The sequence below is a fragment of the Paroedura picta genome, chromosome 12, assembly GCF_049243985.1.
Source record: "Paroedura picta isolate Pp20150507F chromosome 12, Ppicta_v3.0, whole genome shotgun sequence".
Classification (NCBI taxonomy): Eukaryota; Metazoa; Chordata; class Lepidosauria; order Squamata; family Gekkonidae; genus Paroedura; species Paroedura picta.
The window spans coordinates 49,976,264-50,098,873 of NC_135380.1; the positions used below are offsets into that span (position 1 = coordinate 49,976,264).

General features: G+C 49.2%; 4 protein-coding genes across 5 annotated transcripts; 2 read left to right on the plus strand and 2 right to left on the minus strand.

Annotated features, from left to right (window-relative positions):
• Positions 1–1,326: 1,326 nt before the first annotated feature.
• On the minus strand, positions 1,327–8,817 carry ENDOG (endonuclease G). Its single transcript, XM_077306760.1, has 3 exons — positions 8,060–8,817; positions 5,424–5,533; positions 1,327–2,568 (listed from the first exon to the last, which is right to left on the minus strand). The coding sequence occupies exons 1-3, from the start codon at positions 8,540–8,542 to the stop codon at positions 2,274–2,276; spliced, it is 888 nt and encodes a 295-aa protein (XP_077162875.1). The 5' UTR covers positions 8,543–8,817; the 3' UTR covers positions 1,327–2,273.
• Positions 8,818–10,285: 1,468 nt separating this feature from the next.
• Positions 10,286–43,434, minus strand: TBC1D13 (TBC1 domain family member 13). 2 transcript variants are annotated; one of them, XM_077306878.1, is made up of 13 exons: positions 43,161–43,431; positions 41,294–41,432; positions 37,247–37,320; positions 34,017–34,057; positions 32,397–32,458; positions 29,779–29,878; positions 26,787–26,869; positions 26,126–26,285; positions 25,205–25,415; positions 23,430–23,593; positions 18,843–19,003; positions 18,550–18,607; positions 10,286–15,395 (listed from the first exon to the last, which is right to left on the minus strand). In XM_077306878.1, exons 6-13 carry the CDS (start codon positions 29,848–29,850, stop codon positions 15,330–15,332), a joined length of 975 nt encoding a protein of 324 aa, XP_077162993.1. In that variant the 5' UTR covers positions 29,851–29,878; positions 32,397–32,458; positions 34,017–34,057; positions 37,247–37,320; positions 41,294–41,432; positions 43,161–43,431; the 3' UTR covers positions 10,286–15,329. The 2 variants fall into 2 exon arrangements, with proteins under 2 accessions (XP_077162993.1, XP_077162992.1); XM_077306877.1 differs by lacking the exon at positions 41,294–41,432 and having other exon boundaries at positions 43,161–43,434.
• Positions 43,435–54,471: 11,037 nt separating this feature from the next.
• Positions 54,472–105,990, plus strand: ZER1 (zyg-11 related cell cycle regulator). Its single transcript, XM_077305897.1, has 17 exons — positions 54,472–55,115; positions 66,344–66,639; positions 71,878–72,028; positions 74,383–74,813; positions 80,298–80,474; positions 81,277–81,391; positions 83,136–83,282; positions 83,857–84,030; positions 87,557–87,772; positions 88,922–88,963; positions 89,924–90,043; positions 92,653–92,768; positions 96,738–96,926; positions 99,806–99,903; positions 100,983–101,085; positions 102,717–105,192; positions 105,301–105,990. Exons 2-16 carry the CDS (start codon positions 66,482–66,484, stop codon positions 102,772–102,774), a joined length of 2,295 nt encoding a protein of 764 aa, XP_077162012.1. The 5' UTR covers positions 54,472–55,115; positions 66,344–66,481; the 3' UTR covers positions 102,775–105,192; positions 105,301–105,990.
• A 2,458-nt stretch (positions 105,991–108,448) lies between these two features.
• ZDHHC12 (zDHHC palmitoyltransferase 12) lies at positions 108,449–119,082 on the plus strand. The gene is made up of 5 exons (XM_077305899.1): positions 108,449–108,596; positions 110,746–110,882; positions 111,882–111,971; positions 113,710–113,876; positions 118,088–119,082. Exons 1-5 carry the CDS (start codon positions 108,497–108,499, stop codon positions 118,395–118,397), a joined length of 804 nt encoding a protein of 267 aa, XP_077162014.1. The 5' UTR covers positions 108,449–108,496; the 3' UTR covers positions 118,398–119,082.
• The last annotated feature ends 3,528 nt before the right edge of the window (positions 119,083–122,610 follow it).

A 122,610-nucleotide genomic window follows, 5' to 3' on the forward strand; every position in this document is an offset into this window, starting at 1 on the left:
CGAGGAAGAACCGAGAAAGCGGCTGTGGCTGCATCATCTCGGAAGGAGAAAATCCCAGCTCTGAACCCTTCTGTAGCTGTCAATCAGGAACGTTGATAGTTTGCATAGTCCACTGGGCAGACTCGAATTTTAAAAACTGAATGTCTTTGACATAACAAAATAGGATGTTGCAGAAATATAATAAAATTGGTTTGTAAGTACACGTTTTGAGATTAATTTTTTCTGTACTGCAAGAAATGAACAGTATCCTGTTCCTTTATTTATATATATATATATATATATATATATAATGCTCAGAGCATATTACACTGATTAAAATTTACAATAAATATACAAAACTAGAGATTTAAAATAAGTTATTAAAAATCTAAAATTAGAACTCATTTGCCAAGGCGGGGATTGATACTGCCCTCCAATGGGATTTAATTGGGTGGACTTGGGTAGGGAGGCTAGTGGATTTTTGGTATTATTTCAGACTTATTGAATTGATGTGGAAATATCTACTGGTGCAATCCCTGAAGCGGATGTGACATCTGTAGCCCTGCCCCAGGGAGTGTGCCAGTAGATAGTAGCTGGTGAAGCCTGGCATGGTGGCACCATCCCAGCCATGAGAGTGGGGACGGCTTGGGAGATGGACAGCAAAGATGGCAGTGGCTGAGGAGGCCTGGTGTGGAGCACCACCTGCTGCACCGCTGCCACTTGTCTTCTGAGGCTGTCCTCAGGAGAGCAGGGACAGCTTGGGAGATGGGTAGCAGAGTCTTTGGTGGATGGCACCGCCCACTGCGCTGCCACTGCTTGTCTTCTGAGCCCGTCCTCAACCTTGGGAGAGCACAAAAGGCCTTGGAGGGCGATTGGTGGTGGCAGCAGAGGTGCAGCGGCCAGGACTCTGTGCCAGACCTCAGCAGCCACCGCTCCAACTGCCCTGAGCCTCTGGGGAGGGCGGTATATAAATGTAATTAATAATAACGGCCGAGAATCCCGTTGCTGGCATGTTTATTTAACTAGGAAGATGCGCATACACTTTTCCTATCAGGATTTCATCCTGATGATTGGTCAGGACCACAAGGCTACAGAGACAGCTGGGATAAAGAGATGTTTGCAGAGGATTTACTCCAGTCTAAGCCCATTAGAAAGTAACAGGCATTGATGGAAGTAGCTGCATCTGGTGGAGGACATCTGACCTGAATGGGCTGCAGTCACTCACTTCCAGGTTAGGGGGCAGGAAGGCAACTCTGCCATAGACTGCTTGTTTACAGCTTAGCGTATGTCGTGGAAGCTCTGCTATGTGCCTAACGCCATAATAAAGTCAGTGGGGTGTGCACTTGCTGCTTTCCAAATAATGATTTCTTTATTACTAGACTTTTAGATTGCCTCTCTCCCAAATTGGGCTCAAGATAGTTTACAACATAATCAAAATACCCCAATAACATACTTTATTAAATTTAGAATTTTCAAATTAATCCAATTCTCTAACTAGCAACAAATTTAATTATTCCCAGTCCAACAGAATGGAGAACTGGTTTCTTGCATTTCCACCTCATTATATTCCCAGGAAGCAGCATTTGCAGGAACTGGTGGGAAAATCCGCTTGGGTTCCATGCGACAAGCTGCAGGCTAATATGAAAACAAGGCTAGTCCATGTCTGCAATGGTAACAAACGCAAGGGCCAAAGAACTATGTAAGCCTTTATAACTCTTCTAAGTCCCCCCCCCCCTCGGCAAGCACACTGCTTTATCTCCACCAAGCTTATTTTCAGCTTATTTGGAGATTAGCTGCAGTAAAAATAAGGGGGAAGGGTGTTTGCAGGGCAGCTGCAGTGAGAGGGCCAAGCACCCTCCGGGTCCACTACTAGCCCTCTGCAAAAAACCCTTCTCCACATTGGCTTTGCAAGGAAAAAAGAGAGAGGTGAAAATGTCCACATCTCTCGCAACATTCTAATCCTGCTTTGCTGTTGACTGCTAAAAACCAGGTTGCTTTCAGCCCCCTTCCAGTGGACACCCTTAAAAGAGTGACTGGCTGTTATGGGAGCGGGGCCCAGCCATCTCAGGCCTGCCTCCCGCACAGTTGAGCAGCTCAAGACATCTCCCTGCTCGTGAACTAGGCTCTGCTGTCTCAAGGCCATAATCGCAGACCTGGAACCAGCAGTCAGGTTGCATTGCAAGGCCTCCCGACTGCTGGGCCGGAAATTGACTCCCCTGCAGAATGGGCTTGAGTAAGCACTGACGCAAATTGTACGGCTCCGCTGCAGCGGCAGGCAGGCCGCTGTCGAGGTCTCAAGGAAGATAGGTCTTATTGCCGGCTGTGATGGCCTTCAGGTTGTTTGTCCTCTTCAGGATGTTGGGGACGAAGAGCAGCCCCGAGGCCCGCTCAATGCTCTCAATGGGCACCAGAAAGCGCTCCAGCGGGAGCTTCTCGTCCACGGGGCAGTTGGGCATGACATAGGAGCGCAGCTCAATCTCTCCGCCAGGCTTCTCCAGGATCAGCACTTTGAAGAAGTGAGTGGGGACAGCCACGTGGTTCTTGCCGATTACCTGGTACTTCACATACATCTTCCCGTCGGCCTCCATCCTGTGCAGAAAGAGGATGTGAGAAGCTGTGTGCATGGGATCTGCACCGCTGTCAGGTTCAGCTTGGGGGGAGGAGGGGAATGTGTCCCCGTCTAAAGCAGCTCCGTAAACAGCCAAAGTGTGGTTTTAGGGCTGAATTGATGCTATGTTTTAATCAGTGCAACACAAAGGGAAGGGCCGGCATCAAGAACCAGCTTGATTAGGGACCTGTTGAGCCCCAACCCCCCAGCCAGGGGAGGCTGGCTCAGTCTCTCAGTCTCAGTACACCTGGAGGCAGGAAACTGTAAAGGGAATTGTGTCCTCGCAGTGGGCCCTCGTTTCACCCAAACCCCCTCTAACATCACAATGGCAATCAGGGTCTCCTTTTAGACCTACAACCATTGATGGGGTTAAAAGGAGTGTGAGAAAGTTGTATTTTCTGCTCTGCAGTGTAGCTGGCAAGATGGGTGCAATTTTAAGTTGGAGGATGAGACAGGAGGTGATGGAGGGGCCCCCAGATGGAGGGGCCCCCAGGGGTGGCCAAACTGGCTCTCCAGGTGTCCATGGACTACAATTTCAATAAACCCCTGCCAGCACTAGCAAGGGCTCATGGTGACTTTAGTCCATGGACATCTGGAGAGCCACAGTTTGGCCACTCTGGCTGTAAACCCAACTTTGAGTAAAAACCTATGGTCCAGGCCTGTTCAGAATCTACAGGTGTGCATTACAGCAGTGGTCCCCAACCTTTCTGAGGCTGGGGCCCGGCAGGGCATCGGGCTGTGCCCGTGCAGACTGCGGCCGCTCATCGGGCCGCGCCCCGCGCCCCCGCGGGCCACGCCCACGCATCGGGTCGCACCCGCACCCGCACGGCCACGCAGCCCGGCCCTGATTCCCTCTCCCCACCCTCCCGCAGTAAGAAGCTTCCCGGGCCGCAAGCTTGCGGCCTGGGATGTTTTTTACTGCGGGGGGAGGGCGGGGAGAGGGAGCCGCGGCCTGGCGCCATGGCCTTCACGGCCCGACACCGGGCCGCAGCCCGCAGGTTGGGGACCACTGCATTACAGGCTCCCCACGTCAAAAAGCAGTCAGCAAATGTGTAAGTTCCCTAGAAAGCTTTTGGACTTTCAGTTATTTTTTTAAAAGGATAGAAAAAGAAAGGTTTCAAGGCTTGATATGTAAGCCCCACACTCTGCAATTCATAACCATCTCGAAACGTAACACAAGGCATCAAGCAGACAAAATCAATTTACTGATGTTTAGTGTGGAGCACATTTCAGCACACAACGAATTCTCCCCTCTGAAAATGTAAAAGCCACCAGTTATGTGGAATCTCTTTCCACACTAACCAGAACAAAGATCCCTTTCAAATAATGCACAAGTGAAGAAAAACATGGCAACCTTTTAATGTTAAGCCTACCGATTAAGTATTTCTTTTTTCAATAATTATGGTAATAAACAACAATTCTACTATACTATACATTACCCCCTGCACAGAATTCTACAACCTCTGAGCCGCACTGAGAGCCAGCCCGGTGCATAGGAAAGTGTTTGGAACTAGAATCTGGCACACCCCAGTGAGAATCCCCACTGCCATGGAAGGCCACTGGGTCTCAATCTCAGCCTAACCTACCTCACAGGATTGCTGTGAGGAGAGAAGGAAGTAAGTTGCTTAAGTCCCCACTGGCGAGAAAAGAATTACATAAATGTTTAAGAATTGTGAGCTAAATAATAAGCAATAGTGTTTTAGCTTGGTCATCAGCATAAGACGTATGTCGTACCAGGTTCATAAAAGATTTATTTTATTATATTTCTATACTGCCCTGATTGGAACTTTCATGAAACAGTAGAATACTAGAGTTAAAGCCTATTGTTGCTTCCCCTGGCCCCCTTGCACAGCCAGGGCCGGATTTACATGAAAAGAAGCTCTAAGCTATTCCACTTATGTGGCCCTTTCACCTCCCTAGAATTCCGCAAAATGAAGATATTGTCACAAAAAAATTGTTCAATAGTCTATATAGTGAAGTGTTTTGAACCTACTGAACTCAAAAGGCGAGTGTTCACTGTTTTTATAATAGTGTAATTTTAATTTTGCTAACAATTTGAATATAGGCCCCTCTTGATCTTGAGGCCCTAGGCTGAAGCCTAGTTAGCCTATAGGAAAATCTGGCCCTGCTTGCAGTCCATCAGGCAGCCCCCCTCACCCTGCCACCCCCGCTGCCTTCCCCCCACCCCTGAGGGCCGGGCCTCAGCATGGGGAAAGGAGCAGGGTGGCCTTGAAGGTGATTACCAGAACCTTAAGCCTGATCTGGCATTCAACTGGTAACCAGTGCAGCTGCTGGAGTGCAGGCTGGATGTGGGCCCTCCAAGCTGTTCCCGTAAGAATCCTGACTGCTGCGTTCTGGATCAGGATAAGGGTAGGCCCGCACAGAATGAACTGCAGAAATCCAGACTAGAGGTAACAGTCATTTGTATCACTCTAGCTAGGTGTTCTGAGGCCAGGCAGGGCACTAGTAGTTTGGCGCATGAGGAAGAATGCTAGCTGAGCTACGCTTGTGATCTGCTCCTCCATGGAGAGGGAGTGTCAGAGATCACGTCCAGGTTCCTGGCTCTGCTACTGATAGTTGCACCCCATTCAGGTTGGGCCATCGCACTTCCTCGCCTGGACCTTTCCCATTAAACCACCAGGACCTCCGTCTTTCAAGGATTTAGCTTCAGACAAGGATAGGCTGCTTCGGCGTCCAAAGCACCCAACCCTAGATGGTTCTGTGTGAGCCAGCCCCCGTCGCTGCTTCCAGACATCTGGCTAATGAGTCTGGGGCTGTGTCACAGTGGCCCTCCAATGTTGCTTTATAAATTACAGGGAAGGTCAGTCAATGTTACCTGGGTAGAAAAAGTGGTCCAGTGCAGACGTAGACATTCTCGTTGTATTTGGTTAGGCTCCTGCAGTATTTCTCCAGATTATTCCAGGCATTCTGATTCAGATGAGGATTCTAAAAGCAAAACAAATCCACAGTGTCTGGCTGAGGGCACTCAATTAACACAGCCTACTTCTCATACCATTGCCATTTCTATTTTTAAACAATATATGCTTTTGTTTTAGAACTGTTTTGCAGACAGGAACTCAAGTGACTACACGGTTGGAGCACCTTTCCTATGAGGAAAGAAAGCAAAAGGGTCTAGGGCAGGAACAGCCAAAATGTCCAGATGTCCATGGACTACAATTCCCATGAGCCCTGTAAACAGCAGGGGGAGAGCATCAGTTCTGGAGAGCATCAGTTTGGCTGCCCCTGGTCTAGGAGGAAAATTTCATGGAAAAGACAACCAATGAGGCATGGGAGACAATTTTTGTACTCTCTGTGCCATAATGCTGCAAAATGAGAGGTCCCCAGTGACCTCTCAGAATTCCAATGGTGTCCAAGAGCCAAAAAGGGGTGGGGACCCCTGAGCTATATCCTTTCATAAAGGAAAGGGCTCCAATAACACAAAGAGAATACCAAGGGGCTTTCCGCACTCCTTCAAAATCGCACAATGGTTGCCAATTGAAAATGCTACTGATTTGCCATTATGCACAACGTCGTTGACAATCTGCCACACACCTGAAACCAATCCGCAAAAAGCGCTTCGTTGTAGCGCTTTCAGGGAAATCCCCAAAAGTGGATTCACCCTCCGGAAAGCGCTACACTCCTGCAACCAATCTGCAACACTAGCGGGAAAGTTCTGTGCGTTACCATTGTTGTGGTTTCTACAAAGTCCCTCCCCCTGGCTCTCTCCTCTGATCTTCCGGCGAAGCGATCGCCATTTTTTTTTCTTCGAGCGAGCGGAGATCAACGCACCGGCGAGCCTCCGTTTAGAGGCTTCCCCGGCTTCAGTCCCTCCCCAGAGCTGTTTAGTCACTAAGCACAAACAACAGAGAAGCCCACTTGCTGATGTATTTTCCCTTTATTTTTCACAGTTTTCGGCCGAAAATCGCGCCTGTGGGGGGGGGATTTTTTTTCACTCGGGAGGAGCGTGGCAACGATGAAACAGCAGCTCAAACACACCTGCAAGCTGGATGGGTGGGTCTCTCCGTTGCAACGAATCAACACAGATTCGTTGCAACGGGTGTGTTTTTTTTTTTTTTAACTTTCTTAAAGGGAAAGGGGCTATTTGGGAGCATGCTAACGGCCGCCCATTGGCTGCTTGACAGCCAGAGGCGGGACGAGCTTGGCAATAGCGCTTCCTTTCTAGCGATTTTTGCCAAGACCGGAAGTCTGTGGGAAACGATACAAAACACAACTGGATTCCACTACAAAGGCAGGTATGCATAATGACGAATTCCACTATTTTAAATGGCGATTTTTCGTTCAGCAAACAATTTGCTACAAGGATCCTGGTGCGGAAAGCCCCCAAGAGCTCCCCCTAAGCAGAAAATGAGCACAGCATGAAGAAGTCTGGGAAAGAACCTCCCCCCCCCCACATGCCCAAGGAGGTCTTCATTTTTAAGAGATGGAGCGCGTCCAGGGTGTTCATCACTTCCTCTATGTAGCACAATCCCTGCTAGATTCAGGGGGTCTGAAGCAGCAGAACCAAGGATGAATTCTGTGGCCCCTCTGAAAGACAGCTTGGTGTAGTGGTTAGGAGAGCAGACTTCTAATCTGGTGAGCTGGGTCTGATTCCTGCTCCTCCACATGCAGCCAGCTGGGGTACCTTGGGCTCACCACAGCCCTGATAAAGCAGTTCTGACTGAGCAGGAATATCAGGGCTCTCTCATCCTCACCCACCTCACAGGGTGTCTGTTGTGGGGAGAGGAATGGGAAGGCAATTGGAAGCCCCTTGTGACTCCTTAAGGTAGAGAAAAGCAGTATATAAGATATATACTCTTCTTCTTCAGTGATATCAGCGCTCTCTCAGTCTCACCTCCCTCACAGGGTGTCTGTTGAGGGGAGAGGAAGGGAAGGCGATGGGAAGCCGCTTTGAGACTCCTTTGGGTAGAGAAATGCAGCATCTAAGAGCCAACTCTTCTGTCAGAGCTGTTCTCAAAGAGCAGTTCTGTCTGAGCTCTCAGCCCTCCCTGCCTCAAAGCCGCTTAGAGACTCCTTCGGGTAGAGAAAAGTGGCATCTAAGAACCAACTCTTCTTCTTCTTCTTCTTCTTCAGTAATCTCAGGGCTCCCTCAGCCTCCCCTCCCTCACAGGGTGTCTGTTGAGGGGAGAGGAAGGGAAGGCGATGGGAAGCCGCTCTGAGACTCCTTCGGGTAGAGAAAAGCGGCATATAAGAACCAACTCTTCTTCTTCTTCTTCTTCTTCTTCTTCTTCAGTAATCTCAGGGCTCTCTCAGCCTCACCCACCTCACAGGGTGTCTGTTGTGGGGAGAAGAAGGGAAAGCGATGGGAAGCCGCTTTGAGCCTCCTTCGGGTAGAGGGAAAGCGGCATACCAGAGCCACCTGGCCCCCTCCTTAGGGGTTCAAACGCAGCCGAGTGTGAGGGGCTCGGGGGCAGAGACGGGCACCTGCTCGCCGTCTCCTGGGGCGGGGCGCACCTGGGGGGCGACGTTGGACAGGTAGAAGGTGTCGGCCATGGCCTGGGCGCTGCGGCGGTGGTTGGCGGCGGCGGCCAGGTGTCCGCGATGGAATCCGCTGCCGCGGTAGTCGTCGCGGGTGGCGCGGTGGAACTCGTGCACGGAGTCGTCCTCGCGGAAGTCGCAGCGGGCGCGCTCGGCGGGGCCGCGCAGCTCGTGGGCGTCGAGGCGCTCCAGCACCCAGAGGGCGCTCCGCCCGCGCGGGTCGTAGCACAGCACGTAGGACTCGCGGCGGCGCAGCAGGCCCGGCCCCGGCAGCCCGAAGCGGCCCACCTCTGGCGGCGGCGGCGAGGGCGGGGAGGCCGCATCCAGCGCCGGCAGCGCCAAGCCAGGCCCCTCCTCAGCCGCCCCCGGCCGCCCCCGGGCCCAGCCCGCCCCCAGCCCCAGCCCCAGCCCCAGCCCCAGTGCCAGGGACGCGGCCGGCGCCAGCCCGCGCCTCAGCATCGCCCGCCCAGGGAGGGAGAGGGACACGGCGGGCGGGGGGGCGGGCGCGCGCTCCCTCCCTCCTGCTGCTGCTGCGGCGGCGGCTGCCCAGGCCCTGCGTGGCGCGCGCTCCCGGCGGAAGCCTCGCGGAGGAGTCGCGGCCCTTGCGCGCCCCGAGGGAGGCCCGGGCCGCCCACTCGCCCGTGGAGGGACCCTGGGCCAGTCGCAGCTCTCGGGGAGCTCTCTCGGCCCCACCTGACTCACAGGCTGGCTGCCCGCCCGCCCGCCCGCCCCTTGGAGTGCAGAAAAGCGGGCTACGAGTGAAGCCACCCGCCCTTTTACCCTTTTACCCTGATTCCCTCTCCCCGCCCTCCCGCAGTAAGAAGCCTCCCGGGCCGCAAGCTTGTGGCCTGGGAAGTTTTTTACTGCGGGGGGGGGGGCGGGGAGAGGGAGCCGCGGCCCGGCGCCATGGCCTTCGCGGGGACCACTGCTCTAGATGTTTATGGACTACAATTCCCATGAGCCCCTGCCAGCGAACACTGGCAAGGGCTCGTGGGAATTGTAGTCCATGGACATCTGGAGGTCCGCAGTTTGACTACCCCTGATTTACACGCTGTTCAAGTAAAAAAAAAAATCCCTCCCCCAGGGTGCAATTTCTGGCCGAAATTACAGGCAGCGTCGAACAGGGGGCTGTATTGTGCTCAGGAAGGCGGAGAAGCCTCGGGGGCGAGAGCTAGGGAGGGAATTCTTTCTACTGCTATTTTGAGAACACACGTCTTTCGCTGATGTGTTGCGGCTTGTGCTCAGAAGTGTAGCGGTTTTTTCAGGGGAATCCACTTTTCTGGATTTCTCCCTAAGCGCTATAAAATTCCAATTGTGGCTAGAGTTTGGTGGGAGTTTTGCGGTTTGTTTACGACGTCATGCGGAACGTTAAATTAATAGCGTTTACAAAAGGTAAGCTTTTGGCTACATTTAAGTTGTGCGGAATGGACCTTGGTTATGCTCCTTGTTCTGCTTCTGCTGCTGAACCTTTCCTCAGCAGCCACAATTAGCACAGCTATAATGAGCGCTTCTGAGAACTCCAGCCTGCAGGACCTTTGGGCAGAGGAGAAGGGCGTTTTTTGTGGGAGAGTGCCCTTGATGACAGAATGCACTCTCAGACACACCCACTCCAGGGAGAGACCAGTTGCTGGAAGAAGCCCTCACCCTGGGGAGCCAATTCGCACCTGGCAAGACTGAATCAGGCTTTGGAAGTCCTGGGGCCATTCCAGCACAAGAAGCCCACTGCAGTCCAACCCCGCTGGGCTTTAAAAAGCCATTGCCCACAGCTGCTGTGCGCCTGAGGGGAAAGTCAGGGCCAGGGGAACCCGGGACAGACGCATTCAAAATGTCGCATGTACCCTTCTCAAGTGGCTGTGGCCCTTTGACATGCAAGGGATCCTGCATATATGCACTTGAACAGGACATGCTAGATTTGCTGTAAGTGTCCATTTGTTGCGGCATTGTCTCAGCAACCACAGGGTGCTAACAGGACGACGGGGTGGGCTTCAGGCTGTAGAACATGGTCTACCTTCTAACTGCCCTCATCCCTGGCTCCTCCTCTTCCTTTGCAGGCTCTTTCTTGAATTTCCTGCTTCAGAAAAAGGAGCCTGTGTCAATATTTCCTTCCTGCCAAAACTCAACATGCTGTAGGAATTCGACTGTTTTTCCTACTGCTTCCATATTTAGACAGCAGCCTCCCCCAAAACAAAAGCAGGCCATGACTTATATAAAGGAAGATCTTTATTCAGAACAAAAAGTAGGGAGGAAGCAGAGATCCTGACACTATTGTGGTTTATCGATAACAGAAACAAAGCTTGCCATTTGAGCAAACACAAAACACATCCACACCCCAGAACAACTTTTGTCGTATAAAAGGATTCAATCCTAAACCTTCCTGGATGACATTTAAACAGTCCCAACAACTCCCAGCACAAATGTCAGCATCTGAGATGTGGCAAAATAAATCCTACTCAATAAAATGCCCCATTATCACGTTGCTCACACAGGCTGCCAGTTGCCTCCTCTCTGAGACAAAGAACTAACTTGACATTTGCAGGTAGGCCACTGATCTCTATGCCTTGTCACACAAGGAACATCAAAGCCACACACCTGGCTGATAGCCAGGAGGCCCATCAAGCTTCCCTCAAAACTGTTTCCCTTTTATTCCTCCCAGTGATCAGGTGGTGGAAAGTCATTCCTGATCAATGGTTCTGTTTGCTTAAAGTTTCCCCGCATGTTAAATGTTTGAGAGCTCACATCTGAGCCAAAGGTGCTACATTCTGGATTTTCCCACCCCTCCATCATAAGGACACAGGTGAGATGCCGTGTGCACACACCACAAGTCCTGCTTTATATATATGCTCTACCTAAACAGTGTTTCTCTGCTTTGCATGAGAGATTTTAAGACTTCTGAAATTGCTCACAGGAGCATCTTTTAAAAACTCTAAAGGTACAAAACACAGTCAAGTAGACCAAAGCAAGAACAAAGGATTTTCTGAGTTTAAAAAACACAGCAAGCAGGCCAGGAATAGAAAAGTGGGAGAAAAACAACAACCTTAAGACACATTCACTGAACATGCATTCGAACAAAATCCTTGTTCTTCAGACAGAGGGGAAAATTCTGGGGGAATTGTACAGTGAGGCCTATCATAATTCTCCCCCTCCGCCAAGAATTTCAGAAAAGAAATCTTGAAATCTTGAACATTATTCTTGGGTACTTTACCCATGTGTTGGAGAAACATCTGCATTTTTATTCCACTCAGTGGCCGAATTCTGAACAAGTTTTCGGCCACCTGCTGGCTGTCCCAAGGTCCTTTTATTACTGAGACCAAAAGTGTGCACTGGATGCCACCAAGCACAGCAGCCCTCCCCACCATCAGACCCAACTGACAGATGCTGGGGGGTTGTGGTGCTGAAAGGGTTCCCAACTGGCCAATGATGTGCAGCAGTGACAGCCAGAGATTTACGTTAATTCTGGTTAGCCCATTTCTTCCTTGCTTTGGAGGACAAGTCACCCCCCAAAGCAAATCCATTCACCTTTCTCTTCTGCCATCAATTTGATTCCCTCCCAGGGGAGAAGGCAGGTGGGAAAACTCCTCTGTAAAAGGGCCCATGATCGTGCTGGGCCAAAGCTGAAAGGCCAAAGCGAGTGGAGTGGCTCCACCAGGAAGTCACGAGACATCACAAGGCACTATGCGACACTAGCAAAGGGCGGGGTGGGGGGCTTTGGAAAACAGTCCAGGGCCTTTCTGGGGGCCTACTCACCAAACTGCTCTCACAGCAAACCACATTGTGGAGTTGGGCCAGATGATCAGCCATGGTTGAGCACTTATGCAGGGCAAGGCAAGGAAGACTGGCAAGCACATGGAAAACGCTTGTGTGCTCCCTGCATGTTTCCAGCTCTGTGGCTGACTATCAAGATGCTGGACAAACACACCCAAGGAGACCCTTGAAGCAATATTGGGAGCCGGGTGGGAGGAAGGGAGAGCAAGCCCAACCCTTCTGCTTAGCTGAGCAGATGCCGGTCAATAGACTTCTGAAGTACTGCTATGCAAAACATGCCCTTTTAAAAATAACTTGCTCCAGATTCAAATAATGCAGACATTCCTCACTCTTATCACCCAGCTATTGTCTGGTGACATTCAGGTGGTCAAATGAGTTTTCTAAATGTTGCAAGCACAGTCTCTAATCTCTCCCAATGCATCTTGGGGCAGCTACCCAACAGAAAAAACGCTGAATTGAGATTTAAAATGAAATCCAGTTAGGCTTCATGCGGCTTCTGGAATTTGTCCGCAGCCAAAACCCAGACACCAGGGGGCTAGTGCAAAGGCACTTAGGTCTAATGGGTCACATCATGCCCTGCATCCCTAACTCCAACCAAATAGGAAACCCTTCCTGGGTGCATGCTTCCCTTCTCCTTAGCAGCTATTCAAGGTTTGGAGCAGGTCAAGATTTCTTTGCCAGTTTTACCAGGGGTGGCCAAACTGTGGCTCTCCTACAATCGCCATGAGCCCCTGCCAGCACGTGCTAACAGAGGGTCATGGGAATTGTAGTCCATGAGCATCTGGAGAGCCACCATTTGGCCACCCCTGTGTGTAGAGTGTGTTTGCTGGCCCCATTCATGTCTCCCCCCCCTTGTGTGTTGTGTGCTTTTAGATCAATTCCTTCATTGTGGTTAAGGACTGCTATGCAGCAAGTCCAAAGGACCACTTAGCTCCAGGATGCTGCCTCCTGTCCATATCACTAAGAACTTGGCTGCAAGGCTGGAATGGGGGAAGGTAATCCTCTGCAACAGGCACCCTGGTTTGTAGCAAGCTACACGAGAGCTTCACAGCAAGCATTTCTGTAACCAGCAGCCTGCAGGTAATCAAGTCTCAGGGTTTGGGAGCACAAAGCTAAGGTTCTAACAACATGATCTTACCCATTTCCATTCTTCAGCCACTAACAGAATCAAAGAATGGGATTGTCCCTGATTCAAGGAAATGGAACAGCTGGTCCAGGAAAGAACACACTGGGAGGGAAGCATGAAGGGGAACATGTGATGGATATGAATTCGGCAGAAAGAGGAAGCAGGTTCACTATTTTTGCTAAGACCACCCATTAGCAGCTCATTTTCTTAGAGGTAGCACACACTAAGAAACAAAAGATGAAGTGCCAACGGCCCTCCCACCACCTGATGTAGCTGTCAGAGTTTGAGCTGTGGCTCACATCACAGAATCCTCTTCTATAGGATCCCCCGCCCCCAATATATAGTGCTGTGCTAGGCCCATTCCCCTTGACAAACTAGTGTCCAAGTTTTCTCTCCTTCTCCCATGGGGGAGGATCCTGTGAATCACAACTGAAATCACAGCTGACACATCCAAAGAGGCAGCTCCAGATTAATTAACAGCTGCAGGTGGTTCCCCCCACATGTCTTGTGACTGAGGAAAAATTCAAGTCTGTGCACCTGGCAGATACCCAGTTGACCCTCCCGGCTTCTCTCAAAACAGCTGCCCGTGACACCTTCAGCAAAAAGGCAGGTGGAGATCTGGAAGGTCATTCCTGATCAAGGGTTCTTTCTGTGGAATGTTTCTCACACAAATGAAATGTTTGGAACCTCACGTCAGTGACCTTAGTTGCTGCAGCCACTGCTCATATTTTGCTTCTGGGTGGCAAACTGGGACAGGTGCTAACCCAGTATATATGGGGGAGTGAGCCCACCAAGAGACCCCCTAATTGCTGCCCTCCAGCATAAAAGCCCCCTAACTACATCAGAATAGCACCAATTTCTTATCAGAGCACGCTATTATGTGGCCGGACACACAAAGATGCCTCACTTCCTATGGTGGAGACAGTCTTTTCTCTTGTTACTCAGTTCCGACTAGGTAAACACAATTTCTGAAATGTTACAAACACAGAAAGCATGTCAACAGAGAGTGGGCAATGCCTTATTTCCTTAAAGCTTTTCCAGCCTTTACCTGAGCTGAGCAACAATAGAAGTAAAGCAAGCCTTGAAGACTAAGCAACAGGTTATCTTACATCACTATACTAAGTTGCAAAAGGTTCAGGCTGTCTCAGACGAAGACAGAGACATCAAGCCATGTCACCCCACTGATTACCATTTCTTGTGGCAGATTTCCTCCCTGGCAAGAGAGAGGCGTTTAATTTCACCACTAAAGGCAGCTCAGATTTTGCTACACCAATGGGGATGATAAATCAGAGCTGCTCTAAGCTGGCCTGGTTATCACTTTGAAGCATCTGCACCTGGAAATTACTTGGGTTAACAGACAGCAAGGGAATTGATGTGGGACACATAGGTCAAGAATGAGCTCTTTGAATGCCACAAAAATGGCTGGGGCGAGAGATGTACTATGGAACAATCTTTTGAGACCTCCACATCATGCATGGGACATAATCCTTTAACAGAAAAGTATGGAAGCATCCTGGGGTTGCCGTGTAAACGAGAGGCAGAGAACAAACTTTTAAAAGCGTGTCTGATTCTATGCCCACTCCCTGTGGAATCAAACCCAAACGCAAAATAATCGCAACAATCTGATCTCCAGCCTGCCTTTTAAAGCTGCCGTACCAGCCAGTGATGTGCAGTGCCAGCACTCCAGGCAACAGGTGGCTCGAAATTTATTGGTGGCAATGGCAGGGTGCTTGCCCTGAGGCAGTGGGCAATAAGGCTCGCACGGTTTCATTCGGTCCACTTCTGCCTTCTGTGAAAAGTCAGCATCAAAACTAGACACATCAGGGGCAAACATCAGCAACAGCTTTGCTTGGAGAAAAGCAGTCGTGCCACCCCTGTTCAAAGTTTGGGGGGAAAAGAAATCGGGGCAACCTCAGACAGAAGCTGCTCTTTCCTCCCCTGTGCAAAAGCCACTGGTTCCCAGCCTATTCCATGCACAGTCCAGAATGTGTCACACCTGAGGACTTGCTCCATAACACCATTTGCTGCTCTTGGTTCCATAAAAGCTGGAGAAATACGTAGCTCATCTTCTGTTGTCTCCGCACCTGGCGACAGGTTTTGTTTTTTTTTAATCATAGGAAAAAAACATTGTGCTCAACATGGAGTCATTTCAGCAGTTGAGATCTAAGAAATCCAGAGTGCAGAGCTTGACTAACCCGAAGGTCGCTCTTTCAGGAATTAATAAATAGAGTGGAAGGAGACTTCCTGCCAGGACACAATATTGGGCACGCCACAAGATGCACCAGCAGCTTCCACCTCCACGGTGCACGGTCACGCAGTCTCTCTCCTACATACCATGAATCCTGGGGGAAGGGGGGGCTACTTGGAATCTTGAAGGTCTTTTGCCTTCTTCAAAATCAGATGAACATCTGAGATGGGGTAATCCTGTGTTTAAAAACAATGGATACAATGAGAAGTGTTGGTTTTTTGCATCCCACTCTTTACTATCCAAAGGGGCTTACAATTACCTTCCCTTCCTCTCCCCACAACAGACACCTGTGAGGTAGGCTTGGCTGAGAGCACTCTGGAAGAACACCTCTAACAGGCTAGGCCAAGGTCCCCTAGCTTAGCGATCCCCAACCTGTGGGCCATGGACCACATGTGGTCCTTCGACTAATTGGAGGTGGGCCCCAAAGGACGCCTTCTCCCCCTCCCCCGCCCCTTTACTTCATCCCTCCCAGCCCTTTACAACACACTTCATTGTTGTGGCGTGTCTGTATCTTATTTTGAAGGGATGTTTAAACATTACCATAGCGATCAGAGAGCGTTAGGGCAGTGGTTGAGAGTAGAGGAGTAAACAACCCCCCCCCCCCCACCGGGCCTCGGTTAAAGGCGTTGAGTGGTCCCCGGTGATAAAAAGGTTGGGGACCACTGGCTGCATGTGGAGGAGTGGTGAATCAGCCCCAGTTCTCCAGATTAGAGGCCACCACTCTTAACCACTATACCAAGCTGGCATGAGGGAAACACTTTCTGTTAGCAACATTCTAGGATTCAGAGGTAAAGCCAAACAAGCCACCTAGAATAATGCAAGATATTCCTCTTTGCACTGAGTAGAAGTAAGTTGAAAAGGGGATGGGGGGAGCCTGGCCCTCAAGGACAGCTGGCCTGACTCTACTGGTTCTAGATGTGATGTCACACCAACAGCATAACAGCAGCTACCTTTGTTAGTCTGCTGCACCAAAATAAGAACAACAAATCTGTGCAGCTTTTTAAGAACAAATGAATTTCTGCAACCCTTCTCATTGGCCAGGGCTCTATTTCTCAGATGCTCTGGAGCAAGGAAGGCTAGGGGGGGGGGGGAGTTGTACCATTAATTTACTTTTATTCTGTCAATACAATATGATAACATTTACTGTATATAGCCAAAGGCCATTACAAAACATAATTAAAAACAATATGGTACAAATACGAATAAAACAATATTTCTCCAATATTGCATACATAAAATTATAAACAAGGGCTACTGAGTTACAATAAAAAATATGGTGTATCAAGGTGGGGACACCTGTAAAAAAGCTTTGGCTCGGATCTTCCTGGCAGCAACAGCGAAAAGTGCCACCCTATATGAAATATAGGGGTCAACATCTGATAACAGATAGGTGACTTTGTTAAAATCAGAAATAGGGTGTGAGTTTGGTAATAACTTGGTGAGGAATTTGCCCCTGAGTTCGGAGTACAGGGGACAAGCCAAAAAAAACATAGTGGGGCAGGTCCTCCACAGATGGATTTCCACATATGCACAGGCGTTGGGCTGTGGGTATTTGGAGATATCGCCCAGAGAGCATGGCTGATGGCATCATTTCAAACTGCAAAGATGTTAGGGCCATTCTAAGATTGCGTGTTATGTTTACTAAATATAATGCTCTAGAGTGGTCGTTTTAAATTGTTTTATACCATGGAGCTGACTGTGATAGCAGAATTGATCAATCAATGAATCAGCTTTGAGCACCCAATCACGTAAATCAGAAATATTGGCTGATGTATTCAGTAAGTCATCTGGTATGGTATAGCATGAAAGAATGGAGCTAAAAAAATCAGACTGATTCCTGTCTTTGCTCAATAAGAGCTTAAAACTTTGATGGCTTAAAGAATCTGATTTGGTTGTTGTGTCTTTCTTCCAAGATTTCAGAATAGCTAAGTGGGCACGGGCTTTGAGTGAGGGGAAATCAAGCTCTGCCCTCATCAGGGCTGCAGGGGACCCTTTTGGAAGAGCCAGGAAGTTCTGAATGGGCTCCAAGCTATTGATTATTTGTTCTTTCCAGCCCCAGATGTCGATGCCATATAGTAGGTGAGGAATGACCTTGGCTGCAAAGAGCTTTAGAGCTGGGTCAACTAGAAACCCTCCCCTGGTGTAGTAAAATCTCAGAATGGCTCCAATGATTTTTAGACCAGAGACCTGTATAGTTGCAAGGTGGGCCTTCCAGTTTAGGGCCTCACTGTGAGCTTTTATTCTGTCTCTCTCTCCAAAGCAGCCTCCATCATTCTCCTCCATTCTGGCCTCACAGCAGCCTGTGAGGTAGGTTAGGCTGAAGGTGAGTGTCCATGGCAGAGAGGGAATTCGAACCTTGGCCACCCAGGTCCTAGACTAGCCATTACACCCACATTGGCTCTCAAGGGTCTTTTAGGGGGGAAGTTCTACTTTTCACCTGAAAGCTGAAGTAAACAAACATTCCACATGATATCTGCATTTTGTACTGAAACCACTTCCAAACCAGCTCATATTTAGGACCCTGATGACACACAAGACTTGCTCCTGGCTCCTTCTCACTAATCAGCTCTGGGAGGATCCTTACACTGGGAGGCAGCTTACACTGACACACAGGCTGGTTGGAAAAGACCCCCCCCCCCCACACACACACACACACACACTCTGCAAAACCCACTTGAGGATATTTTAGTCTTCCAGCACTTAATCGAGTAACCTCATCTGAAGCTTATCCTGCATCAGGCTGAGTGACATTCATATGTGACTGGGCATTTTCATACTGGAAGCAAATAGGCAGAATGACAACCTTAAAAAACTGCATGAAGCTGAAAAATGAAACGGCCTCCAGAATTCATTGCCTGAAAGAACTTCTTTGTGCTGCTTCGTAACCAGACCAACTATCCCAGGATGGCTGGGCTCAATATCTTCTACAGCAGGCAATCGTTTAAGGGCTGGGAGGGGCTGCGGCTGGGAGGGTGATATATCTGCTTGGCATGCAGAAGGCCCCAGGTTCAACCCCCAATATCTCCAGTTAACAGGATCAGGAAGGAGGTGACGTGAAAGACCTCTGCCTGAGACCTTGGAGAGCCACTGCCAATTTGAGTAGACCAGGGGTAGTCAAACTGCAGCCCACCAGATGTCCATGGACTACAATTCCCATGAGCCCCTGCCAGCGAATGCTGACAGGGGCTCATGGGAATTGTAGTCCATGGACATCTGGAGGGCCACAGTTTGACTACCCCTGCAGTAAACAGACTAAGAGTCTCATTCAGCACAAAACAGATTCATTTGGTCATTGTATACACACACTTGACTAAGTCCATTGCATTCTACCTGCAGAAGTCGCATGTTCAGCGTAAAATCTCCTTCCAGTAATTGGTCCCGAATGAGCCTTAGGAGGAAATGGGGGGGGGGGGGAGAGAGAACACTTGTATTATATTAAAGCAAATATTTTTTGCTTCTTCAGTACAGGTAAAAGTAAATATTCAGGGAATGCATCTTCCCTGAACATCAGTTCCTGGCCTCCAAACCAGCCAAACTGGCCCACATTTTGCTGGTTCATACCCATCTCTAGCTACAAGTCCTAAAGAACAAGCACCATCCATGCAGGGCCTGCAACCACTCACGTCAACATGGCACAGCAGACTAGCAGCAGGAAGTCAAAACGGCTGTCGTCGGCAAAGAGGGAATCCCAGATGCGGATGACGTCCGGCAACAGGAACTCCTGGGACAACAGCAGTGTCAGCCAGCGGAAGGCAAAGAACTGGGGCTTGATATTCTGTTCTTGCTGTGAGGACACAGTGAGGACAGAGACAGAGGGATTAAGTCACCGAGTCAGTTTGCTTTTTAAAAAAGGAGAGGGGAAAAATGTAACTTCTGAGGGAGGTTACCCTAAAGGGGAATGGGCTTATCAGTGGTGGTGCCTATACTGAACAACTCTCTCCTCCTGGCCTAGTCTTTCTGCCTGGTGCTACTGCTGCTAATGCTTAGGTGTGGGGTGCAATACATTCTCCTCCCCTGTGCTTTTAGTAGATTTAAGATCTGTTTCTTACCTTAATGCTTTTATTTATTTATTGGGTTTATTGCCTGCCACTCTCGATAAACGTCCCACGGTGGGTTACAATAGCAATAAAAAACCCCATAAATAATGATTAAAAATCCAATAATCCATATTAAAATAATACCCCGGGGGCAAGCAAATAAAAAGAGACCCACTCCCCAGCTACCCCCTCACTCTTTATTTTAAAGGTTTCCACAACCGTTTAGTATGGAGCACAAAACCCAAGCTTTTTTCCTCTCCGTAAGCCAGTGTTTGTGTTTCAGACCCCTGGAATTAGCCCTGAGGGCAGCCCCACTTATTCTGCCACAAGATAACATGAGGGCGAGTTCACACTTGCAGGAGAAGGAAGTGGAACAACAGCCTGAGGTCCATTCCGCACGACTTCAATGTTGCCAAAGGCTTGCAAATTGTAAACGCTACTAATTTGCAGTTACGCATGACGTCGCACACAATCTGCCACACTCCTGAAACAGTCCCGCAAAAAGCGATTCGTTGTAGCGCTTAAAGGGAAATCCAGAAAAGTGGATTCACCCTCCGAAAAGCGCTACACACTTGCAAACAATCTGCAACAGTAGCGAAAAAGACCTGTGCGTTCCCACTGTTGTGGTTCCAGCAAAGTCCCTCCCCCTGGCTCTCTCCTCCGAACTTCCGGCGAAGCGATCGCCATTTTTTTTTTCTCAGAGCGAGCAGAAAGCAACGAACTGGCGAGCCTTCATTCATCCAGCGAGGCTTCTCCGGCTACAGTCCCTACACAGAAGTGCTTTAAAGCTCCCCTAAGTCCCCAAGCACAACACAGCCCCGTTTGCAAGTTCCCTTTATTTTCGGACGAAAATCGTACCCGTGCAGGGGGGGGGATTTTTCTTTTCACTTGGGGGAGCGTGGTAATGATGACTCGCCAGCTCACACACCAGCTGCCAGCTAGATGGGTCTCTACGTTAGGAGGAATCAAGGCATATTTGTTGCAACATGTGTTTTTCTTTTTTTTAAACCCTGTTCTTAAAAGGAAAGGGGCTTTTTGGGAACATGATAACAGCCACCCATTGGCTGTTCGTTTGATTGACAGCCAGGGGCGGGACAAAGCACAGAAAAAATCGCTTCCTGGATAGCGATTTTTGCGAAACCAGAAACCTGTGGGAAATGATTGAAACGCTACTGGATTCCACTACAAAGGCAGGTATGCGTAACACCATGATTGCACTATTAAAAATAGCGTTTCCGCTTTCAGGAACCAATTGGCAACATTGGTCCTTGTGCGGAATGGGCCTGTGTGTGGCTAGTTCCAGTTCCGAGTGTTAAAAAAAATTCAACAAAACTGACTGCAAATAGGGAGCCAACAACGTGTAAAGAAGTGTTTAATCCACTCTTCTGCCCTTGCTATGTTATGCTGGCTTTCTGTCTGCAGGGACTGTGACACTTCTGCCCCACCAACCACTCAGGCAAACAGCCCTTGAGCATGCAAGAGATACAGCTCTGCTCAGAGACTAAGGGAAGGGAGATACTTTGATCCTGGAGAAATCCACTGTGCTCTCCAACTCCCTGTGAAGCAGGGGTCAGAGCCCACCATCAAGCAGCTCGCTATCACCTCCTGACCAGAGGGGTCTGTAGTCTGCTGCCAGGTGGTACATTTTCACAATGTGCCACCATTTTCACAATGTGCCACCACCCTGGAAAGGAACCAAGACCATTAGGATGCTTTGGGCTTTAGGATGCTTTGGGCTGATCCTGCGTTGCGCAGGGGGTTGGACTAGGTGGCCTGTATGGCCCCTTCCAAGTCTATGATTCTATGCAGTCTCTTTAACGAATATGATTTTATTACTACAGTCCTCAACTATCCAGTAAATACAGCTTACAGAACTAGAGTGCGGCCTAAGAAACGTAAAGGAAATAAAGAAAACAAGATTCAAATTGGTGTGTGTGCGTATGTACACACACACGCACACAGAAGGGCCAGCTCCTTCTCAAATCTTCCCCCACCCCATGCGTAAGAAAAGGTCTTATTGAATCTGAAAGTCAGGGTCAGATAAGAAACGTACCAAACTGGCTTAGCTAAGAAAGAGGCGTTAACATTCCAAAGGACGCCATGTTTCCCAATGGTATCCAGCTGGGAAAGCTAAATGGTGGGGCCCACCTGGCCTCATCCTTCAGCTGTTCCACCATGTGATCCTCCACTCTCTGGATCGGGGTAGTCAAACTGCGGCCCTCCAGATGTCCATGGACTACAATTCTCATGGGAATTGTAGTCCATGGACATCTAGAGGGCCGCAGTTTGACTACCCCTGCGATGCTGACCCCTTATTCTACTATGCAAGCAGTGCAAATTTTCGCTTATGAGAAACGTAATATGTTGCGTTCTCGCTGAAGAGGAAGAAGAAGCATCTGGCAGCAGCCCTTCTCTATTCCCTAGCAGGGCAAATATCGTTTGAATCGCTCCAAAGGCTCCTCTTTTTTCTGCCACATAGAGAAATGTCCAGTGATCTGTGAAGCTATTCTCTCTCAAATCTAGGGGGGGAAGGAAGTGCGGCTGGTTGATAACCACAAGCTTCCTCTCAAGCAATGTAGTGGCTAAATGGAAACTCAGTTTAACCACAGAGCAGTGGTCCCCAACCCCCAATCAGTCGGTACCGGGCCGCAGCTCCTCCTCGTCCTCCACACCGGCTGCTGCCTCGGGGGCTGCCCTGCCACCAGCTCACCTTTGGTGCTCTCCGGCGGCCGCCATGGCTGAGAAAGACCAGTCCCCCAACGCCCCCTATGCAAGGATGACTCTATCCAAATGGGGGAAGGAACTGGCAGAGTGCCTGTTTTGCAAGCAGAAGATCTTAGGTTCAACCCCTGGCACCTCTTCTTCAAGGATTTCAAGCAGCAGGGACCGGGAAAGGCCTTTCAACTGGGAAAGAGCCTTTCCCACTACACTCCCCCAGAGGTCATTATGATCATCTGACCAAAACCTGATCAGGATCCCAAGCCGAGGGGAGGCGAGACTGGCCTGTGCCAGGGCCTTTTTGCTGTTGCCCCAGCCTGGTGGATCTCTCTGCCAAGAGGGATCAGGACCCTGTGGGACCTTAGCCAGTTCTGCAGGGCCTGCAAGGCAAAGCTGTTTCACCAGGCCTAGAGTTGAGGCCCTGATGGACCATCAAAGAGAAGAAGAGTTGCTTTTTATACCCTGGTTTTCTCTACCAGGACTCTCAAAGTGGCTTACAGTGGCCTTCCCTTTCTTCTCCCCCCAACAGGCACCCTGTGAGGGAGGGGAGCATGAGAGAGCCCCAAGATTACTGAAGAAGAGTTGGTTCTTATATGCCGCTTTTCTCTACCCGAAGGAGTCTCAAGGCAGCTTCCAATCGCTTTTCCCTTTCCTCTCCCCACAACAGACACCCTGTGAGGTGGGTGAGGCTGAGAGAGCCCCAAGATTACTGAAGAAGAAGAAGAGTTGGTTCTTATATGCCGCTTTTCTCCACGCAAAGGAGGCTCACAGCGGCTTCCATTCATCTTCCCTTTCCTCTCCCCACAACAGACACCCTGTAAGGGAGGTGAGGCTGAGAGCCCTGAGATTACTGAAGAAGAAGAAGAGTTGGTTTTTTATATGCCACTTTTCTCCACGCAAAGGAGGCTCAAAGCGGTTTCCCTTTCCTCTGCCCTTTCCCTTTCCTCTCCCCCCAACAGACACCCTGTGAGGTAGGTAAGGCTGAGGGAGCCCTGATATTACTGCTTGGTCAGAACAGCTTTATCAGTACCATGGGGAGCCCAGGGTCACCCAGCTGGCTGCATGTGAGGGAGTGCAGAATCGAACCCGGATGCCAGATTAGAAGTCCGCACTCCTAACCACTACACCAAACTGGCTCTCACACCAGGGGTCAGGGGGAGGCACTTTTTTGGCCCAAGAAGGTTTTGGTAGGCCAGCAAACCAAGTGGAGGGGGAATGAGGGTGGCACCATGCCAAAGACTCTGGGAGCAAAGTGAGCTCCAGAGGCAGTGCCAGCATCTCAGGGATTCATCTTGTTCCCTTGTGCAGAGAAATCAGTCCGGTACGCTGAGCTCAGCATATTCACCACTGCTTGCCTACTGACCTGGGTTCTAAGCTGGCAGCAAGACAAATGATGGCTTGGCATAACACCTGAAACATGGAGACCCACGAAGTTGGTACTGACAAACTCCTTACCAATTTCATATAAAGCTCCATGTCTTTCTCTTTCAAAGTGGAGTAGACCTTCTCCATTTTGTAGGTGATGCCGCACTGGGAGTCGTCCAGACTCTTGATGAAGTTGTCCCTGATCTCAGACATGAGGTTGGTGAAACAGAAGAAGGTATCAGCTTCCGCATGCTCTGTGCAGGAAACAAGAAGTGCCATATACCCTTTAATAAGGTGTAACCGACAAAGGCCGAGCATCAAAGAATTGAGGCTTTTGAACTCTGGTGCTGGAGAAGATTCTTACGAGTCGCTTGGACTGCAAGGCGAACAAACTGGTCAGTCCTAGAGGAGATCAGCCCTGCCTGCTCCTTAGAAGGCCAGATCCTGAAGATGAAACTCAAATACTTTGGCCACCTCCTGAGAAGGAAGAACTCCCTGGAGAAGAGCCTAATGCTGGGAGCGATCGAGGGCAAAAGAAGAAGGGGACGACAGAGAATGAGGTGGCTGGATGGAGTCACTGAAGCAGTAGGTGCAAACTTAAATGGACTCCAGGGAATGGTAGAGGACAGGAAGGCCTGGAAGATCATTGTCCATGGGGTCGCGATGGGTCGGACACGACTTCGCACCTAACTACAACAACCAACACTGCCTCTTCTGGACCAGACTGGCCTAATTCACCCTACTAGAACCTCCTTCTCAACTCCTGTAAAGTGTTCTGTGTGGAGCTGCCCTTAACAGGAGTGTGGAAACTCCCTCCAGTGCAAAATGCAGCTCTTCATTTCCCACTTGGGACAAACACCTCTGAACAGCCTCCATTCTGAAACAGCTTGACTGGTGGTTTGTTTCTGGGCTGAATTTAAGGTCCTGGTTGTTACCTTTAAAGACCTTCACAGCCTGGCACCTGCATACGTGAAGGGCTGGCCCCCCCTATCCAATCCCCATCTGCTGCTTGAGTTCCTCCAACCAGATCCTGCTCCCTGTTCCAGCTGTTTGAAGAGGTGCATTAACTGGCAGCCTTTGTGCTTTCTGCCATGCCTGGAGTAACGCTGGTTGCCGCTTTAGAGTCAGGAAGGAATTTTCCTCCAGGTCTGATTGGCCCAGGGATCCTGGAGGTTTTTGGCCTCCTTCTAGGGGAGTGTGCGGAAGGGGAAAGTAATTGTGAATTTCCTGCAGGAGACTGTATGACCCACGGTCCCTTCCAATTCTATGTTTCTAGGGGTCACTTGGCTGCAGCACAGATTCTGTGGCCCCGGAAGCCAGAGGAAGAGGTAGGTTTTTACCAACATTCAGAAACAGCTGTGAGACGATTCTTTCCCAAAGGGCTTTCTGCTGAAAGTGGTGGAGAGTTGTGGTTTATTGTTATGTTTCTAGGCAAATAATACATGGAATTCCTGTTTGTAGGCATTAAGTATGGGCCCCTTGGTTTTCCAGGTTGTTTTTAATTTTGCAATGATTTAACCTTTATGCCCTGAAGGTGGGTATATTTTAGGGGTGAGCGCTTCGCTGCAGTTCGGCTGCCTGGTAGATTACCAAAGTCTGAGACGGCCAGCACCGCGGTGCAGAGGGGCAGCCCTCCCCTCCATGCCGCTGGCTGAGTCACGCTTCGGTAATCGTCGAAGTGGCCGAACCGTGCCACAGTGCTCGTCCCTAGTATACTTCCTTTATCTCCAGCCTATTGGGAGGAAAGTCAGATGAAGGGTGTGTATTTAATAATAATGTAATTTACTAATAAGAGGATACTGTCAGTTTTCATTTCCAAGCACCCTAACCAAAGAACGTACTGAGGAGGCCGCTGGTCCTCTTACCTTTCCAATCACTGTTGGAGTCGGTAGCAAAAGTGTAGTAAAGAGGTCCTACTATTTCGTTCATCCCTTGGACATAGGCTATCCCCGGATTGAGCTTAGCGTAGATGAACAGGATTCGCTCCACCACTTCCCAGTGAGCCTCACAGCCATTGGGCAGGACTTCATACTCACTCAGGGGATGAGGCGCTGATGCTTTATGAGGGGAGCTCACCTAGGAAAGCAAAGGGGAAGGAGAAGAGTAAGTTTCTGCTGCAATAAGTCTGCAAGATCGTCCCTAGGCTCACAATAAATGCATGGATTCTTTAAAATGTTACAGGAGTAGTTTGGTTATGCTAGGGGAAGCATACTAACAAAATTTCCCTGTACTTCTTAAAGAGACAGAAAACCCTTTCTCAGTCCAGCATGTCTGAGAGATGTATCCTATAGTACCCTATCAGAGGTGTTGTTGAGAGGGTACTATTTGCGCATTTGAGATTGCAAGGAGGCACGTAAATGCCATTCCTCTGCTGCCCAAGAAGAAGTAGAGCAGAGCATAGATTTCTCAAAGCAAATAACAAATAAATATTCCCCCCTCCTCCTAAGGTGGTTTCAGCATCTCCCATGTTTCTCATTCAAAAACAGCCAGAATTTATATTTTTTGCTTGCTCTTTTATATATTTGAAGCACAAAAAGCACACCTATCAGAAAACTCAGATTTATGTGCATTTGTGTAGCCAAATGTGGACATAACATTGCCTAGGATCGCCCAGTGAAAGGGGTCTTGCAGAGACCTGTCTTACCACTGGAGCAATGAGGAGTAACTGTACACGAAGAAAGCCAGCCACCAAGCACTACCTTGCCAGTTTTCATAGAGAAAACTCTCTTTGTACCTTCATCCACCTGACTACAACAGGGATGTCTGCAACTGAAGTAATTTCTTACATTGGTAACGCCGCTCCGGTTTCGTGCCACTGTCTGTGACTTCAGTGTGGTCTGCTCCACTCGCTTGCGAAGGGTCTCAAACTCATTCTGGGGGTCCAGGATCAACAGGCAAGGGTATTCGGTTGGGCGCTGGAAGAATGCCATATCAGGGTACAGCCTCCTGGACAGGCAAGATCATAGTTTTGTTTTTTAAGAGTTTTTAAAGAAGCAGCAGCAGCAGAAGAGTTGGTTCTTATATGCCGCTTTTCTCTACCTGAAGGAGTCTCAAAGCAGCTTCCAGTCACCTTCCCTTTCCTCTCCCCACAACAGACACCCTGTGAGGGAGGGGAGGCTGAGAGAGCCCTGAGATTACTGAAGAAGAAAGGTTGTTTCTTATATGCCGCTTTCTCTACCTGAAGGAGTGTCAAAGCAGCTTCCAGTCGCCTTCCCTTTCCTCTCCCCACAACAGACACCCTGTGAGGTGGGTGAGGCTGAGAGAGCCCTGATATTACTGAAGAAGAAGAGTTGGTTCTTATATACTGCTTTCCTCTACCCAAAGGAGTCTCAAAGCAGCTGGATGCTAGAACTAGAGTACTCAGGGCTCTCTGAAACCAGGCAAACCTGGACTAGGATTCAATACGACAGGCAAGCCCCCAGTTGCTCCCCAGTCCTTTTCACACACCTGACATCCTTGTCTATCTGCAGCAACACTTCGTTGTCCTTGAAGTAAGTGTTCCATCGGCTGTCTGGATTAGGGTTTAGCGGCTGCACAGGAGTATTTCAAAAAGGCAAAACATAGAAAGGATTGTCACATGAAGCTGCCTCACAATGAATCAGACCGATGGTTCACCGATGGTTGCTCTGACAGCAAGAAAGCCTTTGACAGTTCAGTGCCCAAAAAGCACTCTTGGCTCTGCGGGTACTCATAAACTGGTGATCCCTGGCCCATGTGAAGTGTGCCTGGCCTCGACCAGGCCTTTTCAGTCCTGGCCCCACCTGGTGGAATGAGCTCCTGGAAGAGCGGTGGGCCCTATCACAGTTCTGCAGGGCCTGCAAGACAGAGTTCTTCCATCAGGCATTTGGTCAAGGCTAGGGCAGGAAGATCCTTGGGTCCCCCTTTCTTGATGTCGACATCTTAGACATCACTACATCTCCCATCCACCCCCTTTGAAGCATGGGATTTGGTGATGAGGAGGTCTGCAGAGCCCGGGTTGGCTGCTGGGGAGGAGAAATGTTAACGATTAATTCTCTACTGCTGTACTATATAATATGTTCTAATTAAGGGGTTTTGGTGTTTTATAGTATTGTATTTTATTGTATTCTAATGTTTTAAATTATAAGCTGCCGCAAGCCAGCCTTGGTAGAGAGCAGTGGGTAGTGTGTGTGTGTGCTTGTGTGTGTAAAATATCCCTACCACTCCCAGGAGTGCTTCTTTGAATGTGGACCTGCCCGCCAATACCGCTGAGCCCCTCAGGAGCTGTTCTGTTGGTGAGCTTATGCCCAGCTCACAATATACATCCCTCATTCATATAATGCCAGCATTACAGTGAGCTTTGCAGAGAAAGAGACTAGTCCTGTGGTTCTCAACCTTTAATACAATTCCTCCTGTTGTGGTGACCCCCAACCATAAAATGATGCCAGGGTTCTTTCACAGAAATTTAACCGAAACTGACCAATGGCGTGAAGATCCCTGGTTCATGATGGTATCTAAATGGGCTTTTTTTCCCCTGGGGTGTCTCAGTTCAGCTCTGCCTCTTGTGCTGCCGAGCTGTGCCGCCACCTGGAGCGCCTGGCGGGAGACTGCGCTGCGCTGGAGGTGCTGCTGGAGCGGCTGAGTGCGAGCGCCTGCAGGAGGAGCGGCAACAGTGGCAGTGTCCCCTCCCCCGTTCTCCCCGCCAAGCTGCTCGCCCTGCCGCGACCCCTCTGAAAGGATCATTTGACCCCCAAAGGGGCCCTGACCCCCGAGTTGAGAACCACTGGACTAGTCGCTCTCTGAAGGAACTTTCAGTATCAACAAGAAGGGATAAAGAATTGATGAAGCCACTTTTTTCAGAATTGCAAGCTGCCTCTCTCATGATTTTAGCCCATTTCCTCCCTTTTACAACAGCCCTGTGAGGTAGGTTAGGCCAAGACACAGTGGCTGACCCAAGGTCTGCCCCGCAATCTGCAAGGGAATCTGAATCCAGCCCTTCCCCACTTCATCATCTCCCTGGCTCCATGCAGAAGAAATTCTTGACCATGTGAACCATCTCCAAAATGAGAGGCCAAAAGGTACTTTTTAAAAAAGGCACGTATTATTCCACACTTCTACTGGGCACAACAAACAAATGCTACAGTTTTTGCACGATACTCCGAAAGCAGGCAACAGGCAATGACAAATCAGTAGCAAGGGAAGCAGAAGTGCAGCTAATGAAAGTGAGTTTAGGGATGGGCTATGGTGAAAGAGCTAGTCTCAAGAAGGAATGGATAGCAAAGAAAGAAAAGGACTGGCAGACCAGAGATGGAGAGGCAGTCCTGGATGCAGCAGTGGGCCAATGGGGAGACATATTTGCACAAACAAACCTACCAAGGAGACACTGTGCAGAGCAGGGATGAGCACCAAGAAAAACATTTGGTACTGTTTCAATTTGGACCAAATAGATTTGGGTATCCCCAAATCACCCGAATCCTATTACTGGTACAGGGATTCGGGTGATCAGAGGACAGTGTCAGACGTTGAAAGAACTCACAACGAGCTTCTTAATAATAAGAAAGCTTTATTGAGAAGCACTACATTCGTCTAGACTGGCGAAATCAAATCTGGCTTGAGGGCAGATTTGCTTCTTCTTATCAATACGATTCTCCCGCCTAAAACTTGAAAGTTCCCAAGGGAGGGGAGAAGGAGAGAAGAGACACTTGCAATTAAAAACAACGATTCATTCTCATGGCCTTGACTGTTTTCCACAGTTGATAGTGAAAACAGGCCCAGCCGAGAGGCCCCAGCAAATGATAAGGGTTACAACAACATACATTTTACTTTCTACTTGTTAGCATGATTACAGGACCTGGAGCAACCAGGCGCCAAGCAATATAACTGTCATGGAAGAACTCAGGCTAATTTATGGCAGGGTTTCTAACAATCCTGACATTCTTCCACCCTAAAAAGGACCCCCCCCCACATTAGCCCGCATCCACTGGTCGAGGGCAGTCAGGGAAGGCACGGTGGAAAGCTCGGAGGAGGCGGGGGGCTTTCACAGCCCCATCAATTCGGCCACAGCCCAACAAGCAGATGATCCGTGGAGATAAACCTCTCTCCGTAGATCAGCTGTTTGGGGCATCTAAATGCCTCCACCCCTGGTGCACAGCCTGCCAAACTATGAGGATCAGCAGTCTGTAGGACTTTGAGCAGGGGGAAGGCATGTTGTGGGAGCAGGTAAGACTTTTAAATGGACATTTAAACATTTCCGTTTGAGAAGAATGCTTTGCACAAACATAGCCAGTTTTAACAACCATGTACTGTTTAAACAATTGTTCAAGACAAAAAATATGAAGAACATTTGGTCCTCCTCTAATCCCTTCTCAGAGTAAAAAGAAGACAAAGCACTCCACATCCTCCAACAGGCCACCATATCAGTATAACAGAATTGTACAATTCAGCCCAAATTTTTCCTCAGGTTAATGGGGACATAACTTACATGGTCTTCTAAAGTTACATCTTCCCTGGAGACCCCAAGGTTGGCTTTGGCTATCCCAGGTTGTATAATCATTTCCTTCAAGAACTGGGCATACAAATCTCTTTAAAGAGAAAAAGAGAGAGCAAAAGTGGGGGAGGGGAGACAGAAAGCACATTTGAATCTGGTATCCTCCATTCTCTCCATGTCAGTCTGCCAAGTACAGAACAGTTCAATCTTGAGAACTGATTGAAACTGTTTACTACTGTAATACAATCAATGCTGTTTAAATTACGGAGATGCCCAATAAAGCAGCGTGCCATGTGGGGAGCGAGAGGGCCAATGAACCAATATATACTGGCAATTATTTATTTCAGACAAATTCTAAATACTCAACAAAAATAGAGTCCAATAGCACCTTTAAGATCAACAAAAATTTATTCAAGGCGGATCTTTCGAGTCTTAAAGGTTCTCTTGGACTCTATTTTTGTTGTGCTACTTCAGATCAACACAGCGACCCACTTGAATCTAAATACTTTTTTTTTTTTTTTTGCTTATTGGTACCTAAATTATTTAGGACATACATGCTCCAAATCTCTCTTCCTTTCTGCCCTGTCATACCACTGGGGGCAAAAGCTACCTCTTTACCGTGCAGTATCCTGTCAGGGAAGAATGCCAAGAGAGGCCTTCTCCTCCGCTTGTGCCGTTATGGAGCACAGAGGCTGGTTGTCCAAGGGCAGACCAAGGAGCACTGCTTACCTCTCATCCGGGCTGGAATTCAGGGGCCACAATTCTAAATGTCTGGAGCAACTATACTGCCTTCATTTTAGAGTGGTCTCTTTTACACAAAGGTATTTACTCTCTTCTCTACGACAGTGGTCCCCAACCCGCGGGCCACGGCCCGGTGCCGGGCCGCGAAGGCCTCAGAGCCGGGCCGCAGCTCCTTCTTCCCTCCCCCCCCCTGAAGCGAGAAGCTCGCCAGACCGCGAGCAAATCGGCCGCCAAAGCAGCCGATTAGTTCGCGGCCCGGCAAGCTTCTTGTTTCGGGAGGGGAGGGGAGGGAAGAGAAGCTTGCCGAGCCGCAAGTTAATCGGCCGCTTTAGCGGCCAATTTGCTCGCGGCCCGGAGGGGCCCGGGAGGGAGAGCCGCGGCCGCCGGCATGGCGGCGGCACAAACGTGCTTGCGGCTGGGGCTGTTGCGCATGCGTGGGCCCCCGGGCCGCCCTCTCCTTCCACTATGCCGCAGCGGTCCACAGCAAGCGAAAGCTTGCGGACGGCTGCTCTACGAGACGCCGATGTTCATTCATCCACAAGCACTCTAAATACTTCTCAGCATTAACTGACTTCCACATCCTTCCTGGAACGGCTTTAACTGCTAAGAGGCCATCAACGGTCGCCCCAGAGCTCTTCATTGGCAGAAACACAAAACTGCCAGCACTACAGCTAAGACTCAGAGATAGCACATATGTAGACTGGCCCCTTAGGAAAAGGCTTTATGAATTACAATATAACAGGTAGATGAGAGTCCAGTTGCACATGGACATAAGCTTTTTGAGAGTCAAAGCTCCCCTCGACAGAAACAGTTCTGCTCTACAGTGTCTGCCTCTCGAAGACTTGCACCCTGAAACTCTTGTTAGTCTCTGGACGCAACTGGACTCCAACCAAACAGTTCTATTGCACCCGCTGAAACTACCAATAATATAAATTCATCTTGAAAGTGAAAAAGTCGTGCCATTAGAGTGACACATCCACATCACGTTTCTTCACAGAATTCTGAACTCAAAGCAGTCTACACAAGACTGTGAGCCAAAGACAACCCAGTGCACATAAGAAACGAACAGCATCTACAAAATTTAGTATGCTGATTGGCATGGAGTCACGCCTTCTCTCCTGTTTGTCCAATGTTCAGGGCTAGATCCACTAGCCCCTAAAAGAGCAGCTATCAGTACATTCAAAGCAGGGGCAGACAGTCGTGTGCAAACAACAGATCCAGATCAGATATACAGATATTATGGCAGATTTAGTACTGTTCTTGCTGGCGTGACAACGCAGGCCGCAGGCCACGCGGCTCACCCGTTGCCTCTACAGAGCAGTTTTCCCCACCTGATCCTTTCTCTCTGTTCCTCCTCTGACATATCCTCTCCAATCCTGTGACAAGTTGTGCAGCTATAGCATTTAGAATTAAGACTCCATCTTCCAAGAGCTTCTCAGGCTTGGGGCACTGCATCTGGCTCAGGGTGGACTCCTTCGCTTTGGGAAACACATCTGGACTTCAAGCTTGCATCATCATGAAATATCTGATGCCATTTAAACAAAATGCTAAAAAAATGACCTCTCCTAACTACTTTTATGTGAATTTTTATTAGGCTTTCCTTATGGCTGACTCTTTTTAAAAGTCTCTAAATGAGGTTTGAGGTACACAGTTATTTTCGTTTTGCTAACAGATTAATAATTAGACTAGAAATTCTAAAAGATGCCCTAAAAAGAGTTTACTCGATACTGCTTTGCTCAACTTTTGAGCCCAGGGACAACGTTAATATTGCGGCAATGCCTAGATCAGGGAGCCAATTCTCATTGTTGAGCTCCAAGAAGAGGTTAGTGAGTTGTACAAGAGAATGGAGACTATAGAAAATATTAACTCACCTCTGTTTTTTCAGTAGGGAATTCCATAAGGCTCTCTCCACAGGGAGGTAGTTCAAGAGGATCTGCGCAGGGAGAACCACACACATAAAGAATATTGCAATACATTTTGGCTTGCACTAAATAGCTTAGTATAACAACTGCATAACAGAACATGATTTCTATGCCAACCCTAAGTTTTTCTGCTTCTTTCCTCTCTCCTGTCTCCCAAGCCAACAAAGTAAACGTAATGAATTTCACATAAAAGAATCCAACAGCCAAACAGCCAAAACGAGACCCGGTACCTAATAAGCCTCCTTCAGTGGCTTAAATTAAAGATTTTTTTCCAAAAATTTCAGTGTTTTTTTTCTTTCCATAAGATATAAACTAGTTGGTTACATTCAGGAGATCCCTCACTAAGAGTTAAAAGACCGAACCATAGGTCGCTTTGATAATGTTAAGATAATTCATTTATGGAAAGAAAAAAACACAGAAAGTTTTGAAAAAATTCTTTCATTTAAGCCACTGAAGAAGGCTTACCCTAGAAAATGAGTTACTAGGAATTGGGATTCATTTTGGCTGTTTGACTGTTGGATTCTTGCATCTGAAATAAAAATTAGGAATATTCATTATGTTTCTTTCGTCAACTTGTGTCTCCATCGGTTGGATTTCTTCGGCTTCCATTTCATTTCTCCTCTGTCTCCCAGCTGGAACGATCTGCACTACCCCTCTGCGGCTAACAAACTGCAGTTGGTGAATTTAAACATTACAGCAAAATGCAACCTGTAGAAACTGATTTAACATTCCAGCTATTGGTTCAGTGCCAATCAACGGCCCTCTCTGAGTTGACTATCGCTAACTACCAACATATCATGAAGCACCTCAGCTTTTGATCAGATCTCCATTTATAAACCATGATGATAACTAATCAGGATGACTGATGCAGCCGTGCTCTCCAGAGAATCGCTGAAGGGCAACAAAATCAGTTTTCTAGCTGAGAATCGCACAGATCCCAGAGAGATTAGTGCCCTGCCGGAACTTGCCAAGTTCGACAGGGCCTGTAAGACGGAGTTCTTCCATCAGGCCTATGGTTGATGCCAGCCAGGACAGTAGGATAATATCAATATCAAACTGCCTCCCATTTGCTCCTGGAAGTCACTTACTCACCTCAGTGCTTTATGTTGGTGCTAACATCGTTATAACTGTGATTTTATTGTCAATGAATGGTTTTATGTATTTTATCTGTTTTACTATTTACCAAATTAATTGTACACTGCCCCGAGATGGCAGAGTCCGAAAAGGGCAGTGTGAAAATCCCAAAATAAATAAACAAATATTCTAGACCAGGGGTAGTCAAACTGCGGCCCTCCGAATGTCCATGGACTACAATTCCCATGAGCCCCTGCCATCGAACATCTGGAGGGCTGCAGTTTGACTACCCCTGATCTAGACATCCAATCTGTATGACATTCAGGCAAGGCACTCTTCTCATAGCCCCACCTATAAAATGGGGGTTGTTCTGAAGATTGCCTCAGAGCTTCATAAAGCACTTAGAGACACTTTTCTTGAAAGCCCCACCCGCATCACCAAGCCTTCCCCAAATGCAATGAGAAACAAAGCACGGCGGTCCCCTCTCAGACCCACCTTCCAGCACAGGCAGCGCAATCCACCTTCAAAAGGAACCCCTGCAGTACAAAAGAAACAGCATCCATTAGGGATGGCTACGTCTGGCCTTTTCACACTACACTATGGTGCTATTACTGCCATTAGGAGTAGGAATGAAAAGTTTCGGCAGGTAACAAACCACGTGGAGAGGGAGGTTCTGCCAATAATCTGCTGGTATGCTTAGCAACTGAAAAAACATACTAATTCCATAATTAAGTGGGGAGCATAAGTGATGCAATGCTCAAGGGAGAGGTAACACATTTATGTTCTGTATTCAGTTTTAGGGCACTGCAGTTTAATGCAAATTTCTGCAAAGAATTGGGTGTCAGGATGGCTAAGGCAGGCTTGATGGGCCTGGAAGGATTTCCTGAATGAGTGGGAGTTATATATTTTAAAAATTTCTAAAACGTTTATTGGGTGATATGATCACATATGGTCATGCTAACCAGTCCCCCCCCCCACACTCCCAAAATGGCCAATGATGGGCCTGGAGGGGGTGGGAAGGGAAGGGGCCCCAGGTGGGCATGTCCACAGCTCTGCTTCCCAACCATATTCTGCAGGATCGTGCCTTCTGGGGCTTCTCAAAACCTGAAAAATGTTTCAAAGGGTTCTGAATGGTAAAAAAGTTGAGAAAGGTTGGGGTAAGAGAATGAACAGTGAGGTCCCTGTTTCAAACACGGACTGTTCCATGAATCTACTGGTGATAGCTGTTCCTGTCTGTTCAAGCATCTGTTCCTGCTCAGGAATTAAGATCACAGGGAGAAGCCCTCTGGACTGCCCCACCAATCAAAGAAGCTCATTTGATGGATGCCGAGAGAGTTCCTTTTCGGCAGCAGCCTCACAACTAGGGAATGACTCCCCAGGGAGATATGCCTTGCCCCTTCACTTTTGGTCTTCAGGAGGCAGCTGAATGGGGCTGTAAAACAACTGGTCTAAGTCCAGCAAGCTTGCCATGTCACCACACTGGCTTGCTCTTTCACACAAACTTAGGAGGATAAGAAACTTGTCAAATTCAGCACAAGGGTTCAAGTTTGTAAGAAGTTTGGAAGTTAAATATTTATAGAATTAGTAACTCAGAGACAGCAAGGATGGCCTCTGGCACTGTTAACTCTCTGCTAAGTAAGTGTTAGGGGAAAGGGGTAAGTGTAAAAGGTAAAGGTCAAGGTATCCCCTGTGCAAGCACCCAGTCATGTCTGACCCTTGGGATGGCGCCCTCCAGCGTTTTCATGGCAGACTCAATACGGGGTGGTTTGCCAGTGCCTTCCCCAGTCATTACCGTTTACCCCCCAGCAAGCTGGGTACTCATTTTACCCACCTCGGAAGGATGGAAGGCTGAGTCAACCTTGAGCCAGCTGCTGGGATCGAACTCCCAGCCTCATGGGCAGAGCTTCAGACAGCATTTCTGCTGCCTTACCACTCTGCGCCACAAGAAGCTCTAGGGGTAAGTGTAATAAAGTCAATTTCTAAACATTTACTACTTGCATCTGTTTTTAGAACAAGGTGGCTAAAGTATTTAGTCAGACTATAATTCTCTTTTCAAAATACATTGTTCACAGTGTGGATTAGGTAAAGGCTTTCAGAAAAAATGGTACTATAGCTTTAAAAAGTAAATGGGCTCATGGAGAGAGAAAAAAATAGGATGTGCACAGAAATCAATCCCTGGCTACTGAAGTGATAGCCAAATACATACCCAGTATTACCATGAAGGCGCAGGTCACGGGAGTAGCCCAGCTGATGTTTTTCTATCTTTGCCAAGCTAGCCTACAGGCACCCTATCTGGCCCTGGAGCAACTGGCCACTGTGATCCATGCGATGGTCACCTCCAGGCAAGACTTCTGTAACTCACTCTATGCGGGCCTACCCTTTTCCCAGACCTGGAAACTGCAACTGGTCCCAAATGCGGCTGCTAGGGACCTCAAGCGGTCATCTTGGAGGGCCCATGTCCAGCCTGTGCCTGTTGAATTCCAGATGTGCTTCAAGGTTTTGGTTTTGACCTTTAAGGCTATCCGTTGTCTGGGTCCAGTGTGCCTGAGGGACTGCTTGTCTACCTTTGCCCCCTGGAGAGCATGCTGCTTTTCAATACCAATAGGCTGATGATCCCTGGCCTGAGGGAAGTCTGCCTGGCCCCAATCAGGCAATCCATCTGGTTGTGGTTTGGCTTTTAATGCAGTTAGTTGCTGTTGGAGGAAGAGTTCTGTTTTGCAAAGCTCCCTTTTTTGTAAGAAAGTAAGTTTCAGAAACGTCAAGTTTTCTAATTTCCTCCACAGAACAGTCTCTGCGTGTGATGATCTCTGCAGGAGGTTTGCCTGGCCTCAACCAGGGCCAGGGGCTCTTTGATCCCAGCCCAGACCTGGTGGAAGGAGCTCCCAGAAGAGCTGAGGGCCCTGCAGAAGCCTGCAAAACAGAGCTCTTCCGCCAAGTCTTTGGTAGAGGCCAGGACACAGGAGATCAAGAGGGCCCTTCCACAACTAGGAATTAGAACAAGAATTATGCTTAAGATCAATCAGCACCCCTGGGAGTCTGAGCCCTGAGGCGCAGGACTGAAGGGTGGGGCATGGGAAGACCTGAGGGGGTGGGTTTTTATTTTCTCACCACTGGAGTATGCTGTTTAACTAATGATTAATGGTTTTAATGTTTTATTTATTGAAGATTTTATCTTTTAATTATAACCCGCCGCGAGACAACTTTATAGCAGTAGGTAAAAAATTCAATAAATTTTAAAAATAAATATATTAAATGAAACTCTTGCATGCTGGCCTTAGAATTCTCTGCTTGCTCTTGGCATACACGGTCCAGTTCATGCAGAACAGGCCAGGGTATAGGGTCTTGTTCTCATATGAACTCAGCCAAGCAGACACATGCCTATTGGGGAAGGAAAGAAGACCCACGGTGGCAGACAGAGCGGGTTTTTTGGGTGAAGAACCACACAGTATTACGCTATCAGCTACTTTCTATACATCACAATGCAGTTCAGGCTGCATCTCTTATCAGAAGCCCCAAGGCATGGCTGAGACAAGCCACAGGTACTGATCTCCCAATCCCTGTGACGGTTTTTTGTGTGTGAAATGCTAGCAGCCCTCATCTTTGTGAGGATAAAACAGTTGCAACTCATACCTCCTGGCAAGGGATTAACCCAGCCTTAGAATGAACACTGAAACCTGATCTATGCCCCTGCCTGTAACAGCAAGAATTTGCCAAAAGTCATTTACCACTAAAGCAAAGTTTGCGGAGCTTCTGCAGCACAATCTTGGGTTCGCTAAGGATCTCCTGAAATTCTGCAATCCTAGAGGAAGGGGAATCACAAACACAGACAAAAATAAAAACAACAGATGCATGAATTGCCAGGTGGATGGGAGGACAGTCACATTTGCGCAGAAATTCCAATGACATTCTTCACTGGAAGTTTTGGATTAACATATTTATGATGTAGGCTAAAGGCATATTTGGTTTCTTTCATGTCTATCTTCCTGGGATAAAACCATGACTTGGATGGTGCTCCATTCCCCCACCAAGGACATTCCAAACAGAGTCAAACTCATTGAAAACAACTGGAGAAACATGCAGTTCAGATAAGGACTTTTATCAGAACAAAGGAAACACAAGTACTAGGCAGATCACAGGAACAAACAGTCGCGTGTACAACAAGGGCAGTACCAGCGTCTCAAGTTCTCACCTGATTTTTCTTAATTTTCTTAAAGACTAGTAACTAGTAATAAGGTGGAAAATCCATCTGAAAGGAGTTGGGGGAAGAAGTCTACAAGGACCCTTCTCTCTGGGACCAAGAGAGAGATTTAGTTCTATGAACTGCAGCAATTCCACCTTTGTTGCAGAATCACTGAAGAGTAATCGTAGCAGCATGCATGAACAAGGAGCTAAGGGCAACCTGACCTCTGAGCAATTAAGATTTGTCCTCTCTGGGAACAGTAACATCAAATTTGTATAGGGCAGCATTTAGCACCAAAAAGGCTTTGAGAACTTATCAAGTGCTAAAAATCATCTTGAGAGCTTTTCAGCACCTGAAAACCCACTTGAACAAGTTCTACATTACACAAAACATGAGTAGCGTGCGCTGAATTAGATCAACAGTCTGTCTAGTCTAGCATTCAGTAGTCAACCAGTTTTCCTGAAAGGACCAAACAAAAGGGTCAGAGGTTTGCTACTTAGTCTCCATGGCTAGTAGCCACTGAAGGACTTTCCCCCCCCACAAATGTCTAACCATCTAAGGATAAGTCAGTCAGGACACAAAATGAAGTAATTCATTACCACAGCAACTACCTTAGATGTTTGTTAAAAGGGTTAAAAGCTTGGACAGGTTCTGAAGGAGCTTCAGACTCACATACACAAGCCTTGCTGTTCTCTTCCGTCATGGGAGGTACTTCATTATGTTCATTTTAGCAGAACATTGTGATTTGTCATTGTGGCTAAACCATCAAACTATTATTTCTCCTTCAAACCAGGACCGTACACTGGAAACAAACTATAGCATGACAGTTTGGGATGTAACTGCAAGCTGCGGTTTGCCAGGCAAAGCCCTAATTAGCTTGTTAAAGGTAAAGGTAAAGGTATCCCCTGTGCAAGCACCGGATCATGTCTGACCCTTGGGGTGACGCCCTCCAGCGTTTTCATGGCAGACTCAATACAGGGTGGTTTGCCAGTGCCTTCCCCAGTCATTACCGTTTACCCCCCAGCAGCAAGCTGGGTACTCATTTTACCAACCTCGGAAGGATGGAAGGCTGAGTCAACCTTGAGCCGGCTGCTGGGATCGAACTCCCAAGCTCTTTAACACAGCTACTGTCTACAATTTGCCCTTACACCTGAACCAAGCCTTCAGATAACTGAGAGGAGACAGAGTCAATATTGACAGAAACAACAAAACTAACTGGGCCTCCACAAGTAGAAGCAGTTTCCTCCGAAAGGGGAGTGGTTGCAGAGCTGGCGATATCTTGCACTGTCTACAAACTTTCCATAAGACCTGGCTGGAAAGGATGGACCCTTAGTTTGGCCAAGTAAGGCAATAATGATCTTTTACTGGCTTATTTCCCAACATCTACCTTAAACATTTCCTGGCAAATAGATGGGGAAGAAATGGAGGTAGTGACAGATTTTATTTTCCTGGACTCCAAGATCACTGCAGATGGGGACTGCAGCAAAGAAATTAAAAGACGCTTGCTCCTGGGGAGGAAAGCTATGGCAAATCTAGACAGCATCCTAAAAAGCAGAGACATCACCCTGCCAACAAAAGTGCGTTTAGTCAAGGCTATGGTCTTCCCAGTTGCAATGTATGGCTGCGAAAGTTAGACCATAAGGAAGGCCGAGCGTCAAAGAATTGAGGCTTTTGAACTCTGGTGCTGAAGAAGACTCTTGCGAGTCCCTTGGACTGCAAGGCGAACAAACCGGTCAGTCCTAGAACAAACCGGTCAGTCCCTGACTGCTCCTTAGAAGGCCAGATCCTGAAGATGAAACTCAAATACTTTGGCCACCTCATGAGAAGGAAGGACTCCCTGGAGAAGAGCCTAATGCTGGGAGCGATCGAGGGCAAAAGAAGAAGGGGACGACAGAGAATGAGGTGGCTGGATGGAGTCACTGAAGCAGTCGGTGCAAACTGAAATGGACTCCGGGGAATGGTAGAGGACAGGAAGGCCTGGAGGATCATTGTCCATGGGGTCGCGATGGGTCGGACACGACTTTGCACCTAACAACAACAACAACCCTAAACATTAACATCCTAGGAGAAACAATATGATGGAAATTAGTTCTGAGCTCAGTGCTAATTCACATCATGGACTTCATTCTTAAGAATGAGAAATGCTTGCTGACTAAGTGGCTGCCCCTTCCTCATTCCACATGTTCTTATTACTCAGCAAAGGCACTGTTTTTGCAAATCCTTTCCTTATGTGTTCCAGAGCCACATCATGGCCCCCAAAACAGATTCTACTCCTTTGCACTTGCACACACACCCTCTGGGACATTTCACAGACAGCCACTTATCCGCATAAAGTCTGCACTTGTGAAAAACAACATATAAAAGCAGGCCTCCACCGAATAGGAAGGATGACCTGTTGGTGAGGAGAGATTCCCTTCCAGTTTCATTCTTTCCACAATGCTTTAGATAGGGAAGTCTCTGACAAGCATCCGGCAATAGCATCAACTCCAGATGAGAGTGGGTATGCAAAACATATTGTCCATAGACTCTGTGGCAAGCGACTAACAATTTCACCATCTGGGCCAAAGTGTAGAAACAGAGCGTGTGTAAAGTGCCGTCAGCTCACAGCTGACTCATGGCGACCTTAGAGGGTTTTTGGATCAAGTAACAAACAGAAGTGGTCATTCCCTGCCTCTGAACAGCGATCCTGGACTTCCTTGCTGGTCTCTTATCCATCCAAGTAAGAACCAGGCTTAACCTTAGATTCAAGTGGGTCGCCATGTTAGTCTGAAGTAGTACAACAAAATCAGAGTCCAATCAGGCACCTTTAAGCCCAACCAAGATTTATTCAAGGGGGGAGCTTTCGAGGGCATGCACTCTTCTTCAGACTAATGAACAACCATCATAACTCTGGAGGCACAAGCAAATTATGGCAAATTAGTAAACTGTGTCATAATATCCAAGTTAAACCATATGATGCCATATAATAATTCTTTGCTAAAACAGCTAATTAGTCCTTTTGAGTTCAGTTGTAGTTCACAAAAACATTGGAGAAATAAACTGTTTTGCAGGGCTAACCTTGTTGAGCTTCTGAGATCTGACAAGATTGGATTAACCTGGAGTATTAGAAACTAAGGGGGAATTTTAACTCCACACACATACACACACACGCCTAACACAGAATGTTAAAAAGTTCAACAGGCTGACAAACAGCATTGTAGAACCAAGGGTGGGGGGGGGAGAAACACAAACATCTTTTTTTTTTAATCTGCAGGGAGAGCTGGCTGGTTGGGGGGATGGGACAGTTTTATGAGAAAACAAAAGGTTAAGGTTCATTAGGCAGCAGCACTTTGGAGACTAATCAATTTTATGTGGTACAAGCTTAATTCAGGCTACATTCCACTTTGTCAAATGCATTGTTAGTCTGCTCTGCACATACACACACATACAGAGAAACTGCCGGTAAAGATGAGAGGCAAAAGGTCTATGAGAATTTTATGCAAACATATTCAAAAGAAGCAGCACCTGGCAAAAAAGTTGCTTCCCCACCTGCATCAGGAGAGAAAACCCAGGAGTAGAGGGGTGTAGTGGTTAAAGAGTGGAGAATTCTAACCTGGAGAACTGGGTTTGATTCCCCACTCCTCCACATGCAGCCAGCTGGGTGACCTTGGGGTAGTCACAGTTCTTTTAGGGTTGTTCTCACAGAGCAGTTCTCTTAGAGCTCCCTCAGCCCTACCTACTTCACAGGGTGTCTGTTGTAGGGAGAAGAAAGGGAAGGTGTTTGTAAGCTGCTCTGGGACTCCCTCCAGGTAGTGAAAAGCGGGGTATAAAAAAACAGCTCTTCCTCAGATTAGTTGAACTCCTGTAGAGAAGGCCAATGCAGTCACCACAGCAGGTGGAGTGTTGAGCTTTGATCAGAGATCTGAGTTCAAAGTCCCTGCTCAGCCTCAAAGCAAACTGGGCTAGGGATCTTGGGCTCATCACAATCCTTCCATTTAACCCACCTCACAGACATCATCAGGATAACCTAAGAGAGCATGAATGTATACCACCATAAGCTTGCTAGATGGGCAGATGTGCAGAGACAGGGAGCACAGCAGAGCTCTTAGATGTATTTTTATACCCAGCTGTCTCCCAAACTTTGCAGGACCCAAGGTGAGGTCTCCTCAGTCCCCTTGCACATAGTGCCCAATCACAGTTTGCAGGAATTCTGTATTTCCTACACCATTTCCCTGGTGTTATTTGGCTGACTTGGGAAACCCACGAGTGTCCATTCGGGTATCCCCAAGAGCTACAGAGAAGAAGATGGCAGTCCCTTTTGCATGTTCATTCTCTACGCTGGCGCCATGCGCAGGGGAACTCGGGAGAACCTCCAAGGCTCACATCATTAGTCCATACAGAAACACGGTTGCCAGGTTAGGGTTCGGAACTCTTGGAGATTTGGGGGCGGAGCTTGGGTCGGGCAGGGAACCCAGTGGGGTATAATGCCACAAGGTCCCCTCTCCAAAGCACCCATTTCCCCTGGGGGGACTGATTGCTGTAATCTGGAGACAGCTCTAATTCCAGGGGGTCCTCAGGCCCCGCTCCTGGAGGCTGGCATTCCTATATGGCAAGCAGGGTGGGGATCCCAGACCTGCTTCTGACAGAAGTCAGTCCATAATAATGAGCGAAGAGACAATTATAAGAGGCCCATTCAGACTGAGGGAGGCAGGGAAGCCCTCTGGGGGGGGGAAAGGGCAGGGACAGACTCAATAATTAGGAGGAACTCCCTTCATTTCAGGCACACACCAGTGGGGGGGGGGGCTTTCATCATAACCTGCTACAGACTGTCACAAGTAGAGGCGGTCCAATTTCCCCCTTTATCAAGAGATCTCCCCCCCTACCTAAGGAGACCCCCCCCAGAGAAAATAAGTGCCTTTCCGAATGAAAAAGTGGGGAGGGGGGGGAAGAAGCTCTATATAAAAAAAAAGAGGGGTGCCAAAAGTTCCTTTCAAAATGGGGGGCGGGATGAGGCTACAGACCCGCCACGAAAAGCATTTTTTTACGGGAAAGTTCCGATGCGGGGGGGGGGAGGGGGGAGCTGCTTTCCCTTGCAATTCTCAAGGGGGGGGACGGGAAAGGGTGCAAAAGGGGCAGCCCCGAAGAAGCCGGGAGAAGAGAAGTTGTTGTCAAAAAAGAGGGAGGGCAGCTCCAAGTCGGAAGCTCAGTCCTGCTTTCAAGGAAAAGAAGAAGAAGAAGCAGCAAACGGGGGAGGGGGGGGAAGAAAATGCCAGGCAAGAGGAACAGCCCCCCCCCCCCCGCAGCAGCACGCTTTCTCGGGAGGGGGAGATTTGCTAGAAGGGGGGGAAGAGGGGGGGTCAGGGGACACCCACATAACAGCGGGGGGGGGCACTCACCACTCCCCCACCCCCAAAAGGGGAAGGGGCAGCCGCGACAAACCCTCCTCCTCCTCCTCCTCTCCCCCCCCCGAGCCCCCCAACCTGCTCTTGTGGAGGCTCGACATGATGGAGCCTCCTCCTCCTCCTCCTCCTCCAGCGTCTCCTCTGCCGCTTCGCTTCCCGGGCCAGCGAGCAGCGGCGCCCAGTCGGGCGGAAACCCGGCCTGGCGGAGGGGGATCGATTCGGGAGGCGGAGCCCCGGCGGCCCGGCCCGGCCCGCCTCGCCCTACCTGGCAGGCCCCGCTTGGAGGCCGGCCCTGAGGGCGCCGAGGGGAGGCGGCAGCCCGGCGGGCCAGGTGGCGAGCCAGGCAGGGAGGCGGGAGGCGGGAGGCGGGAGGCGGGAGGCGGGAGAAGGGCCGGGTCCCAGCTGGGGAGGCCAAGGGCGGCCTTCAGGCGGCCTCCTCTGCAAGCGGACCAGATTTTAACATCGGTCAAGCGGCGGGGGGGGGGGTCGTTCTTGATTAAAAATTTGGTCTGCGTGTCCCTGCAAAGGTGGGGCAAACTGGCCACCTTCCTCTTGGGGGGCCGGGCACAGGGGGGGCCAAAGTGCTCCTCGAGATTGAACTGGAGTCCAGTCAGGCACCTTTCCGACCAACCAAGGTCTATTCAAGGCCTCGGGGGCGGGGGGGGTGCGAGCCCCCTAACTCAGCCCCTTGTATGGCGCTCAGCGGCTCCCGCAGGCTGGCAGGGCTCCCGGGAATGGTGGTTCATGGGTATCTGGGGCCCACAGTTTGGAAGGGGGTTAGGTTAGGGGCATTCCTCATCAGGGGCCACTTCGCAGCCCCCTGGGAGAGCTTTAAAAGGAGATGATGGGTCCCAGGGGTCAGGCACGAATTAGGACACCCTCTTTTTTGCCTTCCAAAATGTGAGGAGATTGTATTGTTTCTTGCCAAAGGCCATTACAACGCCGGGGGGGGGGGCTACCATAGCCCCCACTTTACATCTGGTTGCCACAGCCAGGGACAGATGATTGAAGATTAAAGGTCTAATATGGGATTATGTGATTGCCATCTGTGTTGTTTTGTCTGTTTTGTATTTTATGGGTTTTCTATTTTATGTATATTGTGAGCTGCCACGAGCCAGCTCGTCTGGGAGTGGCGGGATAAAAGTCCAATAAACAAATAAATATTGTATATCCAGTTTAAATCAATATCTGGTAAAAATAGTATAAACAAAGGTATGGAAATAAATCAGATCTCAGTTAATGCCAAGCACTAAAAGGTTAAAAATGAAAACGTTCTGGTGGGGGCAAGTTTGGCTCCAATCTTCTTTTTGAGCCAGTGCAAACAACTACACACTAGAACTAATCTAAGAATTAGTATCTGGTAACAGACCAATTTATATATTTAAAATATGGCCACCCTAGGTTAGGGAAAGGAAACGGTCAAGGTAAATTATGTCTCTGGCTCAAAACTGTACCTGAGGTGGTTTCACACACACACATGCCTGGCAAAAATCCATTTTGTGGCTCCTGTACCCACACCTTGGCTCTCCTAAGTCCCAAACTGGCCAACAATAATATTCACATGTGCAGCAGGACATTTGGGATGGTGGCGCCAAGAGCTGTGGAACAACCTCTCCTCAGCAATTTATCTGTTAACGTTATTTGCAGTTCACCTTTCTCAAAGGGACTCATCTTTCTCAAAGGGACTGTGTGAGTACACACAGTCAACCCAATGGGACATTCAGTAACCTGGGCATTAGGATCTGAGAAGTCTGGAACCACCAGAAAGAATGGAAGTAAAGCATGAGAGGATTCATGTGAGGCATTGGTACAAGAAGTTTCATAATAGGACCCTACCTACAATAAGCAATACACAGCAGTATAAACCCACGGTCCCTAACAGTTTCTCCAAGTGTGTAAAACTGTTTTGTACATCACCTCGCCCACAACAGCATTGAGCTGGTCTTTTTGATGGTGACCATCAGATTTCCTTTTATATTGCTTGCAGATGTTACCACACATTTGCCATGTGCTATTTTGTCCATGTGTTATCCTTTAAAGAGTAAATAAGCCTGCTGCAGTGTTAATGCAGCGGGTGCTAGCGGGGCTTCAGAGTCGGCGGGTCCGGGGCGGGGGTGGGGCTGTGCATCGTGGGACGGCTTGGCCGGGTCGCGGGAATCGTTGGTGTCAATGCAGGCGTGGGGCAGTGCGGGGCGGGGTGGCTCATCGAGGCCCCACGGTCACGTCAGCGGCTACCTGGGGCCGTTTCGAGTCTCTTAGTGTGGTGGCGGCGAGGAAGCGAGGCTGCAGCAGCGCTGCGAGGCGGCAACCGGGCCTGGTGGAGGTGATTGTAGTGATGGCGGCGGGCAGGCGGAGACGGGCGAGGCCGAAGGGGGGCGGATCGGGAGGCGCTTTGCCAGTCAGTCTGGCGGCAAGTTAGTCAGTCTGGCGGCAAGGGACCAATTGGGAGCCACGCTGTGCGCGGCTCGCAATTGGTCCCTTGCCGCCGGACTGACAATCGGAGGACCCAATCAGCAGGCGCAAACCGCCTGCCGATTGGGCCCCCCGACTGTCACTCCAGAGGAAGGGGCCTATGGGCACCCTTCCTCATCATGGACAGGGCCCACCTTTGGTGCCCTTAACAAAATATTTAATCTGCTCCGCTAGGAGCGGTTAAAGATTCTTAACCCCCCCAATTATTCCCACTACATTCATTTGCTTACTTATTTACTTATATTCTGCCCTACCTTTGGGGACTCAAGGCAGATCTTTGGGGACTGAAAGCAAAAAACGTTTTGTAATTATTTATAACTAGCTTCAAAGCCCATTCCTAAGAACGGGCCCTGAAAGGATCCCCTCCCCTGGCTCCCGGCTTCGGAGCAGGGAAAGGAGCATGGCTCCTTTGCCCTCCCCAAAGTCTTTAGCCCTCGGCCCCCGTTCCTGCCGATGCCTCCTCCCCGCCCCAATCACCTCCTTCTTACCCACGCATCCGGCAGGGTGTGGGTGGGTCAGTGCCTCCCGACTCCGGGGCCAAGCAGCCAATGCCCCCTCTTCCCCATCCCGGACTGGGCCCACCCCAACTACCCTTACTGCTATATTTATACCGCTCCCGGAGCAGTTTACGGATAACTCCCTAAAATTATTAGATTCAAGATGGCGGTCAAAATACAAACTCCATCCCCAACATCTAAAGCAGTTGAACCAGCACAGCATATAAACAACTGGAGATGGAAAAAAGGAAAAACCAAGGAGTGGATCATTCAGTGGTTCCAGGAAGGTCTAACAACTAACCCTGGAACCTGGGGGCAGGCGGACCCAATCTCATCCCCCAGTATCAGCAACATCCGGCCTCAACCAAACGCTTGGCAGGAGAACTCCATCTTGCAGGCCCTGTGGAACCCAGAGAGTTTAGAAGAGCTATTTTCTGCATGCTGCTTTTTTATCACTCAGTGCAGTCTCAAAGCAGCTTATGATCGGATGGTCTCCGCACAACAGTCACCTTGTGAGATAGGTGGGGCTCAGAGAGCTGAGAGAACCGTTACCAGCCGAAGGTCACCCAGCAGGGCTTTGTGGAGGAAGTTGTTAAAAAGCAGCTTTTACATTTTAGTGAGTAAATGAATAAAATAGTCATTAAACTATCTTAAATGTTAAAATGTAATAACTATTGATTCTCTCTGCATGATTTCCAGATGGCATCTCTAGTTGGCTACTGCAGGAAAAAGGATGTTGTCTTTGTTCTGATCTGGTTAATCAGGGCTCTTTTTATTTATTCAAAACAAACAAGCCCATTGCGTTCTGTAATACAACAGGCGCTAGCTCTTAGGTTTTGGTGGGTTTAGTGCCTCACTTGGAAGCTGGCAACCCTAAGAGGTGGTCTCCCTACGCACAGCAGTCTTGACCCTAGTCAGGTGTATGCACACCTAGGTAGTGTGGAATTCCACCTGCTCTTTGCAATGTTTTCTTGACCAGAAATAGGTTAGGGGGTGCTATGTGGCTGGTTAGGCGGCTGTGGAGGCCCCACTTCCAAACTTCAGGGACAGCCAACCTCCAGGTGGGGCCTGAATATCTCCTGGAATTGTTGCTCATTTCCAGACTATAAAAATCATCTCCCGAAGCAAAAATGGCTGCTTTGGAGAGGTGATTCTGTAGCATTGTACCCCATTGAGGTTTAGGGATGCCATCCTCCAGGTGGGGTCTGAGGATCCTATGGAAGTACAGCTCATCTCCAGGCAGTTAGGCTGAAGGGAAAGCTTTGCCCCCTCACATGCACCCTTTCAATAGGAATGCTTGTGATCACAGACACCCCTTGACTAGCACCGGTCTGTTGCTTGGCTAGTGATGTCTGCCCTTCTGACACCTGAGGCCTACTGCTGGCAACTGCAATTTGTGTTGTTGTCTGCAAGGCCAAGTCATTGCCTAATAACAGTGGATCACCTAGTTCCCCCCAAAGTCTCACTGTCTGCTTTCCTGTAAAGCTAACTCCACTTTAAATTCTGGGCCACTTATGCTTTTGATTTTGTAGGACCTTCCTGGCAAATACCGATTTTTATTTACCAGGCCAAACTTGAGAAAAATCACTTCAGTTCCTTTGTCTCTCCAGCCATTTTCTTGTTCACCATTTACAGTTTCAGGCTATAAATATTCTTTATTTAGATCTTCCTGCACTTTCCAGACTCGCAGGACCCATGCGCCCCAAAATACAAACAGTTGCTGGTAAGGGCTTGCCAAAGCCCATAGCCCAAGAGGGGCACACCTGCACCACTCCACCCCAGCCTCAGTCTGCAAGCCTCTCCCATCATCTCTAGTATTGCTGCTCATCTCTAGGTTATAAAGATCAGTTCTGCAGGCAAAAATGGCTACTTTGGAGGGTGAACTCAGAGTGCTCAAAGAACTTTCCGGAGAACTTGCAGAACCCTTGTCCATCATCTTTGGGACCTCTTTAAGGACTGGAGATGTCCTGGAGGACTGGAAGAGAGCAAACGTTATTCCGATCTTCAAAAAAGGGAGGAAGGATGACCCGGGAAAGGAAGCGATTTTTGCCGTGCTTTGTCCCACCCCTGGCCGTCAATCAAATGAGCAGCCAATGGGCAGTTGTTACCATGCTCTGGAAAAGCCCCTTTGCCTTTAAGAACATGTTTAAAAAAAAAAAAAAAAAAACACATGTTGCAATGAATGTGCCTTGATTCCTTGCTTCTTCTAGCTGGCAGCTGGCCTGTGAGCTGCCGATTCATCGTTGCCACGCTCCCCCGAGTGAAAAAAAAATCCCCCCCCCCGTGCATGGGCGCGATTTTCGGCCGAAAATAAAGGGAACTTGCAAACGGGGCTGTGTTCTGTTTGGTGACTTGAGGCGAGCTTTAAAGCAGCTCTGTGGAGGGACTGCAGCCGGAGAAGCCTCGCTGGGTGAATGAAGGCTTGCCGGTTCGTTGCTCTCCACTCGCTCCGAGGAAAAAAAATGGCGATCGCTTCGCCGGAAGTTGAGAAGAGAGAGCCAGGGGGAGGGATTTTGCTGAAACCACAACAATGGTAATGCACAGAACTTTTTCACTATTGTTGCAGATTGATTGCAGGAGTGTAGCGCTTTCCAGAGGGTGAATCCACTTTTGGGGAGTTCCCTGGAAGCGCTACAACGAAGCGCTTCTAGCGGGACTGTTTCAGGAGTGTGGCAGATTGTGTACGACGTTGTGCATAACTGCATATTAGTTGCGATTACAATTTGCCACACTCCTGCTACATTAAACCTGTGCGGAATGGACCTGAGTGTGAACGAGACCTTGGGGTACTTGTGGATTGTAAGCTAAACATGTGCAGGCAGTGTGATGCAGCGGTAAAAAAGGCAAATGCCATTTCGGGCTGTATCAACAGGGGCATCACATCAAAATCACAAGATGTCATAGTCCCACTGTATACGGTACTGGTTAGACCACACCTGGAGTACTGTGTGCAGTTCTGGAGGCCTCACTTCAAGAAGGACGTAGATAAAATTGAAGGGTACAGAGGAGAGCGACGAGGATGATCTGGGGCCAAGGGACCAAGCCCTATGAAGATAGGTTGAGGGACTTGGGAATGTTCAGCCTGGAGAAAAGGAAGTTGAGAGGGGACATGATAGCCCTCTTTAAGTATTTGAAAGGTTGTCACTTGGAGGAGGGCAGGATGCTGTTTCCGTTGGCTGCAGAGGAAAGGACACGCAGTAATGGGTTTAAACTACAAGTACAACGATATAGGCTTGATATCAGGAAAAAAATTTTCACAGTCCGAGTAGTTCAGCAGTGGAATAGGCTGCCTAAGGCAGTGGTGAGCTCCCCCTCACTGGCAGTCTTCAAGCAAAGGTTGGATACACACTTTTCTTGGATGCTTTAGGATGCTTAGGGCTGATTCTGCGTTGAGCAGGGGGTTGGACTAGGTGGCCTGTATGGCCCCTTCCAACTCTATGATTCTGTGATTTTAAGGCCCTTAAAGCTCCAAAGCTCCAGGAATATTTCCAACCCAGGGGTAGCGAACCTCCAGGTGGGGCCTAGAGAGCTCCTGGAATTACAGCTCACCTGCAGATTATAAAGATCAGCTTCTCATGTGAAAATGGCTGCTTTGGAGGGTGGACAGGGTTGTTATTCAAAAGAAATATTTAAGGCCTCCCACCCAGGTTGTTGTGGAGATGGAACACTTGCAACGCTGGCTGCACTCTGATTGGCCCTGCCCCTACAGCTCCCGTCCTCCATCCCTGGACGCTAGCCACGCTCCTCTCAGACACGCCAAAGACAGAGAGAGACACACAGAGAGACACACAGACCAAACGCAAGCCCTCATTCCCTCCTATCACTCCTGCTGCGAGGGAGGCAGAGAGTCACACAGAGAGAACTGCCACAAGCTGCTGACAGCAACACAGAGAGTGACACCCCTGCTGCCACGGAGGGAGAGAGAGCTGCCCCAAACTGCACACCAGCCCTCCTTCCCTCCTAATAGTGACCCTAATTATCTGCTATGCCTCCACTGCTAACCGCTCCCCCCCAAAAAAATAAACAACTTCTGTTGCTTTAAAGATGCCCACTGGATTCTGTGGCTGTTGGGAGTCGCTTGGCAACCACAGCAGTATTGCCAGCATTCCAAGTCTTGATTTCTGGAAAGCCAAGCAGTGGGTGGGAAGGCAGGAGAAGACTGGGGTGTCAAAACCGCCCCAGAAAGGGCCCCCCTCCCAGCTGATTGATCCCTGGATGGAGGAGGACTCCTTGCCAATGAAAGACCCAGGCGTAACTTCTGCAGACTCACGAATGCGATTATTGAGCTTGACTTGGCAGCAGTGCCTATGGAGCATTAGTCCCAAATTGATAATAGCAGTAGCTAGTACACAACTGAGACTAGTCGTAAGCTGGCAGCCAGCACCCAATTGGAGCCAAACCTTTTGCAGGGAGACCATGATAGATAGCAAAGGAGGGGGGAAAGCTAAAGATGGGGGAACAAGGAAAAGTAGGTTGGCTGGCTTGTGAGAAGAAGAAAAATAAAAGGGATGAGGCAGGAGGAGGTCTCTGCCTTTTAATCTGTGATTTTTATAGGTTTTATAATTGTTACTTTTATTGTGTTTTGATGATGTTCTGGTTATATTGTAAGCTACCTTGATTTCCCTGAGGCAGAAAGGTGGCTCACAACAGTTTGAATAAAATCCTTAAATTACATAGGAACCAGGACTGGTTCTGCACTTACATTCTTTCCCCCATTGTCAATCCTGCAGAATTCGGATAGATCTGAACGTCTGCCTTTGTTTTTCCTTAATTAAAACAGACGTTGCCTTCTATACTTAATTGTATGGTTGCTCTCTCCTTCCTACTTGATTGGGGAAGCTAAGAGGGGGGCGTGGAGTGGTGGTCTCGAAACTCCAACCCGCACTGAAGGAGAACAAGGCTGGAGAGGGTTTTATTCCCTGCCTTTTGTCTTCTCTACTGCCAAAGTGTGTGTGTGGGGGGGGGGCAGAGCACAAGGCTGTTTGTTTATTTTTCTTTTCCTGAGCAAGTGAGGGGGGGAGAACGAGGGGGGGGGGGAAGACAATCCAAAAGGCAAAAGCACATAGAAGGCAAAAATAAGTCTTGCAAGGGAATGGCAACTGAGAAACACAGTTTTCCTGCAGTCTTTGAATTGATGCCCTGAACAATCAGCGGCAGACTGCTTCACTATGTCAACGTTGGAAGCGCAGAGGAAGTTAATCTGGAAAACGCAGACATCAACACTTGAAATACTGGGGCTTTTGGAGCAGTTTTCTCCTTCGGGAAGAAAAGCTGGGTGTCATCTGCATATTGATAACATCCCAGCTTGAACTTACGCACCAGTTGGGCAAGAAGGCACATGAAGATGTTAAATAAGATGCTGAGGCTTGAACTTGGGGTCTTCTGCATGCCAAGCAGATACTCTGCCACTGAGCACAACTCTCTCTCCACTCCTTCCTGTTTTACGGCCCCCGTTCTCACAAAATCTCTACCTCTATTTTTGCCTTTTCAGGCAGATGTTTTAAAACTTTGCTATTTCACATACTATAATTGCTGAGGTGACTTTTTCAGCTATGCCATGTTAAAAACAACACCCATCTTTTTCTCTGCTCTGAGATTTAGCCTCTAGTGGCTCTGGTAAAATCTAAATGCAGTGAACAATCAGTAGTTCATACTAGCAATTAAAGCACAAACACACACACACTACACACACAGTCAAAAGTAGGGAGAGAACATGGGCAATAACTTTCTGGGAACAGATACCCTTGTCAGAAAATATGGTTGTCCTAATATATAAGACAATTGAAATATATAATGCTCATATACGGCTACAGTTATAACTCTACTTTTCAAAGACTGACTATGGGAAGCTTAAACAGTCCAGAAGATAGGGATAGAGTTCAACAAGATCAGAACATGCTGAAAAAAGTGGGCAAATGAGAACTTGTTGGCACGGGTCATTTATTGATGCTATCAGGCGCTTATCTGCAGTTTTTTTGCTCTGGCTTCTATGAGCTCAATCAGGAGCTCTACACCTAAGATGTTACATGATGAAGAAAATTGATTTTCTAAAGCAGATCTCTTCTCAAACAAAGTGAGGGAGGAGAATCCTTCTCTTCCTGATAGATTCAAATGGGTAGCTGTGTTGGTCTGAAGTAGCACAATAGAATCAGAGACCTGGAACAACGCTTCCTGATTGCTCACCCACTCACACCTCTCGTATACCTGCAATTCATTGATGACATTTTTATTGTCTGGACACATGGTAAGGAAGCCCTGGATACTTTCACCAGGCACACAATGACTTTCACGCCACTATCAACCTGACAATGAACCACTCTATGCAAGCAATACATTTTCTGGACACTACGATAAAAATAAACAATGGATGCCTAGAGAACATTTTATACCGAAAGCCTACTGGTCGACAAACAGACGCTATGTTACAACCGCATCTGCTCCAATCCCATGGATAGAGATTCCCACCTAAATGATATACAACAAACCTTTTTGGAACTACAATACCCAGCCAGTGAGGTCAAGGAACAAATTAACAAAGCAAGAACGATACTAAGAGAAAACCTGTTAGAAGACAGACCCAAAAGACAAAACAATAGAACACCACTAGTGGTTACATACAGCTCTCAGCTCAAGACAGTACAACGCATCATCAGTGACCTACAACCTGTACTGGATAATGACAGTTCTCTTTCCCAAGCACTGGGGGGTAAACCGTTTCTTTCGCACAGACAGCCCCCCAGTCTCAAACAACTCCTCACCCACAGCAATGCAGCATTTAATGTGAACATGGACACTGGGACTAGAGCTTGCAAGAAACCCAGATGCCAACTTTGCAGCCATATACACTCCAATGCCACAATTACTGGACCTAACAATGTCAGCTACCATCAAAGGCTTATACAGCTGCTCATCTTCGAACTTAGTATATGCCATCAAGTGCCAATGATGCCCCTCTGTTCTATACATAGGGCAAACAGGTCAAACCCTACGCCAAAGAATTAATGGACACAAGTCTGACATCAAAACCCACAAAATTGAAAAACCTGTAGGGGAGCACTTTAACCTTCCAGAACATTCAATAACGGACCTGAAAGTAGCTGTGGTATTGGAACGGAACAGACATGGTAAACAAGCAGGAAGTCAATGGCCCCTAAACAATTTTGCATATCCATAAACAGACCACATGACCCACTCAATGTGTTCCCACTAGCAACAAGTGTAAACAAACAGTTTAATCCTTTAACTGACAGTCAGTGGCTGATTCTTGCTAAAAGGCAAAGTCTAACAGAACAAGATACAATTCCATAAGGAGTTCTACATTTGGGTCAAACAAAGGAGAAGTATGCATACCAGATGGGAGATACACTTTTTGGTAAAAGTGTATATGGACAAAATCTCGGGGTACTTGTGGATTGCAAGCTAAATATGAGCAGACAGTGTGATGTGGTGGTAAAGAAGGCAAATGCAGTCTTGGGTGTCTCAACAGAGGCATCACATCCAAATCACATTATAGTCCTGCTGTATACCGCATTGGTCAGACTTCACCTCACTTCCAAAACGACATGGACAAAATTGAGAGTGTGGAGAGCAACCAGGATGATCCAGGGCCTGGGGACTAAGCCCTAAGAGGAAAGGCTGAAGGCAAATGCCATTTTGGGCTGTATCAACAGAGGCATCACATCAAAATCACAAGATGTCATAGTCCCATTGTATACGGCACTGGTCAGACCACACCTGGAGTACTGTGTGCAGTTCTGGAGGCCTCACTTCAAGAAGGACATCGATAAAATTGAAAGGGTACAGAGGAGAGCGACGAAGATGATCTGGGGCCAAGGGACCAAGCCCTATGAAGATAGGTTGAGGGACTTGGGAATGTTCAGCCTGGAGAAAAGGAGGTTGAGAGGGGACATGATAGCCCTCTTTAAGTATTTGAAAGGTTGTCACTTGGAGGAGGGCAGGATGCTGTTTCTGCTGGCTGCAGAGGAAAGGACACGCAGTAATGGGTTTAAACTTCAAGTACAACGATATAGGCTAGATATCAGGAAAAAGTTTTTCTCAGTCAGAGTAGTTCAGCAGTGGAATAGGCTGCCTAAGGAGGTGGTGAGCTCCCCCTCACTGGCAGTCTTCAAGCAAAGGTTGGATACACACTTTTCTTGGATGCTTTAGGATGCTTAGGGCTAATCCTGCGTTGAGCAGGGGGTTGGACTAGATGGCCTGTATGGCCCCTTCCAACTCTATGATTCTATGATTCTATGATTCTATGACATGGGAATGGTCAGCCCGGAGAAGGTTGAGAGGGGGCACGATTGCTCTCTTTTAAGTATTTGAAAGGCTGTCACTTGGGAGAGGGCAGGGAGCAGTTCCTATTGGCAGCAGCGGAGAGGACCCACAGTAATGGGTTCAAACTACACGTAGAACGATATTGGCCAGATCTCAGAGGGAAACATTTCAGAGTCGTTCAGCCATGGACTGGGCTGCCCAAGGAGGTGTGGGCTCCCCTCCGCGGCGGTCTTCAGCCAGGGGCTGATCCTGCATGGAGCAGAGGACGGGGTTAGATTCCCTGCACGGACCCTTCCGACTCGGCGACTTCATTATCATCAGGATTCTATAAGGCAGGAAGCGGCATTCCGCGTTCGCTTTTCAAGAGAGCTCCTTCGAACTGCTTTGAGACCGCAGCCGAAAGCATTTTTGCCGGGTTTTGCCAAACAAGCAGTATTTGTGGTACGGAAAACATCTGCGCTGCGCCCCATTTCTTTGCGAGCCCCTTCCGGGCGTGTGTGTGAGGAGGAACTCTCGTGCCGCAGCCCTTGTTCCCGGGAGAGCGGGACCGCTGCGGCGCCGTGGGTCTCGCAGGGAGGCCGGACGCCGGAAGTGACGTCTGAATTGTTGACAGCGGCTGCCGATGCTGGGGCCGCTGATGCCGCTGTGAGAGGGAGCGAGCGAGCGAGCGAGCGAAGGGGGGAGCGGACCCCGGTGGGAACTAGGGACTCCCCCTCTCCTCCCGGAACCGGAACCGAGTCCAACCTGAAGCCTTTCCTTCTCGGCCAGGGAATAGGGCAGCCAGGTGAGTGACTGATGGGGCGGAGGGAGGGAAGCGACACGGTGTCTGCGGCAAGAGATCCTTGCTGCAAGCTGGGATCCAGCAAGATCCACCCTGCTGCGCTCTTCGGGGAGGGGATGGCTGCCCCAGCCCTGGGATCCGCCCCTTGCAAAGGTGCATTGGCCGTCCCCGTTCTCTGCCGCCTTGGAATCTGCTCAGAAATGTGCTCTGGAACCTTAGCACCGGGATTCACCTGTGGAGACAGGAGAGCACTACCCCCTCTCCCCGGCACTCTGGGATCCATTTGTTCCCAAGGATGCTGGGGTTGATCTAAGTAGGTTGAGTGACCTGCTTTATTTTGGGGAGGGGGGGGGCGTGTCTCCTTCCGCATTCTGAAATCTGTCCACTCGTCAGGAGGCGTCCGAGTCTTGGTATTGCTTGCAATAGTGCTGGTAACCTGATCTCTAGGATTCCACCCCGCAAGTGGGATGTGAGATCTACTAGTTGCAGCTGAGCGGGTTGTGATGTAGCTGGCTCAAAAAGCTGTAAATCAGTCTCCCTGCAAAGCCTGCCCTGAGAAACTCCTTTTCCTGGTACCTGTTCCCTTGATTTGTTTAAGGTATTTATATTCCATATTTCCGACTGTAGAGTTGTGGCAAGTTGAACCACTGTTAAACATTCTGCACACTGTTTTCAGAAGTTGTTGGGTGCTTTTAAATAAAAACAAACAAGCATTGTGAAGAGTGTGTGGGAAGACAGGATTTTATACAAAGCTCCTTTTGCAAGTGTGATCCTTAGGCTGGGTCTGAAATGCAAGCTCAACTGCCACCCAGGGGGTGTGGATTGACAGGTAGAATTGGAGCCCAGGATCTGTTGCAAGAAAATGGAGCAAAGCAAAACATTTCCAGTGAGACATTAGCAGAGAGTTTGTGGCCCCCTTTAACAAAAGAAGTTTTAAAAGCTGTTTCAGGATTTGCCATTGTGATAGATTGGGTGAAGGATTGGATCATTTTGCATGTAGTCAATATACATAAATGCACTGTCAGACAAGAACTGGTGAACTCTGTGCTGAAATTTTCATTCTGCTTGCTGTTGCAGTTCTTTGAAAGATTTGCCTTTTTGAGCTAGGATATATGTAGCCCACACGAAGGGATGTGTAGGATTGCAAATGTTAGGATTTGCCTGGAATAATTCCTATTGAGCTCAGAGGTACTTATTTCTGAGAACTTTTGCATAGGACTGTGATGTAGTTCATCATGATTACTGTGGCTGACATTAGGCAGAGGTCCAATGGCACCTTTAAGACCAACAAAGATTTATTCAAGATGTGAGTTTTCATGTGCAGGCACACTTCCTCAGACAAATTAGGCAGTGGTGTTATTCAGCTTTACAACTGGAGATAAATGGAGATATTAGCCTTCCATGGTGCTTCTGGAAACAGGAATGTTAATGGTCCAAGACAAAATCTGCCTCTCAGCAATAGGAATGTGGCTGAAATTAATACATAACCCACAGGGTATATTTTCTTTAACCCTGAATGACAACTTCCAATCATCTTGGAAGTCTGGGCTTCTCCATACACTTATTATCCAATTTAGCTCATGATCAATCTACATCATTAGTTATGCAGCGGATATGAGACAATCGACGTCAACTGGACCTGTGTAAAGCTCCAACTTTTTTGGCCCCAGTTAAAACAAGGTATGTTCTGGCCCCTGCCACTTATCTGTCTTAGCTGGTAATAAGTAAGCAAAGAAGGGCATTTACCCTTGCAAAATGCTCCATCCTGCCTTCAGCTCTTGTAGAGGGTCACTATAAGAACATTCCCCTTACTCTAAGACAATGTTTTTGTGGGAGTGGCGAAACTGATACAAGAGAGTATATATTGTTCTACTGCCCTGCTTATGTAGACATTCGTAGCAACTTGATTGAAGCACTCCTTAAAAAGTTGCCAGAACATCATGATGTAGATCGAGCAAAGAGGCTGCTAAGTGATGAGTCCCCCCAGGTGACAACTCCGCTGGCTAGGTTTCGTGCTGCAGCCCTAAAAATCCGATGCTCTAAAGTAGCATAGTTTTAAGTTCTATTTTATGATCTGTTTTACATTGTATTACATTAAATGACCATATTATTTTGGTCTTTTATGTACTAACTTCATATAACTTGGTCTGAACGACTGTAATAAAGTTTGAATCTGAATCTGAGATATTAGCCATTGAGTCTTGGACTTTCTCAGTGCAAAGAATGTATTTTGTAATTTGCCAGTCAATGACACCTTTACAGTAATTTGATGTATTTACGGTAATGACACCTTACTGGTATGATGATTAGAATTATGAGTCCTAATATCAAATCCCTACTCTTCCTTGATGCTCAATATGTGATCTTGGGTCACTTTCTCTCCACCTAACCCACCACACAAGATTGTCATGAGCATCAAATAGGGTCAATAATCATATGTGCTACATTTAGGTCCTTAGAGAAAAGGTGGAAGAAGATTAAATCAATAGTCGTTGGAACAGTTCTATAAGGTAGATCAGTAATACTACCTCATAGAAGTAGAGGTGTGGCTGAAAGACAACAGATTATTTAAACGCAATGAGTTCATATGAGAGACGAGATTGGAACCAGGAAGGCCTGGGTTCAAATCTCTATTTCTCATGAAATTCAATGGCCCAGAGAGAATGAGCTAGTCATTCTCTCTCAACATCACAAGGTTGAGGTGAAAAGAAGATGAAGAAAAGAGAACAGAATACACTTGAGCTCTCTGGAGAAAGGGCAAGTTATAAACCTACCAATTACAGGATTACACATCATTCACTCATTCTTTACAGCTTTATTTCATCGTTTCTTGAAGGAGCACATGATCGCTTAGAGGAATCCTTGTTTCCCCTCTTATAGCCACCCTTTGAAGTAGGTTAGGCTGAGAGAGGAGGATTGAGCCAAAGGGAACTCAGAGATAGGGCTGCCAGGTACTCAGCACCTCCAGCCTCATGGGAAGAAACTTGGTGGTGTTGCGTTGTGCAGTGTAGCTGAACCAGTGGCCATCTTACATGAATTGTGGCATGTGATATCTGTGAATATGGCATCCCAGTCATATGGATGGCATTGAAGAGATGGACTATCCCCTGCCAAATTATTGCTTCCCATTTCTGATGGATGCCTGCAGTCGGTATATACACAAGTCATGTGAGAATGTGGGGGCAGGTTGGAAGTCCTGATATTTCAACCTGTTGCCCTGAGAATGATCCCCAAAACTTGTGCCTTGGGAACCAAGACTGAGATCTAGCAGTGAGCTTCATGGCCAGAGTGGTGATTTATTTATTTATGTTTCAATTTCTATACTGACATTCCCAAAAACGGCTTATTGCAGTTAACAACCATTCAGTAATAAAAGCCCATAAAACAATCATTAAACCCTCCAATTACAAATCCCCCTTGATGGCAAAAACTCCCTCCTCCCCCTCTGCAGCTCAACAGCCCTTCTGATAACATCCCTCAGAGGGGATCTTCCCAGGGGGGAGCCAGTGAGGGGTCCAGATCTTCCTTGATTGGCCTCAACTGAAGACCTGTCGGAAGAGCTCCCTTTTGCAGGCCCAGTGGAACTGGGAAAGCTCCCGCAGGGCCCGCAGTGCTCCCAGGAGCTCATTCCATCAGGTAGGGGCCAGGACTGAAAAGGCCCTAGCTCTGATTGAGGCCAGGCAAACTTCCCTCAGAGCAAGAGCCCCCCAACAGATTCATGTCTGCAGAGCGCGTGGGGCATAAGGAGATAGGTGGTCCTGTATGGCTTTAAAGGTCAAAACCAAAACCTTGAGCCTGATCCAGACTGCAACTGGCAACCAGTGCAGATCCCTCAGCACAGACTGGATATTCCTGTGAGGACCCTAGCAGGTGCATTTTGCCCCAGCTGGGCAGCTGTGTTGGTCTGAAGCAGCACAACAAAACCAGCGTCCAGTGGCACCTTTAAGACCAACACAGATTTATTCAAGGCGTGAGCTTTCGAGTGTGAGCACTCTTCCCCAGGCTAAGCAAGGAAGAGTGCTTGCACTCGAAAGCTCATGCCTTGAATACATCTTTGTTGGTCTTAAAGGTGCCACTGGACGCTGGTTTTGTTTTGCCCCAGCTGTAATTTCTGGATCAAGGACAAGGGTAGGCCCACATAGAATGAGTAACAGAAGTCTAGTCTGGTGAGCGTCACATGGATGACTAAGGCCATGCAATCCGGAACTGGTGGGGCTCTAGTAGCTTCGCCTGGCATAGATGGGAAAATGCTGTGCAGGCTACTCTGGTGACCTGGACCTCCATAGAAAGGGAGGCATCCAGGACCACTCCCAAATTCCTGGCCAAGGGCGAGATGTTGTTGGACTCCAGCCAATGTGGGAAGGCACACTTCCTGATCTGTCACCTTCTTGCCCAGCCACACGACCTTTGTCTTGGAGAGGTTAAGTTTATTTATTTATTTGTTTGTTTGTTTGTTTATTTATTTATTTCTATACTGCCCTCCCCAGAGGCTCAGGGTGGCTTACATTAAACTTATAAACAATACATGAAACAGTCTTCATTAATAATCATACAATAATAACAGTGGTTGTAACAGTATAACAGTATAGTAAACAGTATAACAATAATATAACAGTATACCAATGCAACCGTGCAATGGCACAACAGGTCCAGAGCACTCTGGTGGAGTTCTGGGAGGAAGGGGGGGAGAGCGGGGGCCCTTCATTCGTTGTTGGTTGTGCCTGGTCTCATCCAAATGCCTGGCGGAAGAGCTCCTTTTTGTAGAACTGTTTAAGCTCCGTCAGAGCCCTGATCTCTTCTGGGAGCTCATTCCACCGGGTGGGGGCCAGGACAGAGAATGCTCTGGCCCTGGTCGGGACCAGGCGGACCTCTTTAGGGCCAGTTTCAAGCAACTCTGCTCTAACCATCCAGCTATGGCTTCCAGACATCTGGCAAACTTTTTTTTGGGGAGGTGGGGAGTCTGGATGGCCGTCCGTTAGGAGATAGAGCTGAGTGTCATCTGCATACTGGTGACAACCCAGCCCATTACTCTGGACCAACTGGACAGGGGGTACATAAAGATGTTGAATAATGTGGGAGAGAGAACTGAGGCACTCCGCAAGGGAGTTGATCGGGATACGACAACTCATCCCCCACTGCCACCCTCTGTGTCCGGTTCCGGAGAAAGGAGCTCAGCCACTGAAGGGCTGTCCCCCAAACGCAGATCTCCTTAATCTAAACTAGGCTTTCTCAACCAGGGTTTTTTGATGTCCCTGGAATGGTTTCCTGAATGGGTGGGAGTTAATTAATTTTTTATATTAAAAAAATTGTTAAACATTTAGCAGGTGATATTACCATATATAGAGCCTCTAGTGGTGCAGGGTGGTAAGGCAGCTGACATGCTGTCTGAAGCTCTGACCATGAGGTCAATCCCAGCAGCCGGCTCAAGGTTGACTCAGCCTTCCATCCTTCCGAGGTTGGTAAAATGCGTACCCAGCTTCCTGGGGGGTAAATGGTAATGACTGGGGAAGGCACTGGCAAACCACCCCGTATTGAGGCTGCCATGAAAATGCTGGAAGGCGTCACCCCAAAGGTCAGACATGACTCGGTGCTTGCACAGGGGATACCTTTACCTTTATTACCATATATAGTCATGTTGACCTGCTGCACCTCCCTCCCAAAAGGGCCAATGATGGGTCTGGAGGGGATGGGAAGGGGAGGGCCCCTGGGTGGGCATGTACACAGCTCTGTTTCCCAACCATATTCTGCATGGTTGCGCTACTCCTGGGGTTTCTCAAAGCCTAAAGAACATTTCAGGAGTTTCGCAGGGTAAAAAAGTTGAGTAAGGCTGATCTAAACTCAGGGGCTTAGCCAATTCTGTGTACTGCCTCCTTCAAGCCTTATGCATGATTTTAAAATTAAAATCACAATGACTCATCTCACATAATTGTTTTTTGAAAAGCATGTTATGTTCTGTATAATGAGTGTATTAATGTATAGGTAAAGGTAAAGGTATCCCCTGTGCAAGCACCGGATCATGTCTGACCTTTGGGGTGACGCCCTCCAGCGTTTTCATGGCAGACTCAATACGGGGTGGTTTGCCAGTGCCTTCCCCAGTCATGACCGTTTACCCCCCAGCAGCAAGCTGGGTACTCATTTTACCTACCTCGGAAGGATGGAAGGCTGAGTCAACCTTGAGCCGGCTGCTGGGATCGAACTCCCAACCTCATGGGCAAAGCTTTCAGGCGGCTGCCTTACCACTCTGCGCCACAAGAGGCTCTTGTATTAATGTATAAGTCAATGCAAAAGAATATCTGGCATTGGCATAGAAGGGGCGATCGACTAAGGCCCTGTTCCTGCAAATATTGACTGTCTGCCAACTCTTGATTTCTGCAATCTCTTATTCGCTGGTCAGTGATTCACAGCTGGATGGTCAACAACCTGTTCTGAAACAATAACTTGAAAGCTGAGTCAGCTGAGCTTAATGGGGTCAGCTCAGTCACACCTGCCAGTCTTCTTGGGATTTTGGGGTTGCCAGCTTTTCAACCAGCCCCTGTAGCTGTGCTTCTGCCAGAGATTTGGCCTGCAGATGGAGATGAATCATTTCATTTCATGGAGGCATTTGTTATGTCACCTCCTGATCGCCCTAATGAAGCTGCTGTTATAAAGGCATAGTTGCAGAGGCTTGTTGTGAAGTTGGCATTTCCATGTGAGTTTGCAGTCAGTCACCCCATGTAGGAACCTGTTGTTTTGTGGCAACAGCTTAGTGGTGGATTCTCCTGGCTTAACTGTAAAATACAAAAGAAACTAGCTGTCAAGGGAGGCAAAAGCACCAAGAAAAAAGTGCTTATGGACACACAGATCCATATGGAGCCAGCACACTCCAGAGTATTGTATAAGAACATAAAAAGAGCCCTATGGGATCAGAACAACGGTGCATCTAGTCCAGCATCCCATCTCGCACAGTGGCCAACCAGTTCCTCTGGGCAGCCAACATCAGGGCATAGAGGCCAAGGCCTTCATAAGAATGTAAGAAGAGCCCTGCTGGATCAGACCAGTGAGGATCCATCTAGTCCAGCATTCTGTCCCACCCAGTGGCCAGCCAGTTCCTCTGGGCAGCCAACATCAGGGCATAGAGGCTGAGGCCTTCCCTGATGTTGCCTCTTGGCTCTGAAATTCAGAGGTTCAGTGCCTCTGAATGTGTAGGATAAGAACATCATTTGAGCCCTGCTAGCTTAGGCCATGGTCCATCCAGTTCAGCCTCCTGTCTCATATAGTGGCCAACCAATTCCTCTGTAGGGCCGACAGCAGAATACAGAGGCTGAGGCCTTCCCCTGTTGTTGCCTTCTGGCTCTGGGATTTAGAGGCTTAGTGCCCCTGAATGGGGAGGTTTCCCTCAGCCACAGTGGCTGTTAGACATTGATAGATTTATACTCCATGAATCTATATCTAATCTCCCTTTAAAGCTGTTTATTCTTGTGGCCATCACAGTATCCTCTGACAATCATTTCCACATTTTAATCATACTCATTATAAAAAATTATTCTCTTTTATCCATCTTCAATCTATTGCCCATCAGCTTCATTGGATGCCCTTCAGTTCCAGTCTTTTGGGAGAGGAAAAAACATATAGAAAAGTCCCAGATTCTTCAGCCTGTGCTCCTTGAGAAAATATCCCTGTCCCCTCTTCATCTTCGTTGTCCCCCTCTGCACTCTTCCTGGCTCTGCAGGGGACTGTAGCAAAACTGGCTGAAATGGAAGGCAGAGTGCCTCCTTTGAGCCAAAGCTCCTAAGAGACAGCTACTGAAAGTGCCTCATGGTGTGACTGAGATAGGTTCCTAGAGCTGGAAGGGACCTTGCAGGCCATCTAGTCCAACCCCCTGCTCAATACAGGATCAGTTAAGAAGGCCTGCGAGCAGAGAACCAAATGAATCCTGAATTTGGGGTTTAACTCTCGGTGTAGACAAGATTTCCCCCTCAAATAGCTCAATTGTTGATTTGGAGGTCACAAGCACAAATTTCAGTTGCTTCTACATAATCGCATGAAGGCTTATGGCTTAAAATAGCTGGGCGGCCTCTCCTGTGAAAGGAAGGCGCATTGGTCTGTTGCCAGCTGGTTGTTTGAAAGGTCCACCTTTGTGGCAGTCTGTGGAGGCGCAAGCCGGAATGACAAAGCACTCTCTCTTCAGAGCTGAGGCTGTAATTTGGAGCCGTTGTTCAGCCTTCCTTCTCCGGCTGTTGGGTTTGCATTATCTCGCCTGCCCGCCCCCCCCCCCCAAAACACATAGGCTCTCTGCTTCTCTCCATCTGTTTGAAGGCCATTCTGTAGCTGTGCCTTTGGAGGAGGCTGCGCAGCTTGGTATTGGGCTTGCAGTGAATCTATCCCAGCCTTGTGCACCAGGCCGGCAAGAAGGTACAAAAGGGATTGGTCAGCTGTGCCAGGCCTCTGGGCAGAAAGAGAAAGTGAAAGAGGCTCAGCCTGACCAAACGGCTGGTCTGCTCACGGTGGCCTGACAGGTAGGGTGGCCAGCTCCGGGTCTGGGAATTCCCAGAGGTTTGAGGGTGGAGGCTGGAGGGACTTTAGTGGGGGATAATGCCATGGAAGCCACTCTCCAAAGCAGCCATTCTGCCCCCCATCCCCCGGGGAACTGATCTCTGGGGTCAGGAGACCAGATGTAATTCCAGGACTCCAGGCCCCCTGGGCTGGCAAGGCTTCTCCAGATCTCTGTTTTTTATCATTCTATGGAACTCAGGGAACTCGGGCATCTTGACTCTTCCCCCGTTACGCTCACAATAGCACCGTAAGTAGGCTAGGCTGAAAGAAGTAGATGAGTTGGTTTTTATACCCCACTTTTCACTGTCTAACGGAGTATCAAAGCGGCCTTCCCTTCCTCTCCCCACAACAGAAAGGTAGGTGGGGCTGAGAGAGCTTTGATAGAATTGCTCTGTGAGAACAGCTCTAACAGGCCTGTGACTAGGCCAAGGACACCCAGCTGGCTGCATGTGGAGGAAGAGTGGGAAATGAAACCCAGCTCTCCAGATGAGAGGTTCTTGACTTGAGGTCACCGTAGAATAAAATCTGAGTCCCTTGGAACGTTTAAGACCAACAAAGTTTAATTCTGGGTGTAAGTTTTCATGTGTGCACACACTTCACCAGATATGTTGAATCAGATGGGAGAACTGTTTGTTAACTCTTCTCATTTGCCGCCATTGACAGGGATTAACAATGGCTTTAATCCAATCTCAGTTTTACTTATTGCCCAGCCTGGAACTAACCTCCCCACCCTCTCTCTCCCTGGATGGAAGGCTTTCTGTGTAGCTAATGAAATGGGCTTGTGCTTGGAAGCTTATACGTGGAATGAAACTTTGTTGGACCCCAAGGTGCCGCTGGACTCCAACTTTATTATTATTGCTTCAGACCAACTTGGCCACCCTCCTGAATTTAAAGTCATCCCGTGAGCTTCCTGACTGACTGGAGAGGAGATTTGGGTTCAGAGGTCTGGGACTTGGGCCCCAGGCAGAAGGGATGTAGAGCCCAGCATCTGCACTCTTTGTTTTTTGTGGGGATTTTGGTGGCGTTTTGTGGTTTTTTGGGAGTTGCCGGGAATGAAACCAGAAATTTTTCTTGTACAAAGCTTGGGATGTCCTCTGAACTATCACGTCATACTTTGGCTGCAAAAAAGATTAGGACCAAATCATTTGAGAACAAACAAGATACTAATTGATTTCAGGCTATAAAGGTGTTTTGTAACTCTTCTCCCTTTAGTCTTTTTAACAGTATTTTATTTGTATGGGGTAATTTTATTTCTAACTGGGGGTTAAGCCCGCTGCATTCAGGAAAATGGGTGCTAGATTAGGGGGTGGAAGAACTCTGTGGACGGCCTCCCCCTTCCCCCAGGACCTGGAAAGGCTGCAGGCAGCTGTTATGAAACTCACTGGCAGGGGCAGCTCTCACCCAGCAGGGATCTGCAGCCTCCAAACCTCGGAGGGAAGTGGAAGGAGGAGGGGGTGGTCAGGGGTGGGGGAACAGAAGGTGATCGGCTGGCTGTTGGACAGATAGGCAAGCCGGTTGGAGGAGGAGGCACTCAGGGGTGGGACAGCTGCCCTGATTGGATGTTAAGCACTGAGTGGCACTTAAGCCATGAGAGATGCTCCTCCTCCAAGCCCTTACCAGAAATATATTATGTGGAACAGATTGTTTGGAATGGAAAATTGTAATGGCCTATGGCCACATGGAATAAACTGTGACTGACACTGAATTATGACTAGATTGATCCTTGAATTTCGAAAGGAATTTGGTCAGGGGAGACCCATCTCTAGCCAAAAATAAATATAGGATTTTAAATCCAATTCCAGCATATTCTTAAGAAGCTCTGCACATGGCTACAGCATATCCAAAGGTGGTGACTGGTAATGATTTATTCTCTCCTGCTTGTCACCAAAGAACTGCACACAAGAGTTCAACGTACTCACAATAGGGTTTGGAGCTCTAGTTTCTCAAATTTTAGTCTGACCTCTTCCTACACAGAAGCCTTTTCAAAAAGGAACTTGCCAAAGCAGCAGTAGAAAAGGGCAAGAATCCAGCAGCACCTTAAAGACTAGCAACATTTGTGCTGGGAGGAGCTTTCGTGAGTCGCTGCTCTCTTCTGGTACAGCTAGAATGGACAGATGGACCATGATTTGGGGATGGCCCCTGGGGAGGGTTTGGGGAAGACAGAGACATCAGTGGGTTAGAATGCCCTCAAGACCGCACTCCACAGCAGGTATCTTCCCCAAGGGAACTGATCTCTGTTGTCTAGAGATGTGGCGCAAAACTTTTAACCACTCTAGAGAGAGAATTGTTCAGCTTGGAGGAAGGACAAAATGTAAACTCATAAATCTTCATCACACTCACAGGGATGAAGTTGACTTCCTACTTGATTCCTTTATCTCTCTCTCACACATTCCAATGCACCCTAGTCCAAGTTTTGGCATTGGTCGATGGAGCCAGAAGCCAATGAGATGCTGCTGCTTCCCTGTCTTTCTTAACCTAAGCATTTTCAAACATTTCACCAAAAAACCCTTTTCTCCCCCTCAGACCTTGGGTAGGTATGGGATTTTGCCTACCCAGGACCACAGAAGACCTTCCTTCTGTTCCTTGTGGGGCATCTGAAGTGGCTGCGGCCTTAGTTGCCAGTGGACCAGTGTATGTGTGTGTGTGTGGGGGGGGATCCTTTCCTAATTGCTGACTGTACCTCTTGCATCCTCCTGCAGCTCTCCTGCTACTGCTGTCAATCCCGTCAGGAATCGCCGTAGAGCAAGGAGAGGGAATTCGGGAAGAAAGAAGCATTCCTCGCCCTACGTTCCCCTCCCTCCCTTCTCCCCTTCTCCCCTTCTGTCTGCTGCCACAAGATGGCTTCCGACAGCCCCGAGTCACTCATGACGCTGTGTGCGGATTATTGTCTGCACAACTTGGAAGGGACACTTTGCTATCTGCTGGACAATGAGACCCTCCGGCTCCATCCGGACATTTTCCTGCCAAGTGAAATCTGCGACAGACTCGTCAATGAGTAAGTTGGCAACCTGGGCATTCCCTCCTGCTAGATTTTGTTTAGAACTTGTGTGTTTGGCCTGAATTGTCATGTTAGAACAAGCTGATCAGTCCAAAGCAGGCGCGTACCTGGCTGTTTTCGCACCTGAGGCCTGGGGTGGGACTTGGTGACACAAGGGGCAAGGGGACCAAACCCCATAGCTGCCCCAGAGAGTCTACCTATGGCTTGGTGCACCCTGTCACCCAGTGTCCCCCTCCCTTCCCCATGGGTAGAGAGGGAGGGAGTCAGCTGCCTTGGATTGTGAGTCTTTTGCCCCTGTCTCGGGGCCACAGCATCTGGAGGGGTGCCGTGTGTTGCCATCTTCTGCCCGCAGGGTCAGGCATCAGTGGTGCGGGCAGAGGGCACCCAGGGTGGTTGGCCTCTCTGTCAGCGCACCGTTGCAGCACATTGTCACACCCTGCCTCTGGACTGGCTGCAATGTCTGGATGGGTGCTGCATGCTGCCGACCTCCACCCACAGGGGCGGGCGCTGCCATCCTCAACTGGCAGGGGTGCCTGGGATCATTGGCAGGCCTCCTGCACGTGGCAGGCCCGCTCTGGTGGCGGACAGGGCACAGGTGGCTCCTTCCCGCATTCTGCACATGGCACCTAGGGCATGTGCTGCGGCCGTCACCCCCTAGACAAATCTCTGGTCCAAAGCACTAATGTTTGCCTTGGTATTCTGGCACAGGGCAGGGGGCACAGCGGCCAAACGCCTGCCGCAGGAGGTGAGGCCAGTCACAAAATGACTGCTGCAGGAGGCAGAGCCAACCACAAAATAGTCAACGTTTGTGGCAGAAGTTCTGTTTTGCCCTGCTGGACAAAAGCCCTGCCTAGCCACACCCACTTTCCAAAAGCAGGAAGTGGTCACCCTGGTGCCCTTGGGCATTACCTGTTTCAGGATTTTGTTTCCAGCAAAAGCTAGCCTGCCTCTTCAGAGTATTCAAAGGCAACAACTCTCCCTTACTGTTTGTCCCTAGTATCTTGGAATTGGAGGTATACTGCCTCTGAACGTGGAGGTTCCACAGTTATTAATATCCTTATGAGTTTGTCTAATCCAGTGGTTCTCAACTTGGGGGTCGGGACCCCTTTGGGTTGGGGGCGGTGCCACTATTGCCACTCCCCCTGCAGGCACCCGTGCTTGCCCACCGGCTGCTCCAGCAGCACATCCAGCGCGGTGCAATCTCCTACCAGGTGCTCCAGATTTTCATTAATCAGTTCGTACCCCACCCTTCTCTTCAAGGGGGTCCCACAGTGGCTGACATCACTCCTCTTCCATTTCATCCACACAACAGCCTTGTGGGGTAGATCGAGAGAGTGTTCGTCTGTCTGGAGCAGTGGAAAAGAGCAAGATCGTCATGGTGGGACAAGAGGCAGAACAGAACTGAGAAATCCTGGGGGGAAAAACAATTTATATACAATCATGAACCATGGATCTTCATGCCATTGGTCAGTCTCGGTTTAATTTCTGTGAAAGAACCCTTGCATAATTTTATGGTTGGGGGTCCCCACAACATGAGGAACTGTGTTAAAGGGCCACGGCATCAGGAAGGTTGAGAACCGCTGGTCTAATCCCTTTGGGAAGCCATCTAGGCTACTGGTCAGCATCACATTTCATGGTGATCAATTAGGATCAGGAGTCCCTCTAAGCCAGGGGTAGTCAAACTGTGGCCCTCCAGATGTTCATGGACTACAATTCCTATGAGCCCCTGCCAGTGTTTTCTGGCAGTGGGTCATGGGAATTGTAGTCCATGGACATCTGGAGGGCCACAGTTTGACTACCCCTGCTCTAAGCGGCCACGCAATAACACAGGGGGTCCGGCTCAGCAGCCCCGTGGAGCCACGCAGGGTCTTGCCGCCTGTTGCTCTTTTTAAGATCCCCACAGTCCTATTCTGCTCAGGATGTGAACTGCTCCGGTCAGTGGTGGGGAGGGAATGAGAGGGAACATTGATTGGGATCCGTTTATTGTTATTGATCTTAGTGGAAGGAAGAAGAGTGAATAAATATGTGTCCTTGTTGTGTCCTTTCAACAATCCTGTGAGGTTGAGAGTGGCTGGCTCAACAAACGGTTCAGGTGGGCAGCCGTGTTGGTCGGAAGCAGCAGAACAGTCTGAGCCCAGGGGCAGCATTAAGACCAGCAAAGTTTTATTCTGAGGATAAGCTTTCATGTGCGAGCACACATCAAACTCTGTTCGCTCATCGGTTTGTTAATTCACGTATTTGCATGCTAGTCTATTGCCATTCACAGATCTTATCAACTGCCTGAATCCAATCTCAGTTATAATCACCCATTTACTTATGCATCTTGACTTTATCTAGCCCATGCTGGCAACTAACATGCTCCCTTCCTATGCTCCCTTGAGGAAATTCTTTTTTCACTGTATATTACCATCAGTAAACCTTAAAAAATCCAAACTGACTGCTCACCCATTACCTAATTGGCCCTCTCTGGGACTGTGCCACCAATAGAGACAGAGCATTCTGCCAGTGAGGGCCAGTCAGTTCAGATCCTTTCAAGATGGCGACTAGGACGGATGCTGAGCGTTTTGGATTTTTTAGAGGATTTTAGGCATTAGGTTTGTTCAGCCACCCCAAATTCCAGCTGGGGGAGTGCACAGACCACCCCAAGTGACTGTTTGAACAAGGGGTTAAAGAGGCTGGATTGGAAGATAGAGGCAGGAAGGACTGCCTGTGAGTGAGAGGCGAGGCAGAGTGGCGAAACAAATGGAGGCGGAGAGGGAGAGTTGGAAGGACGTGGAGACGAAGTACAGGCCTGGGTATCTGCTGAGAATTGGTTTTCCCATGAGCAGAGGGCAGAATGGAGATGTGCCATGGACCAGCAGGGAGCCCGGTGAGTTGTGACTGGCAGGCAGCCCGGAGAACTGGGTTTGCTGTGCCTGCTCTGGGTGCTGGAAAAATGCTCCACGGTCGAATTAACGCCTCGTGGCTTGCTCCCCATTCCCTCCTTCTCGCCCCACTTGCCCTCGCACGGGTGTGTGGGTGTGCAGCGGAGTGCTTAACTCCAGTGAACAATTCTCCCCCGGTCAGTTCCACCTCTTGGGAGGTGCTATTTCTTCTGAGCCGTAGGCTTGACAAGTCCATTGTGGGATGGGACCATCTCAGAACCCCAATTGACTGGCTCAGCTGTGGCAGGGCTGGAGAGAATTGCAGGGGGCTTGTTTAAGCTACAATTTAGAGAGAACCAACAGTGTGAGGGGAAGCCTTGGATGCCTCCCACCTTTTTTGGTTTTAGATCTCCTGCTTCCACGAAGATCTGGCCAGTGTGTTTGCAGCCGATGGAGTGAGAGACATTCTGAAGGATGCACTTCAGCCTGGATTCATGAGCAGCCGAGGAGGATGAACAGGAGGTCGGATGGCGCCACCTTCTGTCGGACAAGCAAACTTCTTTTGGCCAAGTGCATTTTTAGTTCTGGAGAGGGGGGATTTTTTAACTATTAAAAACAAAATCAGAGTCCAGTGGCACCTTTAAGACCAACAAAGATTTATTCAAGGTGCAAGCTTTTAAGTGCAAACACTCTTCCTCAGACTATGAACTGACCATCATGACAGTGGGAATATATAAGCAAATTTAATCCTGTTCCAGTCTTAACCTACTGCATAAAAACTGTCAGAGGAGTTAGTTAGTTAGGCAGGGGACTGGAGAGCTGGAGGAGAGCTGCTGGTTACCCAGTGGGATCCCCGGCCCAATGCTCCCTGAATTGGTTTTTTCCTTAGCTGTAGTTCGGTATTGGGGTGGGGTGGGGGAGGGTTTTTTGGAGTTGCGTGGGATGTGGGTGGGTGGTTAGTTTAGACAGCTATAGATCTAGTTTAGATAGGTAAGGTCTGTGCTCAGGGAACAACAGCGGAGTCAGATGCATGGGAGCGGGGATAATCGGAAGGGCATCCTGCCTGGGATGCAGATCTCAGTACTTCTGGGCCAAGGCAACTATAGTGGTGGGAGGAGACTCAATAATAGGGGAGCAGCAAAGGATATAGGTTCAAGGGGGCCCAGGCACTACCCTTCAGATCTCCGTCCCATCCCCAGATTTGTGGGACAGAGGGCTAGGGCAGAACCAGAGTTGATGCTTTGCGACACCAGGTCAATCAACAGCAAGACCTCTACCTTGCAGGATTATTTCACAAGGCATGACTGAAGGTGAGACAGCTGCTTTGAAAGATCTGGCACCACCTGGGTTTTCGGTCCTGCACCAGCCTCGGCTCCAAGGTCGGGGAGGGCGGGTGGCAATCCTGGACAGAGGGACTTTTCCCTTCAGGGCTCTCTCTGTGCCATCGGTTCTGGGGATAGACTGTGTCGGCCTAGGATGGGAGTTGGTTGAGAACGATAAGGGAATTGAGCTGTGTGGCTTTATTGAGCTAATCTGCAGACAAAGTTCTGTCACTCCACTATGCCATGATTGATGCAGTTTGCGACACCAGGTCAATCAACAGCAAGACCTCTACATTGCAGGATTATTTCGCCGTCATGTGGGTTAATGTTTGATGGCTTCAGTCAGCTCTCATTAACCAAAGTGGGCAAGTTGCTGGGGTCAGTGAGGGCGACCGCGTGCCCCCTGGAGCCCTGTCCGTCTTTGTTGCTCAAGTTGGGCAATCAGCGGGTATGTGGCCCTCTGAGGGACATTGTCTTCTAAAAAGAAGGGTTCTAAAGAGCATTTCTTCCTAAATAAGATATGTTGAGATGTTGCCTACAAAGGAGAAATGCTTTTTTGCTTCAAATGCCTAATGAACGAACCAATTCATACTAGGCAGCACAGTTTAGTGGTTAGAGTGCTGGACTGGAATCAGTGAGATCCAGGTTTCATTCCACCATATAATCTTGCTCTGTGACCATGGGCCAGTTACATGCTTTCAACCTTGTCTACCTCACAGGGTTGTTGTGAGGATGAAATGGAAAATGGGGAGAATGATGTTACAAGCCACTTTGGGTCTCTGCTGGCGTGACAAGCAGGGTGTAACTATCTAAAACAGTACTCTGCTAAGTTTCCTTTCGTTGGCTGACTACATTACTATGTTACAGTAAACCCATGAAACTGCCTTATATTGAACCAAACCATCAAAGCTTGTATTGTTCATTCAGATTGGCAATGGCAATTCAGGATCACGAGTAAAGGAAAGTCTTTCACATCTTCTCCTGCCAGATTTTGATGCCCTGCCGCTGAGCCCCACCCCCTAGTGCCTTGATTTCTGTTTCTTGCACAGGTACGTGGAGCTGGTGAATTCCGACAGCATCTTTGAACACAATGAGAGCTTCTTTACACTGTTTTCTGATCCACGGAGCACCAGACTGGCTCGAATCCATTTGCGGGAGGACATTGTACAGGATCAGGATCTGGAAGCCATTAGAAAGCAGGTACCGCTTGTCCTGATCCCTCTGGAGCAGCAGCATCCACTCAGCACCAATCCCATGTGAACTAGTGCTGAGGAGAGCCAGGGACCTGTGTGAGAAGTGGTTAGAAATTAGGACCCACTCAGCTGAAATCCGCATCTCTCCTCCAAGCATTTCCTTTTCCATTCATGACAACAAGGATACCTCAGGCTGATTCTGTGAAGGTTTGAGGGGGTGGCGGGTTACAGTGGATGAGCGATAAGGTTGTGAGTGTCTTGCGTAGTGCAGGGGGTTGGACTAGATGGCCCAGGATGTCCCTTCCAACTCTACTATTCAAGGATTCTTCTAACACCATCTTAGAAGAGGAGGTCCTCTTTTCCATGGTTGAGGGAATGATAATGCCCTTTAAGAAGAACTATTTCCACTTCCTTTCACAGCAGAGGGAATCGGTCAGAAAAGACATTTTCACTTCTTTTCTTACACCCCATGGAGCTCCTCTTACATGCTAAAGGTATTCCTCATTTGCCTTGGCCTTGATAGCCCAGGCTGGCTGGCTCTCTGGGAATCTATGCAGGGTCAGCCTTGGATGGGAGACCCCGGCCTTGACAAGCCCTTTCTGAACATTTCTCACATAGTCACTGTTGTTGTCGTCGATGTATTTATTACCTGCCATTTCTCTTTGAACTCAGGATGGGCTACATCATAATACAAACAATGCAAGATAATAAAATATATAAGTGCGTTCAATAAAGAATTAAAAGTCTAAAGCATCTAAAAACCAGTTCCATCCATAACTGCCTGTTATTTACTTGCGGAAAAGCTCCTGGTATCCCTGAGTACAGTGGGCGCTAGGCCACACACCCCCCTGCCTGGGCAGGCCAGCTAAGGCCTGGAGGGGCCTCGGCAGGCCTTCGTGGGGCAGGGAGGGAAGGTGCTGGCTGGCAGCCCATCCTCCCCCCTGCCACCGCCAAAAAGTGTCTGCCAAGGTCTGCCAGTGGGCCTTCTTCACACGTCGGGGGGGGGGGGAGTGCTGGCGGGTAGTCTGTTAAGCGGTGAGTCCCAGCTCCTCCCAGCACCCTCTTAGCATTTTATTTAGAGAATACTGTTACAGATTTACTTACTTTGTATACTGCCCCCCCGTGGCCCCTTCCTGCCTAGCCATAGGACCTCTGTGTTTGAAGGATTGAACTTCAGAAACTCTGAGCTGTTTCCATGCAGCTGGCTACTGCTTCTGGGGGCAAGGAAGCAGAGAGGGTGCAGAAGAGTCTTATCGGTTCCAAATGATGGGGTTTTGGTAGGGAGGCCAGCTCAGCGATATTCATAGGCCTGGTGGAACAGCTGTTTTACAAGCCTTGCAAAAACGTTCAGTGTCCCACAGAGCTCCAATCTCGTTTGGCAGAGTGTTCTACCAGGCCAGGGACAGGATCAAAGCCAGGGCCAAGAAAGCCCTGGTTCTGCTTGATGCCAGTCTCATCTCCGTGGGGCCGGGAACCCTAAGCAAATTTTGCTGGCTTGAGCTTAATGCCCTTGGGGGAGGGGTGTATGTGTGTGCAGAAAGAGGCGTGTGATGGTCCCACTCACGTGATGGTCCCAGACCATCTAGGGCTTTAAATTCTAATGCATTTGCTCAATTAATTGACTAAAATGTGCATAATTAATTTTTAAAAACAGTTAATGTCAAATACCTCCAACTTGATCCGGAATGCAATTGGGAGCCAATGCAGCTGCCTCAGCACCAGCTTTATATGGGCCCTCCAAGAGGCCCTAGAGAGGATCCTAGCAGCCAGCTTTTGACCAATTGTAATTTCTGGGTTAAGGACAAGGGAAGACCCACGTAGAGCTAGTTACTGAAGTCTAGTCTGGAAGTGGCCCTTGCTTGGACCACTGTGGCCAGGTCTTCTGGAAACAGGTCGAACACTATTAGCCTGGCTTGGCATAGATGGAAAAATGCCCCTGGAGCCACTCTAGTGATCTGTGCCTCCATTGATCAGGAGGTGTCGAAGATCACCCCCAAATTCCTCAAGGTGTACCCCATCCAGGGAGGGGAGGCTTACTTCCTGGTCCTGCCCCCCTTCTGCCCAGCCACAGGACCTCCATCTTGGAGGGGCTGAGTTTCAGGTGGCTCCAATTGAGCCACCCAGACACTTCTCCCAAACATCTGGCATTCGAGTCCAGGAGCACCTCCATGAACAACGAAGTTCAATTCCACGGATAAGCAAGAACTGAGAGACTTAGCATGTCTTTTTTTTAAAGTAAATATGGTTCTTCTGTAATTGGGGCCATCCCCTTGGTATTTCATAATAAATGGTGGCTTGCTAGGCAGCCAGGTGTTTCAGAGGGCGCCAGCCGTCTCTAATTCCTTGCTTTGTTGCTCTTAGGACCTAGTCGAGCTCTTCTTAACAAACTGTGAGAAGCTGACAGCCAAGAGCTTGCAGACGCTCACGGCCTTCAGCCCAACCCTCGTCTCCCTCAGCCTTTTTGGATGCAGCAACATCTTCTTGGAGGAGGAGAATCCGGGGGGCTGTGAGGATGATTTCAACCCCAGCCGCCAGGTCTTGGTCAAGGACTTCACCTTCGAGGGCTTCAGCCGCCTGCGCTTCCTCAACTTGGGCCGAATGACCGAGGGGGTGAATGTGGAGACCCTGATCCGGCCGCTGGCCTCCCTCACGGCCCTGGACCTCTCTCACATCCAGTTGAACGACATCCTTTTCCTGACCCAGTGGAAGGACAGTTTGGCCTCTTTGGTGCTTTACAACATGGACCTCTGTGAGGAGCACATTCAAGTGATTGCGCAGCTACGCAAGCTAAGGTCAGCAAATGGTCTTCTGCCCTCTTTAGCCTCGACAGCATGCGTGAATTGCCTTGCGGAACCTGCCTTCACACGATGTAGGCTTTGACTCTTTGATGAAAAGCTGTGGAGGGCAGATTTCTCCAAGTGCATTAGCCAGGGTAGTTAACAATTGAACCCCCTTATTCAGAAGCATTGGCAGGTGGGGTAATCAGAGAGCAGGAGAAGGCGAACAAAGCAAATTCTGTACTTGGGTGGTGTGCATGCTGTGCCAAGCGAAACTGAAATCAGTAAATGATAAATACTGTCCATGACAGATGTGTGTGCTTTCTCATGCCTTTTGCATATTTTATTCTGAATTTTAACTTTTTTGCACATTTAATTCTGCTTTTTTAAAGTTAAAGAGCTATTAAGCTGTTGCCCAGCCACTGGTGATCAGCTTTCCCCTCCCGAGATCCTCAGATTGTGATCTACATTTTTCATATCCTTAAGAGTTAGACACTTTTTTTGAGTGGGTATTTTTTGGGGGGAGGGGGAATCCTGCAGTCAGTGCTACATTCTGCGTGCTCTCCAAGTTGCAGCATGCAGCCCTGGCTGCCTTAATACTTGTGGAACTTACAGGACAGGGTGGTAGCCACTGTCTTTGAGGCTTTTAATAGATGAATTCATGAAGGCAAGCTGTGTCAGTGTATTTGCTGCGACGGCTAATTGAGGGGTGGGGGGTGGACTAGAGTTCTGACATTCCTTTAAAGCAGACGTGGCCAAACTGTGGCTCTCCAGGAGAATTGTGGTCCACGGACACCCGGAGAGCTGCAGTTTGGCCACGTCTGCTTTAAAGGAATGTCAGAACTCTAGTCCACCTCCCAGCCAGCCAAATGCTTCCATGAAGCCCACAAACAAAACTACACCATCCTTCCACAGGTTGTTCCACCCCCCACCTGATTTGTTCCTACCTGCAGTAGTGCAGAATGGAACCTTCCATTTTCAGCCTGTCTCTTCTAGATCCTGGGGACAAGCAACAAGGGGAGGCAGGCGTGGGCTTTCTGGAAGTCACCAGAGTGGACACAGGATGCTAGGCCAGGTGGAACTTTGGTCCAGTCTGGTGGGGCTCCTCCTGAGAGGTATTAATCTGTCTGCTCTTGGTGACCTAAGGCCAGCCATTTTCAACCTTTTGACAGTGGAGTAACCGGTGAAAAATTTTGCTGGCTTCCAGGTAACCCTGAAGTGATGTCAGCTGGTCACGCGGCACTGCCACACCCCCGGAAGTGCCTTGTCACTGGAAGTGACTTCACCCAGTCACTCCAGCCCCTCTTCCTCACAGCTAAAGTTTAAAAAAACCCAATGGAACACCCTGACCCACCCCCAAATGGGTGGCTCTGCCAAGGGTAGACCCCCCCACCCCTACCCCAGAGTTTTAAAAAATCACCCCCCACCTAACCAACCGCAAGAGGACTCACCCAGCTGGAGAGCAGGAGCTCACTCTGCCCACCGCCGTGACCAAATATATATAGACCAAATTAAATCTCCCCCCCTCCCACTAGCGTAACCCCTCTGGGGCTCTGGCATACCCCTGGTTATGTAGCATGAGTCTTTGGTCTGACTCCACAAGGCTGCTAAAGGCATTTGAATCTTAAAACCAGGGGTGGGCAAACTGTGGCCCTCCAGATGTCCATGGACTACAAGTCCCATGAGCCCCTGCCAGCATTTGCATTTGCTGGCAGAGGCTCATGGGACTTGTAGTCCATGGACATCTGGAGGGCCACAGTTTGCCCACCCCTGCTTAAAACCTTATTGAGGTGGCTTATTGAGGTTCATAACACTGGATTTTTTTTTAATCATAAAAAATCCATCAGTTTAAATCCTTAGAGTAAAAGTGACTAAAGCAATTTAATATAATATATTTAGAGTTTTGATTTTCAGCCAGGTTGGCTCCCAGATTTTTAATTAATATCAAGCGGTACAGTTTGTTTTACATAGTGAACAAAGCTGCACCATATCCTGAAACGTGTTGGCGTCATTTAGGGCTTGAACCATTTAGGGTTTGAATGTTTGCTTGACCGCAAAGCTTGTTGGATCATGTTGGGCTACTCCCTCTTGTTTAGAGTGTCCGGCTGGGATACAGGGAACCCGGACTGAATCCTTGGTCTACCCTGGGAGCTCTCTGGGTGGCCTTGGGCCAGACACAGACTCTCAGTCTCACCTGCTTCACAGGGCTGTTGTGACGAAAAGAACAGAGGAGAGGTGAAGGGGGTAAGCTACTTGGGACTCTACTGAGGGAAAGGATTGGGCATAATTTACCTCACAAGATTGGTCCAGGGATAAAATGGAGATGGAAGTATTATGTAATCTACCCTGAGTTCCTTGAAGGAACAGCAAGATAAGGCTGCCTAAGGAGGTGGTGAGCTCCCCCTCACTGGCAGTCTTCAAGCAAAGGTTGGATACACACTTTTCTTGGATGCTTTAGGATGCTTAGGGCTGATCCTGCGTAGAGCAGGGGGTTGGACTAGATGGCCTGTATGGCCCCTTCCAACTCTATGATTCTATGAAAACCAAATATTTGCACATACATTTCTAGTTTTATATTGCTGTTCCTTTGTGGAAATTAGGGTAGGTTACATAATTGGGAGTTTCCTGTGTCTTCTAAGGAGCTCAGAATAACACATGTGGTTCTATCCCTCTGCTATTTTACCCTCTCACAACCCAATATATTAGACTGGCCCAAGCTGACCTCATGAGCATCACTTGCTGAACATGGCCTCTGATTCCCAGAGCCTGGAGGCAACATGAGGGGAAGGCCTCGACCCTATTGTGCCCTATTGCTGGCCCTCCCAAGGAACTGGCTGGCCCCTGTGTGAGACAGGAGGCTGGACTGGATGGACCCCTGGTCTGACCCAGCAGGGCTCTTCTGGGGTTCTTAGGAAGGCCTCAGCCTCTGTGCCCTGCTGTTGGCCCTCTAGAGAAACTGATTGACCACTGTGTGAGACAGGATGGACCACTGGTCTAAAGGTTTGATGTTGGTCATAAATAATCTAATCTAATCCTATAGGGATGTTGTGATGTTCTTATCAGGGGAAGGCCTCCTCCTCTCTGCCTTCTTGTTGGCCCTCCATAGGAACTGGTTGACTACTGGGTGAGGCAGGATGCTGGACTAGGTGAACTATTGGTCTGATCCAGTAGGGCTCTTCTGATGTTCTTCTGATGTTCTTCTGATGGCTCTTCTGATGTTGGATTTGAAACCTACTGCAACATGCTCTTGCAATGTTGGCTTTTCAAAAGTGTAAGGAAGCAAACACTAGAATCATGTTGGAAGTCAGCAGGAGGGAAACCATTCCATTTCTTTTTTGTTCCAGGAAAGCTGGCTGTGATCTGGTACCCCATTCGTGTCCCAGGTGACACTGCCATTGTGTATCAAATTACTCACCTGGCTTGGGGGCATTTCAGTCACAAGGTGCACCGATGTATAATTGCAGGGCTTCCCAGATTCTGCACCATTACATGCTACATTATGTAACTTGTACAGAGCTAACCGATTGACATGTGCCCTTGTTTTGCACAATTCTGTTTTAATATATGTGTTGTTCTCCTTCTGCTCATCATAGGAAGGATCAACCGTCTCTGAGGTCTAGTCCTTCTTAGTAGCCAAAGCCTCCCTTTCTGAGATTTGTTCAAGCGTTGTTTTAATCAATCAGAAGCTTTCTCGTCTTAGAAAACATAACAATAAAGATAACCAGAAGATATTGTCTGAGCTTGCCCAAACAATTGTGGCATACACACAGCTGTGCTTAATTAGTTAATTAGATGAGTTCTAACTTGTTTGATTAAGTAGTTCAATTCTGCACTCACCTACTTCCTTAGACGTATCTTGGCCTTACCTAAAGGAACTCCTGCCGCACATATGCGTGCAGAATTAGGGCTTCCATCGATCAGGGCTCGAGTCCACTTAGCTTTGTTAAAGTTTTGGGCAAAACATAGGAAAAACACTACCAATTCAATATTCAAGCAATGTTTTGAACTAACCTTGAATCCTGAACCTTTCCGACTTGCCAGTTATGATAAAATACAATCACGGTATTCCATCCCAGATGATTTATTAAGAGCACAAGTTGATGGGTCTAATCTGAGAGACTGGATCTTTAATACTGATGCCATACTGGATAGACAAACAATAATGAAATCTAACTTTTCTCCTTTGTTTAAACTATTCAAAACAGTCCATCTCAGATCAGACTATTTAGTAACCATTTCTGTACAAAAACTTCGAATGGCGTTTGCTCATTTACGCTTTCAAGTTATGCCATCAGCCCTACTCTCAGGCCGTTTTTCTGGTGTACCTTTTTCCCTTCGCCTATGTATTTGTGGAGAACCTGCCGTTGAAGACCTTTATCATTATGTTTTGGATTGCCCACTAGACTTGGAGCCAAGAACCAAATATATTGAGAGACGTTTGAGTGGCCAGAACTTCCCTATGAATTTGGACAAAATAGTCTTTTTATTATCAGATACCAACCCCCTAATTAGTTATAATGTTTCCCTATTTGCATTAGCCGCAAGGAATATTCGAGCCAAACTTATGCCACCAGAGAGCTAGAAACCTGAATTCTTATTGTCTTTTATTATCTATGGACTACTGCATGTATTGTTCTAATTCTTTTACTGTTTTTATATCAACTGATATAATATTGATTGCATTGCATTGTAATGGCCTATGGCTGGAAACAATAAAGTCTTATGTATGTATGTACTACATGCAGCCAGCTGGGTGACCTTGGGCTCGCCACAACACTGATTAAACTCTTCTGACCGAGCAGTGATATCTGAGCTTTCTCAGCCTCCCCTCCCTCACAGGGTATCTGTTGGGGGGAGAGGAAAGGGAAGGCGACTGTAAGACGCTTTGAGCCTCCTTCAGGTAGGGAAAAGCGGCATCTAAGAACCAGCTCTTCTTCTTCTTCTTCTAGGTAAGTAAGGCGGTTCTAAAGCAAAAGGCGTTCTTTGTTATCAGATGAGCCTTTCACAGCTGTGATCATCCTTCAAAAGACACTTGCCTCCTACGTGAGAGAGTAGGAATATATTTTATAAGATGAGAGGTAGAAGGGGAATGCCTCTTCTGAGATGGTACTGGAAGAAGAATTCCCTCGTGTGTGAGAGAGGAAGTGGCATTCCTCTTCCTACCCTTCCCTTATGACTCAGATAGTTAGTGTTTGAAAGGTACTACCTGATGAATCTGGGGAAGGCACTGGCAAAGCCACCCTGCATTGAGTCTGCCATGAAAACGCTGGAGGGCATCACCCCAAGGGTCAGACATGACCCAGTGTTTGCACAGGGGATACTTTTACCTTTACCTTTACTTACCTAATGAATCAGGGATATCTTTTGATTGAAATATTTGGATAAATCATTTTGATTAATTGGTAAAATACTGCAGCCCCTGTTAGACAGAAGTCTTAATTCTGCAGCCCATTTGGGTGAACGGTAGCCAACAAGTTGTTCCTCCTTGTTTGTTTCCAGGCATTTGGACATCTCCCGAGACCGTCTGTCTAGTTATTACAAATTCAAGCTGACCCGCAAAGTTCTGAACCTCTTTGTGGAGAACCTGGTGAACCTGACCTCGCTGGACATCTCGGGACACACCATGCTGGAGAACTGCACCATCCCGAGCATGGAAGAGAAAGCAGGCCAGACGAGGTGAGACCCGCAGGCTGAACGGATGGCACATGTAGCAGGAATGAGTGCATTAGATCAATAAAGTCATTGAGTGCTACGCTTTTAGTATTTCCTGAACAGCAGCCATGTGCAGGGACCTGTGTAGATCATATTAGTGAGTGTTTTGGGGGCTGGTGCACTCATGAAGCTGCCTTGTACTGAATCAGGTCCTCCTGGATCCATCAAAGTCAGTGTTGTTGACTCAGACTGGCACCAGGTCTCCAGGGTCTCCGGCACAGGTCTCTCGTATCCCCTCCTGCCAGATCCTTTTAGCTGGCCGTGTCAGGGACTGGACCTGGGACCTCCTGCATGCCAAGTAGAGGCTCTTCCACTGAGCCCCTCCCAGTCATCCTGACTTACTGCTTAGATGACACATTCTGAGTGAATATACCTTGTCATAAAAAGGTTTGTTGCACATTCCTTTCAAAAGAGAAAATATTTCATAGATGTCCCCCCTCCCGTACTCTCTCAAATTTATAATTTTTCAGATGGAAAAACTAAAACAAGGGTGTGTGTCTTTTTCTCCCAGACCTTCATATCTCTCTGTGGGAGACCTACAAGGACCCTTGGTTTGCTCCAGGATAGCCTTTCTAATGTTCTTAAATAGTGCTGAAAACCTGAGTCATCTGAGTTGGGTTAGGTTAGGGTGCTTGGGAAGGAGCTCACGGTGGTATTTCCAAGAAGGGATGGGAAGCCTGGGTAATGGTGGTGATTGGAACCCAGGCCTTAAGGTGGCACAGACTTCTGGTATCACGTGACTGTCTTTCCCCTTGTCCTCCCCCAGCACCAATCCTGAGACGAGCAGCATCGCTCCCTTCCGGAATCTGAAGCGGCCCCTCCAGTTTCTGGGCCTCTTTGAGACCTCCCTTTGCCGTCTTTCCTACATCCCGGCTTACAAGGTAAGGCAGGAACCAGAACAGAAAATGTCTGGTCTCTTGCTCCTTTCGTGAAGAACAGGTCAGGGGCTGGAGAGGTCTAATGTGTGCCCCCCACCCTCTCTTCCTCCTTTCACTGACTCTTGGCTGCTCTCAAAATTCCAAGCTCCAGGAGCAGCATATCCATTCCTCACTGGGTCGCATTTGATTAGCCCCCCTTTCCCCCAAGATCCCATTTTTCTGCAGACTTGGCAGCAAGTGCATGTCAGGGCGGGGCCTCTGGGGCAGCTGCCTTCAGTCCCCCACACAGGCCTCTTTTTAGATATCCTACCTGCCCACAATCAACTGAATAGGGGGACGCAAGCTATACATTAAAGGCTGGCAGCTGTGTGCTCCCTAAGGGCCTCTTCGTTGGAAACCTGCTAGACCCCACTCTCTCAGCCAGGGCTTTGTGAACCCCTGGGGTTTCTTGACGGCCCTGGAAGGGTTTCCCAAATGGGTGAGAGGTGATTAATTTTTAATATGGTTTTAAAATTTGTTAAACATTTCTCAGGTGATACAACCATATATGGTCATATCAACCCTCCCCCCCCCCCCCACAACATGGCCACTGATGGGCCTGGAGGGGGTGGGAAAGGGAGAGTGGGCGTGTCCACAGCTCTGCTTCCCAGCCATATTCTGCATGATCAAACCACTTCTGGGGTTTCTCAGAACCTGAAGAATGTTTCAGGGGTTTCTCAGGGGTAAAATAGTTGAGAAAGGCCGTGCTAGACTAAGGCGGTCCGCATAGGGAAGGTAAAAAAAAACTGCTTAGTTTTTTGACTTGACAGAAAAGACAGAGGTGGAGATGAACAATGAATATTTAATAAGATAAATATGATGTGTGGATCTCACATATATATTTAAAAGGCTGAGTCTAGCAGGACCTTTAAGACCAACCAAGTTTCAATGAACAAAACTTGGTTGGTCTTAAAGGTGGATTCAAACATTTCTGCTGCTTCAGACCAACACAGCTAGCCATCTGAATCAGAACAGAGAGCTCAGAAATAAAGTAAATAATTCCTGAAGGGAGATTTGATTTCCCTTTCTCTGGGCAGGTGACCTCAGGAGTTTCAAGGCTGCTCTCTGTCTCCCAGAGCCCCTTTCCACAGAAACTGTACATGCCCCCTAGGAGAGATGAGCCCTTAACAGGATGGTTTTTTTGTCATGCTAAAATAAACTTTCCTAAGCTAAACTCTAACCCAAAAGCCAAATACAAGCCCAGCTTAGCTGACCTTCCTTTCCAGAGCCACAAAATCTCACTCCAAAGGCTCACCGCAGGCTCTGACATCCGCCTGGATTGGCAGGAGGACTAAATCACAAGGATTGGTTCAGAGCACTGGAGGAAAGGCTGGGCATTTTAGGTTGATTGCCACAGAGGCCTTGCCTAGTTTGTGCTCTTTTCAGGTGCTCTTTTCAGGGGCCAGCTGGTTTATCTGCCATTAGAACAATTGCCATTTGTGCATTTATTGATTTGCTTAATTTCTACCCTGTGTTTCTCCCGAAAGGGGATTCCAAGCACCTTGTTTGCTCTCTGTTGGAGATCCATAGCAGCTCACAGCTCTTTCAGGCAAACAAAATTCATGCCCCAGTGAATTTAGGCCACATTGTCTGCAGCTGACGTCTGAGCTGTATCTGCAGGAAAGGACCGTTTGAATCTGAATCTCCCCCACTCAAATCTCTGTCCACTGCACCGCACTTCTTTTCTCCTTTCTACCCCCAATGCCAGGTGACCGGGGATAAGAATGAAGACCAGGTGCTTAATGCCATCGAAGCATACACTGAACACCGGCAGGAGATCACGTCGCGTGCCATCAACATCCTCTTTGACATTGCCCGCATTGAACGCTGCACCCAGCTCCTGAGAGCCCTCAAGGTGAGAGTCTATGGGTCCTGGCCATCCCTCCCACAAGGGAGCATTGCCCCAGGCTTCATTCTTGGAGGGGGTCATATGTCATGCCCCTGTCAAGGTTCCGATAAACAGATCTGTTGTGAAATCTCTTTATTGAAGGAAATGATGCACAGAAGCAAGGCTTCTCCTTGCGGAAACTACAAGCATTCTTTTATGCACCTCTCTCAGTCCTTCTCCCAATTCAAATCTTGGCACACTCATCAATGTACCATGCCCCCACTTTCCCAATCTAAGTTTTCCCATCAAACGTGTACGCTAACTTTCAGGCACTGCATGCATTCCTACCAGCTTAGAGCAGGCTATCAGGATCACAAAGATAAAACGCCTGTCGGTGGAGGAGTTGGGTGAACCTGGGGGGAAACTGTCAAGTTTCCAAGAGATCTATGTGGCCACTTTTAGAAAGATGACTGCCGTTTGAAGCGGCAAGGTGACACCAAAATTTCTACAAAGATTTGAATTCAGGACTTCTCTGCCAATCTGTGCAATTTGTTTTGCTTAAAACACACGTGGTAGAACATTGTGCCTTTTTTGGGGGCAGCTGGTGATCACCGCTCTCAAGTGTCACAAGTACGACAAAAACATCCAGGTGACGGGGAGCGCCGCCCTCTTCTACCTCACTAATTCAGAGTACCGAATGGAGCAGAGCATCAAATTACGACGGCAGGTCATCCAGGTGGTGCTGAATGGCATGGAGTCGTACCAGGAAGTGACGGTAAGCACCCTGCTGAATAGTGCTCCATCCGTTCTGGCTAGAACAGTCCCTGCTGGGATCCCAGGCCTACCTGCCCAGGCAGTTCTGCCCCATGGAAATGAAACACACCTTTGGATTGGACCTTGCAGCAGCCTTCCCCAAAGGGGGGTCCCACAACAGCCTTCTCAGCCAAATCTTTTTGTTGTTGTTCTAAACTTTGGAACATAAAAAATAAAACCTATCTGAGCCAAGGACATATCGCTATATTTATCCGTTGACTGATAGATAGAATCATAGAATCATAGAATCATAGAGTTGGAAGGGGCCATACAGGCCATCTAGTCCAACCCCCTGCTCAACGCAGGATTAGCCCTAAGCATCCTAAAGCATCCAAGAAAAGTGTGTATCCAACCTTTGCTTGAAGACTGCCTGTGAGGGGGAGCTTACCACCTCCTTAGGCAGCCTATTCCACTGCTGAACTACTCTGACTGTGAAAAACTTTTTCCTGATATCTAGCCTATATCGTTGTACTTGAAGTTTAAACCCATTACTGCGTGTCCTCTCCTCTGCAGCCAACAGAAACAGCATCCTGCCCTCCTCCAAGTGACAACCTTTCAAATACTTAAAGAGGGCTATCATGTCCCCTCTCAACCTCCTTTTCTCCAAGCTGAACATTCCCAAGTCCCTCAACCTATCTTCATAGGGCTTGGTCCCTTGGCCCCAGATCATCTTCGTCGCTCTCCTCTGTACCCTTTCAATTTTATCTACGTCCTTCTTGAAGTGAGGCCTCCAGAACTGCACACAGTACTCCAAGTGAGGTCTGACCAGTGCCGTATACAATGGGACTATGACATCTTGTGATTTTGATGTGATGCCTCTGTTGATACAGCCCAAAATGGCATTTGCCTTTTTTACCACTGCATCACACTGCCTGCTCATGTTTAGTTTACAATCCACAAGTACCCCAAGGTCTCGTTCACACACAGTGTTACCTAGAAGCGTATCCCCCATCCAGTAGGCATGCTTTTCATTTTTCTGACCCAGATGCAGAACTTTACACTTATCTTTATTAAATTGCATCTTGTTCTCATTTGCCCATTTTTCCATTGTGTTCAGATCTCGTTGAACTCTGTCTCTATCTTCCGGAGTATTTGCCAGTCCTCCCAATTTGGTGTCATCTGCAAACTTGATGAGTAGTCCCTCCACCCCCTCATCTAGATCATTAATAAATATGTTAAAAAGTACCGGGGCAAGCACCGAGCCCTGATGTACCCCGCTACTCACCTCTCTCCAGTCTGATGAAACACGATTGACAGCAACTCTTTGAGTGTGGTTCTTTAACCAATTCCCTATCCACCTAGCTATCAATATATATATATATATCGATATATCTCAGAGCCCACTGGCATAACAATTCAAGAACAGTCCTAGCTAGGCATGACAACCAAATCCCCCCTGGAATAATATTTTCACCTGCTCCTTGAAGGCTGTCCTAGAAAGGGACACCCAAAGGTTTGGTGCCACTGCTGAAGCATGGTTGCTTCCCCAGCACTTTCCAGTTAAGGGAGGCCTGCGAAGCAGAGCTTCTGAGAAAGAGCTTAACAGTCGGGTTGGTTTGCACAGGAGAAGGTGATCCTTGATAGATCCTGGACCCAAATCGTTAATTAAAAATAGCTCTTGGAATTAGGTCCAGAAATAATCCCTGATCAAAATATTCTTGTATTTTCTTTCAGCCTGGAGAAAAGGAGGTTGAGAGGGGCCATGATAGCCCTCTTTAAGTATTTGAAAGGTTGTCACTTGGAGGAGGGCAGGATGCTGTTTCTGCTAGCTGCAGAGGAGAGGACACGCATAATGTGTTTAAACTTCAAGTACAACAATATAGGCTAGATATCAGGAAAAAAAATTTCACAGTCAGATACTTAAAGAGGGCTAGTGGAATAGGCTGCCTAAGGAGGTGGTGAGCTCCCCCCTCACTGGCAGTCTTCAAGCAAAGGTTGGATACACACTTTTCTTGGATGCTTTAGGATGCTTAGGGCTGATCCTGCGTTGAGCAGGGGGTTGGACTAGATGGCCTGTATGGCCCCTTCCAACTCTATGATTCTATGATTCTATGAAAATAGCCCAGACTAGCCCCATCTGGTCAGATCTCAGAGGCTGTGCAAGGTTGGCCCGGTCTGTCCTTGGGTGGGAGAACCCCAAGGAAGTCCAGGGTTGCTACTCAGGGGCCAGCAACTGCTGCCTTGAAACTGCCAGCTCTGCTAAGTCATGTGGCGGCAGCAGTTGGAACTGAGGGCTTGCCAAAGCCAGCTTCGCCGAGTAGAACTGCCTGGACGTTGCTAGCCGTGACCAAGGCTGCGCAATTTATTTATTTCTGTTATTTACAGTCTCTCCTTCTCACAGCCAATCAAGGCTCATGAGTCGCGAGAGGCAACCAAATGGGACTTTCAGGGACCCCTGCATTGCACTAGGATTGTAGAAGTCTGGGACCCCCAGAAAGAAATGAAGCATTCGCACGACACTTTAAGGGGCACAGAGCGGCACAGACCATAGTCCTTCGTCATTTCTCCAAGCAAGTTTGTAGGACTGTTTTGTGCAGCATGACCGCCTTGCCTTCATGGGAAAGCCCTCTGAAAGGATTCAGTTGTGCATAATTTGGGGAAAGCCAGGAGAGTGAAACTTCTCCTTCCCTCCTGGGGCAGCCATCGCACAAGGTGGGAGCGATAAGGAAGAACACGCGGGTACGGGCAGTAGGTGCTTTTGTCCACTGGCAGGTTGGCACCTGCCGAAACCTGTGCTGACTTGAGCAGAGCTGTCATGGTGGAGCAGTACCCTTCCCAGCTCAGGGGAAGCTGTTGGGCTGCCTAGATAGGCAGATGCCAGTGGGTGGCCGTCTTGGTCTGAAGTAGCACAACAAAGATAGAGTCCAATCAGGCACCTCTAAGACCGATGTTTGGGTGGAGATGGATGGGACCAGCAACGAGTCTCTTTTAATTATGTCTTTCCACAACTGGGACAGTATCTGCCATTAATTGCTAACAGGGACAGTTTTATTTCGCCATATTTTGTGAACTACAACTGAACTCAAAAGGACTGTGAGCTGTTTTAGACAAGAATTATCATAAGGCTTAATTTGGATATTATTACACAGTTTACTAATTACTAATTTGCCACAATTTGCGTTTGCCTGTTATTTGTACACTTATGATCCATTAGTCTGGGGAAGAGTGCCTGCACTCAAAAGCTCCCGCCTTGAATACATCTTTGTTGGTCTTCAAGGTCCATCGGACTCTCGTTTAGATAGGCAGAGTCAATCTTGAGCCTGGGCCATCATCCTCATCAGCCCTGGGCACCTTTCGGTCTGCCTTGTTTGATTAATCGCCAGTTGAGTGAGGTTTCCGAGGGGCTGAATCCCACTTATTCCTGTGCTTGTGCGATGCGCACTAATGGAGCCACGGCAGCCACGGAGCCCCGAGAGTAACCGTCAGTGTCTGTTGGATGTGCCTTCTGGGCCGCCCAGCCATCGGTCCACCTTGCTTCCTCTGCCCAGGTGCAACGGAACTGCTGCCTGACCCTCTGCAACTTCAGCATCCCGGAGGAGTTGGAGTTCCAGTACCGCCGGGTGAACGAGCTGCTCCTGAACATCCTCAACCCGACGCGGCAGGACGAGTCCATCCAGCGCATCGCCGTCCATCTCTGCAACGCCCTGGTCTGCCAGGTGGACAATGACCACAAGGAAGCAGTCGGCAAGATGGGCTTCGTCATGGTCAGTGTGGCCCAAGGGGGGCTGCTCAAGCGCTTGCTACGTAGAGGGCTTTTTTTATAGACGTGAGGGCAGACTCTCTTTTCATTAACGCCTCCTTTAGCACTGTTACAGTAGCACCAGAGATACCTCCTTATTTAAGGACAAGAAATCCTCTCTGTCACGTGATACTAGACATGCAAGCCTCCAGGTGGGGCCTGGGGATCCCCTGGAATTCCAGCTCCTCTCCAGACTACAGAGCTCAGTTCCCCTGGAGGAAAGGGCTGCTTGGGAGGGGGGCGGAGGGATGCCAGCCTCCAGGTGGTGCCTGGGGATCCCCTGGAATTATAGCTCATCTCCAGGCTACAGAGCTCAGTTCCCCTGGAGGAAAGGGCTGCATGGGAGGGGAACGGAGGGATGCCAGCCTCCAGGTGGGGCCTGGGGATCCCCCGGAATTCCAGCTCCTCTCCAGACTACAGAGCTCAGTTCCCCTGGAGGAAAGGGCTGCTTGGGAGGGGGACGGAGGGATGCCAGCCTCCAGGTGGGGCCTGGGGATCCCCCGGAATTCCAGCTCCTCTCCAGACTACAGAGCTCAGTTCCCCTGGAGGAAAGGGCCACTTAGAATGCGGACTGTATGGCCTTATATCCCATTGAAGTCCCTCCCCTGCCCAAATCACACCCTCTGCAGAATCCATCCCCAAAGTCTCCAAGTTTTCCCCAACGCAGAACTGGTAACCCTACTTGATTGTGTTGTTCAGTGTGCACTGAACAGCATTAGAGGGAATTAGTAGTAGCAGCAGCATGTTTATTCGGTCAGTTGACCCATATACATTTGCAGAAAACTGTAATTAATTATAGAAGCTAATAAATATGGTGACATGAAAAAATACAAGAATATTGCTACATAAAATATTACAATAGTAAAACAATGTTAAAACAATTAATTGTTGAGGATAAAAATAATGTTATTGTGGGTAGGAACAGAAGGGTTATAAATGAGAGGGGGTTGAAGTGCCTGGGATGTGGCTGCTTTGAGCCGCTTAAGTTCAAGGAACCGGGTGGCCCAAACGGTGCTCACTGTGGCCTGCCTCTCTGCCCAGGCTGCTGGTCTTTGTGTTCTCTCCTGCTCTTTGTAAGCTCATGTTTTATTTCTGCTTTGCCTCTGGCCAACAGACGATGCTGAAGCTGATTCAGAAGAAGCTGGTGGATAAAATGGTAAGAGCCAGATCTCCCAAAGGGCTCAAGGTATCCAGGTGGGCAGGCAACTCTGAGACCGGTAGCCGGATCAGGCCCGTTGCTGATCAGGAGGAAATGAGGGGTGGCTGTGGCTTGTTTTGGGGCCATGATGGCGTTCTGCATCTTGTGGAGATCGTTCCAGGTGGGGCGGCTGTGTCAGTCTGGAGCAGCAGAACAGAATCTCTGCCTCCAAGTTTAGTCAAGACCCAGTGGCTCCCCCTCCCCCAAAGTGTCCATTGCTGCTTCTTCATAACAACCCTGTAGTGTAGACCAGCTAGCAGTGGAATTCTGGAAGGCATGACATTTCTTCACCGTCTGTTTTTGCCCTCCTGAGCTATGATGCCCTAGATGGAGAGGGAGAAGCTTTTTGTGTTGATGGGTCACCAGTTGCCCAAGCATGCTTAGCTGGGAGGGTCCCTAGGGCCTGCGGATGGTGTGCATGATAATGCTGGTGGCGACTTGTTCAGCTCTTGCTTTCTCTCTTCCTCTCTTCAAAAGGCTAATCTGTCTAGCTATGCATCGACACGGAAGAAGAAAGCAACAGAAAGTTGCCTGAATGTGGCAGCACTGACAGACAGGTCTGGAGGCTTAAAAACAGGCAAAGATCCACCTTGCCAAATTAACAAAGGTCAAGGAAAAGAAAAGAAAAAAGATCTAGTCTAGTACTGGAATTCCAAGAGGTTTGGGCCACAGGGTAGAGGCCCAAGGGAGCCGGGGACTCAAATAGCAACCCAAAAGCTTGGGTAGGCCCATTTTGGGGTAGGCAGTCCCTTAGGTCCAACACCCATTTAGGTCTTTGAAGGTAAGCGCCGTCACTTTGAAATGAACAGCCAGAAAAGACCTGCCCGTCGTCAGCACCCACTCGCAGTCTTGATGCATTTTTCCAGCTGGCTCTGTCTGTCCCAAGACGTCACCCTCTTCCTTCCTCTGCCCTGGCAGTGCGATCAGGTGATGGAATTCTCCTGGAGCGCCTTGTGGAACATCACAGACGAGACTCCCGACAACTGTGAAATGTTCCTCAACTACAGCGGCATGAAGCTGTTTCTGGAGTGCTTGAAGGTGTGCAAGTTGTGCGGCTCTTGTTGCCAGCCGTCTCGGTCGTGGATGAGAGAAGGGGAGCGAGGGCAGGGGATCTGAGTGGGTCGTCTTGTCCCAAACCTTCAACTTACGGCAGAATGCTCCACGGCTGCAGTTTCTGATTGACTGGTGGCTTTCCGTGTTCTGATAATCCCATTTTATTAATTTCCTTGCACTGCACATGGGTTAGGGGAGAGGCAGTGGGGACATATGCCAAGTTCATGGTATAGAAAGTACTTGGACCGGGGACGTCCTGTTATTTTCATCTCTGGATCTTCAACACAGAAAGCCATCTAAAGCTCGTCAGGCCATGTAGGGGGGGGGGGGGGGGCTGTGGCTCGGTGGCAGCACATCTGCTTGGCCTGCAGGAGGTTCCAGGTCTAGTTTCCAGCATCTCCGGTTAAAGGATCTGGCAAGAGGTGATTTGAACTACCTCTTCCTGGGACACTGGAGAGCCACTGTTGATCTAAGTACTGACTTTGATAGACTGAGGGTCCAATTCGGTCCAAGGCAGCTTCCTGTGCACTTTGAGTAGCACCGCAGGGGAATCATGGCAGAGAAATAACATAAATAAATACATATTTTTATAGCCCTCCCTCACTGAACCGTCAAGGTGGTGTACCAACATACTCAGTCCATAAATATATATAATCATATATAAATTCATTAAACATTTTATTTCAGTAGCTCCCAACTAGTTTAGGTTGGGAGGGTCAGATCTTTAGAAGGTAGGTATTCCCTCAAGTTTGCAGTAGTGAAAGCCAGCGTGGTGTTGTGGTTAAGGGCGGCGGCTTCTAATCTGGCAACCTGGGTTTGATTACCCGCTCCCCCCACATGCAGCCTGTTGGGTGACCTTGGATCACTTGCAGCCCTTATAGTGCTGTTCTCACAGAGCAGTAACATCAGGGTTCTCTCACTCCACCTCCCTCACAGGGTGTCTGTTGTGGGGAGAGGAAAGGGAAGGCAAATGGAAGCCGCTTGAAGACTCTTTCGGGTAAAGAAAAGCAGCATATAAGAACCAACTCTTCTTCAGTAATCTTGGGGCTCTCTCATGCTCCCCTCCCTCACAGGGTGCCTGTTGTGGGGAGAGGAAAGGGAAGGCCACTGTAAGCCACTTTGAGAGTCCTGGTAGAGAAAACCAGGGTATAAAAGAAGAAGAAGACGAAGAGTTGGTTCTTATATGCCGCTTTTCCCTACCCGAAGGAGGGTCAAAGCGGCTTACAGTCGCTTTCCCATTCATCTCCCCACAACAGACACCCTGTGGGGTGGGTGAGGCTGAGAGAGCCCTGATATTCCTGCTCGGTCAGAACAGTTTTATCAGTGCCGTGGCGAGCCCAAGGTCACCCAGCTGGTTGCATGTGGGGGATTGCAGAATCGAACCCGGCATGCCAGATTAGAAGTCCGCACTCCTAAACACTACACCAAAATGGCTCTACACCAAAAAGCAATTCTTCTTCTCTTTGTGATGGTCCATCGGGGCCTCAACCCTAGGCCTGGTGAAACAGCTTTGCCTTGCAGGCCCTGCAGAACTGGCTAAGGTTCCACAGGGTCCTGATCTCTCTTGGCAGAGAGATCCACCAGGCTGGGCCAACAGCAAAAAGGTCCTGGCACAAGCCAGTCTCACCTCCCCTGGGCTGGGGATCCTGATCAGGTTTTGGTCAGATGATCATAATGACCTCAGTTGAAAGGCCTTTCCCGGTCCCTGCTGCTTGAAATCCTTTAAGAAGAGGTGCCAGGGGTTGAACCTAAGATCTTCTGCTTGCAAAACAGGCACTCTGCCAGTGCCTTCCCCCATTCGGATAGAGTCATCCTTGCATAGGGGATGTTGGGGGACTGGTCTTTCTCAGCCATGCTACTGTAGATCCTTCCCGTGGAAAAGTCACAGGATGCCTGTTCTTCTGCAGGCAAAGCAGGGGCTCCCCCTTCTAAATTATGAAATAACCATCTGACAGCCATGTGCTCCCTGGACCACCCAACAAGCCTGATTGCCAGTGGCTCTCCGGGGTCTTTGGCACCACCTGTTACCTGCCTTTGAATATGGGACCTTCTGACTGCAAAGCAGGGGCTCTGCCATCAAACCACGCCCCCTCCTGAAAGCTGGAAAGTTTGGGCCATTGGTTGAGGGTGGGGACTCGTGACTGGCCGTAATTCTCCAAGAACTCAGAGGCCGCAGTCAGCCTTGGAGCTTCCCTTCTGAGGGAAGGGATCATGTGGAGAAGAAGGAGCCTCACCTAATGGTCCCCAAGTTCCGGCAGGTTCCTGTGGGAGCAGGAGCTCCACTAGGAAGCTGCTTTTTAGTGAACTAGGCACTTTTGGTCCATCCAGATCAGTTTTGTCTACTGAGATTGGCGACCAATCTTCTGGGACTCAGGGGTGGAGGTCTTTTATGTCACCCACTCCTTTTAGTGGGAGGTGCCAGGGGCTGAATCTGGGGCCTTCTGCATGCCAAGCAGAGTCTTTACCACTTGACCCCTAAAAAAAACCAGGCTCTGCTCCTGAGCCGGGCCCCTCTTCGCCTTTAAGCTACCCCGGCTCTTGCTGTCCCTTTTCCCACAACCAAACTTGCACCATTATTTGTTGTCTTCTCTTAGGAGTTCCCTAACAAACAGGAGCTGCACCGTAACATGCTGGGCCTTCTGGGGAACGTGGCCGAAGTGCAAGAACTCCGCCCTCAGCTGATGACATCGCAGTTCATCAGTGTGTTCAGGTCGGTGCCTCCCTGACGCAGCGCAAACTTCCCGAAGCAGCCGCTGCTGAGATTTTAACGTGTTCGTTGCTCAAATGCTGTCCAATGGCATGTCGAACCTGTCAGGGTCCATAGCTGACCTCAGGAGCAGACCTCAGGGAAACAGTTGTAGAAAGATGTATCAAATAGTCTTTAAGAACTAAAATTGTGATAGAACTGGAAACTCCATTCCAAATTTGTGTCAGTGCAGACAAGCCCTTGGCAGCCATTGGTTGGTGCATTGAAGAAGAGCGGGTTCTGTACCTCCCATTTCACTACCAATCACCTTCCCTTCCTCTCTCCTCAACAGAGATCCTGTGAGGGAGGTGAGGCTGAGAGAGCTCTGAGAGAACTGGACCTGGCCCAAGGTCACCCAGCTGGCTGCATGTGAAGGAGGAGTGGGGAATTGAACCTGGTTCTCCAGATGAGAATCTGTTGCTTTTGTCCCCGGCGCCATGCTGGAGAGATGGCTGCCTGTTGTTTGCCTCTTGTGGGCTTGCCTCTTTCAGAGCCACTGCTCACTGCTGGGCAGCTCTGGGTGAACGGTCAATCAGAGCCAGTCCTGCCTGTTATTGCAGCAGCAGCAGCAGCAGCTTCTTTCCAGGGTATCGCCAGGAAACCCAGAGCAGTTGGTCTCCTGACTTGAGTTACTGCCAGCAAATATCTGGGTCCGAGAGAAGTAGAGAAGTGAAGAAGTGAGCCGTGACTCACCGAAACTCTTTCCCTGCCGCTAATTGTGTTAGTCTTTAAGGTGCTCCTGGGTGTAAACTGCACAGAGCTTTTATTCCAGCCCCAGATCGATTCAGTCCCTGCCCTCTACACAGAATGCGATTTCCATTTGGATTTTGGGCGATTTTAATTTTCCTTCTGCAGCAAGAAGGACTGATTCAGAGTAACTCTACCTTTATGGTGCGATATCCCAGAGTGCTGAAAATGCTCAATATTCATTTGGGAAAGAAAGCTCCCTGGTAGAGAACCTCTGATAGGCCACACCTGGTCATGTGACACGCTTGCCTTAAAGGAGAAGCCCCTAATTTCTCTCAACTTCTGTCGGTCCTGGATTTTTCCTCCCTCCTCTGCCTTTTTCGATCCTCTCCCCCTCCCCTCCAAGAAAAGAAAGAGGCTCCCTGCCTGGCTCCTCTCCCCCCCCCTTCAAGAAAAGAAAGAAAGAGGCTTGCCTCCCCCCCCCCTTCTGAGCCTCCCTAACCACGTGCAGAAGACTTTCCTGTTTCAATGGGGGGGGGGGAGAGGAAGAATCGAGTTCAAAGAGATCTGAATTCAACAGGATTGACAATGGAATAAAGAAAGTAAGTGCAGACTCTGCCCTGGACTACAGACAGAGCAACAGGGCTACTCATGTTGATCAGCCCCAGTGAAGGTGGTGTCAGGTATGACTGGTGTTGGAGAAAGTTAACAGAATTGGTAGCAGGGGAGGAGCTTTGGTGAGTCTCTGTTCACTTCTTCCAATTGTCAGGTTCCTGTCAATTTCCTCCAAAAAGTAGATTCTTGGCTGAACACTAATTTTTTTAAATTAAAATTTAATTTTTAATTTGTTTAAAAAATTGTTTTTTTTTAATGTATTGAAGGCTTAGCAAAACAGGTACATGAATTTCTTTGCTGAAACGAAAGTTAGCTGGCCACCATTAAAGCTCTTCCAAAATAACTTTGAATGGTTATTGATAGGTGACATTAAAAGAGGTCTGATCTGACTGATACCTAAAATTTTCTGGCTCCTATGGTAGAACCAGATTTGAGCATGTAAATTTTGAGGAAAGTCTGTAACTGGATTTGGTCCAAACGCTTTTCCAATATTATATCAAACAGAGGAGAAAGAATGTATAAAACCCAATCTCAACGGAAAAGAACAAGAGTCCAGGTAGCACCTTAAACAAAATTTGTGGCAGGGGATTCGCTTCCACTTCATCTGACTAAAGTCTCTAGCGTGTTCTTGTCATGACATAGGGTTGGGTGTTTTGGCGTCCGAAGCTGCCGTTGCTGACCGAAGCAGCCAGCGCTGCGCCCAACCCCATCATGATGTTTTCATGATCTGTGTTACATTTGTTGGTATTTGTGAGGCATTTATCCCGTGTGCTTTTCTGTCATTTATCCACTGTCCTTGTTTAGCTGTGCTTAACCATAGAACAGAGCAGTTGGGAAATGTCTTGAGAATCTTGTTATTCTGACTTTTCAGCCCCAGGGAGGCCTGCAGTAAATTTCTTCCTACTTGCCCCTTTGCTATCTTTATCTATTTGTTTGTTTGTTTGTTTATTTATTATATTTATATACCACCCTCCCCGAGGGCTCAGGGCGGTTTACATAATAACATAAGAACAATACATGGAACAGTCTTATAGAACATTTGAGTAACCGTGCAATAATAACTGATAATTGTAAACATATAACATTATAATTGTATAACCAATAAACAATACAACGTTGTAACATACAAACAGGTCCAGAGTGTGTAGGTGGTGTTCTGAGGGGGGGTGGGGAGCAGGGGCCCTTTGGTCATTGTTGCTTATATATATCTGGTCTCAACCGAATGCCTGGCGGAAGAGCTCCTCCTTGCATGCCCTGCGGAATTGTTTAAGCTCCGTCAGGGCCCTGATCTTCTCTGGGAGCTCGTTCCACCAGGTGGGGGGCAGAACAGAGAATACTCTGGTCCTGGTTGATGCCAGGCGGACTTCTTTAGGGCCAGGGACCATTAGCCGGTTGGTGGCAGTGGAGCGCAGGGCTCTTTTGGGGGCGTAGGCAGGGGGGCAGTCCCTCAGGTACACTGGGCCCTGACCGCGTATGGCCTTGAAGGTAATTACCAGAACCTTTAGTCTGATCAGGAATTCAACTGGCAATCTCCTGACCTTTATGGGTCAATCAACCGAATAAACATACTGTACTGTAGCGATCCCCAACCTGTGGGCTGCGGACCACATGTGGTCTGTCGACTTATTGGAGGTGGACCGCGAAGGATGCCTTCTCCCCCCCCCCCAGCCTTTTACTTCATCAATGATCTGACAGGTGCACATGTGCAGCCTCAGAGCTCTGTGCCTACGCTCGCTGGCATAGCTGTGCCTCCCTCCCCCGCACCAGCCACCCCGCCTCCCTGAGCAGAAGCGCCGCCTCGGCTCCCCCCCCCCGGAGTCCCAGTGCTTAGGAGCGCTCACTTGATTGCCGATGGCAATCCCCCCCCCCCACCGGGCCTCAGTAAAATTGTCAAGTGTTGAGTGGTCCCCAGTGATAAAAAGGTTGGGGACCGCTGGCATAGTAATATCAGGGCTCTGTCAGCCTCCCCTCCCTCACAGGGTGTCTGTTGTGGGGAGAGGAAAGGGAAGGCAAATGTAAGCCACTTTGAGACTCCTTTGGGTAGAGAGAAGTGGCATAGAAGAACCAACTCTTCTTCTTCTAGTCTGTCGGCACTTTTTGAACTTTGAGAGGTGGTGCTAAATGCCATTTCAAAATGGATTCCATAAGAGGCAGAGCCAAACCAAATACCCCTTTCCTCACTTTGCAAAACAATTTCAGAATGAGAATAGAAAATAACAAAGGAAACTCCAGGAATTGGAGGGGGGAGGGAGAGAAGGGGCAATAAAAAGAACAACAATCTGGAGGAGGGATGGGACAACAAGCTTGGGGACTTGCCAGTTTTCCTGATCCTGCAGTGGCTTTGAATGAGAGCAGCCAATCACGAGCCCTGCCTTACAATAGCCTGGCCAGTGTTTGAAAAGTAGGCACAAGGGAAAGTAGTGGTGGGCACCATGTTGGGGAACCTCACCTGTGACCTTACATTTTCCGGCCTATTTTTCCAAGGCATCTTCTTGCTGGTGGGTTAGGGATCAGTGTGAGCTTAACTAAATAGTTTGCAGGTGGTTATCCCCAAAACAGCCCTGGGAAGCAGGCTTCTAAGACTCCCGTTTTCTAGCAGGTGTTGACTTTTTGTGGTGTATTTTGTGACAGTAACCTGTTGGACAGCGAAGCCGACGGGATTGAGGTCTCCTACAATGCGTGCGGGGTCCTCTCCCACATCATGTTTGACGGGCCAGATGCCTGGGTGATTCCCGAACCACCCAGAGAGGAAGTTGTGAACAGGATGTGGGCAGCTATTCAGCGCTGGGACGTCAATTCCAGAAGAAACATCAATTACAGGTGATCAGGAATTGGATCTCAGTTGTGAAAAGGAAGTCTCTTTAGCTGATCTAAGATCTAGCCTATAAGTACAAATCTTGCTTTTGGCCACCAAATCTAGCTGCCGATTGTTCTCAAGGGCAGGCTGGCTGCTAAAACTTCTTCTTTCTTAAAAATTAGAATCCCCATGGTCCACGGATATTTTTTAATTTTACAAAGCACTCATCTCTATCAGGGAACTTTTCACAATTTTGGCAAAAGTAAGGAAAGCTGCCTTATATTATTTTGGACTACTGGGTCTCAGATCCAGATCTTTCCGATTCCCTAGAGCCTGATCCTTTTAGATGAAAATGCTGGGGATTGAATTGCATTTTGGGCTGGGTTTGTGATTTAAACCAATATCTGTGCTGCATCTGTACCATAAGTAAAACCAGACAGGGATGGTGGGATCAGCCAGTCAGGTAGGCTGTCCTGCCCCTGGACACATCCCACTCCACTGCCAGTGAGAGGTAAATCAGCCGGTGAGCGTGAGAGAGAGGCAAGCCCTGGCCTCACTGTTGCATGGCTCCCCCTGCCCCAAGAAGGCCTGCCGTGGCCTTTCCAGATGTTGATTGGCCTGCCTGGGGCATGCGTGGGGGGGAAGGAAGGAGGCAAGTCCCCGGCAGCGCTTTCCCCCGCCCTGAGAAGGCCCACCACAGCCTCTGCAGGCCACAGTAGGCCTGCCTGGTGCAGGGGACAGAAGCCTAGCACCTGTCATAATATAAATTACATCGGGCTATTTTGCTAGTATGAGCATAAATCTGTGGGATGGCCTTTAGACTTCACAGAATTCCAGGCAATCAGCAGAGAAATGTTGTTTTGAGACCGTGTTGCTGTATCTGTTAAGATCAGCTTGTTTTCCACTTGGGCAGTTCTTCTTTTTCTTGGAATATTCAGTTTTCTTTGGGCAACTGTTAAACACGTTTACTTACTTATATTTATAGTTAACAAACACAAAGAAAATTTCTGGTACAGCTGACAGGCTTTTCTCATTTCTTCTCAATTGGTAAAATGGTAATATGAAACATAGATTCATCCTCTTATGTTCTTAGTCAGGTAACCTTTGTTCATAACCTATTGAGACCCTGACTCCATCTCAGACACACAAGTGCCCAGAAGCAGAGGCACTCCCTGACTCAATGACTGACTGAAAGAGATTCTGTTAACTGACTCTGACAAAACATAACAGAATTCTCCCAGCATGTAGCACTCCTCCTTCCAATATGGAGAGTGCCTGTATGCAAGGATGCAACCCCCAAACCTGGGACCTTCATCATGAGAAAAAGATGTCCTTTCCACTGAGCCACAGCCTCATCTCCCAAACTGTAGAATAGGCCTGTGCAGATACTCTTGCTTAAGAAAAGCAGACCAGATCCTTCTGGGAAATACTCCAAGAGCATACAACAGAAATAGCCACCCTCTATTGCTTGGGTCCAACATCCCAAAATATATCATTAATTCTACCAGTTTCTCAACAAACATAAGAGTCCAATAGCACCTTTAAGATAAGGTGACCAGATTTAAACATTGGTAAAGCGGGACACTATTGACCGGGGAGGGGGGGGGTTCCTGATTAAAAATTTGGTCTATATGGAGCAACAAAAAGTTTCATAGAATGCAAAAATAGTATTGTAATATATATTTTTTAATTTCAACATTTGCCAGGTGCCCCCAGATGTCCCTCCAAAAGTAGGACAATTTGGTCACCTTACTTTAAGACCAACAACAAGGAATGAGCTTTCGAGTGCAGGCCCTTTCCTCAGACTGAATGAACAACCATCATAACTGTGGAGATATAAGGCAAAAGCAAATTGTGGCAAATTAGTCAACTGTGTCATAATGTCCAAGTTAAGCCATATGATGCCATAGGATAATTCTTTGCTAAAACAGATAAACAGCAACTGAACTCAAAAGGAATGATTAGCTGGCTTAATTTGGATATTGTGACACAGTTTACTAATTAGCCATAATTTGTTTTAGCCTTATATCTGTACCCTTATGATCCTTGTTCCATTTTGCTTAAGGAAGAGTGCGTGCACTCGAAAGCTCCCGCCTTGAAGAAATGTTGGTTGGGCTTAAAGGTGCCTGACTGGACTCTATTTTTGTTGTGCTGCTTCAGACCAACATGGCGACCCACTGGAATCCACCAGTTTCTGACATGAAAGACAGTTTTGAACTTTATGAGCTAGAAAATATGTCTGAACAGCAATCACGATTATCAGTCATAGAATCATAGAATCATAGAGTTGGAAGGGACCTCGTGGGTCATCTAGTCTAACCCCCCTGCAGGACACTCACATCCCAATTGCTCATCTACTGTAACCTGCCACCCCCTTAAACCTTCACAGAATCAGCTTCTCCGTCAGATGGCTCTCTAGCCTCTGTTTAAAAATCTCCAAAGATGGAGAATCCACCTCCTCCCGAGGAAGCCTGTTCCACTGAGAAAACCGCTCAGGAACTTCTTCCGGAGGTTTAGATGGAATTTCTTTTGAATTAATTTCATCCCATTGGATCTGGTCTGTTGCACCAGGGCAAGAGAGAACAACTTTGCTCCATCCTCTACATGGCAGCCTTTTAAATACTTGAAGATGGTGATCAGATCCCCTCTCAGTCATCTCCTCAGACCAAGCTCCCCCAACCTTTCCTCCTACGTCTTGGTCTCCAAACCCTTCACCATCTTTGTTGCCCTCCTCTGGGCATGTTCCAGTTCCAGTTTGTCAACATCCCTCTTCAACTGGGGTGCCTAAAACTTTTTTTTTTGCTTCCTAATGAGATGTGGAGGATGAACCCCGTCTATCCTCCTCATCTGACTCAAGGCACCTCTTCTGTGGTTCATGGGTGCTTGGCTTCCTTTTCTGCAGGTCCTTTGAGCCAATCCTTCGACTCATTCCCCAAGGCATCTCTCCAGTGAGCCAGCACTGGGCAACATGGGCGCTCTACAACCTCGTTTCTGTCTATCGTAAGTCACCGTGGAGAGAATTTTCCTGCAGCAGCCATTGTTAGAATCAGGGTTCATTAAACCTGTGTCTTAACTTGGGCTAAGCCCCCTCCCTCCCCGTCCCAACCGGCAATATATTTATTTATTTAGATTTATATACCGCTTTCCCCGAGAGCTCAGGGCGGTTTACATTAAAACTAGTCAACGATACATGAAACAGTCTTCGTTAAAAACATACAGTAATTAATAACAGTGGTTGTAACCATATAGCAGAATAATGTAACAGTATAACAATATAATAAAATAGTATAACGATGGAACAGTGCAATACCACAACAGGTCCAGAGCGCTCTGGTGGAGTTCTGGGAGGAAGGGGGGAGAGGGGGGGAGCGGGGGCCCTTCATTCGCTGTTGGTTGTGCCTGGTCTCAACCAAATGCCTGGCGGAGGAGCTCCCTTTTGCAGGCTCTGCGGAACTGTTTAAGCTCCGTCAGGGCCCTGATCTCCTCCGGGAGCTCGTTCCGCCAGGTGGGGGCCAGGACAGAGAATGCTTTTAATGACTACGATCTTCTTTGTTTTGTGGTGACAGTCTAGCTCAGTTAGCGCTCTGGCACTTAATTGATGGGATCAGTAAGTTGACTTTAAAAGATCAGCTAATCGTAGTTTCCCGTTAGAAACCAACTTGCCAGCTAGGTGCTGTGCTTGCTCCCCTGGGGCAGGCTTAGAAATCATCTTTTGAAACTAGTTCCCAGGTTGGTTTGAGAGATCGAGAGTATATACAATGGTTGGCTGCTCAGGAAAGACCAGACTATTGCGGTTTGCTTGAACCAGGAACTGACACATATTAACTCCATGCAGCTAAGGGGAGGAGGGAGGGGCAAAAAGAGACTCGCTCGTCCCTCATCTTCCAGTCCCCAAGATGTATGCAAAGCTCTTGGAATGGGAAGCCTACATCTTCTTGATGCTGTTAACTGCCCACAGTCAGTTGCATTACTTACGGTCAGGGCTTGCAGCCTGTGACTCCGGAGTCTAAAGAGAAAACTAAACCTTTTAAGGAGTCTCAAAGGAGCTTACAATTGCCTTTCCTTCATCTATTTTGCAGCTGACAAATACTGCCCCCTGCTGATCAAAGAGGGTGGGCTCCTTCTCCTCCGGGACATGATTAAAATGGCTTCTGCGCGACCAGAAACCAAGGAGATGGGAAGGTATGTTCTCTTGGCACGCCATGAATAAGGGGAGGGACCCTAATCCTTGGGAAGTGCAGCTATTTGCTTGTTCTGCACTAGTATAAGGTAGCAAGTCTTGGTTGGCGCAACACTTATCTGTTGGCACCCCATCTCTAAAAGTACGCATTGGTGAGGTTCCAGAAGCCTTTGCACTCACTGTCACACTGCACCATGGGTTCTGTGCGCCAAAGCCTGCCTTCGTATGCTGCCCTGTGACTATAAAGCCCATGTGCCCGAGGTCGTATGCTTGCAAGTGAGACACACAAGCTCAAAAGACATCCAGGGTCTCGGCCGTGACCTTCTTGGCAAAGGGTGTGCCCTGCAAACTGGACAGGAGCAGCATTGGTTTCAAGCAGGCTGTCCGGACGTATCCGACCCTTCGCCCCCGCCCCGAAGAGTCCGGTGTGCCCAGACCAGGCACCAACCCCCCTACCCCCGTACACAATACCAGCTCGTTTTCAAGCACCCATGCCAAACACACTCGAGCCGAGGGGAGGGGTAGAGAGGGAGAAGACGGACGAGGCCCCATGGGAGCGACAGTGACTGATGCTAGGCAGGGCAGCATGGCAGAAGACGCGGGGGCACGAGGGGGCACGAGGCCTGCTAGCCGGACGAACTCACCCACAGCTGGGAAAGGACAGAGGGCGGGGTGGGGGAAAGACGCTGAACACAGAGCAAGGGGGGGGGGTTATGACACCTCAGGCATGCAGCCGAGGGGAGGAAACGGGAAGCAAGAAACACAGACAAGAGGAGGAGAAAGGCTGGGAAAGGGGGGAGGAGAGGAAGGGGAAGTGAAGCGGTTGCCTGTGTCCCGGGAACAATAAAAAAGCACTCAAGCATCTGGAAAGTGTTCTAGTGCTTTATTGACTCTGGAGGAGGCTGCCAGTGAGAGCGAGTGGAGCCCAGGTGACTCGGACTCCGGGCCAGAGTGGGACAACCCCTCACCCCCGCCTGTCTGGAGGGACCCGCAGGCCCCTGCCCCAGGGAAAGAGGTTCGGAGGCCAGGCAACGAAGGGTCGGACCCAGAGCTGTGGGAGGGGCCTGACACAGCCTGCTTATGATTTTGGAATATTGAACTTTAGAAACAAAGGTGACAACCTGAGTTTGGATCACCAAAGGGGTCTTGGGCATAATTGCGTAAAATAAGCCCAACTTGATCAACTGCATGCAAATTTCCCTGAGGAAGGGGTGTTTCTTGGAGGTGAAAGGGCATCACAGGAGGGTGTAATGAGCTCACCTGAGGCAGCCGGTTGTCGTCTGGGGAACCTGAAATCACAAGGACTCTGCCATGCCCTGACGCTGGCCTTCTTCCTTTTTGTTCATACACTGAAGGGTTTTTTAAAATTTATTCTCTTATTTTATTTATTTATTTATTTATCATACTTATATTGCGCTGGTAGTTCTCAATGGCCTCTAATTTTACCTTGTATTTCGTTTTGAACTCTATTTTGCAAACCACACAGCGGTTGGGTTGCTGAAAAACCAGGTGTCCATTTCTAAAGCAAACAAAACCTCCCCTCCCCTCCCCGCCCGCCGCCCCCGGTAGCCTCCCTGTTGGTGGAAACTGTGTCTCTGCCATTTCCTGCAATTCTTTCTCGATTCCTTTCCAGGAAAGTCATAGAACATTGCAATAACTTTATGGATGAGAGCATGGACACTTCAAGATAGAGGCGACTGGGGCAGCCGTCTCCTGCCAGCACTGCATCCAGCATCTCTCCGATTTCACTGTACATAGGTTGGACTTTCTCACCAGCTTAGTTGTTGGAAGGAGCCTTTATGAATATTTGTGTGTGTGCGTGTGTGTGTGCGCGCGCATGTGCGTGTGTGTACAAAGACTGTTGGCCAATGGAAAGGCACATGAGTGGCAGTGGCCAGGGGGACATATTGCACAGCAGAATGCGCTCCTTTCAGTCGTGGTGTTTCCCACCCCCTCCTTTTGTTGAAGACGTACAGATTGGAGTTTGTGTGTTTGTGTGTGTATGATTTCTGTATATAAAAAGTGCAACAGTGTCATCACATTATCTGTCGACCTTTTCTAGAGCACATGAGATGCATCCAGTGGGTGCGAGCGCAAAGATGGAACTGTCAGATGGAGACGTGGTCTCTGTCCCCTTTCTTTCCTTTTTTCAACTTCCGTAAACGTCTAGACCAGGGGTAGTCAACCTGTGGTCCTCCAGATGTCCATGGACTACAATTTCCATGAGCCCCTGCCGGCATTTGCTCATGGGAATTGTAGTCCATGGACATCAGGAGGACCACAGGCTGACTACCCCTGGTCTAGATGACTGCCTTCCAGTTTGGGTTGCATGAGGTGATGCTCCTGCCGAAGAGTAGGGGATCCGAAAGCAATGTGGCCGGATCCTCTCCAGAGGGAGTCTGCCTGGTACGCCATGGTGGGGGGCAAGCTGCCATGTGTCCTCTTGAAAGGCCTGCCGGAATGCTATTGGCCCCTCGATGTCACCTGACCCCTGCTGAGCTGCAGCTCCGCCCTCTGGCCGCCCACTAAAGTGTGGCAGAGCACCAGCCTTTTCCTCTGGCTCAGGGCCCTGCGGATGCGTTGCGGAGGACTTGCGGGTTCCAGGCCCCCCTGCAGGTGAGAGGCTCCGGTGTGAAAGCCACGAGGGGGGGCTGAAGCATGTCAGTCAGACCCCCTCTTAGAAGTCTCCCCCCCCCCGGCCCCCGCTGCCTTACTCACAGGTGAATGCATCTTCCGGGTTGGCAACCGCTGGGACACGTCTGCGGGTCACCTGAAGCCCAGTAGCCCTTTGGCACGATCCCCTTGTCTTCAGGCAGCTCTGATTGGTTTATCAGTCGCTCGGCTCAGACTGCTGGGAGTGCTTCACCCGAGTGACCGCGAAAAGTAACTGGTTTTGTCTGACCCTAAACTGTAGCTCGATTCATTCAGATGGGCAGTCATGTTGGTGTGAAGCAACAGAACAACGTGGCACCGTTAAGGTCAACAAAGTTTAATTCTGTGGATAAGCTTTCATGTGGATGCGTGGGTCTTATTTCATTTGTATTTTATGCTGTTTTAGGCCCTAATCCACTCTAAATCAACTGAGACAGGAGCAGAATAGAAATCTAATGAATAAATAAATCTGAAGACGTGTGCAGGCACTCAAAAACTTGTTCTTTAGCTAGTTACCTTAGTTGGGAGGGGGGCAGTGGTGCTCCATGACACCAAACCTAGTACCCAGCTGGCCTTTGGGGCCATGGACCCCAAGATCTACCCATCAACTAGTCTTTAAGTGTGTCACCAGACAGGGGCACTTGCAAGGGATCCAGGGCTGGCCAGAGATCCCTGTGCATGCGGCAGCAGCGTGCCTGCAGATCTACTACAAAGCTGCTTCTGAAAAGTTTGGAACAGTTAGATTCAAATCTAGCTGTACCATAGAAGCCAGCAAAATCATCAGGGTCTAAGCCTTGGAGAGCCAGAGCCCTCTGCTGGTGTCTGAGGAAAGCTCTCGAAAGCTTCTACCCATCTTGCTAGTCTGTTAGGCACTCCTGGACTCAGATTTGGCAGTTCTTGTGCAGACTGACACGGCAACCTCTGAAACTATCAGGTAAGAATGTAGATAAAACACCAGAGAGGGCTTTGGGGGGGGGGGCGTCTGGGGCCTGGGGCCTATTTCCATCTGAAGCCAAGCAGGCGTCGAACTGGATGGGACCCACATGCAATCTGTTAAGAGAGGCACAGCAATCCACACGTGAAGTCCCTGGCTCAGTTCGGCGGTACTCATGCCTAAGCCCTGTTGAACAAGCCGGATACTGCAGCCAAAGTCTGTAACGTATAATCAGAGTACTTATTCAGGCCAAGCCGTCAGCACATCCCTGTTGCAAAAGACTGGTCTCTTCACGGTAAGTAAAAGCAGAAGGGCCACCGGATAGAGGCTTGTTTTCAATTGTTACAGCTAAACAAAATCATCTTCTTCAAAAAGGCTTACAAGGCTGGAATAATAAGTGCTTAATGCTGCCCAAAGCAGGGCTCTACAGTGGGCTTGGTGCAGTCCTCCATGGGATCTGTGTCCTCCACAGGGACTGCCACAGAGAAAGAACTAGCCAGCTCAGTAAATGTCTAGACCAGAGGTGGCCAAATGGTGGCTCTCCGGATGCCCATGGACTACAATTCCCATGAGCCCCTGCCAGCAGCACGCTGCTGGCAGGGGTTCATGGGTAGTCCATGGGCATCCGGAGAGCCACCATTTGGCCACATCTGCCATAGTGGATTTGGTTTCCTCAGGCCAGTAAAACATATACCCAGCACATTATAAGCGCACAGGGAAGAAGGGCCATGAACTTCAGTGGCCTTCCAGGTTGGGCTTCCCAGAGAGGCAGCCAACAAACCTTGACCTCCATGTCAAAAAAGCTCCATGGGCATTGCAAGCATGACCAAGTGTCCTCACAGCTCTTGCTCTCCAGCCATTTTTGCCCTGAACGGACCCTGCCGACTGCATTCCACGTTCCCTCTCACTTTTGAAGAAGCTGAAAGGAAGGGCCTGGCTTTATTTGTCTTTTGTTTCCTAAAACTTGCAGCCACTGATGCTGGGGCTAGAAATTGATCAAAAGTGTGCCATTCCTTATTAAAGGAATGGGGATGACGTGTGTGTGTATGTATTACTAATCTCTGCTTCCACTGTATTTCCGGTAACTGCTAAGAATGGTCTGGTTCACTGTCTTTTACAGCAGAAAGGAGCACCTTCCAGGTGGCTATCGTGCAGTTCGAACAGGCTTGACTTTGTCCATGGCACCCGCTGGGACCCGTGCTCCATTCAGAACCCACCACCCAACTGCCTCTTCAGGCATCTGTGACAAAGGGTGTCATTTGGACAAAGGCACGGCTGTTCTGTTTGCTGTCATGTGTTCTAATTAAATAAGGAAGAACGATCCGGCTCTGTCTACTTTCTGTTTTGTTGTTTTGGGGTTATGCACGTTTCGTTACCGGGACATGCTTTATCCAGAAAGGAAGGTATTCTGCAAGCTTTACAGCTTTTTCCGGTCCCCTGCTTAGACCTGTCTGGGGATAATATGTGACAACTCTCCTTGCCTTTCTTACCGAGAAACAAGGTAGATTACAAAATATGAGAAGCAATTTGATCGAACAACAATGACCTCCCCCCCCTCCCCAAAATGTGGTACAACTGGAACCTAGTGCAGGCCAAAACCTGTCCTAGGCAGGCATCCCTGGCATTGCCTGTAGGTGCCACGGTGCCCACAAATACCTTTCCTGGCGCCCCCCAAGTGTTTTGAGAAAATGGTTGGGGATTTTGCTCAGCCAATTTTCTCTTTTCAAATCTTTTTATTTTTAAGACTAGTAATAGAGCCCGCTGTATGAGGAATACAGCGGGCGCTAGCAACTTACAGTTTGTCGTGTCCCCCGGTGGCGGCTCTGTGGGGCGGCGGCTGTGTGTGGCGGTGGCCTGACGCGGCGAGAGGCGCAAAGTGCCTCTCACCGCATCAGGCCGGGAGCAACTGTGAGCCGCGCTGTGCGCGGCTCGCAGTTGGAATCAGAGGGACCAATCGGCAGGCGCTTTGCGCCTGCTGATTGATCCCTCCGATTGTCTGTCCAGAGGAAGGGTCCAATCCAGACTCTTCCTCATCACGGACACATCCCGCCCCAGAACCCCTTAGCGTTTTATTTAGTCTGCGGCGCCTGTGGCGCCGCGGGCGGTGTTTAGATATCGAAATATACAGAGAAAGAGAAAAGAAGAAACAGCATCTGTTTCCTTTGTATCCCCATCCCTTGCCCTCCCACGGTTCCTAGTCTCTCCTGGGGTCTCCAATTAGCAAGCTATTCCAGAAAGTATTCCCATTGCTCCTGAAATTCTTCCGTTGTTTTTTTGTTGACAATTCCGCCATTTGTTGAGTAAGTTCCGCCATTTTTGATAAATCAGCGACTTTACCCAGCCATAACACAATAGTTTGTATTTCCGAAGACTTCTAGGTCTTGGCCAAAACTAGTCTTGCTGCCGTTGTACATAGAAGAAATAAGTTCTGGCTTGAGAGGGTGGTGTGCCTGGACACAAACTTAACAACATGTGTTGTGCTCTCATAGGAAACTTAAAATTAAACATCTATTCTGAAACAGCATGCTGTTTTAGGCTGAGCAGATTTATTAAGATATTGCCTGGGCAGCAGTTGCCACCACAACATAAGGATCTTCACTGTGTGTTTCAAGTATACTGCGGCATCCATTTTGTGGCTTGCTTCGCCTTCTGCGGCAGCCATTCTGTGGCTGTTACCACAGGCTTGAACAGACTGGGGATCTAAGGCAACAAAACTCCCCGAGGCATGGCATAGCACGGTATTTTAAAATTTACTTCACTTAAAACCTTGCTTTTCTCCCCAGTGGGAACCCCAAAGCAGCTTGCATCATTCTCTCCTGCTTTATCCTTCAACACTCCTGCGAGGTAGGTCGTACTAAGGGCATGGGACGGTCCAGGGTTGCACAGTGAGCCTCCAAGGCACAAGCGAGGATTCGAACCCTGCCAACAACTCTTCCTGCGACATCACGCTGGCTGAAGACAGAGGCTTGCGAGAGGAGGTGGCCCAAGGAGGGGATGCCAGCCCATCCCAAACAGCCCAGTCATTTAAAGCGACCCCGCCTCTGGCATCCGTCGTCACGGGGCCGTCCGAAATGAAACGACGGGGCCTAAGTTGGGGGGCTTCTGGGAGCTCCGGCGGCCTCTCGCGTGCCCCTCTGACCCCGTCCCGGAGCGCTGGGGGCGAGGAGATCTGGCCCCGGCCCCAGGGACTGTCCAGGAGGCTGCGGGGGAAATGGGGGGGACGGGCCTGGAGCCCCTGGCCCAACCGAGGGCCACGCCGTCTTGGGTTTGCCATTTCGGGGGCAGGAAGCGGAGCGCACCGTCGTGGCGCACCTGAGGAATTGCACGGGGCTGTTCCAGCCTGGCCCCGCCCGGGGCCAAGCTGTTGACGGCTGGCCCTCCCGACCCCCACCGACCCGGCGCGGGGACTCCGGGTGGCCCCTTCGAGGCCGGGGGCGAGAACCGCCCGGCGACACGCCCTGTTCGGGGCCGCCACAGGCGCAGCGGGCCGGCGTGTGGGGCTGGGCTGCCATCCGTGCAGCGCTGCCGAAGGGAAGAGTCGCGGCCCGCTTCTCCCAAGGACAGGCGGCGGCGGCGGCAGCAGCAGGGCGGGCAGGAGCAGGAGACTTCAGGCGCTCGTGCGACTCCGCCTAGAAACGCCCGATTCCCTGACGCTAAGCTAGGCGGGGCGGGGCGGCGCTTCTCCCGGCCAATCAAGGCGCGGGGCCGCGGGAGGGTCCCGCCCCGTTCCGCCCTGGCGACGCCTCCCGGCCAATGCGGCGCGAGAGGCGGGGCCCGGCTGCTTCCGCCTCGGATGGGGGGGGCGCGGCGGGCGCGGCTGGGCCAGGATGCGGCGGGGGGCGCCGGGGGGCCGCGGGTGCCTGGTGCGGGCGGCGCACACGGGGCTCACCTGGGGCATCACGCTGGGCCTTTTCCTCTACCCGACAGGTGAGCTGCGGCCACGCCCTAAAAAACAAACTAAAAACGGGGGGGGGGCGGAACGTGCTTCGGAGGCGGCCGCGCAGAATAAGCGCCGCGGCTCAGGGGGGGGGTCCATGGACTACAATTCCCATGAGCCCCTGCCAGCGTTCGCCATGGGCCTCCGGAGGCCGCTGCTGGAGACTAATCAAAGGGGCAAATAAGCGCCGCGGCCCCCCCGTGCGAGGCGGTGCACAGCGGGAGTCAACGGGCCAAGGCGGCGGCGGCGGCGGCGGCGGCGGCGGGGTGGGGGGTGGGGGGTGGAAAGCGCTTTGCACGTGGGCAGGAACGCTCGACGAGGGCTGCCGCTGCTCCAACTGATCCTGCCGGCTCTGGGGGGGGGGGGGCGGGTAGCGTCGCGAGTGAGCGGCCTTTCCTGCTCCCCAAGGGCAGGGCTGCGGTGCTGGACCGCCCCTGCTAGCGCGACCTTGCCCGGGCTTGGGTACTGAGCAGAGGTGGGCAGGTTAGTATTGGGATGGGAGGCGACGGAGGGTGCCGCGCAGAGGCAGGAAATGGAAAAGACACTTCTGAAGGCTCCTTGCCTTGAAAGCCCCTCAGGGGGGGGGGGGTCCCCAAAAGCGGCTGCAGGCCCCGGAATCCCAGTTGTGCGGGGGGCGTGGTCTGACCTGGGAATTCTGCATGGACCTACCTGTCCCTTGCTGCTGGACTCAAACTTAGTTCTCACATCTCTTTGTGAACTCTTGTATTTGTGTGCTATTTTGCTAGCATGCGCAGGTGTATACACAACTGCCCTCACGCAGTCTCAGCCATACTTAGCAGCCGGTTACAGCTGCACCTTGACTCTAACCTGCCCTTCCTTCTCTGTACCTGAAGCAGTCCCTGCAGGTGAAACCTCATTCCCAGACTGGAACATTGTTGGTTTTAAAGGTGTCAAACTTTGGACTTTGTTCTCTTCTGGATCATAGGAGCCCTGATGGAAAGACTCTCTACTTGTACCAAAGTGCTTTTGATCTTGGCTCTTGGGACCCCTGGCTGTTGCCAGCATTTAATTTGGAGCTAAAGTGAAACGTTTCTCTTAGTGGTTCCCAAATACGGAGCTCTTCCGCCAGGTCTATGGTTGAGGCTGGGATTGGCGAGGAAGAACGTTGCCCCCCTGGGGGGTTTGAAGGAGTCATCATCACCCTCCATCCCCCAATGCTCTTGTTCGGGTAGGGGAGAGTGGTATTTTCCGCCGTGTTGGGTTTTTTTATAGTCTTTTAACGGGGGTTTTAATGGGGGATTTTAAGACTATTGTTACCCGCCATGAGCCTGTAGGGAGTGGCGGGAAATAAATTGAATAATAATAATAATAATAAGACTTATAGCATTTATGTCAGGGAGGGGCTTTTGGGAATCAGGGCTCACTTCTCCAGAATGAAGTATCCTGAAAGCTCTTCCCCTGCCACAAATTTTGTTAGTCTTTAAGGTGTTCCTGGACTCTTGCTCTGGACATGAATTGAAAAGCATCTTTTCACACTAGGAAATGTGGAAAACGTGATGTGATCCAAACTCCCCCCCCCCCCCCCCCGCCACATCCACATTCCTGAACTGGGATCCACCACTCTGATATCCTCATGGCACCGCAGCAAGTGCGATTTCCCGCCTCCCGCAAGAGTTAGAGGAATCGCCTGTCTTCCGTGCACCGCGGGGCTCCACCAGCAACACTAAAGATCAAGCAGATCGGAAGGGCTCCGCCACAGCCCTTCATGCGAGATTCCCTTTCAGCAGCAGCGGCCGGTGATCACATCAGAGAGGCACTGCACTTCTGTCAATTTTGCTCCAAGGGTCAGTCAGTCTCCCCCTTAAGGCCCTTGGAGGTAAAAATGACTCCAACACCATGGGACTGCATGCTGCCTTTACAGAAAAGTGAAAACGAAGGGCTTTGGAGCACAGCACAGCTGTCACTTGGGATCTCTTTTCCTTTGGGGTTTTTTTGATGGCATCTAGCTTGGGGTGGCTCTGCTTTTCTTTCTCCTCGAGAGATCAGTCACCATCTTTCTGTAAGGTGGAAACAGGAGCTGTGGAAGGTTGAAAGCAGAAGTTTTATCTACCCTCCCATTTTTGCTTAAAGACCTTGGCTTTCCTGTGATGTTTTTTGTTCTGTTTGTCTGCCTTCCAGACCTGCGGCGTCAAGAAGAACAGGGACAGCTGCTTCAGCCACTGGGCTTTGTCTCACTGGTCCTCTGCTCCATCCTGCTCTACTTCATCGTGTCTCTCATGGATCCTGGCTACGTTGAGCAGGAGGCGGAAGAAAAGGTACCTTGCTGGATGGCACAGATGTGCTGCTTCCTCACCTGCAGATCTCCCCCTTCTGAAAGCAGGCCTGCTGGCATGCTCCCATGAAGGCCATTTGCCTCTAAAAATACACCTTTGACATGTTCATTCTCCTATCTATTATTTTAAAAGTGATTTTTTAAAGAATTCAAAATGGCCGTGGAGAGTTTTTTGCCTGAATAGTAGGAGATGTCAGTTTTAAGGAACCAGCTGTTGGCCTGCTATTAGAATAACCTGGGGGAGCCCTGCTTGGCTTGTACCCCTTGAGGAGGCAGGTGAGAAGATGGCAAGTCTGAGTGCTCCCTTGTGGAGGAGCCCAATAACATCCCAGAGGGAAGGATTCAATGGAGCCTTTGCTTTGACATGCTGCAGGGAGTGTTTAGCATGTGGGAAATTTTATCCCAAAGGGAGCATTTAATCATGCCATATTCTGACTCCGGTCTGAAGTGGTACAGTCCATTTTGTCCGAGGGAAAGTGGCCCTGGATATCACATTGCATTTAAAGAAACACACATCTGTCACACTAGGATTAATGTGGCACTGCCATGGTGCATCTTTCCTATCCGCATTATACCTTTGTCTCCTGTGGGGGAGGTTTCATCCCTCTGTCTTGTATGTCTAACTTGATTGTAAGCTCTGTGGGGCAGAGACAGCATCACAGGACACACACACGTACACAGAGAGCTGCTGTTCATCATTGGTCTATCAAGATCAGTCTGGTCTACTCAGAGTGGCAGCATCCCTCCAGGGTCTTGGGCAGAGAAAGATCTTTTTCATCAACCACCACCTGGCTCTTTTAACTGGAGATGACAGGGATTGACCCCGGGATGTACCACTAAGCCACAGTTTGTCCTATCCTGTTCAGCATCGCTCCTGGTGCTAAACTGGTTTGTGATAGCACAATTTGGACATGTTCTGTCCTCAGTGCATCCTCACTATAGGCCCTGCTTGAAGTTCTCCTGTTGCCCTTCCCTCCTGCAGGAAGGTGTGAGGGAAGAGCAAAAAGCCATGATCCCCCAGCAAGTCCCAACTGCCCTGCGGCTCCGACGGTGTGGCTACTGCATGCTGAAGGTAGGTATTTTGTGCAGGGCATCCCTCTACCTCCAGAAATTTACTTTCAGGGCCCCACATCCTTCCTGGGACGGTTAAGGCAGAGGATGGGCGATTCTCGCTCGGAGCCCTCACTCCTCCCTTCTGCTTTTTCTTAGATGCAGAATTCTCTCTTCCCCACTGCACAGGCTTCTCTCCTGCCACGGCAGGCGGCAAAGTAGTCGAAGGGCTTGGCCATGACAGCTGAATCGTGGCCTGCAGCAACCTCCCCCACCAAGCCCCTTCCAGCCGTCTGGCCCTGTTGCCTCTCGTTTTGGGGGTTAGGCACTTAGAGGCAGCACGGCCTGAGTGCGCTTCTCCTAAGCATGAAAGACAAGCTGAATGCCCACCGATTTGGGCCCTCTAGGCGCCGTGCTGGACACATTTCTTGACTAAGACCATCAGAAGAGAAGTAAGAATTAACAACGACAGTTCCTTATACCAGTGAGATCAAAACAGAAAGAGTTGCTTTGTTTTTAGGTGTCTCCCACCAAGATGAAATCACTGAGGTGAATTCCTCTCACTAGCTGGCTAGCTGCCATCCTTCCCTCGTGGCAGTGGTAGCAAAGGAAAGACTGAGGGGAGAGTGCAGGCCTCGCCCCCTCTGCCTGACTTAGGCGGGAAAGTCTCTGTCTTTCCGTGAGCCTCATGATGGCCAATTCGTGGCTATCCAGATGTCCGTGGACTACAATCCCCATTTGCTGCTTCCTGCCATCTGAAGAGCCAAGGTTTGGCCACCCTGAGCTGGCTAGTTGTTTCTCCGTGGCAGGCCCTGCAGAGGATGCAGATCCCATAGGGCAGCAGTCCCCAACCCCTGGTCCAGGGATGGGGACTGGTCTGTGGATCAGTCAGTGCCAGGCCGTGGCTCTTCCTCGTCCTCCTCCCCAGCTGCTGCCTCGGGGGCTGCCCTCCCACTCTGCCGCCAGCTCACCTTTGGTGCTCTCTGGCGGCCGCCATGGCTGGGGCTCCCCCTGGGCGTGGCACTGTACAGCTGCTGCTGGCAGTACCTCCCAGCGGGCGGCAGGAAGTCAGGGGAACCAGTGGGAAAGCAAGTGGAGCAGGGGCTCAGGCGGTGGTGACGTCCCTCGGCAAAAGACTGCCCCCCAGGGGCCTCAGTAATATTGTCAAGCGTTGACCGGTCCCTGGTGATAAAAAGGTTGGGGACCACTGCATTAGAGGACTGCGCGGAGACCATTGTAGTTGTCCTCCTCCACACTTTTACCCCCTCCTTCTTTTGAGAAGTTGTCCGTCTGTCTCCTCTTTCCCCCTTTATCTGTTCCTCAAGTTGGTGTGGCAGGTTCCCCTGAGTGAGTGACGGGTCCAAGGAAAGTCAGTGGCTAAGTGGGGATTTGAACTCGGGGAGGGCTGTCTTCATTGTGCTGACCTCTGTGCATCACTGCACCTTCTGTGGCCCAGCCGGTCACTGTTCAAAAGCATTCCCAGGCCACTTACTGAAGTCACCCATTGGAGGCCTGATATATTAGCATGCACAGAGGCAGTGTAGTGGTTATATATCAGACAAGGACTGGGGATCTGGGTTCTGATCTCTTTTTGGACATGGAGCGTGGGACAATCCCTTTCACAACCCTTCAGCCTTCCTTACAGGGCAGTTGTTAGGGTTAAATGGAGAAGAGAACCACCTCCACACTCCTAGTCATGCTGAAGAATGGACGTCTTCTGACGTGATCCTTTCCCCTCCTTGCCTGTTGCTGTTCTGTAGCAGCCCATGAGAGCCAAGCATTGCCAGGATTGTCAGCACTGCGTCCGTCGCTATGACCACCACTGCCCCTGGATCGAGAACTGTGTGGGCGAGAGGAATCACCCCCTCTTTGTCGTCTACTTGACTGTCCAGATGGGGGTGCTGCTGTGGGCCCTTCAAGTGGCCTGGTAAGTATGTAGACGGAACGGGCCTCGACCTCTTTAATTGGGGCAGGGTGAGAAGGAAAACAGCCCCCACCCAAAGCTAAAAACAACACTGAGAAGAATGTGAAGCCGGGGTCCCCAGCACGGTGCCCTTGGGCACCATGGTGCCTGCTGATACCCTTCCAGGCACCCCCCTCCCACAAGTATTTTTAGGAAGTGGGTGGGGCAGGGTGGGCTCTTGCCTAGCACGGCTTCTGATTGGATCTGTAAATGAAAATAAGATCCTTCCAGTTGTCATGCCCCCTCCCCCTTCTCTTTCCTTGTGAAAGGTCCCTCTTCTCCACTGGGCTTGGGCTTCCTGTATTCGTCAGGCTCTGCTTCCTGCAGCAGCCATTTTGTGGCCACCCTGAAGAACTGCATAACTCAGTCCTCCATCATTCCCCAACACAGCCCAGAACGGGGTGGTCTGTGACAAATGGGTGGGTCTCAGCATGCACCATCGCTTTAGACAAGAGACAGACAGTTTGCCCACAAAAGTCAGCACTAACTGGCAGGCAGTTCCTCCTGGTTATATGGCAGAAAATATCTCCAGTAGTTGACCCAGATATGCCGGGAAGAGAACCTGGGACCTTCCGTTCGTGCAGGGGTGCTGGGTCACTGATGGGGCAATTTCAGATATTAGCTGGGTTCAAAGAAGGGGTCCAAATCTCTGCGAACAACTGGAGTAGAAACTTGATTGATTGACCAAGGAACTTTCCTAAGAAAGAAAGTCTCAGAGGCTGACCCTGGTTTGTCTTTGGTACATGCTATAAGTTTTACATCACAAGGAGGCAGTAATGTATAACCAGTCAATGCACACCTACTGCACACTGCATTAACTTTAAACTGATAGAAAAGCAATCTGTACTTAAGAGCCCTGGTGTGTTAGACCAGCAGTCCATCTAGTCCAACATCCTGTCTCCCACAGTGGCCAGCCAGTTCTTCTGGAGGGCCAACAGCAGGGCAGAGAGGCCGAGGCCTTCCTGAGAACATCAGAAGAGCCCTGCTGGGTCAGACCAGGGGTCCATCTAGTCCAACATCCTGTCTCCCACAGTGGCCAGCCAGTTCTTCTGGAGGGCCAGCAACAGGGCAGAGAGGCTGAGGCCTTCCTGAGAACATCAGGAGAGCCCTGCTGGGTCAGACCAGGGGTCCCTCCAGTCCAGCCTCCTGTCTTACACAGTGGCCAGCCAGTTCATCTGGAGGGCCGCCAGCAGGGCAGAGAGGCCGAGGCCTTCCTGAGAACATCAGGAGAGCCCTGCTGGGTCAGACCAGGGGTCCCTCTTGTTGAGCATCCTGTATTACATGGAGGCCAACCAGTTCCTCTGAAGGAGCCATAAAGGCCTTCATAAGAAGAGCGCTGCTGGATCAGACCAGTGGTCAATCTAGTCCAGCGTTGTGTCTCACACAGTGGCCAGAAATACCCACGGATGACAGACAACAGGGCAGAGAGGCTGAGGACTTTCCCTGGTGTTGGTCAGACCACATTGGTCAGAATTCACCTCAAGTCCTGGGTGCAGTTCTGGAGGCCTCACTTCAAAAAGTACGTGGACAAAATGGAGAGGGTTCAGAAGAGAGCGACAAGGATGATGCGGGGCCTGGGGGCCAAGGAAGACAGTCTGAGGGACCTGGGAATGTTCAGCCTGGAGAAGAGGAGGCTGAGAGGGGACAGGATGGCTCTCTTGAAGGATCTGAAAGGTCCTCACTTGAAGGAGGGCAGGGAAAGGTCCCTATAGGCTGCAGAGGAGAGGACCTGCAGTACTGGCTTTAAACTATGCATAGAACAGTACCGGCTAGATATCGGTGCCCCTTCTTCTAGTGTAAGTGTCCAGGAAGCTGGGGTCTCTGCCTCCGATGCAGGGGTGGAGGCAGAAATCTCAAACAGCAAACTTGGAATACAGAGTGGAATACAGATTGCATTTCATTTCCCCATTGTCAAGCAGTGACCCCACGCATGACACAGCAGCAAGAACTGCCGGCAAGCTGAGATCCCCGGTTATATTTTATTTCTCTGTCAAACGCTCAGGTCATTTTAGGGACCGTGTGGTAGGCTGTATCCTCGGTCCCAAGGTGAGAGCTGACGCTGCACAGATGAAACTCTCAGCTGCTTTAGGCCATTGCTGGTTAGGAAGGGAGGGACTGCGCCTTCATGGCAGAGCCTCTGCTTGGTCCCCAGTTCAATCCCCGGCATCTCCAGTTCAGAGGACCAGGCAGCAGGAGGGGATGGGAACAGCCCCGGAGAGGTGCTACCAGTCTGTCCACAACACTGGACTCAATGGACCAGTGGTTTGACTCACCTTACGCATGAGGGCGCACACTCAGGCAGCATGGTGGTTCTTGATTACTTTGATTTTTGATTGCGAGTTCAGCTGTCTGAAATTATTATCACAGATTGTTGGGAGCTTCACTTTTTATGATTCTTATGCCACCAGCCAGGTCTTCTTCTTATAGTGTGCCATTATATGTACGCAGAATACTTACTTATTATCCAAATTAGCTCATGATCAAGCTGCATCATTAGTTAAGCAGTGGATACGAGACAATCGACGTCAACTGGACCTGTGTAAAGCTTTTTTGGCCCCAGTTAAAACAAGGTATGTTCTGGCCCCTGCCACTTATCTGTCTTAGCTGGTAATAAGTACGCAAAGAAGGGCATTTACCCTTGCAAAATGCTCCATCCTGCCTTCAGCTCTTGTAGAGGGTCACTATAAGAACATTCCCCTTACTCTAAGACAATGTTTTTGTGGGAGTGGCGAAACTGATACAAGAGAGTATATATTGTTCCACTGCCCTGCTTATGTAGACATTCGTAGCAACTTGATTGAAGCACTCCTTAAAAAGTTGCCAGAAGATCATGATGTAGACCGAGCAAAGAGGCTGCTAAGGGATGAGTCCCCCCAGGTGACAACTCCGCTGGCTAGGTTTCGTGCCGCAGCCCTAAAAATCCGATGTTCTAAAGTAGCATAGTTTTCAGTTCTATTTTATGATCTGTTTTCAATTGTATTATATTAAATGACCATATTCTTTTGGTCTTTTATGTACTAACTTCATATAACTTGGTCTGAACGACTGTAATAAAGTTTTGATCGCTTACTTGACCACTGATGAAGACCCGCTGGGTTGAAATGTGTTTCGTCTATGGCCACACCATGTGCAACCATTGAGATTGCAACATTACGCAGACCGTGATTCATGTGTTTGAATGGCGTTTTCAATCTGCTTAATGTGCACTTATAGTAATTAATATTTGTATTTTAATTCTTAATATATGTTGCTCAGCCTTCGGTTTGTGACTCGGCTCAGTAGAACAGAAGTTCTACAGAACAGTGGTCCCCAACCTGCGGTCCGCAGCCCGGTGCCGGGCCGCGAAGGCCATGACGCCGGGCCGCGGTTCCCTCTCCCCGCCCCCCGCAGTAAAAAACTTCCCCAGGCCGCAACCTTGCAGCCCGGGAAGCTTCTTACTGCGGGAGGGGGGGAGAGGGAATCAGGGCCGCGTCATGTATGCGCGGCCTCGGATGCGCAATGCGCGGCCGAAATCGCACATGCGCGGCACTTTCACAAATGCGCGAAAGTGCCGCACATGTGCGATTTCGGCCGCGCATGTGTGCATGCATGTCCCGGCCGCGCATGCGCGCTGCGCGGGTGGGGCAGTTGCCCCGCCGGTCCCCAACCGGAAAAAGTTTGGGGACCACTGCTATAGAACACGAAAACAAAATAGCAAATCAAAAGAAACAACAAATGGTATGGCCAAAGTTGATGCTGAAAGGATATCCTGGAACCTTGTTCAGCTTTCAGCAATCAACTTTCACCATTGTTTAAAGGAAGCACAATAAAGAGAGTTTTCAAGTACCCTTTTCCTCATTGTGCTCCGAAGACATAGATTCGGCCACACGGTTAATTGGTTTTGGTTTTGGTTTTTTTGCTTTGTGTGTTCATCTGAGAGCAGGAATAAATGCAACATTCAGTGGAAGAATCCCTCTGCTTGGTGCGCAGAAGGTCCCAGGTTCAATCCCCGGCATCTCCAGTTAACAGGACCAGGCCTCTGACCCTTGAGAGGAGCTGTCAGTCTGAGTAGATGCTATGAGCCTTTGCGGACCGACGGTTTGATTCAGGTTTGATAGGTAGCCTTATGGGTGTGTGGACTGTTCATGTGAGCAGCTTGGGAATTCAGTGTCTGCTTTTCTTCTCTTAAACATAAGGTCCGGACTTAATTTTGAGCCGTCCTGGTTGTGGCTCCAACACAACCTCCTCCTCCTCCTCTCCTTCCTTGTGATTGTTGTCTTCACCGTCGTGGTCTTACTACTGCTGGTTTCGCACCTGTACCTGGTCTCATGCAACACCACCACGTGGGAATTCATGTCCCGCCACCGCATTTCCTATCTGAAACAGTGCAAAGAGGAGAACCCTTTCGACCAGGGCATCTGCCGCAATCTCTGGAAGTTCTTCTGTGCCTGCCGCTTAGTCGCCTGGGAGAATCTGTATTCCCAGGGGGACGGGGACATCGTGTGAAGCCAGGGTGCCACCGGGGAGCCTGTGCCGCTACAAGACCACCGTCTTTGGGCCGAGAAATCCACAAGCTTTCACCAGAGGCCTCTGCAGCTTCGGGAGTGAGGCCTTTCATGGGCTGCTGCACAGAGAGGCTCAAAGAGCTGGGAGCTGTTTTCAGCACAGCCCGAGGGGACCTTAGTTGTGAACAAGAAACTCCTTTGTTGTTGACACAAAAGTGCTTTTATGTATTGGGGAGGGGGGGGGGAGTGTGCAGGCCACCTGCTGCTGCTCCTAGAGAACCACAAGACAAAAAACAGCTCCTTGTTGTTTGGGAATATGCAGGGGTTCTGGCCAAAGGGGCAAGTTTCCCCCTGCAACAACGGATCTGTTTCATTTTTTAAAATGGCATAGTCGAAGTGTCAGACAAGAATATAAGTCCCAAAAAAACCCCCAAAACTCTGTTGCCTTTGACTCTTAACCTGACTGGAAACCCAGGATTTGTGGTGGTGTTTTTTTGTGTCCTCCCCCCCCCCCATTTTACAGGGGTCCCCAACATGGTACCTGTGGGCACCATACTGACTACCGCTACCATTCCCAGTGCCTGCCAAGTGTTTTTGGAAAGTGGGTGGGCTAGGTGGGCCAGCAACTCTTTTGATTGGCCGTGCAGATTTTTGAAAACATTGTGGCAGCTGCTGCCACCACAGCACTATTGTCTGAACTGTGTGAAAGGGAAGCTGTGGCCGCCATTTTGTGGACATTCCACTACCTTGTGTCAGATTTCCAAAGGTGCCGGCAAGCTCAAAAAAGGGTTGGAGATCGGGTCGAGTGCCCCGGCGTGCTTCGGTGAGCACCAACTCCCAAGGGGGCACTGGGCGCCTTCGAGCGTCGGTGCTCACCAAAGCGGCCGAAGTGTGTCGGAGCGCTCGACCCTAGTTGGAGACTTCTGCTGTCACGGAGACGTCATAAACAAACCTCAGTGGGGTCTTTTAAGATCAACCTTAAGTCCTCAATCTGTTGTGCTGCCTGAGCTGGGCAAAGTGATGAACAGAATTGATCCTCTAGTCTCCGCTTGAAGGCTAAGAACAAAGCTGTTCTCTCTGATTCAGGAAACAAAACCTTGGTTAGTTCTGAGCAGACATTCGAGGGTGCCCAAATAACATGGGAGACTTCCTGACTTGTTCTTCTGAACAAACCAGAGTTGTTGAGGCGGTCTGATGGCTGCTGCCTGGGCAAGGCAACAGAGACACCAGCTCCCTTCGCACTGTGGCTAACGCATCAGCAACCACGGAGTCTCCCTTAGCCTGAGCAGGAGAGCTACACAGTAGAAGCAACCAGAGTTCCATCCTAACCAGTGCATTGTAGGGCAGAGTCTGAGGACGGTGGACACAGCTGGAGAGCCATAGTTCGGCCACACCTGATGCAGCATAAAACAGTAGGCTTTAGTTAATAATGCCGCCATTAATTGTACTTGAAGGAGGGAATTTTGTTCCTGATGAAACTCTGTTCTTACTGATGCCAACTCTGAGTTGAAAAATACCTGGAGTTTGGGGGGGAAGGTTTTGGGGCAGGGAGGGGCCTCATTGGGGTGCCATGCCATGGGGTCCACCTGCCAAAGCAACCATATTCTCCAGGGGAACTGAGCTCTGCTGCCTGGAGACCAGTTGTAATACTGGGAGATCTCCAGCTCCTGCCAAGCAATTAGCAACCCTGTCACCCACAACAGACGAGGTGTCAGGGAGGGACTCCCTGTTGGGCCTTCTTGCTTTTACATTGTGCCTGAAACCAGCAGAACTTCATACTTACACTTTTAGTAGGCAGAACCACATTTTGACCAAATCTGAGGCTTTGAGTTTTTTTTGTCCTTTCTCTAAAATCGTGCTCTTTTTTCCTTCTAAAGGTTTTGATTAAGATGTGGTGATTGAAATGCTCCCAGACCTCAACATTTCAAAGGCTCAACCTGCTTCCAGGAGAAGCTCCTGAAGGACTAGGCCCCTTTCCCCTCCTAAAGCCTCTTCACAGTGAAAGGAAGAATACGCTGTCCTAACCTGCTCTTGAGGCAGCTGTTCCAGGAAGGGCGTGGGCACGTGGGCCTGCTGGAAGGTGGGCACGCGCCAAGGACTCAGCAGTGTTGTTGAGCAGACCAAGAACCAGTTAAACATGCTGCATACAATGCATACAGGCACAGCCTTTTGAAATGCTGTTACCAAAATGTGTGTCAGGAGACACGTGTTTGTGGGGAATGGCTAGCAAGAGGCAGGGAATGGACGGAGAATCTGTTTGCCTATGTAATACAAGGTAATTACCCCTTAAGAACCCAAGGCAGACAACATGTATCAAATGAAACAATGAGCAAGCTTTATTATAAACAAAAGAAAATAGACTTACAGAGCAAGCACACTAAATAAGAGGAAATAAGCCCTGGAAATGAATAGAGTCAGGGGAAATGGGTCAATGGGTCAGTGGGCTGGCCTGGAACCAAGACAAGATGAAGGTCTAGATGGGTGAGATGATGGCTCAGGAGAAAAGGCATAATGGGAATCTTCCAAGGGACCCTAGAGGCTATCTGGAGTCTCCATGGGGAAAACTGCCCTTCAGTGGGGCATGGCTAGAGACAAAGAAGCTAAGCGAGGAAGCAAGTAAAAGACGCTGTTGAGCACTGATCAGCAATACGATGACAGGTGGAGCGGAGGAACTCTGCCAGGCAGAGGCTCCTTCAATCTCCAGGCTACACCCAGTCCCTGAGTCAGGCTGAAGCACAGGAGATGGTGGTCTGGCCAGGCATGCCGTCTGGTTTGCCCAAGCCTCGACCGAGTGGGATGTTGTGGGCATAGAGTGCCAGTCCAAGGAGGAGGCATATGCCACTACTGGTAGCGCTGCGGTGCCAGATCCCAGACCTCAAGTTGCATTCCTCTTGCATCTGGTTTACTAAGGTATTTCAGATCATGAAGCTTGTACTAGGGTAGGACGGAGGCTTCACACTTTTCCTTCCCAGTCGAAACCAGGGTCTGGATCAGATCCCTGCATGCATGGCTCCTGCGCCCCCCCCCCCAATACCCAGTTGGTTCTGTGGAACTCCCAACCTCCATTGTAATCAAGCACATACTGGAACCTGAGAACTGCTCTGGGAAGAACATCTTGTGCAGCAATTTGGGTCTTCCATGAAGGTGATTGTCAAACAGTTTGAGATCTTAAGAGAGGTGGTTGACTCTACTTCTGCCCTTTTGTGGTAAGCAGCAAGCCTCTTTCTCCCAGCAGGTGAGTGTGATGGGGGAGGCCAAAGTGGCTGCATGACCGCAGGGGAGCAGCCACAATTTCTACCTTGTCGTGCTAGGTAATGCATGCTTTGAACTTTCCTTACATTAAAAGACTCACACACGCTAATGGTGACTCCCAGTAACCAAGTTCTGTATTCTGACGACTCTCCATTGTATGTCTTAACAGGCAGCAACTTGGAAGTTAGCACCAGCAGTAACTCCCTGTAAGAAACAGCAGGTTCCAAGGCTAAGCCAATATTGTTTCAGATAGAATATACACATGTATGATTATGAGCAGTTGCTTTCAGTATATGGTGATTCAAAGAGTATAATACCTATCTCCCTCCATTAAGCTTCTGGGCATTGAGCAGGAGCCACTGAGGGAATGGGGGTGGGTAGCTGGGAATTTCCTGTGTTGTGCATGGGGTTGGACTAGATGACCCTTGAGGTCCCTTCCAGCTCTGTTTCTATGAAAACTTTTCTGCTTTGATCACACACCAGTTTGTTGTCACCTCAAGACCGATTAAAGTTCAATTCAAGGTGTGCCTGCACACAAAATGTCACACCTTGACTAGAATTTTGTGGGTCTTCAAGGTGGCCCTGGGCTCAAACTTTGTTCTGCTGCTTCAGACCAACATGGTGATCCATCTGACACTAATCAGCTCATTGTGACAGATGGGTGCTTGGGGGAGGGACCTTCTCTCCTTTGCCCCCAATTCTAGATCTCGGTTTCATCTCAGGATGAGCAGGTTGAGGGTGATAGGTGCCTGCCCCTTGGCACCCAGGTGAGTTGAAGCTTCAGGCCCAAAGGGCCCCACAGTGCAGACAAGGCTCAGAAGGAAGGCAGGAACAAGCCTGAGCTCATCATAAACCCAAGCAGACTTGGAGAGTAGGAAAATGATCAGCAAGAGGGTCAGTATCTGCAGCTACTTCTCAGTCTGGAGAGGAGAACAGCCTCTTGACTGCCCTTCAGCAGTTTC

Coding starts and splice junctions, on each gene's coding strand:
- ZER1 (XM_077305897.1), top strand. CDS start 66,482: ATGGCTTCCGACAGCCCCGAGTCACTCATGACGCTGTGTGCGGATTAT. Junction 81,392..83,135: donor CCTACATCCCGGCTTACAAG/GTAAGGCAGGAA, acceptor CCCCAATGCCAG/GTGACCGGGGATAAGAATGA. Junction 88,964..89,923: donor AGAAGCTGGTGGATAAAATG/GTAAGAGCCAGA, acceptor CTGCCCTGGCAG/TGCGATCAGGTGATGGAATT.
- ENDOG (XM_077306760.1), bottom strand. CDS start 8,542: ATGCTGAGGCGCGGGCTGGCGCCGGCCGCGTCCCTGGCACTGGGGCTG. Junction 5,534..8,059: donor TGTCCAACGTCGCCCCCCAG/GTGCGCCCCGCC, acceptor TTTTGCTTTTAG/AATCCTCATCTGAATCAGAA. Junction 2,569..5,423: donor GGACCACTTTTTCTACCCAG/GTAACATTGACT, acceptor CTTTCTGCACAG/GATGGAGGCCGACGGGAAGA.
- TBC1D13 (XM_077306877.1), bottom strand. CDS start 43,183: ATGTCGAGCCTCCACAAGAGCAG. Junction 32,459..34,016: donor TGCGCTGCCTGTGCTGGAAG/GTGGGTCTGAGA, acceptor CTCCCTGCGCAG/ATCCTCTTGAACTACCTCCC. Junction 25,416..26,125: donor ACCGGAGCGGCGTTACCAAT/GTAAGAAATTAC, acceptor TTGCTTTCCTAG/GTGAGCTCCCCTCATAAAGC.
- ZDHHC12 (XM_077305899.1), top strand. CDS start 108,497: ATGCGGCGGGGGGCGCCGGGGGGCCGCGGGTGCCTGGTGCGGGCGGCG. Junction 108,597..110,745: donor CCTTTTCCTCTACCCGACAG/GTGAGCTGCGGC, acceptor TCTGCCTTCCAG/ACCTGCGGCGTCAAGAAGAA. Junction 111,972..113,709: donor GTGGCTACTGCATGCTGAAG/GTAGGTATTTTG, acceptor GCTGTTCTGTAG/CAGCCCATGAGAGCCAAGCA.